The sequence below is a fragment of the Peromyscus maniculatus genome, chromosome 11 (assembly GCF_049852395.1).
Source record: "Peromyscus maniculatus bairdii isolate BWxNUB_F1_BW_parent chromosome 11, HU_Pman_BW_mat_3.1, whole genome shotgun sequence".
NCBI lineage: Eukaryota > Metazoa > Chordata > Mammalia > Rodentia > Cricetidae > Peromyscus > Peromyscus maniculatus.
In genome coordinates this window covers 65,136,504-65,280,682 of record NC_134862.1, presented here as the reverse complement: position 1 = coordinate 65,280,682, position 144,179 = coordinate 65,136,504, and the positions used below count along the sequence as shown (strand labels likewise).

Here is a 144,179-nt window from a genome sequence, read left to right as displayed (position 1 = left end):
TGCCACTCAAAGGTGCCCCCTACACACAGGGCAGGTCCACCTTCTTCAGTTACTGTCATCAAGAAAAGCCTGCGGGCATGCCCAGTGTTGATCTGAGCTAGATAATCCCCTGCGGATGTGCCCACCGGCTTGCCTCAGGGAATTCTGCCAAGTTGGCGATAGGAACCATCGCCATGACATACTTTCTATATATTCGATCTTCCCAACATTCCTGCTACAGTTCTACTTTTATAGGAGACTTGAAGATCAAAAAGTTAGATACTCTACCCAGGAGTCACAGTTAGAAAGGTGGCGGGCCCCAAACAGGTGAGATTTCCCCAGAGTCTCCTGAAGTGCCTTCTCTGTGCTTCTCCAGTTCCCCCTTAAACCCTCCCAAGTCCACACCCGACTCCACTAAAGCTGTGCCTGCCAAGGTCTCTGGGGACTACCACATCCCTCAACCCACCATCAGCCCCAGTCAGCCCTGGCTGTCAGCCTGGGACCTGCTTGACCACACTTCCTCCTGATGCCTGTCCCTTCTTCCAGGACCTCTGGGCTTTCTTCTCTTGCTCAAGTTTGTCATCTTTCAGAGTTCTCTGTTCCTTTCCCTCTTGATGCCTGAGGGTACTGGAACTCACCCCTTGGCGAGACCCTCCAGGCTGTGGCTTTAATCCTGGTCTCTGTGCTGAGGACTCCTGCCTTTGTGAAACCAGTCAAGATCACTCTCCCAAACTGACATAAATGCCTGCTTGGTCTCGTCACTCAAATATCCAAATATTTCAGACTTCACGTATCTAAAACGGGGCTCATGATGTCCACCCTCTCTGCACCCCAGACTGCCACGTGCAGTTTTCTGTAACCCAGGAGACTAAAAGCTCTCTTCCTTCCCTCACGCAAACCCTGCGGGTCACCCCAGAGTCTTCCATCCACTCCTAACATCCAATCCTATTGGCTCTGCCTTCAAAGCGAATCTGGAATACACTCACTCTCCACCGTGATGGTCAGCCAACCTTCACTACAAGCTCCTACATATAAAGCCTCCATATTGCCTCTCTGATGTCATCCCCACAGCCTCCCCCTTGCTCATTCTGCCCCCCCCACAGTGGCCCTTTTGCTGCCCCCCCCCTTCAGCTCCCACCTTTGGCCTTCACATTAGCTGCTCTTCCTCCAGCATGTGCTGAGGCGGGAAAGGAGCTGGGGGACTCAGAGAGGAGGCAGATTCTCAAGGAGGCAGCTTAGAACCTTCAGCGGCTGGCATTTCCACAAGCAATCCTCACTCAGCTCATGCCCACTCAAGGATGAAGTAGTGGGGGGCCTTCAAGATGAGGCAAGGGCAGGGAGGCTGAGAGCTGACCCGGAGCTAAGAGGTAAATGTCATGACATGTGTCATCAGCTGCCTCCTATAAAAAAATATACAGCCGGAGTCTCGGGCCACAGTGGCCTGGGCCCTCCCCTATCAATCACTAATTAAGAAAATGTTCTACAGGCCTGCCTATGGCCTGATCTTTTGGAGGCATTTTCCCAACCGGGGCTCCCTCTTCTCAGATGACTCTGCCTGTGTCAAGCTGACGTAAAATTAGCTAGCACAATCAACCCCTTGTCAGCTTGACACACAACACTTTTTAAAGCATAACCTTTCCCTTTTTTTTTTTTTTTTGGTTCATCCTCAAGATCTCAGATTAATAAGTATCACAAACGGAAACCATTAAAAACTTAAAGCCGGGCGGTGGTGGTGCTTTAATCCTAGCACTCAGGAGGCAGAGGCAGAAGGATCTCTGTAAGTTCGAGGCCAGCCTGGGCTACAGAATGAGTTCCAGGAAAGGCGCAAAGCTACACAGAGAAACCCTGTCTCGAAAAACCAAAAACGGGGGGGGGGGGGGGGGGGGAGAAAAACTTAAGAGTCCCACAGTTCTTACTGATTCAAACACTTTAAAAGTTCAGTCTTTGTGAAAATACAAAAATCCCCAATCTCAGGCATTCCCTGGGAGCCCACAGGCCACTCTGGCTAGGGAAGCAGGTAGGCTAGCTGCAGATCTTCACCTCTCCCTTAGCTCCTCCAAATCCAATCCCCCAGTCTCACCTCCAGCTCTGCAGCTGACCACCTGCACAGCCTCCATCCCCCACCTCCGACCCTGTCTCCAGTGGATCCCACAGATCTTCCCCTCCAAACTTCTTCCCCCACCCATTACTTTATCCCAGCCCCCAACATTCTGGGTACCTGCAGGCCACTTTGGCCAGCAAGGCAGGCTAGCTGCAGATCTTCACCTCTCCTGCATCCCTCTAAGTGCAATCTCCTAGTCTCATGCCCAGCTCTGTAGCAGACCTTCTGCTGTGGCCTCTCCTCACTCTCTCCCCCAGTCCCAGGGGACTAAGAAGCTCCTGGTAGAACACCCTGCTTTCCCCCCTCCCGGGGACCCCTCAGCCGCCCTCCTAGCCCATCCCCATTCCTCAGTCTCGGCTCCCAATACCTGGAAATGCATTTTACCTGGAACCCCCCAGTCTCCCACTGTCAGTGTGGGAGAATCAATATGTGCCTGTCCTTCTCTCTTCTGATTAGTTTTGGTCTGAAGTCTGTTTTGTCAGATATTAAAATGGCTACACCAGCTTGCTTCTTAGGTCCATTTACTTGAAATAGTCTCAGTGTAAAAGGATACTACCTACTCAAAGGAAAAACCTGCCAAGAGGACATTGTAATTCTGAGCATCTATGCTCCAAACACTCCTACAGCTTACATCACACATTGATTCTCACACAGACAGTGGGGGACTTCAGTACCCGACTCTCACCGATATCACCCAGACAAAAACTAAGTAGAAATGCTCGCTCTAACAGACATCATAAACCAGATGGAGCTAATGAATGTTTACAGAGCATTTCACCTAAACACAAAGAATGTACCTTCTCCTCAGCACTTCACGGAACTTTATCCAAAATCGACCATCTATTCAGACACAAAGCCAGTCTCAACAGACAGAAGAAAACTGAAATAACACCCTGCATCCCATCTGACCACTGTGAACTAAATGGGTGTCAGGAACAGAACACTTACAAATGTATGGAAACTGAAAAACTCTCTTCTGAATAAAAAGAAAAAAAATGGGTCAAGACAGAAATTAAGAAAGAAATGAAAGACTTTTTAGAATTGAATGAAAATGAATCTACGGCATACCCAAACTCAGGGGACACAGTGAAGGTGATTCTAAGAGGCAATTTCACAGCACCAAGTGCCTACATTAAAGACAACAACAAACTGGAAAGATCTCATACCGGTAACTTAACAGAACACCCGAAAGCTCTAGAATAAAAGGAAGAAATCACACCCGAAAGGAGTAGATGGCAAGAAACTACTCAGGGCTGAAATCAACAAACAAATAAAAACAAACAAACAAACAAAACCCGATACAATGAATCAATGAAACAAAAAGTTGCTTCTGTGATAAATCATTAGGATTGAAAAACCCTTATTCAAATGAACTAAAGACAGAGGGAGAATATCCAAATTAACAAAATCAGAAATGAAAAGAGGGCCATGACAACAGGCACCGAGGAAATCCAGAGACTCGTAAGGACACACTTTAAAAAAAAAGAAGCTTTGACTCAAGGCCTACTCTGCCAGATGGAACTCACATTGGACACTGCTTGGGTGACGGAGAACCCGAGAGCAGACAGCCTAGGGAGCTAGGGCAAAACCATTACTACCATCCAGAAAAAAAAAAAAGTGCAGTAAAATGACTTCTAATGACATTCTGCTGTGCCCATAGATCAGGGCCTTGCTCAGCCATCATCAGAGAAGCTTCCTCCTGCAGCAGAGACCCACTGCCAGACATGCAGAGAGAGAGAGAGACCTTGGAATATTCAGCCCTAAAAGGGATGTCTCCATCAAATCCCTCCCCTCAGGGCTCAGGAAACCCTGCTGAAGAGGAAGTGGATAGAGTGTAAGAGCCAGAGGGGATGGGGACAAGGAATCGAGGCCCTTTAAGTCAACATGAGCAAGCCTCAGGAACCCCAAAGACTGGCCACAGGTACAAGACCTGCAGGGGTCAGCCCCAGGTCCTCTGTGCATGTATTAGGGTTTTAAGTTTAGTGTTTTATGGGATTCTCGAGTGTGAGAATGACTGGGTCTCTGATTCTCGTGCCTTTTCTTGGGCTCTTTTCCTTCTTTTGTTTGTTTGTTTGTTCTGTCCAACTCTGATGTATTAGTTTTATATTAATTACTATATTATATTGTATTATATTGTATTGTATTGTATTGTATTGTATTGTATTGTATTGTATTGTATTACTATCCCTTAGAAGCCTGTTTGTTTTCTAATGAGAGACATTAGGAGTGGATCCAGATGAGAGGGGGTGGGGAGGAACTGGGGGGAGGAGAGGAAAGAGAAACTATAATCAGGATATATTAGGTGGGGGAATAATCTATTTTCCATAAAATGAAAAAAAATAAAATCCAAACTCTCTTTAAAAAATTCAAAGTCTCTTAACTGTGGGCCCCTATAAAATCAAAAAATAAGTTTAAAACTTCCTTCCTTCGAAAGGGAAGAACTAGGGAACAGTCACAATCTACAAAGCAAAGCCAAACTCCAACAGTGTAAATAATTCAACATCCAATATCCGGGATCCACTCACCGTCTTCCGGGCGCCTCCAAGGGGCTTGGGTCCCTTCTCCAGCTCTGCCCGCTGCAGCACACACAGCTTGTCCTCTAGGCTCCGGCTGGCTCACTCCCCTGCTGCTATTAGTGGTGGTCAACCCGTATTACTGGCATCTCCAAAATGCCGGGATCTTCTGTGACTGGGCGGCACTTTCACCAATGGCCTCTCCTGGCTTCTCTTCACGGTGCAAAGCTTTTCTCCATGACCTCTTCGATCCCAGGGCTTCCACTGCTATCCAGGCTGACCCTTCACCAATGGCCTCGACTGGCCTCTCACAGTGCCACTCCTCAGCTGCTCTCTACAATCCCTTTATGCCTTCAAAACTAGTATTACCTGGGAGACTCTTTCACTTAACCAAGTTTAGCTGCCACACAAGGTACAACCGTGGCCCCCTCTGAACACAGCTTTCGTGGCTGACTCTGAGCAAACACTTCTCAGATGTCGTCACCTCAGTGATGCTGGAGTCTTTATTCACAGCTGATTCTTCAGCTCCAGCTGGCCAGCATCCCTTGTTCCAGCAAAACAAAGGTTTTGCTTTCGTGGTCCAGGTCTCCTGTTAATCGTAGCTGATTTTTCAGCCCCAGCTGACCAGACACCATAGATTTGTCACACCCTGGTACAGTCTTTGCTCCCTTCTGAAACTTCATAAGCCAGGCCTCCATTGTCTACACTGCCTTCAACAGTCTTATCTTCCAAACTCTTACAGAACAGCCCCACTGAGCCCTCAACCCTCGGTGCCTTTTCTAGTTCAAAGTTCCAAAGTGCTTCTACAATCCTCCCAGAAGCAACATGGTCAGGTCTGCCACAGCAATACCCCACTAACCTGGTACCAACTTGTCTTAGTTAGGGTTACTATTGCTATGATGAAACACCATGACCAAAAGCAAGTTGGGGAGGAAAGGGTTTATTGGGCTTACACTTCCACATCACTGAAGGAAGTCAGGACAGTGCTGTGGACATCACTCTATATAAATAAAACACTGATGGCCAGTGACCAGGCAGGAAGTATAGGCAGGACAAAGAGAGAGGAGAATTGGGGAAACAGGAAGAAGGAGGGAGAGACACTGCAGCCACCGCCAGGACAAGCAGCATGTAAAGATGCCGGTAAGCCATCAGCCACGTGGCAAGGTATAGATTTATAGAAATGGGTTAATTTAAGATATAAGAACAGTTAGTAAGAAGCCTGCCACGGCCATACAGTTTATAAGTAATATAAGTGTCTGAGTGATTATTTTATACGTGGATTATGGGACTGCGAGTCCCATTCCAGCTGGTGACTTGGTGGAACCTGGAGAGAAGCTTTCCAGCTACAGGACAAGAACTCAAACAGGGCAGGATCCTGGAGGCAGGAGCTGATGCAGAGGCCATGGAGGAGTGCTGCTTACTGGCTTGCTCCCTGTGGCTTGCTCGGCCTGCTTTCCAGTAGCACCCACGAACACCAGCCCAGGGAATGGCCCCACCATAATGGGCTGGGCCCTTCCCCACCAACCACTAATTAAGAAAATGCTCTACAGGCTTGCCTACAGCCCCGTTTTTATGGAGGCATTTTCTCAGTTTGGGTTCTCTCCTCTCAGATGACTCTAGCCTGTGTCAAGGTGGCATAAAATTAGCCAGTACAGACAGAAATCACGACAGACAACAAACCCCGCCCTTATCTTCTTGGTTCTAGCCCCTACACTGAACTTTAAGGCTAAGAAGCTGGAGATAATTTCTACAGAGGAGGACCTTACGGTGAGGTTGAGGCTCTTGCCTGTCTGATCAAATTCAGAGTCCTCGGCACAAATCACAATCCTCTCTATCCTCTAATCCCCCTCTCGGTTATTTCCTACTTTGGTAACTCCCAAGAGAGAAGCAACCTGAATACTAAGCAGGAGCAGGGAAGAGCACATCTGCCCTAACCTCTGCGTGACCCCGATGCGATGCGGTAGCTGGGGAGACAAATTAAAGCAAGGAGGAAGCTGCTGGCGTCAGTCTCCATTGACGCCAGCGGGAAGGTGGAGCCCAGGAGCAGATCTGCGGCTGACAGTCATTCTCTCCTCCACTCCCCCCAAGAAAGAAGTCCCGGGAGGGCCAGGAAGCCATTCCAGCTGGAAAAAATGTTTGCTCAACAGCCTTGCGTGGATTCTTAACCCACCTTATCTGCGCTATCGCATGTTGCTGAAGTATGATTAAAAATTCCCATCTTGACACATCATCGCAGTTTGCGGAAATGCAGTAGTGACGCAGCTACGATACATAGCATCCCCCCCCCCCAGTTCCAGATGGGCTCCCAGCATGGACTAGTCAGTAACTTGGAGGGAGGTCATTTTCCAAGTCAAGGAAAATGCACGAGGGACCTGTTTGACACAGTCTATGTGTCTTCCTGTGTCTGTGGTCTGTGCTGCTATAGAACAGAGTATGTGAGACTTGGAAACTTGTGAGTACATTTTTAAAATAATAACAATTTAAAAAACACACATCGGGATAAACATCTCTAAACATCCACTTAAAAATTCCTTCATAAGTTTCTTTTAAAGTTATTGCTGGAAAGATAGCTCAGTGGTAAAAAGGGCAGCTTTATGATTGTAATTCATTGTATCCATGTGACATGTGAGCAATTCCCCAGAATAAAAATTTCAAAAGAAAGAAATCCACCCTGAAATCCACTCTGAGAAGGCAGAGGGTAAAGGTAACATAGTGGAAAGGAGAGCTGACCCCTGCAGGCTGTTCCCTGACCCCCCCCCCAGGCGGGGGAAAGGCTCTGTAGCTGTGTGCACTCATGCACACAAACACATGGATAAATGGAAAAAATAATAAAATAAAATGGCAGTTAATAGCCAGCATGGTGGTGCATGCCTTTAATCCCAGCACTCAGGAGGCAGAGGTAGGCAGATCTCTGAGTTCAAGACCAGCCTGGTCCCTAGATCCAGTTCCAGGACAGCCAGGGCTATACAGAAAACCCTGTCTCAAAAAACAAACAAAGGCAGTTAATGTCTCATTTGTAGTTGAAAAAGTCCCCTTTGAAAGAAACCCACTAAGTATGTTCATTTCTTCCCACCACAGACCTCTGATGTAGGAAGGAGCTGAGTTCAGGCTTTGGTATCCATGACACTGTCAGAGGGCTTCTCCAGTAAGGGTTAGGGAGGGACATCTGTGGCCACATATCACGTACAAGTGTAGGAACTTGGTTGTTGCTGTTACCCAGGGCAGAAAACTACAGGCTGCCCCTATGGTTGACCTCAGTGGCCCTGCATTGTGAGGAGGGCTGGGTTCACAGCTTAGACCATGTAAAGTCTACCACACCCTCCACACTGGTCTGGTGCCTGCCACCCGGACAAGGACACAGCCTGCCCCTCCCACTGGGGACTGGCTGAAAGAAATCACATCCAAACTGCTGAAGGCAGGGAATTTGAGAAATGTAGTTTCTAGGGTTTTCATTTCTGTGAATGTTCTGTAGTCTGTTAGGAGGTGGACTTGAAGGCTGGTCGCCAAAACCTCTCTCAGCAAAGGAAAGGGCCGCAAATGTTTGTCTCATGGGAAAGAAAATCAGGCAGTTTTACATCTGTCAACTCTTGTGAATGAGAACTTTGGGGCTACTTCCCAACATGTAGCAGTTTCCAAAATGAATTAGAATTCTGACTTTCAGTTAACTGGTTGATTTTAGTTTTGGAAGCAAGGTGTTACCCAGGGTGGCCAAAAACTCACTTTGTAGCCCAGACTTGCCTCGAAGTCTTAGAGATCCTCCTGGCTCAGCCTCCAAAGGACTGAAACTACAGGTGTGAGCCACAGCACCCAGCTAAAGTCTTTTAACCAAATCAATCTCACTGATGATATCCTGAAACATTTAATCGGCAGAATATGATGTCCAGAGGAAATGGGACTGTTAACAAGCAAAGTGGCCTGTGAGGTGTAAGTGGACATTGGCAATTTGTGCTGGCTACTTTCTATTTCAACTTGACCCAAGCTGGAGGAGTGAACCTCAATTGGGAAAAGGCTTCCCTAAGATCAGGCCATCAGCAAGCCTGTAAGGCATTTTCTTAAATAGTGATTGATGGGGGAGGGCCCGGCCTGTTATAGATGGTACCACCCTGGGCTGGTGGTCCTGGGTTCTATAAGAAAGCAGACCGAGCAAGCCATGGGGAACAAGCCATTAATTAAGCAGCACCCCTCCATGGTCTCTGCATCAGCTCCTGCCTCCAGGTTCCTGCCCTGCCTGAGTTCCTGCCTGACTGGAAGTGTAAGCCAAATAAAGCCTTTCCTCTGCAAGTTGTTTTTGGTGATCATGTTTCAATGACAGCCATAGAAACCCTAACGAGGGCTGGAGAGATGGCTCAGAGGTTAAGAGCACCGACTGCTCTTCCAGAGGTCCTGAGTTCAAGTCCTAGCACCCACATGGTGGCTCACAACCATCTGTAATGATATCTGGCACCCTCTTCTGTGTACATAATAAATAATTAAATCTCAAAAAAAGAAAGAAAGAAAGAAGGAAGGAAGGAAAGAAAGAAAGAAAGAAAGAAAGAAAGAAAGAAAGAAAGAAGGAAGGAAGGAAGGAAGGAAGGAAGGAAGGAAGGAAGGAAGGAAAGAAAGAAAGAAAGAAAGAAAGAAAGAAAGAAAGAAAGAAAGAAAGAAAGAAAGAAAGAAAGAAAGAAAGAAAGAAAATAACGAAGTCACATTCCTTCTCTCATTTGGACTGCAAACATCCCAGGAGATTGCTTCTTCTCCTGCTAGAAACTGGAGGTGGTTGATACAGCTTTCTCAGGAAATGTCAAACAACCTTTAGTTTTTATAAAGTCCAGTTTAGGCCTGGAAAGATGTCTCAGTGGTTAAGTGTTTGCTGGACGATCATGAGGACCACAGTTCCAGCTCCCAGCATCCTCCCAACAAGCTGGGTATCCCATGCATGCCAATTACCTCAACTTTGAGGGGTGCAGAGACATGAGTATTATTAAGAATTGATGTCTACCAGACAAGCCAAAAAAAAAAAAAAATGTGAGCCCCAGGTTCAGAGAGAGACTCTGCCTCAAAGGAAAAGGTGGAGCGTGACAAAGGATACATGATGGCCTCTTCTGACCTCCACATTCAAGTATAGGCTCAAATACACCCCCCCACACACACAAACATTTATAATAATAATCTTTTTTTTTTTTTTGGTTTTTCGAGACAGGGTTTCTCTGTGTAGCTTTGCGCCTTTCCTGGAGCTCACTTGGTAGACCAGGCTGGCCTCGAACTCATAGAGATCCTCCTGGCTCTGCCTCCCAAGTGCTGGGATTAAAGGCGTGCGCCACCACCGCCTGGCAATAATAATCTTTTTTAAACCCAGCCCAGTGTATATCACATTAAAATGACAAACCTCATCTTAGGGAATGTCTCCCCTTGCCAGTTCAGACAGTCACAGCCTGAGCTGTGGGTCTGGAGCACCAGAGGACACAGTCAAGCTGACTTACTGGTCTCCTCAGATGCACCCTTCTGTGGAACGAGATAAGAGAGCTCTTTCGATTTCTCACCAGTGTCCCCACAAACCAGCTTCAATGAGAAATTATTCCCTAGACCTGGATAAAATTTACGGCTTTCTCAGATTCTCCTGGGTCTTATCATATTTAGTCTTATCATTACTTTTAAAATAGTCTCCTTTTTTCCTAGGTAGCAGCAAGTCTTATCTGGGGTCAGATAGAAACTTCAAATGTCATTTTACTGAAAACTTTCCCCCTTCTCCAGCTGAGAGTTCTGTGGCAGGAGGGTCACATCCAGAATCCACATCATTCTGTCCCTCGAAACCCCGCCCCACTGACTAGTGCGATATTGTACTAGGGAAGCAGAGGCCAGGCCTGTGTTATGGAGCCTGACGCTGGGACAGTGGCTGACCCTGGATGTTGCTTCTTTCCTTGTAGAGCTTTCTTGTGGCACTCAAGACCTTCTCAGGACACTGGGACTTCTCCCTGTGCTCTCAAGGGTCTTTTCTCGTGGGACACTAGGATTTCTGCCCAGCTGCTCTGGTTTCCAGCAACCCTCCTACTTCTTCGAGGGCATGCATCCTCTGAGCATTCCCTTTGGCTAGTTTGGAGGGATTTCCTTTCAGCTAGAGCAGCTCAGTCTTTCAATTATCAGCGGGCCTCCGACTGACTGAATGAGCCGCACCTGTGTTAGGGTCCCGCCTATATTAGGAGGGCAATGAGCTGTACTCGGACTCCTGATTCAGTGCTAAAGCCAAGTTCAGGATAAAGCCTGTCTCCTGCCTCCCCTGGCCACTCTCAGGGCAAATAACCGTAGTATGGGGGGTCGCAGCTAGGGGATGAAGGTGGCATTAGCTGCTGCAGCAGCCATGATTCTGAAGGTGGTAGAGAAGACATGAATATTCTACTTAAGATCTCAAGGATTCTGAATGCTAGTTTTGATATGAAACTTAATCGCGTGCAGCTTTGTGAACAATAGATTAACCGTTGATTATTAAAGAGCTTTGTGAGGCTGCTGATGACATGACAGGCTGATTTTCTGGAGTCCTGATGAGACATGACAAGTACTGTAGTCAAGAGAGTGCTTATTGGGAGCTGGGGCGATGGCTCAGTGGTTAGGAGCACTGACTGCTCTTCCTAGGATCTGGGTTCGATTCCCAGTACCCACACAGCAGCTCACATCCATCTGTAATTCCAGTTCCGGGAGATCAAACACCTTCTCCAGGCCTCCTTGGGCACCAGGCATACATATGGTGCTCAGATATTCTTACAAGCAAAACATCCATACACATAAAAGAAAAATAGATAAAATGGTACTTACTGAACACAGCAGAGTGGAAACATTTCCTTTAAAAAATACCTATCGCCGGGCGGTGGTGGCGCATGCCTTTAATCCCAGCACTCGGGAGGCAGAGCCAGGCGGATCTCTGTGAGTTCGAGGCCAGCCTGGGCTACCAAGTGAGTCCCAGGAAAGGCACAAAGCTACACAGAGAAACCCTGTCTCAAAAAAAAAAAAATACCTATCAAGCTACAGCTTCATAATCCAGTGGGAGGCAGCTTCCGGGGAGAAGTGTCAGGTGCGTTCGTGTGGCATCATGCATTTGTCATGGCCTGATGCTTTGGTACTGCTGTACCAAAAGTGTGTGATCCTTATTTACAGCTCTGGGAGTGGCTGCCCTCTGAGCAGTCTGTCTTTCACGTGTGCGTGTCTGAAGTTAGTGGAACCCAGTAGTCACACAAATTCCTAAATGGTCTTATAACAATAATTAAAAAAAAAAAAAAAACCTGGAGCCAGATATTGGGGTAATTGCTGAAAAATCAGAGAGAGAAAAGAACAAGCCAGGAGAAACTTCTCACCACTACCGAATCCTCAGGCCAAATGGAAGGCTCCATGAATCCTCAGACTACAAGCCTCTGAGTCCTCAGCCGCAAGGGTCTAGTTCCTGTCTCCTCAAGCCTCATATGCCTTTCTCCACCCAGCCAGTTCACTTCCTAGTGCTGGGATTAATGGTTTATGTGATTCTCAAATTCTGGTAGCAAAGACCTGAGATCTCAAATGCTGGGATTAAAGGTGTGTGCTACCGCTGCCTGGCTCTGTTTCTCTCCTAGACTGAATCAATCTCATGTAGTCAGGGGTGGTTTTGAACTCAGAAATCCAGACAAATCTCTGTCTCCTGAGTGCTAAGATTAAAGGTGTGTGCCACCACTGCCTGACCTCTGGCTAACTCTGTGGCTGGCTCTGTCCTCTGATCTTCAGGCAAGATTCATTTCTTGGATTATAAATATATCACCACACCTAGTAGGGATGTATAGTAGTTATGGCTTGTAGACATTTCCACTAAAAGCTTTAATTCTGAATTCAATATTTAAAAGGAAAAACCAATGATATAATTGTAGTGTCATGCATCAGTGGGGAAAAAACATTTTGGTGGTTAAAATAAAAGAAGGTTGAAGCTATCCAAAAATACCTTCACAGAAACATTTGTGTATTTGTGTAAATGTCTAGGTACCTCTGGTGATTGAGTGAGAAATGTCCCCATAGGCTCAAGCTTTTGAATACTTTGTCCCCAGTTGGTGGCGCTGTTTAGGGAAGTTATGGAACCTTTAGGGGGTGTGACCTTGCTGGAGGAAGTCACTGGAGGCTTTGGGAGTTCACAGCCGCACCCCAGTCCACTTCTTGCTCTCTCTGTTTCCTGTTTATGGTTGAGATGTGATCTCAGCTCCTTCTGCATGCCTTTCCTGCCACGATGGACACCTAGCCCTCTGGAACTGTAAGCCAAAATAAACTTTAAGTTGCCTTTGGTCATGGCATTTTGTTATAGCAACAGAAAAGTAACTAATACAGCATCTGATGTCCCAGGTAAGTTTACATATTATATTAACCATCCTATGACTAAAATTAAACTAGTACCCTTTTATTGCAACACACACACACACACACACACACACACACACACACACACACACACACACCTGGAACTCAGCAGCCTGCCAGCCTAGCCAAAACAGTGAGCTCCATGTTCAATGAACCTGGTCTCAAAAACTAAAGTGAAGGGCTGGAGGGTGGCTGAGTGGTTCAGAGCACTTGCTGCTCTTGCAGAGGACCTGGGTGCTGTTTCCAGCTCCCACATCATGGCTCACAACTACCTCTAGTTCTAGGGGATCTGACGCCCTCTTCTGGTCTCTAAGGGAACCACGCATGTGCATACATACATGCAGGCAAACATAAAAATAATTTTTTTTTAGAATAAAGTAGAATGTGATAGAGAAAGATCACCGTGTTAAACTCTGGCTTTCATATACACATAAACACAAATGCATGCATATCTGAATGCACACATACATATACCATGCACACGTGCAAACATGCACAAAGATCCAAAACAGGTCCTCCAAAAGAGCAGCAAGTGCTCTTAACTACTAAGCCACCTCGCCAGCTTATAAACAGTTTTTCTTAAATTAATTAAAAAAAAACAGTCTTTTAAATTTTTTGTTGGCCTTTTGATAGAGGCAAAAGCCCACATCAGATCAAGCAGGGAGGGAGCACTGTTGAATTCACAGATGGCCAGGGAGGAAGATGATAGAAACAGCCAGCAGGCCTGCTTTAGATTTTTCTAATTAAATAGGTCAAGGGTTGGACAGATCTTAGTGGTTTTATAGCTCCATTAATATTTCCACACCATAACTCCACCCTACCAAAATTTGGGTAAGACTGAATCTAGCCAGGCATGGTGGCCGATGGCTGTAAACCCCAGCATTTGGGAGTGAGTTCAAGGACAGTAATGGCTACTGAAACATGGCCTCCAGAGCAAAACCAGAGACCGGACTTAGATCTTGAAGCATTCCTGGCTTTGCTGTTCAATACTGTTCATACTCAGAAAATCCAAATGCAACTCCAGATAAATCATTTGATTTGATGATACCAAACTTCATCTTCTAGACTCTCAGAACAGTGGATTTCCAGCCCTCGGGTCTCATGAAGAATATTTACAAATCATTTTGGTCATTGGTTGTGGTGGTATTGTGTTCCCCAAAATATTGTGCACCCTAATAAACTTATCTGGGGTCAGAGAACAGAACAGCCACAATATTAAACATAGAGGTTAGGCAGTGGTAGCACACGCGTTTAATCCTAGCATTTCAGAGGCAGAGATCTGCCTGGATCTCTTTGAGTTCAAGAGCCAGGCATGGTAACAAGAGCCTTTAATCCCAGGAAGTGATGGCAGGAAGCAGAAAGGTATTTAAGGCATGAGGAAGAGGAACTTGAGCCTAGTTAAGCTTTTAGCTTTTAGCAACAGTTCAGCTGAGATCCATTCAGATGAGGACAGAGAGGATTCCAGTCTGAGGAAACAGGATCAGCTGAGGAATTGGCAAGGCGAGGTAGCTGTGGCTTGTTCTGCTTCTCTGATCTTCCAGCGTTCACCCCAATACCTGGCTCCAGGTTTGTTTTTATTAATAAGACCTTCTAACAATTTGTGCTACAATTGGTACCTTTTTCCAGACTCATACCAGCACCTTGACAGTGTCGGGCACACAGCGGTGATCCACAAATGTTAATCAATTTCCCTTTGCTGTATCAATTTCTGCCTGAGGCCCCTAACCTTCAAGAATGAATTGCTTTCTCTCATTTGAAATATGTAGAGAAGAATGGATTGTTCATCCACAAATGATTGTGAAAGCCAGTAAACTCTAGAACGCCCCTTCACCGAAGCACATTATATAAGTCTGTTACTCACAGCCTAAGTCTTGGCAAGAACTATAACACGAATCTCCAGGGTTGTCCCAAGAACAGCAGGTCCCAGAAAGAGAAGAATGACCTGTGACAGGAACTCCGAGGAGAGCCTCAACCTGCTCCCATGATTTATGGTCTCCCTTCCTCGGTAATGACTACCACCATTTGGTCCAGGCCCACAAGGTACTTCAGCAGAGGGCTGGGAACCTGTCTTGGGCTCACATTGCACACAGGCCCCACAAATCACCTTTGTTTCCTGCAAAGTTTTCATCTGCCTAATTGTAGAAGATAGGTTTGCATCTGTGGCCAGGAACCAGGGCTGGATGTAATAAAACCTGAACTGGTTCCCAAGGGCAGCCAATGTCAAGGAATTCCAAACACTTCCCAGGTATACAGGTTTGATGGAAAATGTCAGCTTTTGCAAGAAAAACATTTTCAGATTTGCGAATGACAATTTCTAATAAAACAGTGTGAAAATGTGTCAACTTGATACAACTCAGAGTTGTTTGGGAAGAGAGAACCTCAGTTTAGAAAATTCCTCACCAGATTGGCCTGTGGGCAAGCTTGTGGTACATTTTCTTTCTATTTTTTTAAATCTTGTTTTATTTAAATTTTTTTCATTTTACATATCAACCACAGTTCCCCCTCCCATCCCTCCTCCCATTCCCCACCCCCACCCGCCCCCCATCCACTCCTCCAAAAGGTAAGGCTTCCCATGGGGAGTCAACAAAGCCTGGTACATTTAGTTGAGGCAGGACCAAGCCCCTCCCCGCTGCACCAAGGCTGTGCAAAGCATCCCACCATAGGGAATGGGCTCTAAAAAGCCAGCTCATGAACCAGGGATAGATCCTGGACCCACTGCCAGGGGCCCCACAAACAGACCAAGCTGCACAACTGTCTCCCACATGTTTGGTCCCATGTAGGCTCTCCACAGCTGTCGGCCTAGAGTTTGAGTTCCTACAAGCTTGGTTCAGTTGTCTCTGTAGATTTCCCCATGATGATCTTGACTCCCCTTGCTCATATAATCCCTCTTCCCTCGCTTTGACTGGACTCCCAGAGCTGGGCCTGGTGCTTGGCTGTGGATCTCTGCATCTGCATCCATCAGTTACTGGATGAAGGCTCTATGACGACAGGGTGTTCACCGATCTGATCACAGGGGAAGGCCAGTTCAGGTACCCTCTCCACTATTGCTAGTAGTCTTAGCTGGGGTCACCCTTGTGGAGTACTGGGAACTCCCCGGCACCAGGTTTCCCCCTAACCCCATATATCTCCCTCTATCAGATATCTCCTTCATTGCTCTCTCACTCCACCCCTCCCCCAGCTCAACCATCAACATCCTGTTCCCTCATGTTCTCATCCCCCACCCCCTCCCCTCTACTGCCCCCCCACCCCCAGTTTACCCAGGAGATCTCAGCTATCTCCCCTTCCCAGGGCGATCCATGCATCCCTCTTAGGGTCCTCCTTGTTTCCCAGCTTCTCTGGAGCTGTGGGTTGTAGTCTGATTATCCTTTGCTTTACATCTAGTATCCACTTATGAGTGAGTACATACCATGTTTGTCCTTCTGAGTCTGGGTTACCTCACTCAGGACGATATTTTCTAGTTCCATTCATTTGCCTGCAAATTTCATGATGTCATTGTTTTTTTACAGCTGAGTAGTAAGTACTCCATTGTGTAAATGCAGCTTGTGGTACATTTTCTTGATTGGTGGTTGATGTGGAAGTGCCCAGCCCATTGTGGGTGATGCCATCCCTGGGCAGGTGGTCCTGAGGTAGGTAAGAAAGCAGACTGTGCAAGGCTTAAAGAGCAAGCCAGTAAGCAGCACTCCCCCACGGTCTCAAATTCAGTACCTGCCTCCATGTTCCTTCCCTGCTTGAGTTCCTACCCTGACCTCCCCCAGTGATGGATAATGGCCTGAGAGTTATGTTGCTGGAGGGCTTTTCTCCAGGTCCCACCAAGACCCCACAGTCCCACAACCCACGTATAAAATAATCACTCAGACGCTTACATTACTTATAAACTGCATGGCTGTGGCAGGCTTCTTGTTATCTACTTCTTCGATCTTAAATTAACCCATTTCTATTAGTCTATAAGTTGCCACGTGGCTTGTGGCTTACCAGTACCTTACATCTCGCTTGTCATGGCGGCGGCCTATAGAGTTACAAGAAGAAATACACCCTTTCTTCCCCAAGTTCCTTGTGGACGGGGTGTTTTATCAATAGAAACCTAAGAGAAATGGCTATCATAGGTCATTCTCTAGTCTGTCTAGAACAGAGACCACAATCAACTCTATCAAATACTCAACAAAATGTGAAGCTCAGATGAAATGATATCCAGCAATGTGACATGTGATCCTTGCATGAAAGATTGGGGACCTGGGGTAGAAGGTGGAGGTAGGAGCTTGAGCATGATAGGTGGAAGAAGAGATGAAGCAGCCCTAGGCAAGTGACTCTCCAGCTCTTCCTATGAGTAGACAGGACAATGGGACAGTTGCTGGAGTGTTGCTGGGCAGGTCCACTGAAATGACACAGAGAACTCCTAAGGCCCATGCCTGCCACGCCATGCCACGAGCACACACAGAGGCATTTGCAGTAGATGGTACCTTTGGCCAAGGCAGACTAAAGGATTTCTTCCACTGCAAATGGAAAGGCTAGTCAGATTTTTGGTTTTTGGTTTTGTTTCTTGAGACAGGGTTTCTCTGCAGCCCTGGTTGTCCTGGAACTTGCTCTGCAAACCAGGCTGGCCTCGAACTCAGAGATCCGCCTGCCTCCGCCTCCCAAGTGCTGGGATTAAAGTGTACTTTACCGCCGCCTGGCTAGTCAGGTGTATTTGTTGCTGGCAAGATGAGGTTGGATGAAGCTCATTTCAGCCTGAAGAGTGCTGGGGGGGGGGGGGTGCTGCCATGGACCAGGATCTAGGCAGGGTGAGTCTCTCTCCTCTCCGCTGCTTCCGGCCCATCTTCAGTCTTATCTCAGGACTCAGGTGAGAGCACCCAGCGAATTCCTGGTCCCCAGACAGGTTCCTTGGCATTCTTCTCCACCCTTTGACAACTTTAGAGCCATGTGCTTGTGTGGTTGTTTGCTTCTGCCCTTTGGTCTGTGAGATGTCACTCCACCGGAACACTTAGGTGGTCAAATCTTAGCCACCAGGACGAAATGGCAAAGCGGCCAGGATAACTCACTGCTGAGGTCAACTGCCCCGCTAGAAGAGAACGCGGATTCAACGGCCTTTGTCCTTAAGTCACTGTTGCTTCAAGACCTGGATTTATGTGCCGTGTAGAAGAGCCACTGAGGAGTCAGCTTAGCACGCCAGACATGCTGACTTATGCCTGGAATCCCAGCGCTCATGAGAGGATGAGTGAGGTGGAAGGATTGATTGCAGCGAGTTCTCAGGCAGTCTGGGGCACAGAGTTAGGCCGAACAGCACAATAGTAACGTCTTCTCACTCACTCGATCAGCAACTGCACATCCATGCACAACTGGCCAGCTGCAGGTCCAGAAGGCCATTCCTTCTCATCTCCACCGTACCAGGACCGGGAAGGGGCTCTTGTTTCTCTTCCGGCCCGCAGAAGTCGGCACCCTGAGATCCTGAAGTTTCTCTTTCCTGAAATATATGTGCTCTTCGGATCCCTCCTGTGTCCTTTACGAATGGAATGCTCTGAGGTGTGTGTCTCTGTGCACATGGGCGTGTACTCAATACGCATCCCCATCTGTCACTGCCTTGCATCCTTACAGAGTTGTTTCAGACTTCTGTGGCTTATTCAGCCAACTGCTTTTGGGTCTCCACCCTTAAACTTCTCCAAATTCCTTTAGTTGAGTAGGGAATATAGACATTCTGATTTCCTTCTAATTCATTGCTGTTCGGGTCTTTGAAGTCAATCAGGTGGACATGTTCATTCAATACAAAGGCAAAGTGGTCACAATTCAGTGTCATGTATGCAGTGGGCCCAGGGAAATGGGGGGGGGCTGGGCTGAGGATGTTGACAGAGAGCGTCATCAGGCTGGCCCAATCCGAGATGTCCCCCTGCCTTTAACATTTGTCACTGAGGATAAGCCCATAGATTCTCTCCGAGCTGTCCTGGTTTTACAGACGATCTGACTGGCATCACAATCCCCCTGCCCTTGCATACAGCAGGGATTGTCGCAGAGACAAGCTGAGCTCACAGGCCACGGAAACGCCCAGCCACGTTTTCCTCTGCCCTCCTTTCCTGTTCTCCACATACTCTTGTCACTGCGCTCTTTTCCTTCCAACCTCTGTTTCTGTGAAAAGATTAATCTTTATGGTTCAGCTCTCTAAAAGAAAGCGCTAGAGCGGGACAGGCAGTGAGCAGGCACTTTCCCACGCTGACTCTGGGTGCTGGGCTTCGGCTTTTTAATCTTGCCGCTGTCAAGCTCCATTAGGAGGCCTGAGCATCAACCTCCTACCTTTGGGGCCTGGCCTTCCATCAGCCCTGGCAGAAAACAGGGCAGCGTTTGAGATTGGTATAGAAAAGAAGGACAGCTGTGTATTCCAAAGAACAGGGCTCTGACTCAACACCCCGCCAGCCTGGTCCCCTTACACCTCACAGGAGGCTGCTGGTCTTCCCCGGGGTAAGTGGTGACAGCCTCTGCTGGAAGCTGTCAGAATGCCATGTGCCGGCGTGCAGACAGTGGCTTAAAACCCAGGAGGACCAGGGCTAGGTAACCTATTTCCTCTTTCTGCGAGCACAGAATGGTGCTAGAGGAGATGAATCCCCATCTAAGTGAATAAGCAGACATCAGCTCAGGCAGAGAGTCCAGGGTGACAGCTGTTCCTGCTGACTTGGCTTCTCGTCTAGACCCCTGGGTGGCTTGGCTGAGTCAAAAGTAACACTTGGACTCCTGCCTCAGAGGACCAGGACCGGCAATACGTCCCTCAGAAGGAAGAGGTCCCCTGCCTGACTCTCCTTCCACACCTTTGATATAAAGTAGACACCAGTGCCATAAAAGAAGCTGAAGGAGATGCTTCTTTCTCTGGCTCAAGTTAGGACTCTGGTGTCACTGGCAGAAAACAGTAAGGGTTCAGCTATACAAGTTATTATGCTGGATCTAACCAGACTGTGTGTGCATATGTATGTGTGTATATGTGTGCACATGTGTATATGTATATGTGTGTGCATGTGTGTATATGTGTATGTGTGTACATGTGCATATGTATGTGTGTATGTATGTATGTATGTGTGTACATGTATATATATGTGTGTGTGTTTGTGTATATGTATGTGTATATATATATGTGTGTGTACATATATGTGTCTGCTTACATATGTGCTGTATACTCTTAAAGCTCTTGATATTTTTGTTTATAAAGAAGTCCTCACTTGTATAAAAGGGATTTAGTAAACTTTTTTATATGACAAAAAAATGAAAGCAATGATTTTCATTCAGCCCTTCTTGCTAGTCCATGCGGATGGCACTAGCTAGGGCAAGACAGCAGATGTAAGGAAAGCAGAGAGGGTCAAAAGAAGCCTGACTGGCCCTTAGTCTACAGGCATTGTTGGAATAAATGCTTCATATCTCAGAGAAGATGAAATCAAACCTCACATGCTTCTTTACCAAGCTAGGTATTTATTGTGGAATACTCATTTTTGTTATTTAATAATTTTGTTTAACTTGGAATTAAAATGAATTTGCAAATAAGAAACTCAACTGTTCTCTTAGTTATGGATTCTACTGCTGTGAAGAGACACCATGACCATGGCAACTCTTATAAAGGAAAACATTTCATTGGGGCTGGCTTATACTTTCAAAGGTTTAATCCATTATCATCATGGTGGGACATGGCAGTGTGCAGGCAGACATGGCTCTGGAGAAGGAGCTGAGAGTTCTACCAACAGGAAGCAGGAACTGAACTAAGCCACTGGGCCTGGCTTGAGCTTCTGAGACCTCAAAGCCCATCCCCAGTGACAAACTTCCTCCAACAAGGCCACACCTACTCCAACAAGGCCACACCTCCCAATAGGGCCAGGCCCTATGAGCCTATGGGGTCATTTTCACTCAAACTACCATACTTGTGGTACCTATTTGTTTTGGTGATACAAATATGGCATACTTTTTTTTTTTTTTTAATGGTTGTCATTCTCTTTAGGCCAAAGCAAAGATTTTTCTGGCTTAAAAAGAAAAATGTTCGCCGGGCGTGGTGGCGCACGCCTTTAATCCCAGCACTCGGGAGGCAGAGCCAGGCGGATCTCTGTGAGTTCGAGGCCAGCCTGGGCTACCAAGTGAGCTCCAGGAAAGGCGCAAAGCTACACAGAGAAACCCTGTCTCAAAAAAAAAAAAGAAAAATGTTCATTGCAACCAGAAAGCAAACTAAGACATCTTGTTTGCTACAACAATTGCTCAGTCATGAAGAAGTGAGGTGGAAGCTAAGGGGATAGAATGATTGTTCATGTATGTGCACGCGCATGTGCACACACACGTTCTATCCTAGCACCAATGTAAGAAAATCCAGGCATCCTAGCACACATGGTAGCTGTAATCCAGTGCTGGGGAGGTGGAGACAGGAGGATCCCTGGGCTCTCTAGTCAGCCAGCCTGGCCTACTTAGTGAGCCCCGGGGACTCCGTGAGAGATCTTGTTCAAAAAAAATGAAGCAGATAGCTCCTGAGAAAAGACACCTGAGTTTGGCTTTAGTGTGGTGTGGGGTGCATGCATTTTCACAGGCAGGGCACTTTGTGTGTTGTTACCTGTGTGCATGTGGAGATATCCAAGGTTGATATCAGGCATCTCCCTCAATCGCTCCCCATCTTGTATCTTGAGGCAGGGTCTCTCGCTGAACCTGGAGCATGCCCATTCAGCTAGTTTGGCTACCCAGCTTGACCCTGCGATTCCTTATCTCAGAGGCTGCCGTGCCCACCAGCTTTTACGTGCATTCTGGGGATCCTGAGTCCAGTCCTCACGCTTGCATGGCAAGTGCCTTATCAGTTAAGCTGTCTCCCCAGCCTCCCAGTTCTTCTGTACAATTAGCAAGACAAATATATTTTGTGTTGGAGACTTGAAACAAATTGAGACCAATGACCTGGGCAGAGAGAAGGAACATAGATTTAAGAGATTTATACCATAAAAACTATGGGGCCTGGGAGAACAAAGTCACTACTTGAGGGCTGGAGAAACACCTTGTATGACAGGGAGCTCATCATTTCTGGTGTGAAAGCCTTAGAAAGCAAGGCTGAACTACTTACAATGATCCAAGATTCTTCACTAGATAGAGGTGATGTCAGTACTGAGGGTAACCGGGGAGAGATTTCCAGGGGAACTCAGACAATTGGCTGAACAAGATGTCAAGTATAACACAAGCAAATGCATGTTTTACATTTTGACACTGATGTTCGAGACAGTCTCACTCTGTAACTCAGACTAGCATGGTGTTTCCTATTTAGCTCAGGCTAGCCTTGACCCCAAGGTGATCCTCTGCAGTAGCCACCCAAGTGACGAGATGACAGGGGTGGACCTGGCATGTGGGGGATTATCAGCTACAGTTGCCTTGTAGTAAGTGTCCACTGGGCAGAACTAGCAATGCTGTGGACATAGGCTTTCCATGGAGACCAAGAGTTGCTTGTGCTAAGCGTGGGCCCGTCATGACTCTCTCTCTCTCTCTCTCTCTCTCTCTCTCTCTCTCTCTCTCTCTCTCTCTCTCTCTCTCTCTCACACACACACACACACACACACACACACACACACACACACACACACGCAGTTGCCTAGTAGTGGAAAACAATCTTTCTCTCTTGTGCCTCTTTTCCTACTTGCTAATATATTATGTAAGGTTGTGTCAGCCAAGGGCAAATAGCGAATCTTTGCAGAGGACAGATATGATGTCCTTGATAACAAAGCAAGACCAAGATGCCCGCAACACTGTTCTAGCTCTCTTCAGATCTTCTTGCATAATCTTTTTTTTTTTTTTTTTTTTTTGGTTTTTCGAGACAGGGTTTCTCTGTGTAGCTTTGCGCCTTTCCTGGGACTCACTTGGTAGCCCAGGCTGGCCTCGAACTCACAGAGATCCGCCTGGCTCTGCCTCCCGCGTGCTGGGATTAAAGGCGTGCGCCACCACCGCCCGGCTTCTTGCATAATCTTGATGTCAACACTTTCCACCCTGCTCCCAGGAGCAACACAGACGAATAATCCCAGTTCTCATGGACACAGAGAAGACCTCAGACTTGTGAATTAGTTGCTGAAAGGAGATTGTACTGAGAAATACAAATATGTTAATGACTTGTCTGCTTCAGGTAGCTAAAAATAGTCCAAAGGTTAGCTAATTTTATTTCTTTAAATAATTCTCCTTTAATTTACAGTGTCACAACAGTCACAGGACCCAAGTACACAGCTTATAAATCTGAATTTTGAGAGTGCTCCCTAGTCATTTACTGAGTGACCTGTAGCTTTCGTATGACTTTCTGCTCCAGAATTGATTTATCCTTGAATACCTTCTGGTGCCCCATGCCAAATGGAAATTGAAGGTCAGCTACTTCATATGGAAGCAGACACTTTAGAATTCCTTGGTGTTGGACGATGCTTTATTAAATCTGGACCCCGATGCTACATATCCACATAGTGCCACACACTTTTTAGCCTGTGTGGAAGTACTTGGGACTTTGGACTGGAAAAAGCTATTGAGTGCTTAGAGAATAAGTTGTCGTGGGAGATTGGAAGATAAGAATGCTGACAGGCAGCCAGTAAGGAGCCTTCCTCCGTGGTCTCTGCTTCAGTTCCTGCCTCCAGGTTACTGCCTTGTGGTCCTGGCTTAGCTTCCCCTGATGACGGACTGTGGCCTGTAAGTGAAATAAATCCTTTCCTCTTCAAGTTGCTTTCGGACGCAGTGTGTTATCACAGTGATAGAAAGCGAACTAAGACATCCTAAGAGCTAATTGCCATAACAATTAGCTCAGTCATGAAAAGGTGAGGCGGGAGCTTAAGAGGATGACTTGTTCAGTAAAGTGCTCGCCACACACACACACACACACACACACACTCCAGCAGCTCTGCTGGTTATAAATAATTCTTTAGTCTTGGTCATCAGCTGATCGCAGGTAAGAAGAGCTGGACGAAAGGATCTGAACAGAGACCTACTCAGAAAGGCCACCTACAGTGTAAAGGACACCTGACTAGACACAGGAACATGAAGCTCAAGCTGTGGGGTCAGGGACCTGGGCAAGTCTTAGTATGTAATAAACGGTAGCTTTACAAACTACTCACTATGCGTAACCTCCAGGACAGAGCTCTACATCAGCACAACCTAAGAGCTAAGGTCTAATTCTTTCCCAGTTTCCAGCTGAGGAACAAAATAAAATGCAAAGCTAAAATTGGGGGTGGGGAGGTGGTGAGGGGGGACAGTGATCCTCACGCTAAGCCTCCCAAGCGCCAGTATTAGACTTGAGCCACTCAGCTGAATTCACAGCTGAACGCATTTAAATACCATATGAACTTCAGACCTTCTGAACCTTTGCCTCCCTGGTGTTTAAATCACTTCTTCCCTCTTCCGAGACTCCCACTTCCAAGGCCAGGTGAGAGAAGACCATGAGGCAGGAAAGTAGGGTGGAGGAGGAGGAAAATGGGTTCTGGGATCCAAACTCGGGTCCTCTGGAAGAGCTGCAAGAGCTCTCGGCCACTGAGCCACCGCTCCAGTCCAGTAAAGCTTTACAACTTAGTATATGAAAAAAGTTGACAAAAAGGAAGGCTACAGCTTCCCACCTGACCCCCACCTACCAACTAAACCCAGCCTCCACACAGGTGCCCCAGAGAGTCCAAAGATGTCCTGCAGGTCATTAGGATGCTCTGCCCCTGGGTGAAGATTTAAGACGCCAGTGATGCATGTGACACATGATGTTGTGTGTAGAACTACACAGAACACACAGAGACGCTTAGAGAAGTCCCTGGTATGCCAATAACCCCCAAATCTCAGGACTAGTGACAGAGATGCCCTGATCATCTGCATAAACATGAGCTAATCTTTCTCCTGTGCTCCAGCCTACTTCCTCCCTTGGAAGCTTGTCTCTCCTAAGAAACTGACCCTGATTCTGCTGTCTGGGGGTGCCCAGGCTATCCCAATACCACTGACGGCAGCAACATGGCTCTATCATTTCCAGGATACTCCGAACTCCTTCAGCCTTCTCTACCTCTGCTCTGTTCTGCCTCTTTTTTCTCTCTCTTTACATTTTCTCAAATGCATGTGGTATGCATGTGTACAGTATGTTTGCATATGTGTGGACACACATGTGGATGGTGCATATGGTGGCTTGAAAGAAAATGGCCCCCAAAGGGAATCGCACTGTGAGGAGGTGTGACTTTGTTGTAGTAGGTGTGACCCCTCTTGGAGGAAGTGTGTCACTGTCGTGGTGTGTGTGGGGGGACTTTAAGGTCTCCTATGCTCAAGCTGTGTCTCAGTTCACTTCCTGTTGTCTGCAGATCAAGATGTAGAACTCTCAGCTCCTTCTCCAGCACCATGTCTGCCTGCATGCCACTGAACCTCTGAAACTATAAGCCACCCCAATTAAATGTTTTCCTTTATAAGAGTTACTGTGGTCGTGGTGTCTCGTCACAGCAATAGACACCCTGAGACAGTGCACACATATGTACATGCATGTAAAGACCTGAGGCTGACGATAGGAATCACCCTCAATTGTTTTTTTCACATTGTTCATTGAGAAAGCATCTCTCATCAAACCCAAAGCCTGCCTATAAGGCTAGTCTTGATCTCACTAGGCCTTGGAATTCGATTTTTGTAAGATGTACCCAGTGATTTGAGGATCAGGAGTGTGCTACTTTCATGAGAGTCTAAAGTTCATAGTGTAGTCACATTTACTGGGCTCTGAACCAGTGTGCTGGCTCAGGCTTGTAATCCCAGTTCTCAGTTTGCTCTGGGGGTCTCCTGTTTCTGTCTCCGAGGCTGGGATTACAGGCAGATGGCCACACTGACCAGACCTTTGCATGAGAGTCTGGGAGCACAGGTCCTTACATTCCCACAGCAAGTGTTTAACCTCTGAGCCATCTCCCTAGCCTGGTCTGCTGCTTTTCTGACCCGTGTGGAAACAGGTCCAAAGGCAACTCTCTTCACCTGTTCCCACACCCCACAAATTCACTCAAAGAATTTTTTTGATTTAGAAATTTTGCTCAAGATTTGGGAGAAGATTTCATGAAGGATGTGTGCCACTTAGTCCTCTGTATGTCTGTGCCCACTGTTATCTGCTCTCCATCCTTGTTTCTCATAGCCTGGTAGCAACAAAATCCCTTATTTTGCAGAGAACAATTTTTTGAACTGGAGAGATAGCTCAGTGGTTTTGGTTTCATGTTTTGTGTTTTGTGTGTGCGTGTGTGTGTGTGTGGGGGGGTTGTTCGTTTGGTTTTTCAAGACAGGATTTCTCTGTATAGCCCTGGCTGTCCTGGAACTTACTCTATAGACCAGGCTGGCCTCGAACTCACAGAGATCCACCTGGCTCTGCCTCCCAAGTGCTGGGATTAAAGGCATGCACCACCCCCACCCGGCTGGGTGCCTCCACTTTACAGGCAACATCTGGGTCCATTCTGAGTGCAGCACAGAAGCAGGATGATTGCCTGTCATCAATTAGACACAGCTCATTAGATACAGGCTGGTAAGGAATCACCCCAAAGTAAAACGCTTCCACCTCCTAAACGTATCAGAGTAGATGGGGAACAAATGAGCTCACAGGCATATTAAACCCTATCAGGAGGACCATGTCCAAGCGCTTACAGGACACACCAGACACCCTCAGCAGGGCCCCATACAGAGAAGAACACAACAATGATGACTGCCCCACTGACCCGTCATATGACCACAGTGTGCATGTCATAGGACTGACAGCAGAGAATTCCTCATCTTCTGCAGGCCTTCTGCTCAATTCAGCACCACTGGCACAGACTCATCCCTTTGTCTCTCTGTCCATCCAACTGGACCATATCTGTATCTCACCCCTATTGCTTCCAGAGTCCTGGACCCCACCTCAGCAGCTCAGCTCAACCCTGTAGTGATTTGACCCTGGAAGCTTCTCCCATGGGATTGGTCAAGAGCTCATCTAACCACTGCAGCAACTATTTCCAGCCGTGGTAGCCCTCTGCTTCAGCCTCCAAGGAGGCCTCTTTGAACTCTCTGAGCTCAGCAGGGACCTCTTTAACTCTTCTGTTGCCATTGTGTGTGTGTGTGTGTGTGTGTGTGTGTGTGTGTGTGCACGCGCGCGCATGTGTCCACTGAATATATGAATATAGTGTGATATGTAATGTGTAATCTGAGAATTAATATTAGCAATTAAGATCGGAATAGAAGAACCTGCTTGCTTGCCAGTGGCCAGCTAACAAAGGAAACAGACTACTTGGCCAATTTCAGCCAACAAAGCTGGCACAGCTTGTAGTTTCTTATGATTCAGTAAAATGACATTGTAGAAAAATAAAATGATGTATCATCAGAACACATTCAAGAATGGAGTTGTGTGAGGGGAAAAAATGATATTGTAGACAGACAAAGGTGTGCCATCCAGGGTTCTGGCATAGTCTGCGCATGGCAGTCACCCCTTGCCCATCCCACTGTGAGAAAGGTTGGCCCACTCACTGGCTCACCAAGCTAGACCCAGATGGGATCAATCCTTTGTTCTTACTGTGGCCCTATCTGGGGTGCACAGAGGTTTGTCCAAGAAAAATAATTCAGTGCCCTGATTTTAAAGAGGTAAGTCTGTGCACTTCTTCTTTATTAGCAAAACACACACTGATAGAGCCTGCAATCAAGTATATCAATATTTTGCAGTAAAATCATTAATACTAACATCAAGCAAGATAAAGACGTATGAGGCCTCACTGTGGTTTCATTTTGCTTCCTAATCAGTTTGGCTCAGGGATTGTACTTGAAGAGTGCATCTTTTTACAACTTCGACTTTCAAAGATTTTTGAAAGTTAAATTGTGGATAAAAGACTGTGAGCCTGCAGGGGAGAAGCCGGGGAGTTGGGCTTTTTAATCTGGCTCCCCTCTAGAGGAAGTCTTTGTCTTAATCACTGGTTGAACAGTGCTCGACATCTGTGGAGAGGAAAAGTTGAATCCTAGTTCTGATATCATGCGGCTTGACGGCCAGATGGCAGAGCTGGGTAAATGCAAGAAATTAAATTACCCCCTCCCCTTTTCTTTATATCTGCCTGGGTCTGTCCAGGCTGTTGTAACAATATCACAGACTCAAGGGCTTATAAACAACAGAAACTCAGTTCCTACTGTTCTGGAGGCTAGGAACTCCTCAGTGGAGATACTGGAAGACTGTGGCCCGGGAGGCTGCTTTCTGGATCATAGAGGATGCCTTTTTTCTGTGTCTTCACTGGGAAGAGGGGGTGAATGAACTCTCTGGGGACTCCATTATAAGGTACTAATCCTGTTAGGGAAGTGCCACCCTTACAAAACCCCTGCTCCTGACAGAGCCTCTTTCAAGGCTTGATTGTGACCTTTTACTGGGGGGAGCATTCAGTCCATGTCAATATTTCAGAAAGCTTCCACAGATGCACCGTCTCAAATGAAAAGCTCTGCCCTCCCAATACGCTTATAACATCAAACTATCTTGAAACAAAAGAAAAGATCTCAGTGGCTAAGAGCACTTACTGTCCAAACGTGAGGGCCTGAGTTTGGATAGCCAGCACCACAAACATAAAAAGCCAGGCAGAGATGCATGTACCAGCATCTCCAGCATTTGTGGGCCAGTAGTGCGAGGGGCGCTCATACGACACTAAGTGCATATATTAGAAAAATCTACTTTTAAAAATTTAGGCGTCTGTATCAAGAACTCATAGAAGGTGAAACAAAATAAACCTGAAGGAAGAAAGGACAGGGCCTGGAGATGCAGCTCAGTTGGCCGAGTTTGTCCCCATGGTCCCCAGACTCCATCCAACGTGGCCCCAGGTGGTAGCCCAGACCCCGGACAGTCACATGTTTTTCGATAGTAAAAGGAGCCATGGACCTCAACACAGACCCTGGCTATGGCAGGGCCATGGACCCAGACATGGTTCTCGGCAGCAGCTTTGGCCCAGACATCACTATGGCCTTGGGTGGCGGCTCAGGCCACTCAGGTCCACATGGATCCAGCAGCAGCACATCCCTCGGACCCCAGCATGGCCACAGGTGGCGACCCAGAAGCCAGGCATCGTTTGTAATTTGCAATTTTAAGACATCCTGAAAAGAAGCATCCAGACTCAAACAGACATTTAAAGAATTAAACATCATATCTCTTCCAGAAATCAGAGGAAGACATAAATCCCAATTCATTCTAAGGAAGCAAGCTTTACCCACATACCAAAATGAAAGGCAGTAAAAGACACACATACACAATTAAAGAACTAAATTGATTTTTAAAAAGAGCTTAACAAATTATCATCAGATAAAATGTAGTAAGACTCCAGCTGGGGATATAGCTCAGACTGCTAGCCTAGCTTTTGTGAAGTCCTGAGTCTCGTCCTCAGGACCACATAAACCAGGTAAGGCAGCGGATCCCTGTAATCCCAGCACTCAGGAGGCAGAAGCAGAAGGGTCATAAATTCAAAGGAACTCTCATCTGTGTATCAAGTTTGAAGCTAGCTTGGGCTGCATGAAACTACATCTCAAAAACTAAAAAATAAAATAAGTGAATATAGAAAGACTCTAAATAGTCTACAAATAAACCTTATTATTAGTAACCAGAATATCTCCAGTATATAGAATAATCATAAAACTTGGCATGGTGGCACCCACCTAGCCTATAATCTCACTTGAGAGATGGAAGCAGAAGTCAGGAGTTCAAGAGCAGCTTAGGTTATATTAAGTCCTTTTTCAAAAATGAATAAATAAAAATAATTATATCTACACACACACACACATACACCAGGCATGATGGTACAGTCCTATAACCCTAGCGCTCAGGCTGAAGCAGAAGGATTTCTATAAATTCTCCTAGGCTACTTAGTGAGTACACACCTCCATAATAAGACCCTGGATTAAAAACACACCCGGTGGCGGCACACACCTTTAATCCCAGCACTTGGGAGGCAGAACCAGGTGGATCTCTGTGAGTTCAAGGCCAGCCTGGTCTAATTCCAGCACTTGAGAGGCAGAGGCAGGTGGATTTTTATGAGTTTGAGGCCAAGCAGCCAAACAAAAACAATTTACTATCTGGAAAAGAAACTAGGAAAACAGCTCCATTTGCAGCAGCGTCAAACCATAGATATTTAGCAACCAAGAGAGGAGGTAAATGATACGTACAGCCTACATGATAAACATTAATGAAATAAACTAAACAGAATGCAAGGTCTGGGAGGAACCACAATGGCAGGGCACTTCTCCAGCATGCATGAGGCTCAAAGGTCAAGCCAGAAGAGTTAATAGTGTTAAAACACCCACACTCTCCAACGTGGTCTGCAGACTTGGTGCCATCTCATCAAAATAGCAATGTCATCTTTTGTAGAAATAGAAAAATCATCTTAGTATTTTAGGCAAAGGAATTAAATAAACATATCTTCAAAGCCAGCAAGTATAAGAAAAGGTCATCAACATCACTAAAAAAAACAAAATAAAAACAAAAACCAGGGAAATACAAATCCAAGCTACACTGAGATATTACCTAACACTAGTTAGGATGGCAATACCAAAAGATAACAAAGGCTGGGGAGAAACTAGCATTTGCAAATTGTGGTGCTTTGAATGAGAATGGCCCCCATTGCTCATATATGTGAACACTTGGTCTCCAGGTAGTAGAACTGCTTGGGAAGGATTAGGAGGTGTGGCCTTGTTGGAGGAGGTGTGTCACTAGGGGTGGGCTTTGAGGTCTCAAAGGCCCACAACAAGCCCAGTGTCCCTCTCTCTGTCTTTTGCCTTCATCCAGGATGTAAAGCTCCCAGCTAATGCTCCAGCACATGCCTGCTTGCCTGGTACCTTCTGAAACTCTAAGCCCCAAATAAACCCTTTTCTATAAATTACTTTGGAATTGGTGTCTTATCCCAGCAATAGAAAAGAAACTGAGACACAAATATAATACAATGTAGATAGATAGATAGATAGATAGATAGATAGATAGATAGATAGATAGATAAAGGGGAGGAGGAGGAAGAGGAGGAGAGTGAAAGATTGAAATCAGTATCTTGAATAAATAGCCACAATTCCATCTTCATTTCAGCATTATCCACCTTAGCCTAGATATGAAAATAATCCAAATGCCCCAACAGATGAATGGATAAAATGATATATCAGCTAGTGCATACCTATAACTCCAGCCCATGGGATGGTAAGGCAGAGAGATCTCAAGTTCAATGCCAGTCTGCCTAGATCTAAGACCCTGTTTCAAGAAGGTGGGGGGAGGAAGAGGAGGAGGAGAGGAGAGAGGATGTGATCTGTACCCAGTAGAAGGAAATCCTACCCCTTGAACAAGGTGGATGAACCAGGAGGACATCATGCTAAGTGAAATGAGCCATACACGCTGCCTGATCCAGCTAATGCTATGGTGCTAACACAGCCACTCACTGAGCAGTGACTAGAACAGTTTCCAGTAGCTAAAAGACTAGAAGATGGAGTGCTAGTGCCCAATGCGTACAGAGGTTTTAATTAAATTTTTGAAATATGTACGTGTGTGTGTGTGTGTGTGTGTGTGTGTGTGTGTGTGTGTGTGTGTGTTCCTGTATGAGTTTATGTGCCCCACGTGAATAGAAGCCAGAAGAGCTTGTCAGATACACTGGAACTGGAGTTACAGATGGTTCTAAGCTTCAGTCCTGGGTCCTGGGAACTGAACCCAGGTCCTCTGCAGGAGCATAAGCATTATTTACTGCTGAGCCATCTCTCTAGGCCCAGGTATAAAGTTTCAGTTATGCAAGATTAGTAGTCAACAACATAATTCCTATAGTTAGTAATACTATATTGTCCATACAAATTTCTGTGGGGTAAGTCTAATGTTAAATATTCAAACAACCATAAGATACATCTAAGAATCCCACAGAAGATGAAGAGGCACAAGGGAACTTTCTCTGGGGCATTGTGGGAGCATCACCTAGATTCGGGTGATAATTTCATCAGCATTCATCAATTGATGGAAGAATGTGAGGCTAGATCAACCACGCCGCTAGTGAGGACAATGATGCAGCTGTTCTTGGAAAAAGACTGGCCAACTCTTAAAATAAAGCACCCAGCTACCACATCATCCAGCACTGGCATGCTGGGCATCCATCCTGGAGATATGAAAATTGGGTTCATGCACAATCCAGGCTGTGAGTGTTTATGGCAACTTTGTTTATAGTAGCCCCAAACTGCAAACAGTTGGCAACAATAGAACAATTGAACAAGCTGCGACTCATACAGGCCGTGGAATGTTGCTCTGTAATAAAAAGAAAGGAAATGTTGATCCATGGGACAGCATGGAGGAATCTCCAGAGAGCGACTAAACTGCTTCATCTGTAAAGCGTTCTTGAAATCACAAATTTCTGGAGCTGAAAATCAATATAGTAAGTGGTTTCCAGAAGGTGGACGTAGGAGAGGGGCAGAAGGGAAGTAAGTTTGTCCACAGAAGGGCACTAAGAGGGACTCTTGTGGTATAGACATGTTTTGTATCTGGACTGTGTTGGTGACAATATTCACCTTGAAATCTTGAACTGTAATTCTCAAGATGTTACCAATAGGGGAAACTAGGTAAAGGGTACGTGGGTCTTGAAATGTTTTTGTATTTTTCATTAATATTGTTATTATTTTGAGATAGGGTCTTGTATAGCCCAGATTGGCCTCAAACCCAGTGGAGGATAACCTTGAACTTTTGATTCTCCTTCCTGTTGTTTTTTTGTGAGCTGGCGGCCCAAAGAAAAATCTCTCTACAGTTACAGGCATGCACTGCACACTGGGTTTCTACTGTGTTGGGGATGGAGCCCAGAGCTTTGCACATGCCAAGAAAATGCTCTGCCAACTGAACCACATTCCTGTCTTTGTACTGTTTCTCAAAACCACCTGTGAGGACTGGAGAGCTAGCTCAGTAGTCAAGAGTGCACACTGCTCTCCCAAAGGACCGGGGGATGATTTCCAGCACCCATATCAGGCAGGTCACAATCTCCAGTGACACCATCTGGAAGCAGCCCTTCTAAAACATATAACTGAATAGTGACGTGTCCATAGAAAGGGATATCAAGTATCATGAAAAATGAACAACCAACCACATGGAACAAAAGAGGCAGTTACCACAAACAACCAAATAAAAGCATAGGCACAAAAATATAAATGCTCGATATGTTATTCTGTTTATAAGAAGCTTAGATACAAGCAAAAGCAATGATGTTGTCTAGAGATGTATCACAGATAGACAAAACCCTAGACACACAGGAGGATATGACAAAGCTGGGGTGGTGGCTACTCCAGGAGGAGGGACTTGGGAAGCAGATAGGTGCAGAAGAGGCTTTGGACCCTGGCAGTAACTCAGATAGGACTTGCATAGATGTCTAACTTACAATGAGTCGTTATCCAGAGTACAGACAGCATCTTGTTTTTCTGTGTAAAGGTAAGAGTCTCATATTTCGTTGTTTTGCCTTCACAAAAGAGATGAGAAAAGATTGCAGGTGTGAGATCTGATTGTGCCAAGATGAGGTGATACTGGAAATGTGGACTTTTTATTTACAACCCGGGAAGAGAAAGTAACACAGTACTGAACCACAGAAGTTCCCCTGCAGTGACCAGGTGGAGGGGGAAGCTGGCCTTAGATGATTATTTCTTTAAAATAATGAATTGAGAATAATGAAGTCGTCTAGCTTGATGACACTCTTCGTATCCTTCGATGAATCCGATCAGACTGGGAACCTATCATTTCTCATGTTCAGGATTTTATTTTTGTTTCTCAAATCTGTCGTCTTTTCCTTGAACCGCCCAGACTACCCCAAGTGTGAAAAAGAAAACATAATTGATGTAGTGGGAAAGCTCCCTCACTGAGCTTATCCTGAGTGACCCGGTTTCTTCCTCCAAATCTCCAGACCAAACAGGACTGACGCAGAATCCTGAGAAAGGAATTCTGGCCCGAGATCCTTTGGGCGAGGCTAGTTTCCTTCATTCTCCTGTCCTGTTCTCTGAGCAGACCTTCCAACGACGGCTATCACAGTTTCCCTGTTTGGGGTACAGTTCTCAGGTAACTCTCCGAGTCTTAAGTCATTGAGCAGGGCTGCTGAGGTGGCTTAGAGGGTGAACACTTGTCACTGATCACCTGAGTTCAAGTCCTGGGACCCACATGGTGTAAGGAAAGAACTGATTCCTGCGAGTTGTCCTCTGACCTCCACGCGAGGGCCATAGTACGCACATCTACACAGACAAAAATAAATAAATGGTTTTTTGTTTTTGTTTTTTGAAGACACCAGTTAAGAAATCCCTAGTACCTCTGATGTTTCTCTTGTCCCTCTCCTGATAGGTCTGACACCAGAGGGCTAGGTAAGCACACACTCTAACTCTGCCTCCTCCACAAGGACCTGGTACATCAAAGGCAGAGACCTCGAGTGTCACCAGACTCCCAGGCCTGGGAATAGCAAAAAGGATGAGCCTTTGAGGTAGCTGTCGCGGCGGTCCCTCTTCAGTGGACAGCGACACACTCTGGCGCCTAAATTCTCTTCTAGACTTTCCATTTGCAGCCCGTCAAGTCCCCACTACTGAGTCGTCCCTTGGATGCTGCGACTCCTGGGGTCTGCGTTGCTTGGGCTGAAAAGCAGCTGAGCTAAGTGAGGTTTTTTTTTTTTCTGGACAAACACGCCAGGGGACCCGTTACATCCCTAAGTGCAATTCTCCTTGCTGGTTGGGGATTCTCCCAGGATCCTGCCAGCGCCAATCAGGTCTCTCGGTACCTGCCCCCATCCCGGGCCACCTGGAGGAGCCAGGAGGTTCTGGGCTGGGTACCCGGGCAGCGCTCTCAGAGTCGGGGCGGGCAGAGCAGCCTCACGTGGGCCGGCCAGGCCGCTGGCGCTGGGAGGAAGGCGCGCAGAGCCCGGGGCAGTGCCGCGCGGGAGCCACAGAGGAGTGGAGCAGCCTTGGCCGCGGGACCTACGAGGCAATCGCCCACGCAGAGGGAGCGGTGCGGTGCGGCCACACAGCAGGCGGATCGCCGGGCTCGGAGTGTGGATGTGCCCGGCACCCGAGCGCTGTCGGGGGCGACTGAACACCCAGGTAAGCGCTCCCCCCGCGCCACCTTGCGCAGCGCACCGCGCCCTGACCCAGCTCCGCGCTCTTCGTCCTCCTGGCTCCGGCTGCCGTAGCTCAAAGAGGCGCAATCGGGAGGGGCTGCCAGCCCCTGGAGCCCCTCGCCTCCACCGGTCCCCCGCCTGTTGGCCCCGCACCACTTTCCTGGGATCCTGCCTGCTTTCATGGCTGAACCTTGGCGCTGGCGACCCTCTGGGACCCTTGGTGACCAGCTTTGGGGCAGGCGACACCGGGTGCTTCCAGGGATGTCCTAGGCATGGGAACCTAGCGATCGTGGGTGCCGGAGGGGACTGGAGGGCGCTGTCCTGGCCATTGGCAGTTGTCAGTCGGTGCGTCCAGGTTCGAGAAAGCTTGCTAGGGATTTTCCTGAAGTTTTACGAAATAATGAGGGCAGAGGTGCTTTTGTGGCTTCAGGGGGCAGGGTGTGTGGGCGCGACAATCCAAGGGAGTTCGGGGACAGGCATCTTTGCCAGCGACTCTGGGGCCAGGGCAGCCAGAGATTTCCCGTTAAGAGATCAGGCTCCGTGGCAGGTCCCTTGCCCGCTTGCTCCTGAGCCCCCCGGGCCCACCTCCCTGCGCCCACATCCCGGACCCCGCGCCAGCCACGGCTAGCAGCATCAAGGCTTGACCCAAATAGAGACCAGGGACGGAGGGACAAGGGCTTGGAGTGAGTCTGCTGCCTGGTCCTGGTCACCCCGATCTCTGTTGGCACATGTTGGAGCTTCAGAAGATTTCGTAGAAGGGTGGCGTCCTCAGAGGCAAAGGAGAAAGGCAGAAATGAGACCTATGAGCTATTAGCACCCTAGGGCTACCTTCAGCTACTTTGATTTTGTTTGGCAGCGGCACGCGTGGGTGGGGTGGGGTTAATTTTTTTTTGTTGTTGTTGTTGTTGTTGGTCTCACCAGGACCTTCCTTTTCTCTGCATGCAGCTGGGGGGCCCTGGGCGTTTACACTTCCTAACAAGTTTGATATGGGAGCTGTCCAGCCAGCAGACTGAGACACATTCTCTGGGCTTTTCCAGTCTGTGAGGACAGCAGACCCTCTCCCAGTCCAGCACAGCATTATTGCAGGAGAACAGGAACTGGGCTTCTCCCAAGCAGGCCTAGGGGCCAATTCCAGGGAGACAGACAGCCATGTAACTGGCAGGGATGGACGTAGGCAGTGGGATCTCTGTGTCCTGCCTGTGTCTGAGCCAGTCCCAGGAGAGACAGTTCCAGACACAATAGGAGACAGTTCCAGGGACAATGATGGGAGACAAGATACCAGGCATTCACTTTGCTAAAGATTCCCTGGGGTTTGCAGTCTTCGGAGGGAAGGGGCGGTCTCTTTCGGTACTAAGGAAGTTTTTGGAAGCCACAGACATTTTGATCCTGCCCCTTTCAGACAGGCCAGAGGTGAACCAAGGAAAGAAAGAACAAAGGCACACTCTGATAACAGTTATAATTTCTCAGCCTCTTCTCCCAGCTCCCAGGTAGGAGAGACTCTAAGCTGGCATACAGCCATATCCATATCCAGAAAGAACCCAGTGTGGTTTTCTGATGGTTCGATGTGTATTAGGCAAGTGAGCTACAACTCTCCTCCCAGCTCCCCACTCACTCCAGGAACATGCTCACCATTTCTACACCATCACCACAGCCTCTGGAGTGAAAGGAGGTGCTGGCTGCCTGAATGGAAAACTTCTGAGTCCTCCCAGGAGATGGTTATTGGCACAAACAGAAACCGTAACTGTGGGCATTCCTGTCAGAACTAGAGATCTGTTTTTGGTGACCTCCTCAGAAATAATATCCTGAAAAGGCAGACACCACAAGAGTATGGAGCTGATGAAAGTCCTTGGCATCCTGTCAGAGGATTCTGTGTTATCTCTCACCTGCCCATCTGTAATTGAAAAGGAGCCCTGTCTTCTCCCTCTGTGTTCAGACATCTTATGGCAACAAGGAAAGCTGGCCCAGGGACAAGCTGGCGTAGCCTTCACTCAGGCTCAAAGAAGAGTTTAGAGATCTACCTCAGGCTGTGGAAGAGGTTAAGTGACTCAGAGGAGGAGGTGAGAATGGTCTGGCTGGCCACTTGAGGAAAAAGCCATTTGATCCTGGCTAGGGAGTAAGAGTGTGCTTTGTGAAAAGTATCCAGGGGGTTAACCCTGACCTGGTGATTTAACTCCAAGGAAAGCTGCTACCATTTAAGTATCATTATTAAGTATCTTTCATGTACCAGATCACAAGGCATTGCAAAAAAATCAATATTACCTCCCTTTTTAATGTGAGGTGTGGTGGTAATCTAATTATACTGAAATGTGATTTTGATTGTATGTTAATAAATAAAGTTGTCCGGGGGTCAGAGCTATTAGAGCCATAGCAAAAGTGTGGCGGTGGTGGCACACGCCTTTAATCCCAGAAAGCCAGCCTTTAATCCCAGGGAGTGGTGGTAGAAAGCAAAAAGATATATAAGGCGTGAGGACCAGAAACTAGAAGCATTTGGCTGGTTAAGCTTTCAGGCTTTGGAGCAACACAGTTCAGCTGAGAGCTATTGGGATGAGGACACAGAAGCTTCCAGTCTGAGGAAACAGGACCAGCTGAGGAACTGGTGAGGTGAGATAGCTGTGGCTTGTTCTGTCTCTTTATATCTCCTCTCTGTTAGTCCCACCTATCTTTCCTGCCTAGCCACGGCCGATCAGGTTTTATTTATTAACCAATCAGAGCATACAGACCATCCCCCAGCACAGCCAAGTGCAGACCATCTCAAACACCTGCACTCAGGCCCATGGTCCTAATCATCCTCTATACGGACCTGCTGGGCAACGCCACAAAGAACCTGAGAATGGGCTCCCACAGGACCTACAGAACATCCCACAGCAGTGAGGAGACTGAATTTGGAAGACGTAAAATTATTTGCGAAGATCATAAAGCTAAGTGGCAGATCTGTGCCTGTAGCCTAATCCCTCAAATTCCGATATCTCCCACCCTGCCAAAGGACCACTCTTCTCTCCGTAAGAACCAACATTCTGTGATGCCCCAAATTCAGAACCATCATAAGAAAAGACTATTGTTTACAGACAGATGTTTGTGATCCCATTAGACTCAGGGAAGGTGCTAGTCTAGAAGAGCCGGATGCTGTTCATTGGCTTTAATATGCAGAGCACAGTGACATAGACAGCCTCTCCTTCAGTTACCAAGCAGTGGAAAGAGGGATAACTACTCATGCCGTTCTGGGCAGACAGGCTCTCTCCTAAGTCGACGGCAGGGAAGCCAAGTGGTCCAACCTCTTTGGAGACATTTTGGAAGTGCCCACCCAGATTAGAAGTTCCTGACCCATCTGCCCCGTTGATTCCATTTTTAGGGACTCCACTTGCTGCTTGCTATATGGACACGAAGAGTGTATCATAGCATTATTTGAACTAGGAAAGGAAGGCTATGTAGTCATCAAAAGGGAGCTTGTTGAATATTTCACCCTACTTCCAAACAGTCAAACACGGTCTTACTCATCTATAGGAAAAGAATTGGGAAGTTTCCTATATGGCTGATGAGACTGTCTTCCAAGGTATGGGCTTAGGGGAGGAGATAAGAGATACAGAATGTATACTATGTTATAAAAGAGTAGGATAAAGAGAGACACGGAGTCTAAAAGTATCTATTGACTCCAGGACTGATGCCCCTACTGTAAACCCTTTGTGGCTTTCAAATTTTGAACCATGTAAAGTTTCAACAACCCTCTTTGCCTGGCCTGTGTTTACCGCGTTCCCTCAAATACGTCTTTGGCTGAACAGTGTTGGAGATGCCTCCCACTTCCTTTATGGCGCTCAAGAGGATTCCTTTGGATTCAAGCCAAGGGACACAGGGTCATAATATCAGGTCCATCCAGAATTCCTTTGAAACACGCAGGATTGTTCTTAGGAAGCCAGGAAGAAGAGATGTCTTCAGACAGGAGGCCGTCTGAGTTGGGTAGACAAGGTATTCTCAGCTGGCTTTGAAAACAATCCAAATAAGCAGAATCGCCTCTCAAAGTCTCACTCTTATCACAGGATAGGCGAGTGCACCACAATCCTTGGTAAAGGACCAGGAGGAACCCAGTGACATCAGCAGATATGGACGTCTGGTTCTAGGGTTGCATTTGGACCGCTGGGGGGGGGGGGGGACATGTTTGAAAAAACCCGTGTCTTAGTCAATGTTCTACTGCTGTTATTGCTAATGAAGAGACACCATGACCACAGCAACTCCTATAAAAAGAAAACATTTAATCGGGACTGGCTTACAGGTTCAGAGGTTTAGTCTATTATCATCACGGTAGGAAGCATGGCAGCATGCAGGCAGACATGGTGCTGGAGAGGAGCCTGAGAATTCTACATCCAGATTCACAGGCAGCAGGAAAAGAGAGCCACTGGGCCTGGCTTGGGCTTTTGAAACCTCAAAGCCCACCCCCAGTGACACACTTCCTCCAGCAAGGCCACACCTACCCTAACAAGGCCACACCTCCTAATCCTTTCAAATAGTGCCACTCCCTAAGCATTCAAATATGTGAGCCTATGGGGCCATTCTTATTCAAACCACCACAACAGGCTTGAAAATTATTCTGGGGTTGAACTGGCTAGACAGCTAAGCAGTTAGGAGCACTTGCTGCCCTTCTAGAGGACCAGAGTTTGGTCCCCAGCACCCATGGGCACCAGCTTGCCTGTAACTCTACAGAAGGTGCCTCTCTTCTGGCCTCTGTGGGCACCTGCACACATGTGGCATATACTCACATCAACGAGCAATTTAAAATTAACAAGAAAAACATTCTGAAGTCTAGGGTTATATTGCCCTCAGAGTATTTGAGCAAGGAAGTTTTCACTGGATTAAGTGGAGTCTCCTGAGATGCCCCACTGATTATTTTTCAGCAGTGAAGATGCTAAGTTTACTTCCTTGCCCCTAAGAATCTCTGTCCAGGGCAGTGGTGGCATAGGCCTTTAATCCCAGCACTCAGGAGGCAGAGCCAGGTGGATCTTTGTGAGTTCGAGGCCAGCCTGGTTTACAGAGTGAGATCCAGGAAAGGCGCCAAAGCTACACAGAGAAACCCTGTCTCAAAAAAACAAACAAACAACAAAAAAAAAAAAACAAGAACAACAACAACAACAAAAGTACCTCTCTGTCCCCTGGCTGCCCAGCCTGGAAGTAATGAATGCAAAAGGATGGTGGTGGAGTATTTGCTACTGTCTTTCCCTTTTCAGGTAGGGCAGGCTATTGAATAACAGAAAGACTCTTCCAGCCACAAGAAGGGTTCTCCAGTTTTCACCAGGAGCTTTCCAGGTCCCAGCCACTCTGGGAAGCTCTCTGCTCACCCTGTGTCATTTGCCCTCTGAACCTGAACGTGTGAGAGCTCAGACTCTTCCCCATGAAGCCCCAAGTCTTTTTCCTGCCCCTTCACAGGCCTCTTGTTCTCTGTGCAGTAACTTGCAAGCCAGGGACGCCGGCATCGCCTGGGCACACATGGCTTTGGCTTATAACCAGATGAGGCTGGGAGGCATGTGCTTTGATGGCTGGAATCCCTGTGATACGTGTAGGTTTGTACACATCACAGGGCAGGAACAAAACTATCTGTATTCTTAGTTAGATTCCCATCTCTCTTCTATCTCTGTGTATATATAAAGGATAGGACTGAGACAGCCTGTGATGTCCCCCAGGGAATGGTGGTTGTCATTGCTTTGGTCCAGATACTAGTGATATGGAAATCTGTGTCTGGACCAAAGAGAAAGGTCAGCGGGGGGTGTCCCTTGAGCCTCGGGTCTGGGCTGGGAGTCTGTCTGATGTTTAGAAGAAATAGCCCAAGACCTCTAAGAACCTTGCTCTCAGGTAGCTCACTGGTGAGGACTCACCTCTGACTTCCATTTCACTTCAAAAGGAAATAGTTTGAGTTTTTCCCCAAACAAATTCTGGAGTATACAAGGCAATAGCTTTTTTTTTGATGTCCTGTGGTTGCCTACAGAGGTGGGAGCAAGAAGCTGGCCTGGGCTCTTAGTCAAGGCCGCTAGAACCTAGCCATCAAGGAGAAAGCCCACTAATTTTAAAAAAAATAGAAAAAGATGTTTGCATAGCATCCTGGTAGTGAATGGCCAGTCAACTCACTTGAATTCGGAAAACACAATATTGCTCAAGGCACTGGGAAATCAGAGCCAAGCAAGCCATGGTTCTTGTAGAATATTATTTTAAAGTGTGTTATTTTCGCTTATGTTGCATTTGTTTAACTCTGTGAAGCTGTGTTACTGTGCCGGTCTAAAACACCTAATGGTCTAATAAAGAGTGAATGACCAATAGCAAGGCAGGAGAAAGGATGGGCGGGGCTGGCAGGCAGAGAGAGGATAAATAGAAGGAGAAATCTGGAGGGGGGAGATCAAGGACCGAGAGAGAAAGGAGGAGGACTCCAGGGGCCAGCCACCCAGCTAAACAGCAAGCCATGGAGTAAGAGTAAGATTTACAGAAGTAAGAGAACAGGAAAAGCCCAGAAGCAATAGATGGGATAATTTGAAGTAAAGGAAAGCTGGCAAGAAACAAGCTGAGTTAAAGCCAGGCATTCATAATTAAGAATAAGCCTCCTGTGAGTGATTTATTTGGGAGCTAGGTGGTGGGCCCCCCATGAGCCAGAAAACAACAAACACCATGTGGTCTCTAGGTTCTAGATACCTGCAAGGCAGTATGGGAAAGGGCTGTTCACATCACCAGCAGAAATGATAAGTAGAGAAACTGGTGACATGCTGTCAGGGGCACCAACACTAAAGTGGATCAGAGGCTGGCCAATTGACTCTGATGGATTGTTAAGGTCCCTTGGAAGTGACCCTTGAACTAGACCAAGGTGATAGAGTGGTTTTGATTGACAAGCTCGGCAGAAAGGGCAGAACCAAGAGAGTAGCTTGGGCAAGGCACAGGGTTACAATATGAAGTAAAGAAACATTAATAGAATCTCGTTATTTACCTAGCTTCTGCAGCGGGCATAACACACGGCCTATTTTCTTCCTTTCTTTACTTTTTATCTCCTTCCTCCTCTCCTCTTTTCTCCCCTTCCTTTCTTTCTCTTCCTTCCTTCCTCTCTTCCTTTCTTTAATTTCTTTTCCTTCTTTCCATTGGTCTCAAGGCTTCTCATATCCTAGTAAAGCACTCCACTACCAAGCTATATCTGCAGCTTATGGCATTTAAAAATGTTTATAGAATGAAACTGTTCATATCCCCATAAATCATTCACTATATATGCACACTTATGTGGGGTATGGGCATTAAAAGCAATGTCTTAGCTAGGCAGTGGTGGTACACACCTTTCATCCGGGCACTCAGGAGGCAGAGGCAGGCGGATCTCTGTGAGTTTGAAGCCAGCCTGGTCTACAGAGCGAGTTCCAGGACAGCCAGGACTACACAGAGAAACCCTGTCTCAAAAACCAACAACCAACCAAACAAAAAGCAATCTCTTGGTAATGGCTTACAGATATTAGAAGTGAAATGCCCTGACTTGTTAGACTATCATAATTTATATCAAGTCAACTTTACTTGAAAGGAAAAAGCAGATGGTATTTTATATACCAAATGGTGAAGACCATCATTTCTGTTGTCCCAAGTTTGTGTCTCAATGGCTCCTTCAGTGAGGACACCGGGCACAAGGACAAGATAAAGTCCACCTCACCTTTTGTTCATTTCTTCATTCACTCATTGATTTACTCGGGTGTCACCAAAATCATTTTTGTATTTGGCCCAAGTGGTAGTCTGAATATGGAGGGAGAGGAAGAGGGGGTGGACAAGCCCATGGTCTCTGTACCATCCAGGGCCACACGGCACATGGACGAGATCACAGGAGGTGCTGCATGCCGTAGTGGAATCGGGGACAAAGGGCTGCCTGAGATCATAACATGTGCTTAGTAAGTACTGGTTGCTAAAAAGGAATGAACAACATGATAAACAGTACCAGACACTGCAAAGAGAGCAAATGAGAGGACAAAAATATTCCCTTGGATCTGGCCAGCGGGGCTCAAAAATGGTTCATACGATAGAACTCAGGGAGATCATGGTTCTTTTTGGAGAATAACTATGGAATATTCATACGTTACAATTACTGAAAAACATAATTCGGAGCTAAGTAGGAGAACATCTTGTGCTAGATTCTACTATAGGTACCAACTGTCAAGAAAATTTATGAAACAAAAACATTAGGTTAAAATTATTCTATCAACCCACTCTTCCTATGAGTTGGGGGGCGAGACTACCCAAATTCTATTTTAATGCAGGAAACCCTCACACCAGCTGGTAGAACACCAGGACTCCAAGGAAGCATTGGCATTTGATGGCTGTTGATGGTTTCAGCAAGGACAATTTCAGCGAAGTAATGAGGCTAGAAACCAGATGGTATTGGATTGAGAAGTGAGCATTGCGTTTTCAAGACACCAACAAGGATTCATCAAATGTCCCCGAGTGCATTGTGGAGAAGGAAGAAAAAGGGTCAGCATCCATTTCTCCTGAGGCTGGAAGCTGTTTAGGAGAAACAAGCCGCCACTAAAGAAACATACAGGGATGCTGTGGTTAGAGCTGTAGAGTGGCGCGTGGTATCACAAGCGTTGACTGCTGATGGTGTATCCAGGACCCTTCAGGGAGGACCTGGGAAATCACCTGAGGAACTGCGGTTGGGCTGAAACTGGAGGATGGGGAGGCGTTTAGTAAGGAGAAGAGCTCAGAAGCTGGAAGAGAGCATTCCAGGAAGGGGCAAAGGCCATCCTTAGAACGAACTTGGCGTCTGAGGTTCTAAAGGCCAGTGGGTGTAGAGTTCAGAGACTGGGGGAGCATTCTACAGGATGAGCAGAAGAGGTCCAGAGGGAGAAGAACACAAAGTCCTAGTCATGTTAAGGATTCTGAGGACTAAGTACTTGATGAGTGTCTCTGGAGGACTAAGTACTTGATGAGTGTCTCTGAAGGACTAAGTACTTGATGAGTGTCTCTGGAGGACTAAGTACTTGATGAGTGTCTCTGGAGGACTAAGTACTTGATGAGTGTCTCTGAAGGACTAGGTACTTGATGAGTGTCTCTGGAGGACTAAGTACTTGATGAGTGTCTCTGGAGGACTAAGTACTTGATGAGTGTCTCTGGAGGACTAAGTACTTGATGAGTGTCTCTGGAGGACTAAGTACTTGATGAGTGTCTCTGAAGGACTAAGTACTTGATGAGTGTCTCTGAAGGACTAAGTACTTGATGAGTGTCTCTGGAGGACTAAGTACTTGATGAGTGTCTCTGGAGGACTAGGTACTTGATGAGTGTCTCTGGAGGACTAAGTACTTGATGAGTGTCTCTGGAGGACTAAGTACTTGATGAGTGTCTCTGAAGGACTAAGTACTTGATGAGTGTCTCTGAAGGACTAAGTACTTGATGAGTGTCTCTGAAGGACTAGGTACTTGATGAGTGTCTCTGGAGGACTAAGTACTTGATGAGTGTCTCTGGAGGACTAGGTACTTGATGAGTGTCTCTGGAGGACTAAGTACTTGATGAGTGTCTCTAAGGACTAAGTACTTGATGAGTGTCTCTGAAGGACTAAGTACTTGATGAGTGTCTCTAAGGACTAAGTACTTGATGAGTGTCTCTGAAGGACTAAGCATCTCCAGAGTCTTAACTAAGGGCAAGATGGCCCACCCTGAATGTGAGCAGCACTGTCCCATAGGCCAGGGGCCGGGATGGAATAAGAGAGGAAAAAAGAGGAAGACTGCTAGAGCAGCCTCTCTCCTCCCCTCCCCCTCCCCACCCTCCCCTTCCCTCCTTCTCTCTGCTTCCCAGCTGCCATGAGGTGAACCGCTCTGCGCTGTCACATCTCCCCTTCGGAACTCCGAGCCCATCTGAACCTTCCTTCCCTTTAAGTTGGCTTGCTCAGGTACTTGTCACAGCAAAAAGTCTATCCCGCAGTGACACCCTCGGAACTTCTGTTTTTAAAGGATCACTGGGGAAAGCACTTTCTGTGCGAAATGTGAGGACCTGGGTTCAGATCCCCACAACACATGCGGCTGGACGTGGCAGTGAGTCTGTAATTCTAGCACTGCTGTGGTAAGGTGGGATGCAAGGGCGGGAGAACCCTCGGAAGCTGGCAGGCTGGCAGCCCTGGCCCACACACGGGACAATACACACATGGGCACACGTACCCACACACAAGTGAAATGCGGCAGTGGAAAGCCCATAGCTAGCACCATATCCAGTGTTGAAAACCCGAAAACTTTTCTGCTAATATCAGCAGAAAGGCAAGAGCAGCCATCTTGACAGTTTTACTCAACACAACAACACAAGTCCTAGCCAGAGCCTTGAGGGAAGGAAAAGATCATCCCTGGATAGTAAGAAAAAGGAGTGGATGAAGTTTCTGGGTGGTGATGTCATCTGATGAGGAGAAGGCCATCCAAGTAGGGAAGAAAGGAATAAAATTGCCCCTATTTACGGAAAACCCTCGTGATACCACAAAAATGTTAGAATTAACCAGAGAATCTCTTAAAATACAAGTTCCAAAGTCAATGTGTTCCCTCCAGCCCTGTGGGGGGTGGGGGTATGTGAGCAAGTGTGCATGTAGGCATGATCACTTCCGTATGAATGCGTGGAGTCCAGAAGTCCATATCAGATGTCTCCTATTATTCCTCACCTATTTTAAAAAGACTCCCTCACTGAACCTGGATCTTGGTAATTGGTCAACGGAATGGCCAGCAAACCCCCAGGACAGCCAGGACTATACTAAGAAACCCTGTCTCAAAAAAACAGAAAAGAAAAGAAAAAAAGACTAGAATAGAATACAGACAGATGTAAACCATCAGAGCAGAATTTTAAAGCTCCTAAATACGCCCACATATATACGTTTAATTGATCTTCACCAAAAGCACCAAAAGGGCAAAGGGCAGTCTCTTCAACATGTTGGGTGAGAAAATCTCTGCACATGACAGAGAAGACTGAACCCGTATCTGACATCACACACAAGAAAACCCAACTCAGAATGGACCGCAGGCGACATGTGCGGGTGGGCCAGCCTCATGGTTAGCGTTCTTGCTGTGGTGTTTTAAAAGCCAGCAGGAAGGATCCAATTTAATGGGAAAGTTATAAGTGAAAGGATCGTAGTGTAAGATTCCTGAAAAGATGGGCAGCTAGCATGGAATGTCGGATGGAGGAGCTGCCCTCAGGAGGAAAGGGGTCTTCTCTCCCTGTGCTGGCACAAGAATTGGGTCAAGAGCATCCTTCATCCCTGGGTAGTATGAAAAAGGAGCAGATGAAGTCTCTGGGTGGTGGTGTCATCTGATGAAGAGAAGGAAGTCAAAAGAGAGGTAAGAGACCAGAAAGGTTTATTTTATTTTATATTTATATTTATTTTAGAGCAGGTGTGAGGGCGTTTGGTGAAGAAGGAGGGGGTGGGATAGATGATGATGGTGATAGTACTGTTGCACTTGTTAGCTATGTGACACTGGGCCTGTTTCCTAATCTGTAAAATAAGATTGACAGCCATAAACACACACACCCCCATAGAATTGTGGCTGACACAGAGCAAGTGACCAGCTAATGGACTCTGTCTCTTCAGTTGCGCCCTCACTGTCAGGGTCTAGCCCAGTGCCGAGCACATAATTGGTTTTCATTTAAAATATTCACTGAAGCTCCCAGGGACTTCGTATCTTGGAAGTAGTCAGACATCGCTGAAGCACCAAGGGCTTTCTTCTCTAAGCACTTGGAAGCCTTTCTTCTACTTAATGCTGAGGGATTTGTATGTGCCGCTTAGCCAACTCTATTAGGAGGTTTAATCATATGGGCAGGGCACTGAGCCAGGGTAAAGAGAGAAGAGATTCAATTAATTCCAGTGCCCGGTCTCTTCTGACCTTGCGTGAATAGAGGACAGGGTGTCTTTGGAACTCATTCCTTTATTCCTTTCATAATGTTTATTGAAGCAACTTTGAGCCAGGCCTGCATGTGGGGCTGAGATATAGAGATAACTAGGAATGCTTCCTGGCTTCATGCTGTGAATCTGGTGAGGTAAATGCTGCAATGGATGCCTCACCAAGTTCTGGGGCGCCCAAGAGAAAGAGCACCTAGCTCCACCTAGATGAGGCAGGAAAGGCTTCCACGGCAGGGTGGGGGAAATAGGTGTTTGAACTGGAACCAAAGATGAATATCTTTGTAAATAGGTAGGAAAATAGCTCTTCCAGGCACAGAGAGGCTCTGGGAGCTTAGTGACTGACAGGAGAGGCCAGGAACTGTGTGTAGTTCAGTCATGTCAGAGTATGAAATGTCTGCTTATAGAGATAGGAGAGTAAGTAGACGGCTGTGTGATGTGCTGTCTGCTTGGTGAAGGAATCTGACTTCTTGATTATGTAGGAGATGTGGGGCCAATGTAAATTTCTGAGCAGGGACATAACAGTCCTGAGTTTATATGTTAGAAAGCTCCGTCTAACAAACAGCAGAGGACCAGTTTGGGTAAAGGAGTTGTGTAGGATGGGATGGGGGTGGGGATATGGCCACAGTCACTATGGTCTGAGGTAGAATGATTGTCAGGAGAGTGCAGTGATAGTCCAGGGTGACCAGAGGACAGTTCTGGTGAAACAGATCCTAAATATGATCTAAATAAAAATGCAAGTGGTAGCCATGGGCATCAAGGAGACAGTGAAATTGTGAAGCTAAGGTGTTAAGGAAATCATTTCTCTCAGTGTTAACGTTTTCTAGGATGAAGGGGAGAAAGATGCTGAAATTCTCACTGAGGAAGAGTCAGTGATAGGGTAGGATGTATAGCAAAGGAGATCAAATAGCATGGGCCTCAAGACAATGGAAACAGAATAGTCTTGACTTTAATTCTGGAAAACAGAAGGGATTCACGTAAGGTTTAAATTGTTGCCTCTGTCTCCGAGATGAAACAACCATTACAAAATAGTTAGACTGGGGCTGGAGAGGTGGCTCAGAGGTTAAGAGCACTGACTGCTCTTCCAGAGGTCCTGAGTTCAATTCCCAGCAACCACATGGTGGTTCACAACCATCTGTAATGAGATCTGGTGCCTTCTTCTGGCCTTCAGAGATAAGTGCAGGCAGAATACTGTATACATAATAGATAAATAAATAAATAAACAAACCTTGAAAAAAAGATGCAAAATAGTTAGGCCATGGTCCCAAAGTTCCAGGACCCTGAGTATCTTAAAGACCACATAAAACTTTACAGATAGTTGCCCTCAAAGTTAAGATCTTTAAAGTAGGGCCAGGCATGGTAGCACACACCTTTAGTCCTAGTACTTGAGAGGCAGAGGCAAGATCTCTGTGTTTGAGGCCAGTGTGGTCTAAATAATGTATTCCAAGACAGCCAGGGCTATGTACAGAGACCCTGTCTCAGACAGACAAAAAGATCTCCAAAGTCATCGGAGTCCGTGTGGTAACATCATAGCCCACGATAATGTCTTGGTGGAATACCTTTCCCAGGATCCTCGGAAAACCATTATCAACTTCTTTGAGGAGGTTGTGCTGACACACAGAACATCTTGTAACTGTGGCAGTAGAATTCAGTGAATAGCATCCTTCATCCCAGAATATAACCTATTTCTTAGCAGACAGATTTCATTGCTGCCTCATATCTTTTGGGGGCATGTAATCTATGGTCACTTCTGTTCTGAGAACATTGGAGAATTCTAGAACACTACTCATGACCCATGCCCTCAAAGAACTCATATAATTATAAAATCCAGAGGATACACTTGGAACAATAAAGGACAATAGGAGTCTTGAATAGCTTAATGGGCAGAGTTGGGTATGGATAGTTTATAAAAGAAATAAGTAAGTTGCAACTATCTAGTCGTGAGTTAATGAGCCAAACAAAGACAATGGCATTAAAGAATAGAGAAGAGGCCGGGTGGTGGTGGCACACACCTTTAATCCCAGCACGCAGGAGGCAGAGCCAGATCTCTGTGAGTTTGAGGCCAGCCTGGTCTACAGGGTGAGATCCAGGACAGGTACCAAAACTACACAGAGAAACCCTGTCTTGAAAAAAAGAGAAGAATTACCAAAAAGAGAAGAAGAGGAGGAGGAGGAGGAAGAGGAAGAGGAACAGGAACGGGAACAGGAAGAGGAAGAAGGAGAGAAGAAGAAGAGGAGGAGGAGGAAGAGGAAGAGGAAGAGGAAGAAGAGAAGAAGAAGGAGGAGGAGGAAGAGAAGGAGGAGGAGAAGGAGAAAGAAGAAGAAGAAGAAGAAGAAGAAGAAGAAGAAGAAGAAGAAGAAGAAGAAGAAGAAGAAGAAGAAGAAGAAGAAGAAGAAGAAGAAGAAGAAGAAGAAGAAGGGGTCTATTCCATCGATGCCCACCTGGGGCAGTGATCTCTTTACCTCTTGGCTTTTCGCCATAAAGTAAACAGTTTTTTCTACTGCGTGTTTCCTGCCATTGTCCTTCTGACATCCCGACCAGGGGTCCAAAGTCATAGATCACCCTGGTCTGGGGCTGGAAGCTTCAGACCTGTCAAATAAACTCCGCTGCTTTGTAGATCTCATGTGCTTTGTTATAGTAATGTGAATCGGAGTGGCGTGCTCTAGAAGATGAGAGGTGTAGAACGTGATGATTTGGCTGTAGAGTAGAGATAGAGAAGGAATGACCCATGGGTTACCGGACTTCCAGGATTTGGGTAGTGAAGGAGGAAAGGACAAAAAGAAACTTATATTGGAAAAGCGAGCAGGTTTTTAACCATCTGTGTCAGTGATTCCTAGGAGACATAGATGAGAATATAATGTTTTGAGAGTCACAAGTCTAGAACTCAAGGATGAACCATGATCATGTAAGTGCCTGAGGTAGACATGGTAGAGCAAAGGCAGATAACCTGGGAAAGGCCCAGGCTTATGAGTGCAGCGATGGAGTCAGGAGGGAAAAGGTTGTTAGTAAAGTGTGAGCAGAATGAGGAGAGGTGGTGCCCTGAGAGATTGAAGAGAAAAATTAAGGATAAGTTTCGAGGAGGAGGAGGAGCGACTGGTCAGTAGCAGATTGTTTGGGAGAGACAAGATGGAGGTCCCTGACGACTTCCTGCAGAAGCAGTCTCAGAATAGCAGGCAGGAGCTGAGAGCCAGATCTCAGCACGTCCAGAACAAGTACGCTGTGAGAAGGTAGAGGCAGCAGATACAGATGTCGGAGATGTTTGGCTGTGAAGGGGGAGGGAGATGCAGCAGTCCTGCCTATTGTAGGAATGTGGGGACTTCAGAGACAGACGTCATTCCTGCTGGCTTTGCCCTGGAGGAGAAGGGAGATTGCTGGGCAGTAGCAGTGTGTGGGAGCAATGAGCTGTTTCTAAGAGCGACAGAAACTTGATGGTGTCCAAGAACTGAAAGGTCAGAGCCAGAAGAAGAAGGGGAAGGGGCAGAGGTCACAGTCAGGGGAGTGCAGACCGCAGGGAGGGTAAGAGATTGACCTAGATCACAGTGGGAGGCTGGGCAGACCAGGAGAGCCTTTCAGCCTTCATATGGGAAGTGATGAGGATGAGGGTGGGTAATCCTGGACAAGATTAGTTAGGCTAGGATTGGGACAGCGAGTTCAGGAGGCTCTTTCTTTATTAATTAAATTTTTTCCTTTATTTTACATCCTGATCACAGTTTCCCCTCCCTCCTCTACTCCCACCTCTCCCTCAACCCCCCCTCCCCTCCCCTCTACCCCCAACCCCATCCACTCCTCCTCCGTCTGCTCAGGATGCCTTTATCCTCCTCTGTGACATAGTGTTGTTTGCTAAGAGTGAAGAGGACTGAGTGATATGTGGGATGAGAAACAAGGCAAAGGTTTGAAACAGTCCCAGAGGAGGATAAAAGTATCATAGTCTCAAGTTTTCAGGGCTACACAACTGAACAATGGTGATTGTGTTGACATAAATGGGAGCTGTTACTTTGGGGGGAAATGTTAGTTATGTTTTAAGCCTGTTAAGTTCAGGGCAGTGGCAGGAAATCCATATGAACAACCCCCACAGGTATCAAGAACATCTCACCGGGACATGACTGCTAAAAGCCAACATCTTTCCCAGTCACCAGACTCACTAACAGTGTTTAGCCTGTTTAGGCAGGGTTTTCATCAGACCTTGATCGGCTCTGTTCCACTAGCTGCTTCCCAAATAACCACTCAGAGACTTATTATTAATTATAAATGCTCAGCTGATAGCTCAGGTTTATTACTAACTAACTCTTACAACTTAAATTAATTCATTTCTATTCATCTATGTGCTGCCCCGAGGCTTGTGGCTTTTACCTCTCCTTCATATCCTGCTTCCTCTCCATCTGGTGACTACTCTGACTCCACTCTTCTTCCCAGCATTCTCTCTGCCCTGAATACCCTGCCTAGCCATTGGCCAATGATCTTTTTATTAACAATGAGAGCAATACATATTAACAGTGTACAAAAATTGTTCCAGAGCAAGCCTAGCTGCTGAGTAGAACTCAGACAGAGGGTGATGAAACCAGCTAGGTGCTCGGTAGCATGCTGTCTCTACACACAGACTGTCACAGGCTTAGATGTGAGATTATTGAATTCCTGAGGCTTTGTTGGAAAGGCCATGTAGGAAAGATAGACTAGGGGAAAATTCTTCTGGAAGCTTTCTAATCTTCATGCTTCTGTAACAAAGCTTGTTCAGAAAGCATGCCGATGTGTTCTAGGGAGAAATGCTTATTTATTTGGATTTCAGGCTTTCCTCAATCCCTACCCCACCCCATCCTACAGCTTCCCAAATATTTCCTTTCTGGAAGACAAATAATAACTAGGTCTTCTGGAATTCCAAATACAAATGACGGGGTTTTTTTTTAATTTTATATCTTTATTTACTTTAAATGGAGGAATGTTTGCCTTGCATGCATGTATGTCTGTCCATTATGTGTGTGCCTGGTCCCTGTGGAAGATCAGATATCAGATCCCCTAGAACAGGAGTTACAGGCAGCTGTGAGCCACTGTGTGGGTGCTGGGAATCAAACTCAGATCCTCTGCAAGAGCAGCCAATGATCTTAGCCACTGAGCCGTCTCTCCAGTCCCACAAATAAAGTTTCCTTTTTTTTTATTTAACTTAAGATATTTTACTAACAGTATTTGAGAGGAAAAGACTACACTTTTTGGGAAACAGGCCTGTTTTAGATAGGGTTGATATTACTGTGGTGAATAACCATGAGCAAAGGAACTTAAGGAAGAAAGGGTTCATTTGGCTCATCTTTCTACACTGTAGTTCATCACTGAAGGAAGTCAGGACAGGATCCTGGAGGCAGGAGCAGATGCAGAGGCCATGGAGGAGTACTGCTGACTGGCTTGCTCCATGTGGCTTGCTCAGCCTGCTTTCTTATAGAACCCAGGACGATCAGCCCAGGGGTGGTTTCACCAACAATGGGTTGAGCCTTCCTCCATCAATCACTAAGAAAATATCTCACAGGCTTACCTACAGCCTGATCTTATGGAGGCATTTTCTCAACTGAGGCTCCCACCTCTCTGATAACTCTAGCTTGTGTCAAGTTGACGTGAGACTAGCCAGGACAAGGCCTTTTATGGCTTAAGAGAAAAACAACAGACAAAAAAAAAAATCTAAAGCTGCCCCGCCCATCCCCCTTTGCCTTAGTTCCATCTTTTTATCTGCTCATGTGTCTACCATACTTCACAGGCTCTCTGTATGGTCTATGAGTGTAAGTGTGACAGGCTAGCACTTCTCTAGCACACATACACTAGGTACTATTCTTCCCTTCTTTCCTGGCCTCTATCTATCTACCGATCCACCTAGGACTGACCGGGAACAGGTAGGGCCATACAAATTGAGAAGGTGAAGTACTTTCTTCTTAGATGACAGAAGACTTCTTCCTAGAGTTCCTTGAATCCTCCACTCCTCGGGCCGTCTCACTTCCAAACTTAGAGCATCCAGAATCCCCCTCAAAGTCCAACAACTAAGGGTGATGCCTGGCACAGCAGGCACCTTCTCCCAACCCTTGCCCTGTGGTTGGCATCAGCTCTGACTGAGAAATGGCTTGATAAACATCCATCATCTTTTCCACTCAGCTCCACAGCAAGCAATCACTATGTGTCAGACATTGGCCAAGTACTGGCGACCCAGTGGGGAACCAGGAAGGAACTCACAGTCTAGGGCTGGGTCCTCCCACTTGTCACCGTTCACAGCTCATTACTCATTGACAGGCGCATGGTAGAACGTTCCACAGAATCCTTGACCTGATCCCACTAGATGCCTGCAGTGTATACCCCAGTGGGCAACCAGAACTGCCTTCCAATGGCCTATTATCTCCTTTGGCCAGGTGTAAATCACTGCCCCGTAGTTAAGAGGAGCGACATCATCAAACAATCTAAAAATAAAATCACCATTATTTAACCTCAAGATGCTGGGATGAAACAAACAGGTCCCGTGACTCTGAAGCAAGGTCTCATAGATGAAGTGACACTTAAGCCTGAGGGATGATGGGAAAGAGCCAGTTACTTGGGAAATGAGGCGTTCCAAGGCAAGAGAGGGCTTCAGCTGTGTGGGGATCAGAAAGAAAGGTCATGGCTGGGACATAAAACTACATGGAAAAAATAGTACAGAGGGCCAGTTGGTAGAACACTTGTCTAGCATGCACAGGGCCCTGGGTTCCACCCGCCAGAACCACATAAACTGCAGGTGGTGGCATGTGTCTGATTAGTAGCATTTGGAAGGTAGAAGCAGGTAGATCAGACGTTCAGGGGCATCCTTGGCTACATCGAGAGTTTGGGGCCAGCTTTAACGACATAAGACCCTGTCTCAAAAAGAAAGAGAACAGGGGAACAGGTAGAATAAAATAAGACTGGCTGGCTGTGCAAGGGCCACCTTATAGTCCACGGTATTACTCTAAGAGCAATCCAGACGGCTGTGTGATAGGAAAGTAATGGACATAGAATGTGCTGTATGTTCATGTACATGTATGCATGTGGGTGTGCGTGCATATGTCCTCAAAGTCAGAGGACAACTTTGAATGTTGTTTTTCAGGTACCATCCATCTTGTTTTTGAGTTAGGGGCACTTGCCAAGTAGGCAAGGCTGGCTGGGCAGTGAACTCCAGGAATCCTCCTGTCTCCACCTCCAACATGCACTGCCATGCCTGACTTTTTTATGTGGGTTCTGGGGATAAAACATAGGCTTGAACACCTGCACAGTGAGCTCTTTATTGGCCGAGTGTAGCCAGAGATTAATGTTTGTAGAAGGTTGTCTGAAAACTGAGTGGCAGGCAGTGGGTCAATGATAATTATGGGTCTAGGCAAGAGATGGAGGGTAACAACAGATGACAGAGACTGGACTAGCTTTGAGGTTGCTTCTTGTGACTCGTGTATCTTGGTCACATCCAAAAAAATCTCTGAGACCACCTTTACTGTATTGTAATACTGATCGAGCACCCATTATCAGCACCTGTTATATGCATAATATGTAAGACACTAACCCAAGAAACCAGAAGAGAGACGGACACAGAACGTATCGGAATAGAGGGGCGGGGATTCTAATAGAATGAGGAGTTGAAGGGAGGAGGCACTAATCCAGCCTGAGGGGGGAAGAAGAATCAGCGACCGTCTCTGATCTTCAAAAACCATTTAACCTAGTGGATGGACAGGCCAGGCTCAGCACAGCCTTACAAAGCCTCGGAGGGTGCGAACAAGCTGAGCACCAGGCAGGGGCAGGGAGAGCTGAGGCTGGAGAGGTTGGCAAGAGCCAGAGCAGGACGGTGAGGGCAACATGAGGGGGTCCAGGAGCAGCTCACAAGCAAGTGGGGGGGGGGGCAGATGAGAGGAGCAGGGATTCCCACACCGGGAGCTCCCTACGGTCTCTCAAGGCACGGCCTCTCTCCAAGCTCCCCGTTTGTATTCTCTACAAGGGTCCCCATTCTACTCCCGACATACTAAGTAACATTTACTTCTGCAACCACCACCACCACCACCCCCCACCCCTCCCACCCCTCGCTCTTCCATGCCTTGTGCCTTCTCTCCCGCTGTCTAAATCCTAAAGGAGGGGACATGAGGTGGCATGTGCACTTAAAGCAATCATAAATTAGTGTCCATTTTCCATACCAAAACAAAAGTGCCCGAGGTCAGATACTTGTGAAAAGAGGTTTATTTAACTCACAGTTTTGGGGGCCTAAATGTGTGTAAGCCACATGGTGCTGCCTGTGATGAGGGCCTCCCCTCCCTTGACTACACAGCATGGCTGGAAAACATACAGAAAGGGCTGATCACGTAGCAAGACAGAAAGCCCGAGAGAAACCCTAAAGGGGCCACTGTGTTTATTTTCTTGTTGCCATGACAACATCCCTGACAAGTCAGTTTAAAGAAGGAAGGATGTATTTTGGCTCACAGTTTGAGGATGCAGACTGTCATGGCAGGAAAGTCATGACTGAGGGAACTTAAGGCAGCTAACTGGTCACACTAGGACACAGAGAGCAATGTAAGGCCTGTGCCCAGCTAACTTTCTCCTCCTGCTCCTCCTCCTCCTCCTCTTCTTTTAGTCCAGGACCGCAGCCCATGGAATGGGGCTACCCACATTTAGAGTGGGTCTTCCCACTTCAATTAATGTAATCTAGTTAATCCCTCCCAGACAGGGCATGCTTGGGGGCGTGTCCCAGGGCATGCTGGAGGGGTGGGGGGTGCTCCAGTGATTTAGACCCTGCCAAGTTAACCATCACAGTCACGTTTGTTCATTTTGTTTTATTTGTTTTGAGATGGAGTCTCATGTAGATCAGTCTGACTTAAAGTTTGCAGTGTAGCAGAAGATGTCCGTGAACTTCTGATCTTGCATCCTCTACCCTCCAAGTGAGTTACAGTTGTGCATTACCACACTAGGTTTATGTGGTGTTGGGGATTAAACCTGGTTCTGCCTACTGAGCTACATCACCAACAACAGTTACTCTTGTGTAAAAACCCTCTCATGTAGCCCAGGCTGGCCTTGAATCTGCTATGGAACTGAGGATGACCTTCTACTCCAGACCCCCCTGCCTCCACCTTCTAGGGTCTAGGATTACAGTGTGTACCATCATGCCTACCCTTTGATTCCTTTTGAAGGCAGAGCCCACAATAACCAAATCACTTCCTGCCAATCCCTAGCCCCTTAGAGCTTCCAACATTCCCACCCTCAGGGTCAAACGTCTAATACATGAACCTGTTAGAGACACAACCAAGCCAAATCTAAACCATTCAAGTATCAGCAGAAACATTTAACAGAAAATTTCTATAGTAAGCTAGCCACCACTTAAAATGATGTAGAAACATCATTTACACAGTGTGTTGTTAACTTTTAAAACAGCAAGTGCACAGTATAATCTGAGTGTGTGTAGGTGTGGTACGTCTGGGTGGACATAGAATCAAATGGCAGCCACACTTATCTCTGTGGACAGATGGGGGTTTGACTTAGGTCATGTAAATTGCCTAGCACACAGTTGGTACATTCATGATCGGAAACAAACCCCCGCCAAAGCTGCTCTAGGGATCTGCTTGGCAGAGTGCAGAGAAGCACTTGACCTCTGGCTGGTTACCGTGACTGCACGCTGTTGACATGGCAGTATTTCTGCCCAGGAGGACTGCAAGCGAGACTAATTCATTAAGTGCTTCCAGTCCCAAAGATGACAGGAGCCAGGAGAACATAAAGTCTTGTTACTCTGACAGCCGGTAGCCTTGATGTCTGCGTGTTTATTTATTAACTGGACTTCATGGATCCATTCTCCCACAAGCTCTGGGCTTTGCAGCTGACCTTGACACAGATCTCATTCTCACAGAGGATTAAAACCCCAAGAACATGTCCCTTCCTGCCCTAGGAAGGGACATGGATTTGAATGACAGTGTTGACCAGGGCTATAAGGTAGTAAGAGAAGAGAATGTTGAGAGGGTTGGGTCATTCTCATATTCTCATTCTCTCTCTCTCTCTCTCTCTCTCTCTCTCTCTCTCTCTCTCTCTCTCTCTGTGTGTGTGTGTGTGTGTGTGTGTGTGTGTGTGTGTGTGTGTGTGTGTGTGTGTGTATGTGTGTGTGTGTGTATTAGGCATGAAGTACAAAATGTTTTATATACACTTTCCCTTTTAAATCATAACAATTCTATGGGGAATTCTTCCCATTTTAGAGCTATTGAAACTGAGATTTGGAGAGAATGAATAATTAGCAAAACAGCAGAAGTTAGATTTTAGTATGGCTATTTCTGAATTCAGCCCACCCCCCACCCCCACCCCCTGCTTCCCTTTTTAATAGGCTGCTGCTACAAGCAGGGAATTTTAAAGCTTGGGAAACATTCTATTGATTTTGGCTTAGAAGGTTCCCGGCAGGAAGTAGATGCCAGATGCTCTTTGTTCAATGGATGGATGAATGAATGAACAAAAGAAAGAAAATTCTAAAAGGTCATGTAATCAGATCAAGGCAGGGAGGAATAATCATGTTAGAGACCCATCTCATAAATAGATGCTACGAATGCATGCAGGGAAGGTTCTGCAGGTCTGCTTCCCAGCCCAGATTTACAAGTGCATGCCCGCAATAGAGTAAACATCAGGAGGGTCACTTTGCTGGAGCTCCAAGAACTGGGATCCTGCCGGGTATGTGGGTCAGTCAGTCCTGCCGCAGTTTAGGGGAAAAGGGCTGCTGGCCTGGTTGAGTTCCCAGGCACTAAGCTAGATGTCCACTGCTCCTGCTTGCTAATCGATCACTCAGGCCCTGCTGGGTCCTAGCTGTTTGCCTGAATCACTTATGGTCTGAGGACACAGAGAAAAGGAATCCCAAACATAGAAGCTTCCCAGACCACTGGTGAGGGAAATGCTTTCTTTTCCTTTTCCTGTGATGTATCAAACTGACAGGCTTCCCTTGGCTCGGATGAAGAGCTGTTTTTCTCCATGTGTATGCTGTCAGCTCTAGGAATGCTCAACACTGGTTATTGGGTCAGCAAGTAGAAACTGGGGGAAGTCTTTGTTCACCCCTCTCTTTCCTTAGTCATCTTCCTGGCTGTGCACAGAAAGGCTCATATGCACCTTTCCCAGCTCAGAGCAGGAGTGAAGCCATTGTAGCCAGACAATGTACCCAAGTGGGGACACTCCAGAAATGTCTTCCAGGAGTTCAGAATGTAGGGAAAGAAAACACAATCTTCCATCTACCCTTTGTAGCTCCTAGCTGGGACCACTAGAACAAAACAGTTTGGCAAAGAAAAACTGGAGTGGTATTTGCTCCACCCAGGACCTTGGGCTATATGGCCCAAAGGAGATGGTGTTTCCTGCCATTAAATGAGTGACTCATATATCTACTATTGATCTGCATTCATTGGTCCAATGTAGCTTAGTCAGTAGAACATGAGACTCTTAATCTCAGGGTAGTGGGTTCATGCCCCACGTTGGGCGCCACTATTTACAATCAATCCATGTGAGTCTATTAAGTGGGTAACAGAATTTATTAAGATATAAATTGAGGAAATACACTCACAATTACAGAATGGAGTAGACAGCAGAAGCAGTCCTCTGATCTGACCGGGAGGAATCCACCTGGCAAGCTGGAACAGGGAGAAACATGCGACCCTTCTCCAACTCCTTATGAGAGATCATATACAATAGCAGGAAACACAGCCCCCTTTGGGCTGTATAGCCCAAGGTCATGGGCGAAGCAAATACCACTACAAAAAACAGGAGCTTATTTACACATAGGCCTGATACACACATGGGAGAAACCAAAGACAACCAAGCCTAAATTTCAAAGAAGGGGTTTAGGATTCAGGTTCTGGTACCATCTTCAGCTAAAGGCAAAGAGAGAAGCATATGGGGAAGCCACTTTTGGAGAAAGTACTAGCATAAGATGTGCCTTTGTGTATGCACATGTGTGTGCATGTGTGTGTGTGTGTGTGTGTGTGTGTGTGTGTGTGTGTTGTATACACATGTGTGCATGTATGGATGTGCATGCAGAAGACTGAGGAGGATTTCGGGTGTCATTCTATGATTTATTCCTTTGAGACAGGGTTTCTTACTGAGTCTGAAGATAGACTGGCAGCCAGCAAGCCCTGGTGATCCTACTGTGTCCACCCCCAACAATACTGTGTGTGACTACAGGTGCCCACAACCAACTTTCTGCATGGGTGCAAGGATTCAAACCCAGGTCCTCATGCCTGTACAGCAATTAGTCTTGCCACCAGCCGTCTCCCCAGCTCATAACCCTTATTAAGTGAATTTACATAGAAGCTTTCTCAGTTGATAAACTTTTTTTTTCCTTTTGGCAACATTGGGGACCAAACCCAAGGCTTTATGGACACTCAGCCAGTGCCCTACCACTGAGTTATATCCTCAGCCCTTCCACTGATAAGCCTTAACTGAGATTTATTCGGGTTTCTCTTCCAAGTGCAGAAGGAAGACATACTTACAAATGGACATTTTCCTATAAAAATGGACATTTCCCTCAGAAGAGTCATTTATACTGTGTCCTCAGAGTTTCTCTTGTGTCTGCTGTGTCTCAGAATAATCAGCTCAAAACACCCCTTGTGCCAAAGAGGCACATTTTACAGTGTGTATTCTGGTCTACAACAGTGTCCCAGAAGAGAGAATAGAACATAAGCCAACTTTACAGCTACAGGGCCAAGCCATTGAAATAATTGTGAGCAGAGAGACTTGGGAGTGCAATCCTGGTTGGTTTCATTTTCTAGAAAACTAGGGGAGGGGCTGACGACTCTGCTTGTACTCTCCTTTTGATCTAATAATGTCTAATTCTTTAATCATAGGTCTGATGAGGTTAATACACGAAGACCCAAAGGAGCCACTTTCTGACAAAGGGTACAGAATCCCTTAGAGAACCATATGTATCAGGAGAGGAGGCATGTAGTTGTAAGTGCTGGGCTCTGGTATGTCCTACCTTACAGGATAGAAAATGAAGGCTATAGCTACCCCATCCCTACCAAAATAGACAAACGGCAGCAGGAAATCCGCCCAAAGCTTTGGACTTGAACTTCAAGATGATTATCTTCCGTTAATCTAGGAGAGATACTGTCCCAGGTGTGTAGAAGAATTTAAATTCCTCCCCTGTTCCTCTGCCACTTTTTTCCCCCTAGCCCCACCTTGCCAGGAGCATCCTATTTGGATTGAGGAATTGCCTTTAAAAATGATTTCTAAGGCATTTTACACACACACACACACACACACACACACACACACATGCTCTTTGTGAGTATCTTTGGATTTAATCTGGGAAGTCATAATCACTCTTAGGCTAAACAGAAACCTGAGCCCATCAAATTATCACCCCAGACTCAAGAGAAATTTGATTCACACAACTGGTTGGTAGCCCTTAAGTCTCTGGCCAATTCTTGACCCTGCATCCCATCTCACCATAGGAGTGCTAACATTACAGACGCATGTCACTGCATTTGGGTTTTTTGTTTGTTTGTTTTTTTATGTATGTCCTAGGATTTGAACTCACAGCCTCAAGGTTTGCACAACCCACGTTGTTTTATCCACTGAGCCATCTTTCTGGGCCTCAAGAAATAGTCTGAAGCATAGAGCATGGCTCCCGGAGCACAAATCCGGAAGGTGCTGTTAGATATGCTAGGTATAGAGATGTCTGAAGAGAGGTGCTCAGGGAGCAGAAAAGCCTAAAGGCCCCAGAACTCCAGGCCAGTGTGGAAGTCTGTGGGGAGGCCAGGGGCAGGCAGCTCATGATAGAGGATGAGGAACTGAGCTGGGGAGCATTTTGCTCATTTTCCATATTCTAACCGGTTAAAGACTATGGCTTTAATCTTAAAGGTGGTGTGTGCCTTTAAGGAGGCTAAGGCAGGTATATCTCTGAGTTAGAGGCCAGCCTGGTCTATAGAGCGAGTTCCAGGACATCCAAAGCTACAGAGAAATCCTGTCTCAAAAAAAAAAAAAAACAACAAAAAAAAAAACACAGCAACAAAAACCATATCCTTCTTGCTCTCCCATGTCATGGATTTGTTCTTTTAAATGACAGACAAAGGTATGGTACCCTACTGAACAGGATATATGCGTATGGTGAATGTCAGGTTCAGAAGAGACAGAAGTACCCAAAGCCAGGGTATTTCCCCACTAATACTACTTCCCAGAGAATGGCCTCAAATGGGTAGGATGGCTGCTTCCTCAGGCCTCAGAAGCTAATCTGGTTCTTATGCTGTCACAGTAAGTGGACCACTTACGCTCTCCCAGACAATTTAAGTTCTAATAAACATGAACAGCAGGCCCTCACATAAGGAGACCAGCTTCCCTCTGGTTCCAAAGTCTGGATAGGAAGCCCCTGCTGCCATCCCTCTGCCAATGTCCTCCCTCAAAAGCTCTTGTCTAGCGCCAGAATCATGTCACCAAAACCGCGCTCTTCCCTCGGCCGGGCACAGATTCCAGGGAAACTTTCCCAGGTGATGTTGTGAAGGAAGGCAGGGCAGGCTGGAGTCCAGTTCTGCCCACGGCTACCTGGGTGCCCTGGGCCGAGCTTGCACTCTCTGGAAAAACAGCCTCACACTAATAAGCCTGAAAGCACTCTGGAGGGCCTGGTGCCCCAGCCAGGCCCTGGGACTCAGCCTTTCCCAGCCCCCAGCCCACCCTGCCAGCTCTCAGCACCAGTGAACTTTTAGTGTCCCGCGCGGCCGCCTGCTGGAGTGTGCTACGAATTTGTATCTGTCACTCCACATCGCCTGCGCCTCACCGCTCTGGGCACACAGGAAACCTTCTCCTCCCAGAATGGTCCCCAAGGACAGCCCAGCCCTTGACAAAGGCGTCTACTTTTTTTCTTTCTCTTACTGGTGACACCCCAACACACACACACACACACACACACACACACACACACACACACACACACACCCTATTCCCACTTTCCCTAGCCTATCTAGTCTCCTAACACCCGACTCCAGCAGCCCAGCAGCCTTGTGGGATATAGTCATTTGCTTCCTGATTGATAAAAGCTAAGGAGCTTCCATCCTCATTTTCCTAAGTGGCTCCCCCAAAGGAGAGTGAGTGTACCCCAGTGTCCTCCCAACCCCGACAAAAGGAATAGCATCCCGGAAGTCTATGACGTCCAGCTAAAAAGGACCTAACTATAAAAGTTATGGTAGAGGGACTGTTTGGGGAGAGAAAGGGCATCAGCGAGAGCAGGAGAGGAGGAACGGAGAAGTGTAGTAGGTGGAGATAAATATGAATGAAGAGCATGGTGCACACATGAAGAGGAGAGGAGGAATGGAGAAGTGTAGTAGGTGAGATAAATATGAATGAAGAGCATGGTGCACACATGAAGAGGTCATTAAATCCATTGTCTTGTATGATGGTTTTTAAGTTAATTTTTTTAGTTCTTTTGTTGTTGTTTGTGTTGTTTTGGTTTTGGTTTTGGTATTGTTTTTCCAAGACAGGGTTTCTCTGTGTAGTTTTGCGCCTTTCCTGGAACTCACTCTGTAGACCAGACTGGCCTCAAACTCACAGAGATTCACCTGCCTCTGCCTCCTGAGTGCTGGGATTAAAGGCGTGCGCCACCACCGCCCGGTTGTTTTTGTTTTTCAAGACAGGGTTTCTCTTTGTAGCCCTGGCTGTCCTGGAACTCACTCTGTAGACCAGGCTGGCCTTGAACTCAGAGACCAGCCTGCCTCTACTCCTAAGCGCTGGAATTAAAGGCCTGTGCCACCATGCCTGTCTTAAGTTAATTTTTAAAAAACACTTAAAATTTAAAAAGAAGGCTGGAGAGATGGCCCAGCCATTAAGAGCACTTACTGCTCTTGCTGAGAACCCAGGTTTGGTTCCCAGCACACACATCATGGCTCACAAATGCCTGTAACTCCTGTGCCAGGGGACCCAACTCCCGCTTCTGGCTTCTGTGAGCTCCTGTACATACATGGCACACAAACAATCACAGAGTTCACTATCCTTAGCTATCAGGGAAATGCAAATTGAAGCTACTGTGAGATATCACCTTATCCCAGTGAAAATGGCTAAGATTTAAAAACAAAAATAAATGCTGACATGGATGTAGGGAAAGAGGAACAGGTATTCACTGTTAGTGGGAGTGCAAACCAGTACGGTCACTATGGATATCAGTGTGGAGAGTCCTCAAAAAGCTGGAAATAGATCAGCCATCTGATCCAGCTACACCAGTCCTGGGTATATTCCCAAAGACCCCTATATCTCACTATTCATTGTTGCCCTATTCACATGACAGCCTAGATGTCCATCATTTGATAAATGGATCATGAAAATGTGCTATACATTGAATATTATTCAACTATAAAGAAAAATGAAATTATGAAATCTAAAGGAAAATGGATGGAGCTGAAATAATTATCCTGAGTAGGATAACCCAGACCCAGAAGACAAACACTTCTCTTTTGTATGTGAATATTAGCCTTCAATCTCTAGATATGTGTTTCATTTGGAATATCCTCAAAGGTTACAAAACCAGTGAGGGGCCATTGTGTGGTGGGGGCAGCATTTCAAGGGAAGGGAGATAAAACACAGGCCCTGAGGAGAGGGAAGAACAGAACAGGAAGGATTAAATGGGGTGGGAGATGGAAGGGTAGGGTACAGGGGGCAGTGTGGCAGGGATAATGAACACTAAAGACTTTTGAAATGCTTATATGGAAACCCACTACCTTAGAAGCTTCCTGAAATATATACACATGTAGAAGGACTTTAAATGGAGTACCCCTTTAGCATAGGGACAATGCCTTCCTCAGACACCATAGGCTACCAAGCAAAAGCCTAGTGCCAAGCCTGGTTTCTAGTTGTTGGTCAGTGGGATCCCCAGACCCTCAAACATTACAGGCTGTCGTCATTGCTCTTGGTCACCCTCTAGAAGTTGATGGTAAAACTCAAGCTTTCAGAGTGCCAGAAGTTTCAATTTATGCCACTTTGGGAGAACATTATTCAACAGTCATACCCAGCTGTGAATTCTGCAAACTACAGCTGCCAGCGCCCTGGCGAGATCGGTTGGCGCAATGTTGGCATGAATGTTAAGGGAGTAACCATCTGCTTTCTGATTGGATTTAAAGACCGCTCCACAAGACTGTACTCACGCCTGGAGCTATTAACTGAGCCCAAACCCTGTGACCATTAGTTCATGGGCCTTAGGGGAGAATGTAATTTTTTTTATTTTTATTTTTTTTATTTTTGGTTTTTTGAGACAGGGTTTCTCTGTATAGCTTTGTGCCTTTCCTGGAACTCGCTTTGGAGACCAGGCTGGCCTTGAACTCACAGAGATCTGCCTGCCTCTGCCTCCCCAGTGCTGGGATTAAAGGCGTGCGCCACCACCACCCAGCAAAAATGTAATACTTTTATTCAGCTAAATGGACACAGTATTTAAATTTCCTCCTAAGTTCTTATCTTTATACCCACAGATTAGTGGCTCTCTCAACCCTCATCAGAGAATCTCTCTCTCTCTCTCTCTCTCTCTCTCTCTCTCTCTCTCTCTCTCTTTCTCTCTTTGCGGTAGATGGCAATTAATAGAGACCTACAACTAGCCAATGTGCAGAGAATAAGAGACTGTGGAACACTCAGCTCTAAATAAACATTTATACCACCTTTCCATCCCTCGGGGCTCAAAGGTCCCTTGAGTAAGTGCCAGGAGCAGTGGGTGGCTGCAGTGAAACAGTATTGGCTGGACATGACAGGGTCATTGTGCACATGAACTCATATTGGCTGTGACTGCATGTTTGAGACCCAGCCAAGCAAATGCTAGCAAAATGGAATAGGGGTTCATGAAGTTCACCCCAGCTGAAAGGTTGTTGGCAAATGATGGCTGCTGTCGGGAGGAGAGTGAGCTTCCCTCAGGGACGCAGCCCCTGAAAAACTCCCCATGCTCCAGTGGACAGTTCTGCACCCATGACATAGAGCAGCACTAAGTGGACCCAGTGGGTTTAAAAATGAGGAACTGGCGGTGGTGGCACATCCCTTTAATCCCAGCACTTGGGAGGCAGAGGCATGTGGATCTCTGTGAGTTCAAGACCAGCCTGGTCTACAGAGCAAGTTCCAGGACAACCAGTTGTTACACAGAGAAACCCTCTCTTGAAAACCAAAACCAAAAAATAAAAATAAAATAAAATAAAGAGAGCACATAAAGTTGGGAGGGAAAGTAGCAGAGGGGATGGGGGAAGAATTAGAGAGGAGGGAATCAGGAGTGGAATTGATCAAAACACATTTTATGAATATATAAAATTCTCAATAAATAAATATTTTTTAAAGAGCTGGACATGGTATCACATACCTTTAAAAAACTAAAAATATCCAAGAGGCATCATTAATAAAAACAAAAAAAAAAGGAAATTCTAAAGTAAATAAGTAATTCAGATATGCTGGCAGATGCTTGTAATCCCAGTACTCATAAGGCTGAGGCAGGAGGATCATGAGACCTAGGCTGCATGGTAAGACACTACTGCACAAATAATAAAAGACACTAACTAAACCTAGCATGGCACCCACGTTTAGGTGCACAGCTAAGCAGTGTTGATGTGTCCGCATTGCTGTGCAGCAGATCTCTCAAGCCATTTTCATCTTGTAAAACTGAAACTCTACAGCAGTGGTTCTCACCCTTCCTAATGCTGCGACTCTTTAATACAGTTCCGCATGCTGTGGTGACCCCCAACCATAAAATTATTTTCATTGCTACATCATAGCTGTAATTTTGCTACTGTTATGAATCATTATATAAATACCTGATATGCAGGATATCTGATATGTGACCCCTATGAAAATGTTCAGCCCCCAAAGGGGTCATGATCCATATGTTGAGAACCACCGCTCTACATCCAGTAAATGCTAATCCTTTTTTATTCTTCTCATAGTCCTTAACGACCCATTCACTTCTTTCTGTTCCTATTATTTTGATGATGTTAGATAGTCCATATGAGAAGATTCATACAGGATTTGTCCTTTAGTGAATGGCCTATTTTCACCTAGCACAATGTCCTTGAAGTTCATGCTTATTGTAGCATTTGAAGTGATTTCCTCTTTAAGGCTGAATAATATTTCATAGCACATACATCCAACTTTTTATTCATTTCTTTGTTGATGAATATTTGTATGGCTTCTTCAGTTGTTTTGTTGTTTGTGGTGGTGTTTTTTTGTGACAGGGTTTCTCTGTGTAGCTTTGGTGCCTGTCCTGGAACTCACTCTGTAAATCAGGCTGGCCTTGAACTCACAGAGATCCGCCTGCCTCTGCCTCCCAAGTACTGGGATTAAAGGTGTGCACTACCACCATCTGGCTTCTTCAGTTTTTTTAACAACCTTATTTTGCAGCTGGTTACCCACATAAACCGACTGAATTGCTAAATACCCTGTAGTTAGTAAAATATGTTTATTCAGAATTTTATCGTTGTCTTCTGAACCAACATTTAGAGGTCTCTAATTAGTCCTGGGATAATCTAAGATAGACTATTTGAGAATACTATAGGCTGTGGACATGGGTAATGGCAAATGGTGTTGATAGTACCAATGACTATGTGCCCATTAGGACACCCACCCAACCTTAGCTTTGGCATGGTCAAATATTTTCTGTGCATGGACATTGGATTTTTTAATGATACTAAGGAAGTGTGAACTTATTTGTGTTAATGGTATTGTATTTTTGCTTTTTTCATTTTCATATGTGCATATGTGTGTCGGAGGGGCAGTGCATGCCCATATATGACCCTGAGGTGATGTTGGGAGTCATCCTCTATTGCTCTTCTTTTTTTTTTTTTTTTTTTTTTTTTTTTGGTTTTTCGAGACAGGGTTTCTCTTGTGTAGCTTTGCGCCTTTCCTGGAGCTCACTTGGTAGCCCAGGCTGGCCTCGAACTCACAGAGATCCGCCTGGCTCTGCCTCCCGAGTGCTGGGATTAAAGGCGTGCGCCACCACCGCCCGGCTGCTCTTCTGTCTTATTCAGCGAGGCAGGGTATTTTGATGAAACCCAGAGTGCACACCAACATAGCTAGTCTCTGTGGCCAGCTTGCTCTGGTGGTCCTCTGTCTCTGCTTTCTGAGGCTGGATTGCAAGCAAGCCACCATTGCCCACCTAGTATTCACATGGGTTTGGGGGACCCAAATTCTGGAAATGTTTTTAAAGAGACTTTAAAAAAACTTATATTTATTTAGTTTATAAGCTCTCTCTCTCTCTCTCTCTCTCTCTCTCTCTCTCTCTCTCTCTGTCTGTCTGTCTCTCTCTCTCTCTCTGTCTCTCTGTGTGTGTGGGGGGGGGCAATGAATGTAGAGGTTAGAAGACAACTTTTAGAGTTGGGTCTTTCCTCTCATCCTGTGAATTCTGGGGCTTGAACTCAGGTTGTCAGAGGTGGAGACACGTGCCTTTCTCCACTGAGCCATCTCAAAGGCCCCTTTTTAAGAGACTCTTAAAGAGGACACAACTGAAGTGTTTATTAATTGTACATGATGTATAAGGACATGCGGAATCATCAGAAGTTTTGCTGAGGCAAGGAGAGGTCCGCCTACCATTTTCTCTACCCCGCCCACGCTTGAAGCATCCGAGAACAAACGGGGTTGTTCGTCTTAGAATACATTTTAATCTTTTGTTTGGATAATGCCACGCTTGCTTCCTGCTCCAATGGAACTCTGAAAATCATTGCTGAAACTGAATAATTTTTACTATTAATTGCTTCTATGTTGCAACTCTCTGCCCCCTCTTCCCTCATTCTAAGAATAAAATGTCACTACCACTGTGCAGACCACACAAACATGCAGAAGGATGGCAAAAGGCATATAGATAGAAGTGTCCATGGCGGGAAGGCTCAGGTTTCTCCATAAGTCATCCCATCTTGGGGTTCAGGCCTTCCTTCCTCAACTTGGAGTATTTCTCCACCAGGCATTCCTTTTCAAAAACTGTAATGTATTTTACTCTTTGTTTATTTATTGTAATAGGGTGTCATGTAGGCTAGCTAGGCTGGCCCTGAGCTCACTATGTAGCTGAGGATGACCTTGAACTCTCAATCCTCTGCCCCTACCTTCCAGGTAGTGGGATTACATATAGACTACCATATCCACCAGCAGACATTCCTATTAGCAGTCGCCAACCTTTCTACTTCTAATCAGTCTGGATACAGCATGAAGTAAAGCCATTGGTTGGTTTGTTGATATATTTATTTCTCCTTTTTCTAACCACCCACATCCAGCACCCCTAGCTATGACTGAATTTGCCTTCTAATTATCTCATGTTTGTGTGTATAAATCCAAGGCCGTGACCACTACCTGAGTCCCAGCCATATTGTCTTGCTAGATTATTCTAGCACCTCCCAATTGGTGTCTCCATCACTCCTACATTGTCCTTCATCCCATCCCTCCTCCTGTCACTCATGCCCATGCAAGGAACACCGGGTCTTCCCACGGTCCCTGGAGGGAGTCCAGGCTCCGGCAGGGATTCCCAGAGGCCTGTGCACCTGGCTGCTCCTTGTCTTCCTAGTCTCACTCTTCCTTCCATTCTTCTCCTTGACGCCCCCTGCCAACCTGGAATTGTGTTCTTCAAAAACACCATGTTTGAGGGATGGAGAAACGGCCCAGTAGTTTAGAGCACACGCCACTCTTCCAGGGGGATCCAGGTTGACTTCCCAAACCCACGTGGTCTGTCACTCCATTTGCAGAGGAATCCAACACCTTCTTCCAGCCTCTGTAAGCCCTGTACACACATGGTGCACAGACATACATGCAGGCAAAAAAAATTCATACACATAAAATAAAAATAAATCTTAAAAAAAAAAAAAAAAAAAAAAGAACACCATGACCTTCCTCGCTCCCAGCACTGGCACATGCTCTTCCTCTGCCTAGGACACGCCTCTCTCCCCTCCTTTCTCCCATAAACCTCTGGTCTAGAGAACTCCCCCAAGATCAGCTGGAGCTCAGCTTCTCTGAGTCAGTGGTTGGTGCCCCTGCCCTGCTCACTCAGAAACCCTGTCATCAAAGCACTTCTCTCCTCTTTATTACAGGTGTTCCATAATTTTTTTAGATTAACAGAATATACCTCACTTGGAAGAAAGGGAAGAGTATAGAAATATATATCTCGGGAAAGTCCTAGTATCCTTGGCTGTCCCTGGATAGCCCCACACTTTGACAGTTCCCTGCTCCCATGACCACTGAAGGGGGTTTCACCCTGCTGAATACATGGTGAGGGCCTCCACTTGGCTGTGTGTTCCGGTGTGGTCTCGGACAGCTTCAGCTGCTAGACCTTTTCACGCTGTCATGACCGTCTCAGCCCAGGCCTATCAGAACAGTGGCCGGGGGTCCTTCGTCTTTTGGCGTTGGAACTACCCAGTGGTCTCACAGCGCCGGCCATGATGGAGCTTCCACAGGTCGCTTCCCCAGCGTACCCCCTGCTTGAATCTCCACCCGCTCTGCGTCCGCAGAGCCTCACCTGACACTGGGCTCCAAGCCCACCCCTCATGAGCTCAGAATCCATCATCCTTAAATCTCTGGTACCTCACGGCGGTACCACTGTGTGTACCACTGTGAGAGCCTTGGCTGCTTCTGCTCCCTCCCGACCACATTTCTGCCTTTCCCGTGGCCTCTCCTTAGACTCTGAAGTGGCCCTCTGTCCTGTGGCTCTGTGAACCCTTCCTTACTCATTGTTCTGGTTAGTTTTTATGTCAACTCGACACAGGGAGAATCATTTGAGGAGGAAAAAAACCTCAATTGGGGAAATGCCCCCATCAGATTAGTCAGGGAAAGACTGGTGCAGTTTCTTGATGATTGATGTGGATACGAGAGGGCCCAGATCACTATAGGATATGCCCCCCCCCAGGATGGTGGTCCTGGGTTCTATAAGCAGGCTGAGCAAGCCATGGGGAGCAAGCCAGTAAGCAGCACTCCTCCATGGCCTCTTCTTCCGTTCTTGCCTCCAGGTTCTTACCCTGACTTCCCTCAGATGGAGTGTGACCTGAGAGTTGTAAGATGGAATTAATGTTTTCCTCCCCACGTTGCTTTTGATCGTGATGTTCTTATCACAGCTATAGAAACCTAACTATGGCACTCACTCGGGCCCGTGTGCCTTCGCTGACTTTTCTTTTCTAGGGTCTGGCCTATCCCCTTGCCCCTGGCTCTTTCCTTCTGTTACACCAAGCTTAGATCTCCATCTCCTGCAAGAAATGCCCTGCCTGTGACCCCCATCCCAACATCCTGGCTCCCGGCTCCCTCTCTTCATCAAGAGTGATGACCTCTGTCACCACAGATCTACCACTCTCACACTGATAGTGGTCTCAATGCTACCCATCCCCTCCTAAGCTGGCTCCTTGGTATCTAGGTACCAGTGATCCTCCTCTCTGAGGCCCTCCCTCCCTTGATTAGGACACTTATAGCATCATGGCCATAGGCAGCCATGATGGAGCCCTGAGGGAGGACAGACTTTCCTTAGTTCCCTTAAGTTCTAAGGAAACGAGAGAGTTTCCTGCCCTTGCAGTTGTGGTGAGAGAGAGTGGTGTTCCGGAAGAGGTGGTACGCCACATGACCTGGCCTGCATGCTGGAAGCCAGGAAGTCACCGGTGAGAACTAGCTATAACAGGTCCACCTTGGATCTGGGGTCTGGGTGGGAGAGAACTCAACTCTCAGTAAGAGCTACGAGGTTTCAAGAAATACTATTTATCAACTCTAAAGAGAGCTGTGAGAGATGTGTCCCGAGTTCTGGGGGAAAGAAGAGGGAAGGGAAGAAGGACAAGAACTCTGGCCAATCTGTAACCTCCCAGCGCATAGGGGGTCTGCCTTGGCTTCTGTCCTTGTCCACTCTCTTACTGGACTGCTGACTTGTCCCGTCTTCCTCTTGATGCAAGGTGCAATCCTGCCCTCTGCCCACGCATCTACACAGCTGCTCCCGTGACAGCCTGTGTGGGCATTTCCAGCTCCCAGCCTGCGGCCCAACCGCCTCTCCTGTGTTCTTATTTTCCACTTTGACTCTGCCAAATAGCACATGTCTCCTATCCAAGCAGCAGGCCCTCTGGACTTGCCCTCTCTGTCACCAGATGGCCTTCAGTCTCCCATCCTGCCATCTTTGGTACCTACGCAGCTCCAGCAGGCCATCCCATAGGTCCTGCCCACTCTGTTGTCCCTGGAATCCTCCCAGTCTCCTTTGGATTTCCCCTGCTCTGCTCCCCCCCCCCCTCTACTTTCAGTCTCATTTCCAAGAAGTCACTGGGTAGCCTTCTCTGTCCCAGACATGGTTCCTCCTATTCAGTCTTTATGCCACCAGATCAACATCCACTCTGCCAAGTCCATCCATTCAAACAAGTAGTTCTCAAGATACAGCTCTGGTCCAGTATCCATGTCACCTAAGACCTTGTTAGAAGTGCACACTGTTGGGGCCAGGCAGCTCTATTGTTTCAGAAGCTCTCTTGGCTAGTGCCCAACAATCTGTGTTGAATAACTCAGACACAGACTGAAGTTTAAGAACTACTGCTCTGAAACCTGGCTCAGGGCGCCTCTCCACTGCTTAAAATCCTGAAAAGACCTTGTGTAAGTTCAGTTCAGGTTCAGCCAGATAAAACAAATGGGGGAAACGCTTTAACAATACAAGAATGTATTTCTCTTGCATTTTGAAGAAGTCTGACCATGGATAGTACTGAGCTGATACAGTAGCTCCATGGTGCCATTAAGGAACCAGGGTCATTGGTTTTTTTATTTCTAGTTCCAAAGCACAGCTCTCTGTAGCATCAAAGTCACCTCACGGTTCAAGAGAGCTGCTATAACCCTAGCCATCACATCCTAATACCGACTAGGAGCGAAACCATGAAAGTCCAAGAGGAGACTCTTCCAGCTGTGTCCATTCTCAATAAGCAACCTTCCGAGGAACACTTCCACTTAAAAGCAGCCCATCCGAGTTTGGTCACATGACTGCACCAGACATGTACCAGAAGCTGGGAAACATGGTTTGTTGTTTTGGATGGCAATATGCCCAGCTAAAAATTAAGTTTCTCTCAAAAGGTTACATACCAAATGATTTCATTTCCGCAACACTGTGAAATGACAAAATTGTAGAAAGGAGTAACAGATCAATGAAGGGGGGTGTGGCCAGAGCTATCAGAGCATGGCAGGAAGGAACGCCCAGTGGAGTGGCCCCTCCTGCACTCAGGAGGTGAGGGCAGGAAGGTCAGGGGTTTGAGGTCATCCTTGGCTACATAGTGAGTTTAAGACTAGCTTGGGCTACATGAGAATCTGTACCAAATCTGCAACAAAAGAATAGCATGACAGATTCTTGTCATGAACACTGTGTAGCAATCCCCCCCGAATCTCCATGTGACAAAATTGCATAGAGCTAAATACATGTATATTCCTGTTCATGTAAAATTGGAATGTTTACTGGATGGGGTTAACATCAGCATGATCCTGAATGGTCATTTATAAGACACCGTTTGAAACAACTGCATGAAGAATCTTTCTGTCTTGCTTCTTGTAACTGCTCATGGATCTATAGTTATCTCAAAATGAGAAAGGAAAGGAAGGAAAACAAGACCGGGGTCCTATCACTGATGAGGAGGGGAGACATTGGAAACTGCTGCTGTGTGTCTCCCTGGAGCCCTGGCCCACCCTGCCCTCGGCAGTCTAGGTTTTCTGAGGATGCTCAGGCGTTTCCTGACACAGTGGCGGGGTACCTCCTGAGCAACCCACACCATCACAGCCTGCCACTGTTGGCATGAAGGCATCGCTACCTGAGAATGGGCTCTGAATTGCCATTAGAGCTCAGGGCTCACCAACCTCTTCCTCGGAAGAGTCCTAAGGAAGCAGAAACATTCGTAGCCTTCAGACATTGTGGAGGCAACTATTAAAGAATTCTGCTCTGTCATCTTTCTCCGTGTTCTGTGCCTGGAGGCATTCCCTCACACCAGCTGCTCCCCGCCCCCCCCCAGCAGCTCTGCTGAACTTGACTGTGCCCCCTGGGGACAGAATCACACTGCTGTCAGGAGCTTCTGCTCAAACAGAACCCCCATCCACAAGTTCTTCCCCGCAGCTTCTGAGCAGTTGGCCCTCTTTGAGACAGGCTCTCCCTTCGTTCCCCTGGCTGGCCTGGAACTCACTTCCCGTGTAAGACCGGGCTGGATTCAAATGGGCTGCAGTCCTCCTGGGTCCACCTCTGAGTGCTGGGATGACAGACATGTGTCACCCCACACTCAACCTCGGTTTTTGCTCAAAGGGTGCTAAGGAGAGGTGGCTGGGGAGGAGCATATGAAAAAGCAGCTCTGGAATGATGGAAGGATTCTGCAGGGGGGGAGAGAAAAGGGAGGAGGAGATTGGATGGGGAGGGAGAAGAGGGGAGGGGAGGGCAGGGGAGAGGAAAGGGGATCCAAAAAACAGGCAAGTAGAGTAAGAATGACTCAGGCACAGACCTAGGGGACCAAGGTGCAGAGCCAGCATCAAGGGGCATGGACAGAGTACACCCAAGCTTCCTGACGGAGCACCACGAGCAGAGAACTGAGCCCTAAGTCAGGACGAGCCCAGGGAGGGCAGGTGCTGCCCGTTTATGGGCGCTGTGGCTGCTGGGCCTGGTGGAATGGAAGAGACCTCCTGGACCTCTTGGCCTGGAGCCCCTGGAAGGAGGCAGGGAGGGCGGGGATGGGTGTTTGGTATTTGGTTAGTTCTCTGACTTATAGGCAGAATTCTGTGACTGTGGGTTTTTCTTACAGGAGTATCCATGGCTTTCATCAGATTCTCAAAGAGCTTCCATAGCCCTCAACAGCCAAGAATGACACCTAGTGATTTGAGAAAAGGGCCTGGATGGGCAGTAAAAGGGGAGGGGAAACAGACTAAGGACCAGGGGTACAGAGGGCTAATTAGAGCTCAAGAGGAAGTACTTAGCGTTGGCTGGTGAGCTGAGCTGGTACAGTGCTGAGCCTCCCAGATCCCTGTGGGTATGGGTGTCCTGGCTTGCTCTTCTCAGCCAGGGCAGAGGACATGGCCAGGACCTTTTGCTTCATCTCCCAGCTCTGGAGGACCCCTTCCCTGTGTGGATTCCTGCTGACATAGCCCCATAGCTTAACTAAGTGACTCCCCCAAACTCAGGGTGACCTTCCCTGTCCCCCCAGACTACCTCTCCTCCTGGAAAGTGCTTCCACAGCTCACTGCAGTTCTCCTGTTGGAGATCCATCCAGGGCACATGTCACTGGGGCTGGCGTCTGTCTTGACACAGTTGTAACCCCAGTGAGAACCTGGCCCAGCGTTTAGCATATGGCAGACACTCAATATTCAAGGACTATTAAGTGGATAAATAAAAATACGAAAGAATATGTTATCATTGGGTAAGGACATATGCTGTTATAGTCCTGCTTGAGTATTGCCAGAAAATGAGTTGGGGCAGGTCATTAATCCAGCAGGAAAGAAGATGAGAATGTCCCCAGGTATGTGAAGTAACTCCAGGGAAGTTGAGTCCAGTTTTATCCACAGAATACCCCAGAGGGTCTTTGACAGGAAAGGGACATCCTTACTAATTCTTTGCATAAATACAAAAGCAGATGGAGCTGAATACATTCATCAGATAGGGAGAGAGCATTATGGAAATGTTTGTATGTAAATATTTGTGAAGCAGATGAGCCATGAATAGACAGTCACAGAGGCCCAGGTTTAATTTGTGGTTTAGTCCACGGGCCCAGCATTCTTGCTATGGAATACTTACGCAAGGCCAGTGCTAGTAGAAGGAGACGTGTGTGACTGCTGGCCAGTAACCACATGAAAGAGAAAGTACCTCTAGCTTTGTTAGCCTAACACTCACTTGTGGTCACTGTCCCCTCCTCCCGTGTGTGTGTGTGTGTGTGTGTGTGTGTGTGTGTGTGTGTGTGTGTGTGTGTGTGTTGGCCCTGATGGAATGAGTCCTTCGTTTTCCTAAGGTTATCAGTCCTACCCTCTGCCTGGCTAATTGTCAAATTATAAAATGGCTTTTCATTAGCAACACTGGTGGCCATTTCTTCAGGGTTAGTTCCCTACCCCATTCATATAAGCATAAAATTACCATCATGAAGTATACAGTTCAGCAGCCCTTAGTACGTCCATATTGCTGGGTAACCACTCCATGCCCATCAAGCAGTTGTCCCGCCCTCTCTATGAATTCGCCTATTATGGAAACATCCTGTAAAGGTAATTATACAGTATGTGAATTCTTGCATCTGGATCCAGTCTCTCAGCATAATGTATGGAGACTCAGCCAGGCCAAAGGCTGTTGCAATGCCTGTCGATTATGGGATAGTATTCCGTTCATCTGTTGATGGATATTTGAATTACTTCCATCTTTGGGTTGTTTATGAGTAAGTTCTGTCCTGAACATGTGTATAAATATTTGTTTTTTTCTGTGTATTTACTAGGAATATAAGCCCTCTAAAATTCCCCCCCCCCAATTTTTTTTGGTCTTGTTTTGTTTTGTTTCAGAGCTAAGGACCGAACCCAGGGCCTTGAGCTTGCTAGGCAAGCGCTCTACCACTGAGCTGAATCCCCAACCCCAATTTAAACATGAATTTAAATTCTCCCAGAAAATATTTGCCAAAAGTTTGGTGGAAAGAAATATTACTCATGACAAATTGGGAGTTTTATCTTTTCTTTTTGTGTGTGTGTGTGTGTGACAATATAAAATCATCAGACAGCTGACCCCAATCTCTAATTCATTAAAGATAGAAAAGTAAAGGTGAGCCAGGGCGGTGGTGGCACACGCCTTTAATCCCAGCACTCGGGAGGCAGAGTTCGAGGCCAGCCTGGTTTATAGAGAGAGTTCCAGGACAGGCTCCAGAGCTACACAGTAGAGGTGAGCCAGGCTGGTGACAGAGGCCAGAGCTGAGTGAGGTCAGTCCCCAGTCCTCCCTGGCTCTGCTGAAGACCCTAGAGCGGTGGTTCTCAACCTTCCTAATGCTGTGACCCTTCAATACAGTTCCTCGTGTGTGGTGACCCCCCCCCCAGACAGCTACTTTATTTTCATTGCTACTTCATAACTATAATTTTGCTACTGTTAGGACTCATCATGTAAATACCTAACATGTGACCCCCAAGGGGGTCATGGCCCACAGGTTGAGAACTACTGCCCTGGGGAGCTGAGCAATAGACCAGCTACCCCAGAGGCCCTGGGCTCCACCCCAGGCCCACGTGCAGAGAGCTTCCTGTGACTGCTGCCTCCTCCCAGGGCCCTGCTTCCCAGCAGGATATACTTGTGTGTTTGTCCTCAGATTAGTCTGGGACACACACTAAGAAGTTGCTCTTTAGTGGGATATGGTGCCACACGCATCTAACCCCAGCACTGGAAAGTAAAGGCAGGCAGCTCTCCTTAAGTTTGAGGTCAGCACAGTCTACATAGCAAGTTCGAAGCCAGCCGTGGCTACAGAGAAAAACCCTGTCTCAAAAGCAAAAAGCAAACAATAGCAAAAATAAAAAAATCTGGCCGGGTGGTGGTAGCGCACGCCTTTAATTCCAGCACTCGGGAGGCAGAGCCAGGCAGATCTCTGTGAGTTCAAGACCAGCCTGGGCTACCAAGTGAGTTCCAGGAAAGGCACAAAGCTACATAAAGAAACCCTGTCTCGAAAAAAAAAAAAAATCTGCATTGTGTTGCCTGGACATGGTGGTTCATGCCTGTACACCCAGTACTCTGGCAGCTCAGATAAGAGGAGCTGGAGTTTGTGACTAGCCTGGGTTACATAGCAAGGCCTCATCTCCAAAGAAGGGATGGGGCTTTGGGGGATGAGTACTGCCAAAATAGCTCAGTTCATATAGTACTTGCCATGCAAGCATGAAAATGGGAATTTGATCAAAGATCTGAATTCGGTTACCAGAACCCACATAGAAAATGCCAGACTTGGTAGCATGTACTTGTAACCCCAGCACTGAGGGGCTGAGACCGATTCCTGATGTTCACTCACCAATCAAGCCTACTCATCAATAAGTTCCAGGGCAGTGGGAGACCCTGCCTCAAAACAGAAAAGTGAACAGTGCCTGAGGATGATACCCAAGGTTGTTTTCTGGCCTCTACATGCATGTGTCAAGTGCCTGTGTACCTGTACACCTGCATACATGTGTGTCCAAACAAACAAGCACATTCACATACACATACACACAAAAATGAAGTTTTGATCCTGGTTTCCTAATGGTAGGAAGGGTTGAAGCATTCTGGGTAAGACTTTAGTATTGGAGAAATTATTTTGGCCACTCCACGTAGTTAAAAGGATATTTATTAAATGGCGTAACTCACAAATTAAGTAATGGGTAGGTCGCAGGGTCTGGGGAAGGTGTAATGCAGTCTAGCGGTGTTCTCCAGAGCTCTGCACAGTCAATCAGCACCGGTCAGCGTTCCGGCACCGAGAGAGCGCCCAGAGCGAGCGCTGGCCCATCCAGCTCTCGGGTCCCCAGGCACCTCCCCTCGCCCCGCCTCGTAGGCGTGACAGTTGCCAGAGTCTCAATGGGGGTTGGAACTTCCAGAACCAAGCTGGAATGGCTACCCACTACATCTCCCCCTTTTTGTCTAAATAAGAAGGTTCTAAACTAATACAAGACTATATACAAAGGAATGGTTATCAAATATTGTCCAGAAATAATGACCTAGATAAGATGTAACTACAACCAATGCAAACAATATCAAGCAAGAAACACATACTAAAATCCAGAGAAGTATAGAGCATAGGTAAACAGCATGTTATAAAGATCATTCAAAGGTGTCCTATCCTAAAGAACCTGAACCTAATACTTAATATGTTCTATCTAAGATATTATATATACTAAGTTGTAACTATAACTGCTAGTCTTCAATCCCATCAAAGACCTGAGAAGGAACATAATGGTCCCTGAGAAATGGTAGATGGATGCAAGCAACTTTTGGGAATCTTGCAAGAGTAGACCAAGACAGCTGGCAGCCTGGACAGTCACCTAATGTTTCTCAGCATTGTTGGTGCATTCAAATTGGCTACAGGCCTAGAGTATCTGACAGACCATTTTCAGAAGCAGGATTTCTGAAAGACCATCTTACCCTGTCTTGGCAGAGTACAGTGGTCGCTTTCCTTGTGTCCCGCTTGTCCAGAAAGGAGAGCATTGCATTTGTACTGTCAGCCATCAAGGCAAGGGCAGTTCTTTGCCCAGTAGGCCATTTTGTGCCAAAAGACAAACTTCCAAATGGAAATGTCTTAGAAGCCCAACATTCTCTCGGGATCAATTGGTGCAGCCAGGAGCAATTGTGTCTCACGTCAACAGAATTCTAAGTTATTTAAATGCCATATTCTCCAGGTCTATGAAGTGTTTGAAGATTACCTGCCCATCTGACCTATGTATCTGTAAATCTGGATAACCTAACTAACGTAACTATAGAGATGACAGGCATAGGCGACTATAAATCTATAAATATTATCTATCGAAATAACCTAAGGACTAAGGCTTCACATAAATAAGGTAAACAGTCTATAAGCAAATGTATGGTGAAGAACGATGACTTCAAAATTGTGACAATACACAAGATATTTATAACAGAGGTAGGAATATATAGTGCGATATGCAATATGACAATAATAATATTAAATATATATCAATATACCAAATATCCTAAACAGAAGTAGAGCATATATAAAGTATGACAGATATAAATTTACATTTGTAACAATATAAAAATGTTTCAAATAAGAGTAGAAATATATGTACATTATAACAAATATAGTTCTGTATTTGTATCAATATACAAATTATCTTAAACAGGAGTATAAAAATAGTTTACATTTGTATCAACATATAAGAATCTATAACAGTACAAATTACAGTGCAAATTATCTAAGGTTGCTATTTTACTAAGTTTGTTTACTAGTGTATACAATGATTTACCATCATATCTTATACCTATCTGTTCCATTTCTTCTCCCCCCACCCCCTTTTTTTTTTTTTTTTTTTACACAATCCTGAGTTAATATTTTCTTCCACCCCCAACCCTATAACCATCATCCATAACCCTGAGAATTATGAAACCTAAGGGAGAAGGGGCGTCGTTTTCTTAGAATTGCTTCCTGCTGTTTAGGGGGTGATGTTATCTCTGTTGGGTACTGTGAGAAAGCTCAGATAGCTAAATCTCAGTTAGACTAACTGTAGGTTCTGCAGCAAGTTTTAGAGTAATAGGTAAGATTGTCTGAAATTCTGGCAAGAAGTGTAGTATGATGATGATTACCATGGCATCATTCTGGACTGGGTAGAGTTGTTGTTGTTGGGGCCCCATCTTCCTTCTGGTGACTTCTGAGATTGCTATTGGAAAAACTTATTTGTTATCAAAAATGGGAGGTTTGGATTTAAAGAGGACATAGCATGTAAGAAAGGATTCTGAGAAATCAAGAGTAAGCATGGAGAGAATTAGAATTTAGAAGACAATGGTCCCTTTTTATTGGTTTCCTTCTGTCTCATACCAGAGGGCTCTTCTGATATGGGACTGAAGAATCTCTTAAACTTTTCTTTTAGCAATATGCTTGGGTTTAGAGAAGGAGTGAGCCAATTCCATCTCCAAAGCCAGCTTGGCTATAATTGAATTGGAACCACAACTTTTCTAGATTGATAGAGAGAAAGATGTTAGACAGTGAGATTTTACCATGTGTAGATTGGTACCAATAGATTCTTCCTTTCTGCTGTAAGCATCCGGATATCCAAGGCCTTATGAGTTTTGGAAGATGGGTATTTCCATTATCCTGGAAAGACAAAAACAGAACCCTACCCCACCCTTTGATTGTTAAATTTTTCTTACAACTTGTCGAGATGTCACATTGGTGGATGATCTTTTACTTCTCTTCATCAAGGGGTTTTTCCTGTTCGAATCGAATTTTTATTAATTTTGTTGGTATCCATAGCTTTTCTTCTCCTGCAGAAACAAAGGCAAAACCCCTTCCCCAACGTAGAACATATCCAGGTTTCCATTCTGAGGTCAGCACATCCTTAAACTGGTTGGTTTAGCTCAGGAGTTTTGTCTGTTGTCCAATGTCTCTCCGCAGCTGTTGTTCCTTTCTCATTAGCATTGAGAAAATTCAAGGTTAGTAAAGCACTATGCAGTCTATTTCTAGGAGTCATTGTTACCTGTTGCTGTTTATTTAGCATATCCTTTAAAGTTCGATTGGATCTCTCTATGACTGCTTGGCCTGTGGGATTGTGTGGTATACCTGTAACATGCTTTATATTATAATAAGCAAAGAACTGTCTCATTTTATTGGAGACATATGCTGGGGCATTGTCTGTCTTAATTTGTACAGGTATTCCCATGATGGCCATAACTTCTAATAGGTGTGTAATCACAGAATCAGCCTTTTCAGAACTCATAGGAGTTGCCCATTGAAATCCTGAATAGGTGTCAATGGTATGATGTACATACTTTAATCTTCCAAATTCTGCAAAATGAAACACATCCATCTGCCAAATTTCATTTCTTTGTATACCTTTTGGATTACTCCCTGCAGGTAATGGAGTTTGGTTATAGATGGAACAAGTAGGACATTTTTTCACAATATCCCTAGCCTGTTGCCAAGTGATGGAGAAATCCTTCTTCAAACCTTTGCTATTTATATGGTGTTTCTTATGATATTCTGAAGCTTCTAGCACATTACCTATTAGTAACTGATCAATCTCATCATTACCTTGTGCTAAAGGTCCTGGCAGACCTGTATGGGATCTGATATGTGTTATATATATAGGATGTTCCCTTTTTCTGATGATTTCCTGCAATTGTATGAATAATGAAGTTAATTCTGTATTATCAGGAATAAATTCAGCAGTTTCAATATGTAAAACAACTCTCTCTGCATATTGAGAGTCAGTGACTATATTGAGGGGTTCTGTGAAGTCCATCAGTACCATAAGAATGGCATACAGTTCTGCCTTTTGTACAGAGCTATATGGACTTTGCACCACTTTACTTAAGTCTCCTGATTTATATCCTGCTTTCCCTGATTTATTTGCATCAGTATAGAATGTGAGGACTCCAGAAATTGGCTTTTGTCGTACAATGTGAGGAAGGACCCATTCAGTCTTCTTTATGAATTCTATTCTCTTGCTTTTGGGATAGTGGTTGTTAATCTCTCCCAAAAAGTTACTGCAGGCTCTCTGCCAGTATTCATTATCTTTCCATAGTGATGAAATTTCCTCATTAGTTAATGGTACTACAATTTCTGCTGGGTCCATTCCTGTCAACTGGCGAAGTCTTAATTTACCCTTTTGAATCAAATCAGAGATCTTTTCTATATAAGTCTTTAATTTCTTATTTGGTTTACGTGGTAGGAATATCCATTCCAATATAATATCTTCCCTCTGCATCAAAATACCTGTTGGGGAATGTCTGGAGGGGAATATGACAAGAATGCATTTAAGTTCTGGATCCACACGATCCACATGTGCTTCTCGAATTGTCTTTTCTACTAGAGCCAATTCCTTCTCAGCTTCGGCTGATAATTCTCTTGGACTATTTAATTCTTTGTCCCCTTCTAGAGTATTAGCCAAATTTTGTAGTCCATCTTTGGGTATTCCCATGATACCCAGTAAGTTGGAAATGCTTCCTAATAACTTTTGAAAATCATTAAGAGTCTTCAATCTATCTCTTCTTAGTTGTACCTTTTGGGGTCTAATTTTTTGTAGCTCTATCTTATATCCTAAGTAATTAATAGAATCTCCTCTTTGTATTTTTTCAGGAGCAATTTGCAGTCCCCAGCGAGGCAAAACTTTTTTTACTTCTTCAAACATGCTTTCCAATATATCTAACTTTGGATCAGCTAATAGGATATCATCCATATAGTGATAAATTATGGATTGTGGAAACTTTACACGAATTATCTCTAATGGTTTCTGCACAAAGTATTGACACAAAGTAGGGCTGTTTAACATTCCCTGTGGGAGGACCTTCCATTGATATCTCTTGACTGGCTGAGAATTATTATAATTAGGTACTGTGAAGGCAAATTTTTCTCTATCATTTTCCTGTAAGGGTATGGTAAAGAAACAGTCTTTTAAGTCAATAACTATTATAGGCCATTTTTTTGGTAGCATAGAGGGCAAGGGCATCCCAGTCTGTAGGGAGCCCATTGGCTGAATTACTTTATTAATAGCTCTCAGATCTGTCAGCATTCTCCAATTACCAGATTTTTTTTAATAACAAATACAGGAGAATTCCAAGGACTGGTAGATTCTTCAATGTGTTGAGCATTTAACTGCTCTTGAACCAGCTGTTCTAAAGCTTGTAGCTTCTCTTTTGTCAAAGGCCATTGTCCAACCCAGACAGGTTTATTAGTTAGCCATTTTAAAGGTAAGGCAGTTGGTACTTCTGAGAGTTCAACAACAGTCGTGCTCTGTTTGTGAACAGCCTGAATGGTTGGTGACTGATTTTTATAGCATGTTATGATATTATTCCTAGAAACATGCATTGGTCTGTATTCCTTTTCTGAAAGTGTAGGAATTTTAATCTGGGTATTCCACTGTTGTAACAGATCTCGGCCCCAAAGATTTACTGCTACATTGGCTACATAAGGCTTCAGCCTTCCTCTCTGTCCTTCTGGCCCTATGCATTCAACCCATCTCGAACTCTGTTTTATCTGAGATAGGGTGCCAATCCCTAACAGTTGGACATCTACCTCTTGAAGAGGCCAATTCGGATGCCATGATTGTGGTGTAATTATAGTCACATCTGCACCTGTGTCTACCAGGCCCTCCAGAACCAGGCCATTAATTCGAATTCTAAGCTTTGGTCTTTGTTCATTTATGGAAGTCTGCCAAAATATTTGTTTTATAGTGTTCTTTGTAAACTGTGATCCAGCTATCAAAGCTGTTTTATCATCCATTGCAGTATCGGTTTTTACATTAGGCATTGGTTTATTCAGTTGTCCTGGAGAGGAATTTCTTCCACAGTGGCAGGGAATGTTCGTACTACGTTTGGTTTGGGGGCCTGCAAGAGGCCCCCTGAGGCGTTTCCCGCCAGTAAAGGGTTGCCTTGTATATCTATTTTTGATCTGCACTCACTGGTCCAATGTCGGCCTTTGCCACATCTTCTACATAATCCAGGAGGTGGTTGGGGTCTCCTGTTTAGGCTATTCCTAGAAGGAGTATTGCTTCTAGGAGTACCCCATGTACAGTTTTTACTTATATGACCTGGTGTACCACACTTAAAACATTTGGTAACACGGGGCCTTCTTTCACCTCTGGGATTTGTCTCTCCTATCCAAGCCTCATTACTGTAGTTAAGGGACTGAACACCATTAGTATATTGAATCCATTCTTCCAAAGGAGCTGATCTGATCTTTAATGGTGTAAGTATTCTTCTGCATTCTGCATTAGCATTGTCAAACGCCAAGGACTCAGTTAATACTTTTCTTAATTCTTTGTCTGACACAGCTCTTGTTATAGCTCTGTTCAGTCTTTGTAAAAAAATCAGTGAAGGGTTCATGCGGTCCCTGAAATATCTTTGTGTATACCTCAGTTGGTTTTCCAGGTTCTGGAATTTTTTCCCAAGCATTTAGAGCTGCTGTACGGCATAGGGATATTGTATGCTCATCATAAGTGGCTTGTACATTCCTGTCAGCGAAACATCCCTCACCAAGTATTTGATCTTGGGAGATCACAAAACCTCTGATTTTACCTTGTTGTTCTAAATTTTTTGCCTCTTCTCTCAACCAGCTTTTCCACTGTAACTGCTGACTATATTCTAGAACAGCTGAAATTAACTGATGCCAGTCATCTGGAATGATTCTATGTGAGGTAGACCACGAATTTAACATCTGTTTTACATATGTGGATTGTATCCCATACGTAACTACTGCTTCCTTTATATTTTTAAAGTCCCTTGTTGAAATTGGTTGTAATGTATATGTCATATATGGCTCGGGGTGTGTGTCATCTGCTGGCTTCTCATGGACAATAACAGGATAAGCCATTGTATGAGAGCCATTTGGAGATGTTACAACCTCTATGGTCTTGACCTTCTGCTTATTAGTTCCCTTGTCATGTTTACTGAGAGTTTCTTCTAGGACTTGCAAACGAGCACCTAGGGTCTGTTCTAGGGAGTGAACCTCCTCTCTTGCAAGGGACTCCATATTTCTCATGGAATCATAGAAGTTTTTATGTTCCTCAGAAACACATGATTCCATAGACCTTATCCTATCAATTAATGATAATCTTTCTTCCTTATATACCGTCTGAGTAGCCACAACTTCACTCTGGAGAGTTAGTGTTCTATCCATTAAATATTCATATTTATTATCAATAAAATCAATTTTGGGTACAAGCCCGTTTTGTAAATCCTGACTAGCAGATTCTAGAGAAAGAATCTTTTTCTCTAAGCCTTCATTGCTATCTTTGAAAGCAGATTCCAGAGAGAGAATCTTTTTCTCTAAGCCTTCATTGCTATCTTTGAAAGCAGATTCCAGAGAGAGAATCTTTTTCTCTAAGCCTTCATTGCTATCTTTGAAAGCAGATTCCAGAGAGAGAATCTTTTTCTGTAAGCCTTCATTGCTATCTTTTAAAGCCTGTATCAGTCCCAATAATGACTCATCTTTGTTCTTAAACCAGTGTTTGAACACTGTGTGAATTATTATGATGAATGCCAAAATGGTATAGCCCAGATATGCCTTAGGAATGTCGTATATTTCCAGGAAGATGTCATTCATCATACAGGCAAAAAGGTTTTTAAACTCTTGTGAGGTAATGTTGTCGGCCATATTACACGAATTACTCAAAATTTGTTAGTCAATTTTAAGGTGTAAAATTATCAAGTACCTTTACTTGAAACAATATGCTTACCTTTCGTGTAGTAGCACTTTTCAGCCAGCAGGTGGCGTTGGTACAGCTCCGAAACAGGGCCTGCTGGCGATCTTGGCTGGAGTCGGAGGGAGATGGCGGAAATCGGAGCTAGCACTCTCCTGCCTCTTTCGCTGGTCTGGGGCTAGGCTAGGGAATTGAGATCGGACTAGCTGCTCCCTTTTTCGGGAATGGAACCGTGTAGGTGTTCCCTGGTTGTATGGAACTTTGCAGGCGGGTTTAGGTACCCGCCAGCTAGGGAGGAGACGGCGGGAGCCGCCCAGGCCTTTGGAGTTTGCCCCACGTTGGGCGCCAGATATTGGAGAAATTATTTTGGCCACTCCACGTAGTTAAAAGGATATTTATTAAATGGCGTAACTCACAAATTAAGTAATGGGTAGGTCGCAGGGTCTGGGGAAGGTGTAATGCAGTCTAGCGGTGTTCTCCAGAGCTCTGCACAGTCAATCAGCACCGGTCAGCGTTCCGGCACCGAGAGAGCGCCCAGAGCGAGCGCTGGCCCATCCAGCTCTCGGGTCCCCAGGCACCTCCCCTCGCCCCGCCTCGTAGGCGTGACAGTTGCCAGAGTCTCAATGGGGGTTGGAACTTCCAGAACCAAGCTGGAATGGCTACCCACTACACTTTAGGGAAGGCTAAGATGAGTGTGGGCAAAGGTCCAGGGATGGGAGGCCATGGGAGAGGAGAAAGAGACACACAGGCCACAAGTTCAAAGGCCCAGTCAGCATCCATGTGTGAGGCACAGGCCGGGAGTGAGGCAGGCTCTGGGTTCCATCCCTGTTGGTAGCGGGGTGGGGTAACTGTTCTCTCTATGCGGAATGATGGGGCAGTGAATCCCATGGAGCGCTCAACCTGTTCCTTTAAGTAGATGCTTCTCAAAACTTGAAAAGAAGAGCTGGCTCTTCCTGGACTCTGATTCATCTTAGCTGACTGTGTTTCTCTTTTGCTTGGGTTGCTGAGAAACTCAGAGTCGATTAGAAGCCACATCCAGCAGTCTTGTAAATCAGCTTGACTGGCTTTGCACTCAGATTCTGACCTGCTGGCTGCCTTATCTAATGTATATCCTGTACTGGAGCATCTAAAATCCCTGGGATAATGTAAGGATAACAGGAAGCATTCTTCTCCTCTTGCTGTCATGACCACACCTACCTACAGTCTTCCTACCATTAACTCTCAGCCTAGATCCAGAAAAGGCGCAGGTCAGATCGCAGCCTTTCTCTCCCTGCTCTTGGTCTTGGCTCCAGGAAGAACCCGTTCCGGAACAGACCGGAGGAAAGTAGGGAGCCCGTGCGTAGCCTGGTCATTATGGGTTTCACCTCACCTGCTTGTGAGCAGCCCTTGATGGAGTGAAGGACATAACAAGCATGACCTCCAGCCATGAGGTATTGGAGAGGGCAGGAGGGCACGGATGGTGACGAGGGCACTGATTCATTCTTCAATGAAGTGGTGTCTCGCGTGCCCACAAGCAGAGAGGAGAGAGGAGGTTTCCTGAGCACCTTGGAAAAAACCAAGCCTTTGATCTGGGCTTCCTGACAAATGATGGCAGGAAGGATAGCGGCATTCTGGGCAGGGAAAACGGCTTGAGGAAAGGCTGAGGTGAACGTGAAGAAAGGAACAGCTGGCCACATGCTCGACGGTCTGTAGGGGTGAGCACCGCACATCTGTGTTCGAGGCATGCGAGAGGAGACTGAGCCAGGAGGTGCCCAGGGCTTGTCGTAAGGCCACCTGTTAACACCGTCCTTGTGGACCCAGTGGGCCATATCTAGTCAGCCAGGCACACGCTTGGTGCAGGCTCTGAGGTAGAGTCTCAGGACAAAGAAGGCCGACTCCAGAAGGCAGGGAATGTCCAAGCATCGAACATCACCCTTGTGGCTGGGAAAGTCTTTAAAAGGCTTAAACAAGAAAGCAACACGGTTGTACTTTGAAAAGTTATTAAACTGAACACTTTCCACGCCCTCCTATATTGAAAAGATAACAAAATACTAACAGTGATTATCTTGAGTACTAAGAATTTGGGTGGGGCTGTTGTTGCCACTTTTGGGGTGTTAGTGTTTTGAAACAGGGTCTTGCTATGTAGCCCTGGCTGGCGTAGTGTTCACTATGTAGCCTAGGCTAGACCTGAACTCACAGCAATCCTCTTGCATCTGCACCCGAAGTGCTGGAATTACAGGTGTCGGCCACCATGACAAGCTCTGAGTGTTTTTAAATTTTCATTGTGTTTCACTTTTACTAAGTTGTTGTTGTTGTTATTAGAGTCAAGGAAAGACCAAAATAAACAACACTTGTTACCCTGGCAAGTCTATTGAGAAGTAGTAAGACCAATCAGGGCACCAGCACTGGAAGAGTTAACCTAGGCTGGTAGGGATGGAAGATGAACGACAGGAGTGAATGGACCTGAACAGTCAGGAATACCCATTGCCTGTAGTCATGGCAGTCCTTGGCCATGCCAAGCGCCCCCACCCACCCCCACTTCTGCTCCCTGGGTGCTTTAATGAGGACTGCTGAGGCTAGTGACCTGGATGGCTTTTCAGTGGTACTAACAGCCAAGTCCTCCCACAGAGTCCCAGTGGGACATGGTTAGTGGATCTCAGAGAAGAAACCCAAGCATCAGGAAGAGGTGGCTTCAGCCAAATGAACAGACTGAAATGAAAAACCAGGGAGTGTGGTTTTGACTTCTGGACATTTCAGGCTGAAAACTGAATGGTAACGGACATTCCTGTCTCCTGCTCATCTGCCCCCAGTGGCTTCTGCTATCTTGCTGTACATCACAGATAGGCTTCTGTTGTTTTCAAGAAGATGTCCCAAGCCCTCCAGAATGACAAGTGGAATTCTAAGTCAAGCAATGGATGGATGTGTGGTCGAAGTCTTAGTTGGAGACCGGGTTTGATCACTAGCTGATCACATCAGCTCCTGAGAAAATCAGCTCTGTGTACTGATGTTGTAAATAGATTCGTAATGCAATAGACAGTTTGTTATTCCCTAACATGAAAATGCTCTATAACATATGGGGAGTCGTATATAACTGTGCGTCATTCTTGATGTGACAATACTGTTTCTTTCTAGAAGACAGCACTTGTCTTCATAAGAATGTATGTTCTGAAGAATGCTCTGGCTGTGGCCAATTGCTGACACTTGGTTCAAGACCTGGAGCCTAGGGGGTTGGGGCCAGGCATGTTCCCATAAAAATAAGACATGAACAAGTTCAAAGGAGAGCCTTCCACATGATGGCCAAATAGACACAGATGTATGCAAATTTATGTTTCAGGTAAAATCCCAAGGGTGCCCATAGCTAGAAGGAGAAAATAATCTATAAATTCCATCTCACTTCTGTTCAGAAATTCTGTGTGATTTGATTATGCTCTCTTATAAGCACATTAAGGAATTGTGGATCTTGGCTCCCAAGTGTGAAGTGGAAAATTTGAATATAAAACATACTTATGGAAATGTAAGCCAGTGTTATTTACCAATAATGGTAATCAAGACAAGGTCCTGACCTAATCCATCAGATTTAAGGAGTGAAATATGAACTAGGCATGGTGGTGCTTCCCAATAATATCAGCACTTGGAAGGCCAGCCTGGGATCGATAGTGAGTTCCAGGCCATCCTGGCTACAGAGTGAGACCCTGTCTAAAAAAATAATAATAAAATAAAAAGGAGGGGGTCCATAAGGTCAAATGCATGAATGCATAGTGATGGCAGCTCTTCCTTGCTGGGGTCATTAGTCAGTACAAAGGAGGCGCTAACTGTGACTGTTCTGTACATACACTTCTGTGTGTGTGGTGCTACACAGAGGTGTGATGTGATCAGCATCAGCAGCATTTGATCACTGAGAAATGCAGAACCTCAAGCCCACCCCAGTCTGCAAGAGCCTAGACACTCCAGAGCTTGGCTGTAAGTCCTCCAGTGATCCTGATGCTCCCTGGAGGTTGTTCAACTCCTACGCTGGTGCCTGCCCCAGTGTGGTGCCTGTCCCAGGGTGGTGCCTGCCCCTGGATGGTTTGCACTGACCATCTTATCTTCATGGTTTCTTAGGTTTGCTGAAATGTCTCACCCTTCATGATGAGTCAACCAAGCTTCTTAACACTGGTTAAACATCTAATACTGCCTAGTTATATCAGCTAGACTAGGGCTGTATTCCAAGACTTAGACCAAAGGACCAGAATGTGCTCAGCATCTTGGCAGTGAGGAGACGGAGGCCCCTTCTTAGTCCCAAGTGTGCCAAAAACCCAGGAAGCTGTAACAAATTTTGATGCTTGGAGATTTCAGAAGAAAAGGCATCCTGTGTGCATCATGCAAAGGTCTTTTATCAAAGTAGAGAGAAAAGCATAGACACTGGGTGGCTCTTAAAACCAGTGGTTTAGCCGACAAGGAAGGTAGATTGGTGCTGTAGCTGTGTGAGAGGGAGAAATAGGATGTGCAATTTATTTGAGGGTGATGGAAATCTTCAGAAAAAGAGGTGATGGCGTGCAGCCCTGTGAGTATCCTAAAACCACTACCTCCTCATCCAGTTTCAGTACAGCCGATGATACATGCGCTTGATTGGTTGACCGCTCTGACCCCTGAGAAAAGGGTTCAAAAGAGCAAATTCCTGGGAACTGGTGTGTGGTTGGACTGTGGGACCTCAGATTGGCTTCCTGAGGCAAGAGTACCTTTTCCTGGAGTGAATCCTTACCTCCAGCTTGGCAGGTTCCTCTGGGATTCGTGGAAGGGGAAAGTGGATGCAGGGAAGAGAAAAACGATGTCTTGCCTTGAGCACGAGTTCTTTCCAGTTCCCTGTGATGCGCAAACAAATTTGTTTATGCCGTCAGAGAAGCCGGGGGCCAGCTGCTGCTCCTTCATGCGGGGAAGGCACCTCTCCGGAGCTGACTCCAGCGCTGCCCCAGGGAACGCGGGATGAGCTCAGGGCAGGGTGAAACTCACATCCCGGACGAGGACCAGGCCCCTCTGCTCACGGATATAATCAGCTTTGATGGGCAGAGGCTGAGGCTGTTTTTCCAATTAGAGCTGTTAGAGGATTCTGGCAGGGACGGCAGTGGGCTTAATTCAACAGACCCGGGACTCATTGAATTAGCGGATGTAGAAGGGATGAGAAAGGCACTAACGGGAGGGAACCTGGGCTAGCAACAGGGGAGGGGGAAGGGAGCAGTGTGGTCAGGGTCATGGGGCAGGCCAGGTAAGGCAGGCATCTTTTGGTACTTGCAAAGTAAAGCTGATGGACATTGTGGGCATCTGAACTCTATAAGGCCATTGTCCGGGCTTCTGGACGGTTGTTTGTTTGTTTGTTTGTTTGTTTGTTTGTTTGTTTGTTTGTTTTTGTGTGTGTGTCCTTCTTCCTTCCCAACAACCCGGCACTTGCTGTTACCTCCTCCTCTTTCCAGAGCCTACGGTTCTAGTTTGCCCAAATGGGCAGCCTTCTGGCTTGACAATAAAGAACAGTAGAAGCCGGGCGGTGGTTGCGCTCGCCTTTAATCCCAAACCAAAAAAAATAAATAAATAAATAACAGTAGAGAGCAGACCTTGGAGCTTCCGAGTCCACTTCTTCATTTTGCAGGGAAGAAAGTCGTTTGCTAGGAAAACTTAGGAACTTGCCCGAGACCACCTAACCCTTTAGAGGGAATGTCAACGTTGCAATCTAGCCTCCCACCCCTACGTGGCGCTGTCTCGCCATGCTCGTGATGACTTCGGAATCTGTGTGCAGACCCAGGCACTCCTAGCGATTTGCATTCCCAACCACCTGAAACCCATTCAGACTACCAAGCTCAAGTCCGCACAGTCTCAACGGCCTGAAGAAGAAAACAAAGGGAAATGGTTATTGTTTCTGGCCACTGAGATGATTACTATGAATAATATTGTTAATGATCCATCCTAGCAACGACCTTATGTTGATCAAATTGTGAGTCAGCTTCTGTGTCACTAAGTGACGGTGAAATTTTGTAAAACCCTTTGGGAAAATACCTTGACAATCTTTGCTTTTTAAATGTACATTAAAAGCTAGCCGTGGTGGCCCATGCCTAGAGGCTGAGGCAGACAGATCTGTTAGTTTGAGACCACCCAGGAGTACATGGTTCGTTTCAGTGCAGCCTGGTATACAGAACGAGAGCCTTCCTCAAAAAGAAAAGTGTACATTAAAAAGAGTGGCAAGGGGGCTGGAGAGAAGGCTCAGAGGTTAAGAGCACTACTTGCTCTTCCAAAGGTCCTGAGTTCAATCCCCAGCAACCACATGGTGGCTTACAACCATCTGTAATGAGATCTGGCGCCCTCTTCTGGCCTGCAGGGATATGTGCAGACAGAACACTGTATACATAATAAATAAATAAAAATCTTAAAAAAAAAAAAAAAAAAAAAGAGTGGCAAGGGACCTGGAGGGCGGGGTGGCTTGGCAGCTAGAGTGCTTACCATCCAAGGACAAAGACCTGAGTTTGAATCCCAAGAACTGGGGTAAAAATCCAGCCGGGGAGCATGTGTCTGTAACCCCAGTGTTCCAACAGCAAGATGGTGAGGTGGAGACGGGAGAACCCCCAGACGTCTGACTTATACTGTGTTGAACATCAAAGAGACTTGCCTCCAAACAAGGCAGAAACAAAGACAAACACCTGAGGTTGTTCTCCAATCTATACACACACATACACTGTGCCATATGTGCATGGACACATGGGGATGTAGCTCAGTGGTGGGGTATCTGCCTAACTGGAAAGAGAGGAAGAGAGAGAGAATTCATTCTGATTCAAAGTAGCTGGTCAAATACTCAAACACTTAAAATTACCTTTCCTATACCTCTCTCTCTCTCTCTCTCTCTCTCTCTCTCTCTCTCTCTCTCTCAGATTCATTTATTGTGTGTACAGTGTTCTGCCTGCATGTGTCCCTGCAGGCCAGATGAGGGCACCAGATCTCATTACAAGTGGTTGTGAGCCACCATGTGGTTGCTGGGAATTGAACTCAGGACCTCTGGAAGAGCAGTCGGTGCTCAGAACCTCTGAGCCATCTCTCCAGCCCCCTATACATCTCAATATCCTACTGAAATAATCCAAGGGACTTTAAAAGATGATTTTTTTATTATTCGTCTAGGAAAAAAAATCAAGACACGGATTTTAAAGCTTACCCAGGGAGGTCACATTAAGTAACAGACCCTGAAACTGGTCCTATGGTCAGCCACTATGGGGACTGTTATTGTTTCTTTTTTTTTTACTTTTTTTTTTCTCTTTGGGGGACCTGCCACCCAGCTCCCAAATAATCACACGGAGGAGATTTATTCTTACTTATGAATAAATTCTTACTTACTTTGCTTGGCTTATTTCTAGCCAGCTTTTCTTAACTTAAATAGTCCCATCTACCTTTTGCCTCTGGGCTTCCATCTCTCTCTATCCTATGTACCTTTCTTGACTTCTTACTGCGTGGCTGGCTGTGTAGCTGGGTGGCTGACCCCTGGTGTCCTCTCTCCTTTTCTTGTTGCTTGATCTTCTCTTCCCAGATTTCTCCTTTTTATTCTCTTTGCCTGCTGCCCTGCCTATCTCTCTCCTGCCTAGCTATTGGCCATTCAGCTCTTTATTAGACCAATCAGGTGTTTTAGACAGGCACAGTAACACAGCTTCACAGAGTTAAACAATTGCAGCATAAAAGAATGCAACACATCTTTGCATCATTAAACAAATGTTCTACAGCATAAACGAATGTAACAATCTTCAGTTAATATTCCACAACAGGGGATTGCCACATGCTTTACACTTTTTAATTCTTTATTGTACTTTCCAATTTCTCCACAATGGAGCCTGTCAAAAACCTTGAGCCTGTCCAGAACTCACTGTCTTCTCCAAGTGTGAACTACTTGTAGCTAAACTTGCCTGTGTCCTCACTCTGAGGCATTCACATCTCTCAGAGTAGTTGGTGGAGGAGGTAAGAGGGTGGAATCCCAAACTGCCCTGCTCACTCAACACCCCAGCTTATTGGTGGGATATCCTTGGTCGAGTTCATCTTTGAACCTGATAATGGAAGCAATTCTTCAATGGTAGAGTTTGTTATGAGATGAGCCCAATTTGTCCAGCCATGTGGTTCATGCCTGCTCGTCCAGCATTCTGGAACCTGAGTCAGGAGGATTGTCTTGAGTTTGAAGTCAGCCTGATCTACCTAGTGAGTACCAGGCCACCCGATGATACAAGCAAGATCTTGTCATTAGGTTTGGGAAAGAAGGGCAGAGAGGGGAGAAAAGAGAAAGAAGAACTAAGTTCTACTTGACATGGTACCAAGCTCATGCTGGGCTATCTTCCCTCACTACAACCCCAGTGTCACCTTGAGCATCTCCCTTCCCACTCTGTCTAGCATGGTCCTGGATATTTTCATCCCCAGACCCAGAGAATACATGCCTTACAGGATGATACCGTCTCAAAAGGGATCTACTGACCCGGACTTCCCAAGCCCTCCTCCAGGGTCTAGCCTGATACACGTAGTCTTCACCTCTCATCAAGGAAGCTTCTCTTTGCAACAGACGGAGACCACTGCAGAAAAGCACCACCAATCAAAATGCAGAGTCATGGAGCCCAGTCCCAATGGATTCATCTACAAAATTCCCACACTTAAGACTCAGGAAACTTTGGGGAGGGGTTGGGGGTTGTAAGAGTCAAATGATGGGGAATTTGCTGTAAGATGGTATCTCCTAGTAATAGTAGAAGCTACACCCATAAAATCTCACCAACATGCCTGCCCAGGCATGTGCTGAGCAAAGACAGTACCAATGGATATGCCAAGGTGGCTGGGGGAAAGCCCATGAGGACTCAACCCTACACAGAACTACAGGCAACTGGGGGAAACTGGGAGCAGAAGTGGCCTATTCCAGGAAGAAAATACTAATTGGTTGTCTGGTGCCAAATGGTCAGCCCTGAAGACATGCATACAATAACATTATACAGACTAACCAGTTTGTATTCAGGAATATAAATGTATATACATATACTTAGATGCATGCAATAACAATTAGTGAAAAAAGAGATCATGAATTTAAAGGAGATCGGGGCGGGGAGCATGTGGGAGGGCTTTGGAGGAGGGAAAGGGAAGAGAGAAATGTAATTATATTATAGTCTCAAAAAGAAAAGGAAAACAGAGCCTTAGTTTTTGAAGGAAACACAAAATCAGTAGGAAAAGTAGAGAAACATCGCCCAAGTTGTTTTGGCATGCCAGAGAAAGGGGAAGGACCCCAGAGTCTGCCCTCAAGAAGGTGACCCACAGCTAGATGACACGTCACGGTGCAAGAGCTGGAGTCTGCAAGCTCGTGTGGTCCTTCAGGCCCTTTCTTGTGGCTATTTTAGCTCACTGACTTAAGAAGTGGCTTTCATTCTCCCCGTCTTAGCCCTTCAATTCTGTCAAACAAACCGGACGCGCTTCTGTTGCCTGGCTACCAGGCAGGTGGTCCCACTTGTCAAAGAAAAGCCGCCGGCCTTAGAAACTGTCCATGGATGTCACCGTGGGAGGACACATAAATATAGACCATCAAGAGATTACTCATTTCTAGCCCGGCCCCTCCACCGTCTCCCGGCTGTGACTCACGGATCAATTAAAGGTGCAGTAATTCAGCATGTCGGGGAGGCTGTGCAGAGCGATTGGTTCAAGCGCCCCCTGCTCCCCCATCCCCCCCAACGGGCACCCTGATGGGATTCAGGCCTCCCCTGCTGGTATATGAGTTGCCAACTGCTTGTTTCGAGAAAACCAATTAAGAAACCATAAATTGCAATCAACTAGAAAGGTCACTGCGAAGGCTATAAATACAGTCAGTTCTAAGCCGGGGTGGAAATCTGTACTGCGTTCTCTCCTCCGCCCACGATCCTCCAGCTGAGGCTTCCTTTGATCAACTGAGAGAACATCCAGGCCAGGATCAAAAAGGCATCCCCTAGCCTTTCATTCGGCAGTGGTCCCTCTGGCATGGCCCTGGGAATTCTTAGGTTCTGGCTGCATTGTTTGTCTTGAGTGGCCCAGCCCCGACTTCCGCAAACATTTTCTTCATAATGCAAAGACTTAGAAAATGCTGACAATCGCCACAAGGAAATAATAATTTATAATCCCACCCTTCAAAAACACAAGTATGCAGCGGTGGGGTTGTGCACACTGGTAGTCCCACACTCAGGAGGCTGAGGCAGGAGGATCACCAGTCTGAGGCCGGCTGGGGATACACGGTGAGACCCTTTCTAAAGAACCAAGTGAAACCCGGGGAAGGGAGTAGTTAACACTTTAGGATATATTACTTGAGTTCTCTTTGGCTATATGAGTACATACTTGCTCCTCTTCGGGAACATATTTCAGGAGTGTCATTTAGGAGTTAGCTCTATTTTGTAACCCCCTTGCTCAGCAGCGCTTACAGTAATGCTTTTCTGTAGTAGTCTACATGTAGAGTGATTAATTAGTTACCTTCTCCCATTGTTAAGCATTAGGTAACTTCTGAATTTGCCTTCACATAGAAGACTGCATGAGGCTTGAAGTTTTCCTCTGCTCATGATTGTTTCCTTCTGATCAATGCTTGAAATGAAATTGCTGAGCTCCTGATCTCAAAGACTGGTTCCTGTTGGCAAATTGCCTTCCGGAGAGGCTGGCCCTGATTACCCTTATTGGACAGTGTGCCTATGACCATTTCCCCATGCCCTGGCCCCAAACTATTAATGTGGTGATATTGTGTCCCCCAATATATTGTGCACCCTAATAAACTTATCTGGGGTTAGAGAACAGAACAGCCACTAGATATACATAAAGGCCAAAAAATGGTGGCACACACATACCTTTAATCCTATATCACTCGTGAGGCTTCAAGGCCACACTGGGAACAGCCGGGCATCGTGACTCACGCCTTTAATCCCAGGAAGTGCCGGCAGGAAGCAGAAAGGTATATAAGGCGTGAGGTCCAGGAACTAGAGTCTTTTAAGCTTTTAGGCTTTTAGCAGCAGTTCAGCTGAGATCCATTCTGGTGAGGAGGACTCAGAAGCTTTCAGTCTGAGGATTCGTGGAAACAGACTCGGATGAGGAGTTATCAAGGTGAGGTTGGCTGTGGCTTGTTCTACTTCTCTGATCTTTCAGCATTCACCCCAATACCTGGCTCCCGGGTTTTTTATTAATAAGACCATTTAAGATTCGTGTTACATATTAATATATACTTCTAAACCTCAGCCAATTTATTATATTAAAAAGTCATCATTTTAATCTAAAAAGGTAGGGTTGAGGAGATGACTCAGTGACATGTCTGCCACACAAGCAGAGGGTCTGAGTTCAGCTCCCCAGAAACCACATAAAAAGATGAGTTAGTGTGTGCCTGTGATCACGTGATCACAACAGAGTGTGTGTGTGCGCGCGCGCGTGCGTGTGCATGTGCATGTGCGCGCCCGCCTACATGCCTATAGTCCCAGCACTGAGGAGGTGGAGACAGGAGGATCCCTGAGGCTTGCTGTCCAGCTAGCCTTGCCAAATAGGTGAGCTCCAGATTTAGTGAGAGACCATCTCAAAAAATAAAGTAAAGGGAGCCGGGCGACATGGCGCACGCCTTTCATTCCAGCACTCGGGAGGCAGAGTCAGGTGGATCTCTGTGAGTTCAAGGCCAGCCTGGTCTACAGAGGGAGTTCCAGGACAGGCCCCAAAGATACACAAATAAACCCTGTCTCAAAATAATAATAATAATAATAATAATAATAATAATAATAATAATAATATAATATAGAGGGCTGGTGAGATGGTGAGATGGCTGAGGGTGTTTGCTGGCAGGACTGAAGACCTGGGTTTGATTTCTGGAACCCACAGGGAGAGAACAAACCCCCACACACTGTCTACTGACCTTCACATGCATGCTGTGACATGTGCACCCACACATATACACATAGTGAATTTTTAAAACATGTGAGGAGAAGAGCAATAGAAGACACCCAATGACAACATATACACATACACAAACATGTATATCACACACACACACAATCATTTTATTCACGTGTTTTCAAACCACCTAAAAACATCACAGAAAGGTTCCTGAATTTAACCTGAGGTGTGTTCCCTGCTTAGCATCCCCGTCCTCGAGAGTGTGACAGCATCAGAGGCCCATATTTGCTGAGGTAGATCCAGAATCAAGCAAAAATCTGCAGCAGTTTCTAGACACCTCAACCCACCTGGACTGCAGGCCTGAAAATCTTCACAAATCTAAGCTGGGCAGTGGTGGCGCACGCCTTTCATTCCAGCACTCGGGAGGCAGAGCCCGGCGGATCTCTGTGAGTTCGAGGCCAGCCTGGGCTACCAAGTGAGTTCCAGGAAAGGCGCAAAGCTACACAGAGAAACCCTGTCTCGAAAAAACCAAAAAAAAAGAAAAAAGAAAGAAAGAAAAAAGAAAAAAAGAAAAGAAAAAGAAAGAAAATCTTCACAAATCTGAATAGGAGTCTAACCCAGCACTTAGGCAGCCTGGGAGCAGAGCCCAGCTCTTATGGTTTCCAGCAAAAACCTGTGCTCAGTAACCAAGAGGAATCCCTAGGCTCATCTCTCAGAATTTCAGCTACACCTGTGTATAAACTGCCTATGTCCTTGGACATATTTGTGTCATTTGATCCTTAAGAAAACCCATAAAAGTATAAAAGAGTTAGCCCATTGAAAAGAGAGAAGCCTTCCCAAGGTTACATATAGAACTGGGAATTAGATCCATCCTTTAAAGCCCCATCTGTAAGCATTTCCAGTAGGTCCCACTGCCTCTGTGGGCCCTGACATTTTTCAACCCCAAATCTCTCCCCATATGCACACATATGTGAGTCAGGACCCAGGAGCTAAGGTCTCTTCTCAGGGGTCTCATAGTGGAAGTTGCTGGCTGGGACAACAGGCTAGGACACAGGGTACCTCCACTGTGGCAACATCAGTCCTGCTGCAAGGAAGAGGGTACAAGGTCTTTCTGCCACGTCACTGTGGAAGGATGAGTCTGACAATGTCCATTTGGTGACATCCTTTGATATACAAATCCGAATTACTGAGGTTTGAAATGAGATTATTTCAAAAACATTAAATGGTCATGGCGTAAGTGGTAACAAACCCAACTAGAGTCTTCCATTCTCTAAGCAATCTCGTTAGCTCAAGGCTCTTAATTTACAGTAAATAGAGTAAGCTATTTAGCTGGGCTATTAGGTCTGTGAGCACCGAGAGTTCATCCTGAACACGTCTATTTTGAGACTGGCTTGATCTAAAATTGACATAAATAGCAGGTCAAAGTACCAGAATGCATTTGTTCATCAGCGGCTATTTCCAGAGCTCTTATCATGTGCTGGTCCCTGGACCCAACACCAAAGACATGAACGAGACATAGACCCTGCCCCCAGACTTCTTCCCAACGGTTGGGTGCAACTAAATGAGCCTGCAGTGAAATAAGCTATAACCTTGAGAGCAACGCCAGGCGAGGACAGTGGGAAGCTGCTACACAGCAGGAGGAGATAATAAGTACTCAGGATCTTTGCACAAACTGGCATGGCCATGGGCATGAGAATGAGGTCTAGGTCCAGGTGTGTCCCACCTACAGCCCACAGGGCACACGCACCCCAGGACAGTGACAAAGAGGGACCAACACATTTATAGAAGACACTGTCACCTCACAGTAACAAAAGATTGGATATGGAGGGAGACACATTGTGGGGAAGAAGTTTTCCAGGGAGGGAGGGGGGGCCGGAGAGGTGAATGGGGAGTAAATACGATCAAAATATGTTGTAGACATGAATGAAACTGTCAACAAATAAATACAAAAAAATCCACGAGCATTGGGCAATCCTTTCCTCCATAGCTGCCCTGGAGTGCCCAGCTTTGTCCTCAAAGGACAAAGGAGGGGGAACAGGAGAGGGGCGTGGTCAGAGGTCTTTCAGGGGATTTCATTGGGTGGAGGCAGCAGGCACTGGTTATAGGACTGGGGGTCAGGGAGGAGCCCACCACAGGGCCCAGGTGAGAGGCAGTGGGAAGTGGTAACAGCTGTCTTGACCGAGACCAGCGGTACCCAGATAGGGACCAGTGTGTGTGTGTGTCTGTGTCTGTGTCTATGTCTGTGTGTGTCTGTGCGTGTGCATGTGCGTGTGCGTGTGCGTGTGTTCACTTAACCATACAGCCTGCTCCCTGTGGAGATGGGTCTGGGTGGAATGTGGAGACCTGGATGGTCACCGAGTCCCTGACATGGCTCTGATGCCCTCCAGCTCAGAGACTGCAAAGAAGAGTGACAACAAGCTTTGTCCCCTAGAAAATCCTCTGCAAAGGGTGGATGTGTTTCTCCCTAGAAGTAAATTTGCCGGACATCGTGAAGTCACTTTTTCTTACAGTGTGCTTGCACAGCAGCGGCGGTGTTGACCTTCCATCTCTAATGCCTCTATATCTGTTTCCCTGACCCTCCCAACCCTTGATCAGTCAAGGGAGGGCCGGAAAACAAAAGCCCTCCATCCAGAAGGAACTATCCCCCATCTTTCTCACCACCCCCAGGCCTGTTCATTTGGCAAAGGCAAATTACATTCATTTTGGTTGAAATGATGGTGACTTTCCAGCCATGTTTGCCAACTCTCCTGAGTCCATCCCAGCCCTGCCTCTTACCACTTGTGTGGTTGGGATGATATCTAGGTTTCTTTTCCTACTGCTGGGATCAAAACACTTTGACAAGGGCAGCTGAAGGGACGAAGGGCTTGTTCTGGCTCACCGTCCAAGAATGCGGTCCATCATGGCCAGGAGGTCGACAGCAGGAGCCTGAGGCAGCCAATCACAGATATTCACAGTCAAGAATCAGAGAACAATAAGTGTTCACTCTCAGCTCAGTTTCCTTATTTCATACAGTCCAAGATCCCTGCCCTGGGAATGGTCTTGCCTACAAGTAAGATGGGTCATCCCTTGTCAATTAACCTAATCAAGATCATCCCACACAGACTTTCTCAAGAGACCAACGTTGATCTAGAGCCCAGATCTAGATTCTAGACAATCTCTCACAAGTATGCCAGAGACTGGTCTCTTAGGTGATTCCAGATTCTGCCAAATTAATAATACTAACCACCACAAACTAGTAGTTGAAATTTCTCAGCCTCGGTTTCTCCATATCTACATCGGCAGACATAACCATCAATGACTCTTGCAAGGTTGGAAGACCTGATGTATGTATCTGATTTGGCAATGTGCAGAAATACATAAATGAAGGGCTAGAGATCGGAGAGGAGAGATGTCATTAGAGAGGAGGCCAAAAATCTGCAATCAAGTTGCTCTAGTTCTGACTGCTTTCCAGTGGAAGTTCTCACACCGGCCTCACTCACGGGCAGTGTGTCCAGCTGGCAAGGAAAACTGTGCTCTATGTCCGTGATGGCACTGAATCTAGGAATCAGCTCTTAATGCCCTCCCTATGTCCCAGCACAGACAGCCTCCAGCCTCCAGCCTCACACCAACACAGAGAACCCGCTCTGCTGGTGGGCCTCTCTGCCACAAGAACTCTTCACAAGCCTCTGCTTCTTCGTTATTTGTCAACATGACACAGACTAGAATTATGTGGGGACAGGGAACCTCCATCAATTGCCTGGTCTGTGGGACATTTTCTCAACTGATGACTGATGTGGGAAGGCCCAGCTCACTGCGGGCAGAGCCACCTCTGAGCAGGTGGTCCTGGGTGGTCTAAGAAAACAGAATAGAGAGATTGCTCAGTGGTTAAGAGTACTGGCTGCTTTTCCAGAGGACCTGGGTTTGGCTTCCAGCACCCATATCAGGTGGCTCACAACTAACTGCCTTTAACTCCAGCTACTGTGCACATCACTCTGTATAAATAAAATGCTGATTGGCCAGTAGCCAGGCAGGAAGTATAGGTGGGACAAGCAGAGAAGAGAATGCTGGGAATAGGAAGGCTGAGTCAGGAGATGCTGCCATGAGTATCAACATGTAAGATACTTGTAAGCCATGAAACAAGGTATAGATTTATAGAAATGGGTTAATTTAAGATAGAAGAACTAGATAACAAGAAGCCTGCCACAGCCATACAGTTTATAAGTATTATAAGTCTCTCTGTGTTTACTCGGTTGGGTCTGAGTGGCTGTGGGACTGGTGGGTGAGAGAGATTTGTCCTGACCCTGGGCCAGGCAGGATTGGAGAAAACTCCAGCTACGTCCAGCTCCAGGGGACCTGATACCCTCTGGCTTCCAAAGACACCTACATGAATGTAGTGCACATAAACTCACCCAGGCACACATACACCCATTAATAAAATAATTTATTTTTTCAAAGCAGGTTGAGCAAGTCATGGAAACACACCAGTAAGCAGTGTTCCTCCACGGTCACTGCCTCCATTCCTGATTCCCTCCTTGAGTTCCTGACCTGACAAATTTCCCATCGCTCGATGTTGGGCTCAGTGTTTATTCACTTCAATAGAAAGCCAACTAGGACATGTAAGCACAGAAAGGTCAACACAATGCCAAGGCTGTCCCTCAAAGATAGGAGTAGGAACTGCTAAGAGTAGCTGCTATCGTTGTTGTTTGTTGAGAGAAGGTCTCATGTAGCCCAGGCTGGTTGTAGCAGGAATCTTAAATGGTCTTATTAATAAGATCAAACCTGAGGCCAGTTATTAGGGTGAATGCTGGAAGATCAGAGAAGCAGAACAAGCCACAGCTTCCTCACCTTGCCAATTCCTCAGCTGGTCCTGTTTCCTCAGACTGGAAGCTTCTGAGTCCTCATCCAAATGGATCTCAAATGAACTGTGCTGCTCAAAGCCAAAAAGCTTAACCAGCTCTAGTTCCTGGTTCTCACCCTTATATACCTTTCTGCTTTCTGCCATCATTTCCTGGGACTAAAGGTCTGAGTCACCATGCCTGGCTGTTTCCAGTGTGGCCTTGAACTCACAGAGATCCGGATGGATCTCTGCCTCCAGAAGGCTAGGATTAAATATGTGAGTACCACCATTTTCTGGCCTCTGTATCCAGTGGCTGTTCTGTTCTCTGACCCCAGATAAGTTTATAGGGTACACAATAATTTGGGGAACATAATATCACCACATTTCCCCTTTTTTGTCTAAATTTTTAAAAAGCTTATAATACAAGAAAAACTATATCCAATAAGTATATACAATATATACAGTCAAGAATTACATTAACAATGTCTAGTCCATTAACATTTGACAGATTCAGACAAAAAACTCCATTATATATATTAACAATGCCTAGTCCAGTAACGTTTGATAAACTCAGACAAAAAATTTTCATTACTTATTCTATTTAAAATAAGTAGTTCCCTTTTTAAAAGTAGGTTCAATAATCTCCCTTTTTATCTTATCATATCCATATTCTATCTTTCTTTTCATAATAGATTAAATAATCTATCTTTTGTCATTTTTATATCTTTCCCTTTTTCTTTTTAGAGTAGATTCAATGATCTGCCCATTTATCCTATTATTTCTTTATCTTTTTTCTCAGAGTAGATTCAGTGATCTACCTCATAGATATATATTCTCTTTTTTTTTAAACAAAAACTCTGACTCTAATCTCCTTGTTCAGCTTGTTTCCTGACCATTAACAATTAAGAATTTGTAACCAACCATCATAAACAATGACAACATCCATAACTCATTAAACAACCCAAAACCTCCCATCCCGCTTCTTGGGAATGTGGGTGTTGTTTTCTTAAAATTACTTCCTGCTTTCTGCAGGAAAGTAATCTTTAGGGGATCCTGAAAAGAAAATTTTTGGGTTAATTGTCAAGTCCTGTATTATTTGTCCAGTCTCTGCATAATGCGAAAATGCAGGGCTTGTCACAAGTCCTTGTTTGAGTAGTCTGTCAGGCTAGATCATCTCAGCTAGCCATCTCAAAATTATCCTGAGCAGTTTGTAGTCCAAAGTCAATCTTTCTGTGGTGTTAATCAGCTTAATGGCTTTATCATAGTCCATGTGGAATCATCTTTGTGGGGTCCAGTCATCTTTTTGAAGATTTCAAAGTTGCTGTTAGGTGTGGCCATGGTTCCCAGAAGAATTTTTTTTTTTTTTTTTTTTTTTTTTTTTTTGTGCCTCCTCTGTGGTTTAGAGCAATCATAGTCTGATAAATGTCTGTCTCTCGGAACCATGAGTGTTCTTCCCTAGAAGAAAAAATCTTCACAGCAATTTCTCCCCATCATTTGTCTTGCCAAACTTTTACAAACTGACCTTTGCCGATGCTTTCTTGTAACACAATGGTCCTGGCAATTCTCTGAACCAGCAGCAGTAAACCCTTCGTCCCAGGTAGCAGCATCACTGCAGTCACCAACACGATGAGAAGCAGCCAGCAACTCAGAGCAGCAGCCACTGCCACCATGGTCTCACCGCCACTGTTTGTGGCTCAGCTCAGGCCAAAGCTTCTCCTTAGCAAGCCTCCTAGGCCAGCCTCAAACTCAGGATCCTCCTGCCTCTGCCTCCTTCAGTAAATCCTACTGGCATGCGCCACCATAACCAGCAATGTGTAGCTTGGGTCTGAGCTGGGGCCATGAATCTTAAAAAGTCTTATTAATAAGATCAAACCTGAGGCTAGTTATTGGGGTGAATGCTGGAAAATCAGAGAAGCAGAACAAGCCACAGCTTCCTCACCTTGCCAATTCCTCAGCTGGTCCTGTTTCCTCAGACTGGAAGCTTCTGAGTCCTCTCAAATGAACTGTGCTGCTCAAAGCCAAAGAACTTAACCAGCTCTAGTTCCTGGTCCTTATATACCTTTCTGCTTGCTGCCATCATTTCCTGGAACTAAAGGTCTGAGTCACCATGCCTGGCTGTTTCCAGTGTGGCCTTGAACTCACAGAGATCCGGATGGATCTCTGCCTCCAGAAGGCTAGGATTAAATATGTGAGTACCACCATTTTCTGGCCTCTGTATCTAGTGTCTGTTCTGTTCTCTTACCCCAGATAAGTTTATTAGGGTACACAATATTTTGGGGAACATAATATCACCACAGCTGGCCTTGAACTCATTGTATAGCTAATGATCACCTTGAACTCCTGGTCCTCCGGCCTCCACCTCTCAAGTGTTGGGATCTCAGGCACATGCCACCATGCACATCAAGCCCTCCCACCCTTCCTTCCTTCCTTCCTTCCTTCCTTCCTTCCTTCCTTCCTTCCTTCCTTCCTTCCTGTTACATTTCCTGCTGAAAACATGAACTTTTTTGGACTTTTTTACAGAGCCTCTTAATGATATATGACTCAGTTATCTTTATCCCCATTTTAGAGACCTTAGAGGGGGAAACTGAGGCCCAAAGTGGCCGAGTGACTTGCCCAGATTGCACAGCCAATAAGCTGTGGAGCCAATACTTTAACTCAAGTCTGGCTGATGGTCTTCAGAATCCACACTGTCAACCCGGTACTGAGTAACCCTCTCCAGCCCCCCTGCAGAAACAAGCTGCCCAAAGGAAGGCTCTGTGGGGGAGCCTGTAGAGGGGCTCTGTAGCTGCTACCTCCCCTAAGAGACCAAATGTCCCCCCTCCACGGATCTGAGTAGAGGGCAGTCGGCAGCCGCTCAGGTTGCAATTTATTTCTCTGGGAAAAGTTCACTGTAGGCACTCCTGTTGAGGCTCCGCAGGCCTGCCAATGGTGACCTTCAGAATATCAGAGACTGAGGAAAGGTAGGTGGGAGAGAACTGCAGGATCAAGAAAGGAAATTCCTCTAAATCCCAGGGCAGTCTTAAGAGGGAACGATACGTGAGCAGCCAGCCAGTGAGGAATGAACAGACAGGGCTTGAATCGGAAGCCCCGTCAGTCGTTAGGTCGCCTAGCAGTGTTCCCGTGTAAGTCCTGACACTCACAGTCTAAAGCCCAGCAAAGCCCCTCAAAGCTCCACTAATACTCCACCAGCCTAGACATCAAGGATTTGGGTCTTAAACTCAGATAACACATTTGCAAAACAGAGACAGGCAAAAGAAAGGAGAGGCCCCAGAGACCCAACATCCTGGGACGGTGTTGGAAGTAGCACTGGTCTTAGACCCTGGCAAAGGAGGCCCTTCTGTGGCCCGTCTCAGGACACGACGCTCCTCACGTGGAGGGCATCTCTGGGGTCAAGGAGCTGCCTCTGTGTCTCCCTTGCCCTAGCCTTGTAGCTAGAGACTGTTTCCGGGATCCAGGAAAGCCTCCTCTGCTCAGCCTACCACCCACAGCACGCATACCCCCCAGGCTGCAGGAGCTCAGAGACGCTACACTTCAGTGCATGCAACCCAGGATGGGTCATACTTGATGCGTATGAGGGGCCTCATGGCTACATGGCCCAGTCCTGGATAGAAAGAGAAGAGCAAAACATTGTAAACTGACAACTGGGCCACCTGTCCCCAGGCTGTCACATTTCAGCATGGAGCCCTGGGGAGGGGGTCTTAGAATGCTAAAATTGAACTTGTTAAGTGTTACTTTTACCAAGATGATATGATAAATTTTTTTATGGTTTTTTGAGACAGGGTTTCTCTGTGTAGCTTTGCGCCTTTCCTGGAACTCGCTTTGTAGACCAGGCTGGCCTCGAACTCACAGAGATCCGCCTGGCTCTGCCTCCCGAGTGCTGGGATTAAAGGCAGGCGGCGCCACCACCGCCCAGCAATAACTTTTTTTAATGTATCAGTTTCTAGCTTGCAGTGTGTGTGTGTTGGGGGCGGGGCGGGGAGGGGGTGAGAATTCAAGCCCAGGGGCCTGAACAGGCTAGGCAAGCACTGCCCTGCTGAACTTTTAAGACCCTGTCCCTAAGTTGTTTAGGCTGGCCTTGAACCCAGGATATCTTGACACTTGAGACCCTTCTGCCTCAGCACCAAGTATTCAGAGCAAGACTTTAAGTGGGAGGAACTATACACATCACTTCCTCCAAGCTCGCAGTCAAGTGTTTGGCAGTCCTCAGCTGATCTCACAGCTAGCTGCTCAGTCATTCTCTGGGTCCAGCTACCCTGCCGCTAAACAGCGCTCTTCTCATTAGCCGGCAACGTCAGTCTTCCGGGTTTGGAATCCGCATTTGATAGTGGTAAGTGATAATCTGCACAGCAATGTAAAGGCTAATGAATTTGGCCTTGTGGTGGTTTGAATAAGTTTGAATAAGTATGCCCCCTATAGACTCACATATTGAATGCTTAGTCAGTCAGGGAGCGGCGCTGATTGAGAAGAATTAGGAGGATGAGGAAGTGTGGCCTTTTGGGGGGAGGTGTGTCCTTAGGGATGGCTTTGAGGTTTCAAAAGTCCACACTAGGCTCTCTGCCTGTGGATCAGGATGTAGCTCAGCCACTGTTCCGGCACCATGAGTGCTGCCATGGCCCCCGCCACGGTGATAATGGCTGACCCTCTGAGACTGTAAGCAAGCCCCCAATTCAGTTCTTTCTTTTATCAGAGTGGCCGTGGTCACAGTGTCTCTTCACAGCACTAGAACAGTCCAAAGGCTTACCAAACTGATGCGCAAAGTGTGTGACAAGATCGTGGGGCATAGAAACAAGATACAGAATGTGCGTGTGTGTGTGTGTGTGTGTGTGTGTGTGTGTGTGTGTGTGTGTGTGTGTGTGTGTGCTCACACAGTCGCTGGCCTGCTGGCTTGGTGCTAATTGCGGCACTGTGAAACCCCAGGTCTTGACAGTATCTTGTCAAGTCTCAAGGGGTCTTGGTGAGACAGGTCTGGGACTAGCTCAAATTTCATAGCTCAAAATGGTTCAAAGTTCTTGGAATTGGCTTTGATGGAACTGGGTGCTTTCTCAGGCTTGTAAATTAAAGGGAAAAGCAAACTGAGCCAAAGGTAAGTTTCCCTAGAAAGAAACATGAACCCAGCCACAGGCATGGAGATCCCGCTACTGTGTTAATGAGGCCCTGGGCATCCAGTCAGACTACAGAACGCTACCACACACTAGGTGGCTATGGCCAGCCCCAGGTGACTAACAGAGTTCTTCCGCCCCACTGGTGAGTATCAGGCATAATTTATGTGACCAATTGTCAGGCATTATTTAAGGCCCCTTGATGAATGGAAAAAAGCCAAGATCTTGAAGGATAGCTAAAGAGGCATCGGATGAGTTCCTTGAAGCTTCACGTGGTCACAGCCAGCATCCCCTGGCAGGAATTGGCAAGAACCCAGGCTGTTGCCCTTGCTCTCTTGAGAGCCTTCTCCTCAGCCCTCAGTTCAGAGCTGTGTCTTTGCTGTACATTTAGGGAATTGAAGTAGAAAGGACACCTGGTGCCCAGCATCAAGGGAGCCTCGGCAGCTCTTCTTAAACTTCATTCTCCAAAGAAGAAATAAGGATGGCTGGATTGTGCCAGTTATCCTAGCATAATTCTTTTATTTATGATTTTTTTTAATTTTATTTGCATTGGTGTTTTGCTTACACATTTGTCTGTGGGAGGGCATTGGGCTCCCCAGAACTGGAATAACATAACAGTTATAGGTTGCTATGTGGGTGCTGGTGTTGTGCCCAGATCGTGACCCCCAGAGAGACCACCAAAGACGAGCATGCCGGAATGCAAAAGCAAGGTTTAATTCTGGATATCCAAAAGCAATACAAGCCTAGGCAGGGACTTCGTCCAATACATCCAACGCAGTGGAGGCTGGAGGAAGCGCCCACCTGTCTGCAAGCTCGGTTTTTAAAGGGAAAAGTCACAAGGTTACATCATTTAAGGGTACTAGTACAGGTACAATTCTGATTGGCTCGCTTCTAGGGACTTCTAGAAATTACTTCTAAGGGAGTGGTTGCCCGCCACCATTTCTCATTGGCTGCCCTCAGGTGGGGGCATTTCTGTGGTCAGTTACCCTGGAAACCAGGGAGAGGACATTCCATAGTCTGGCAGGCGTTACCTCGTGACTATTTTGTGACTCTGAACTTCTACACTTCCTGGTTTCTGGAATCTGAACTGACTGGTTTCAGTAACTAATGGCCTATTCCCAAAAGGAGAAATCTTAGGCCTTAGTTTTTGGGTGAAAACATTTTGGTCTTATTTCTAAGATGGCTCATTTTGGTCTCACACTGGGAATTGAACCCAGGTCCTCTGGAAGAGCAGCCAGTGCTCTAACCACTGAACCATCTCTCCAGCCTGCAGCACAGTTCTTACTAGCACGCTCTGTGATGGGTAATCTTTAGTGTCGACTTGGTGGAATTTAGAATCACCATGGAAACACACAAGGGGGGGGGCGAGTTGTAGCCAAGACCCAGCAGTCCCGTAGCCCACTTACAAAACAAACACATAGACACTTATATTATTTAAACTGTTTGGCCTAATGGCTCAGGCTTCTTGCTATCTAGTTCCTATATCTCAAATTAACCCATATCTATTAGTCTATAAGTGGCCACATAGCTCGTGGCTTACCAGTACCTTACATCTCGCTCTTTATGGCAGCAGCTGGCAGCATCTCCCTCCCTCCGTCAGCCTTCCACTTCCCAGCATTCCCCTCCCTCTTTGTCCCGCCTATACTTCCTGCCTGGCTACTGGCCAATCAGCGTTTTATTTATCAATCAATCATCCACAGCACGGAGGGGGGGGGGATATCTTTGAGGGCATTTCCAGAAAGCTTTAACAGTGTAAAGAAGACCCACCCTGAATGTGGGTGGCACCATCCCATCAGTGAATAAGGATGATAAAACAGCACCAGGAGATGGTTATGCACTTGGCCAGGCAAGCATGGGGCCCATTGTTTGGATCTGAAGGACTCTCATAACTGCCAGGCGGTACGGCAGCCCACTTGTAATCCCAGTGCACAGGACGTCACCCCAAGTCTCACGTGAACCATGAATCTAACCTGGGCTTCCCAACCCCAAAGCCTGAGCCCCTTCTTATTCATAGAGACATGAACTGTGACACCAGCTGAAACAAACCCAGAGAGAAATGGGCGCACCATAAGCCCATGGTAAGGTATGAAGGGTGGGTGAGAGAAGGCGGCCACGATGCCTGGAGTGACTGAAAAACAAGGAGTGAACTGCAGAGGATCCATGGGACAAGGGGTGAGTTTATAAAACTTGAGTATAAAACAATGAAAACAGACAAGGAAAACCAGCTAATTCGCACACCATGCCCGGCCTCGCCAAGCATGGCGGAATCTACTACCACGTTCTTTTTTGCCTCACCGTTAACATCCCATTTTTTACCTGATGGCCTTCATACTTTATGTTGTGCCCTGAGTGTGAGACCCTACGAAGAGACCACCAGAGACACGAACTCACCGAAATGCAAAAGCAAAGTTTATTGAAGCTGTTCAAGCCACACAGCAGGGACCTCGTCAGGCCATCCAACACAGTAGAGGCTGGAGGAGGTGCCCGCCCCTCTGCAAGCTCAGGCAAAAGCCATAAGGTTACATCAGTTAGGGGTGCTAGTACAGGTACAGTTCTGATTGGCTCAAGTTTTAGGGGCTTTCCAGAATTTCTGTGTTATCTTCCTTTGTAGTTTTAACCGATTGTTTGTCAAACTTAATAGACTACCTCCGGCACTGGGCATTCTGTGGTTAATCAGTTGCTACCAGATGGCTCTTCAAACATCCTGACTTTGTCCTGGGACCTATGTCAGCAGCTCTGAGAATTTTGAAACTCAGGCCTGTTTCAAGCTGGAGTGAGGGGCTTGCTTGAAATGGGAGTGCTTTGGTTCTTCACTTTATATAGGTGTGTGTCCAATTCTGTGTATGTAAACACTTTCTTCGCTTTATGATAAAGTCCTAAAGTTGTAACTTAGTATCAATTCTTCACTTTATATAGGTGTGTGTCCAATTCTGTGCATGTAAACACTTTCTTCACTTTATGATAAAGTCCTAAAGTTGTAACTTAGTATCAATACATGTCACTGGGTGCCTGTGTTATATAAGCAAACAAATTACTTTCCTATCATTTGGATATTTATAGGTTATCATTTAGATGTTTATAGTTTATCTCTTTTTTTTCTGACTATAACTAGTAATGAGTTTTTTCCCCTGGTTCCATCCTTTTCCTTACTTATTTCTGAATGTATTTCTAGAAATAGGGATATTGAGTCAAACAGCGTGAGTGTTATTTCAGGTAGGTGCTAACGTCATATGCGCAGTTAAGGATGTAAACAGAGTCTTCCTCTTCATTCCGACTGCACAGTGTTCCATGGAAGAACCATGATTCATTTAGTGATTCTTGTGCTGGTGAATACTCATCAATGCCTTCGGTCACACTCTTTACGGCATAACAACATTCCGGCCAACAATGGTAGTCCCACAGGATTATGAAGAAGCTGAAGTTTCCCATCACCTAGTGACATTCAGCCATCCTAAGACATAGTCACATGTTCGTGCTGTAGTTAACAAACAATTGCCGAATAAAAGCACAGCCTGTGGAACTGGCTCCGTGGTTACAATACTTGCTGCATAAGTATGATGGCCAGGGTTCAGATCCACAGAATCCGCTTAAAACGCCAGTTGGCCATGGTGGGGTTGTGGGAATTTTTCTGGAATAAGCACTATGACGTCAGTGAGCATGGAAGAGTGATGTCACTGGTGTGCTGTGGGATGTTCTGTATGTACTGTGGGAGCCCGTTCTCGGGTTCCTCGTGGCTTTACCCAGCAGGTCCGCATAGAGGATGATTAGGACCACGGGCCTGAGTGCAGGTGTCTGAGATGGTCTGCACTTGGCTGTGCTGTGGGATGGTCTGTATGTCAAGTTGCTCTGAATGGTCAATAAATAAAACACTGATTGGCCCATGGCTATGCAGGAAGTATAGGCGGGACTAACAGAGAGGAGAAAAGAAAGAACAGGAAGGCAGAAGGAGTCACTACCAGCCACCACCCTGACAAGCAGCATGTGGAGATGCTGGTAAGCCACGAGCCGTGTGGCAGGGTATAGATTTGTGAAAATGGATTAATTTAAACTATAAGAACAGTTAGCAAGAAGCCTGCCACGGCCATACAGTTTGTAAGCAATATAAGTCTCTGTGTTTACTTGGTTGAGTCTGAGCAGCTGTGGGACTGGCGAGTGACAGAGATTTGTCCTGACTGTGGGCAAGGCAGGAAAACTCTAGCTACACTGGTGAACCAAAGCCAGGATGGCTCCTGAAAGGCCTCAGTATCAGGTCCTGTTTGCATTCTCATTTTATATCCTAAAGTCAAACATTAGGATTTCAAACAATCGAGGTTTTACAGAAACACAGCGTCAGTCAGTGGGTTAAAGGTAACAACCCATTGTTCCAGCTTTTTCTCCAGGTCATTCTGTTCCCGGTAGCAAGTGAAGCCATGCTTAGCAAATAGGCACTATAAGCTTTAAGTAAATCACTGAAGAAATCAATAGATCAGTATCTAATAACTGGTCTTTTCTACTTTATTCTGTTTCAGTGGCCCCCTGTAATTCCATCCCTACAAGGTAGAAATGAGACCCCAGAGCAAGCTGGCTAGCAAGACTAACCATAGCAGTGAGCTCGGGTTTGATTGAGAGACTCTGAATCGATGAAGAAGGTGGGAGAGAGGTGGGGGATGGTACCTGACATCAACCTCTGGCTTATACATGAATGTGTGTGTGAGCACACCTACACTCTCTCTCTCACGTGCACACACACACCTACATACATACAAGCATGCATATACACACATATTCAAACACCACACACACAAATGGAAAAGGAAAGAATAAGATACAATACATACCATTGTACACACACATAATACTTGATGACAAAGAACAGCTGTCACTAGTGTGTGTGTTTCCTATACTCTTCTTTTAATCATTATTTTAAAGTTTTTGTGTGTATATATGTGCAGGCACACATGCTGCACATGTGTGTACATGTTTATGGAGGCCAGAGAACAGCCTCAGGTCTCAGGAATGCTGTTCACCTTATTTTTGAGTCAGGGTCTTTCCCTGGCCTGAAGCTCACTCATCAGGTTAGGTTGGCTGGCCAGTGAGTCCTGGGATCTGCCTGCTCTGCCTCCCCAGCACTCCGATTACTAGCAGGCACCACTGTATCTAGTTTTTCTACACGGGTTCTTTGCATGAAGCTCAGGACCTCATGCTTGTTACTGGCTGAGCCCTGTCCTTTTGTTAAAGCGTGACAGGGTCTCACTGTGTAGCCCTGGCTGGCCTGGGACTCACGATGTAGAGCAGGCTAGCCCTTGTTACAGCGATCTGACTGTGCCTGCCTCCTGAGTGCGTGCCACTATACCCAGAAAAATGTTTATTTTATGTATAAGTATATAAGTGTATTTATGTGCGCCACATTTATACTTCCCACATCTCCTGCCTCTGCCTCCTGAGGGCTGGCATTAAAAGTGTGCTCCACCACACCATGATGCAATTAAAATCCTTTGTTGAAAAATTTGGGAAAATCTCAAAGGAAATAATTTATATATTCTAAATGAAATTACATACTTATACTTAAAAATTATATGGCGCTTAGAGACATCTTCGAGGCCCTGTTTCCACACGTCTAGAGCCACAGCATCTGGGAGGTAGAGGCAAGAGGATTAAGAATTCAAGATCATCATCAACTATCAAGCAAGTTCAAAGTCAGCCTGAAAGAAGTCATGTCAAGTGGTTAACCTACACCATCTTAGCTTGTGTAAATATACTCTGTAATATTGACATAATGATAAAACCACCTAACAGTACATTTCTGAGAACACACGTCCTTCTTATAAGAGGTGTGCACTTGTACAAATACCACTAAAAGCAATGTTCTTGTGCATGTACCTGTGCACACGTGCATCTGTGAAGAACAGGCTCCTTAAAAACAGAACTGGTGGAGTGAAGTGGCTGAAGCCTTCCAGTTTTTAGACACACTATTAAATCCTGCTCCAGTCTCCTCTGCCAGTTCACCCTCCCTCCAATGGTGATAATGTTGCCTTGCCACACACACTCACAACAGCTGGTTGCAGAGAGGTTAGCCAATGGGAACCTCTTGAAGGATATTTATCATTCAGAACTCTTGCCAAATCTGTCTACTTTGTATCTTCATACACACACACACACACACACACACACATTTGGCTTGGCTTTGCTTCTGCCTTGGCCATCATTATTAACTATTACTCTTAGGTAGTGGTTGTCTTGGGTGCCCCCTCCTCTCTATTCAGCATCATCTCATTCGCTGGTCCTTGCTGCAGGGGTGGAACTTGGCTATCGTATGAAAGCTATGTACGTACACCCAATGTTAGAATTCTGCCCTCACTCTAGCTGTATGACCGCACACGCGCAGTTCAGGAGTTAAGCAAAGGGTCTTGTGTCTTATGTCATCAGTGTGCACTGGTGATCACGTCCGTGCCGCGTGGTCACACAATCTGCGCATGCGTGGTGTGGCTCTGTAAGCCCATCTGTGCCTTGACTCAGACCCCACCTTGTAGCAGGAATCTTAAAAGTTCTTATTAATAAAATTAAACCCGAGGCCAGTTATTGGGGTCAATGCTGGTAGATCAGAGAGACAGAACGAGCCACAGCTATCTCACCTTGCCATTTCCTCAGCTAGTCCTGTTTCCCCAGACTGGAAGCTTCTGCGTCCTCATCCCAATGGCTCTCACCTGAACTGCTGCTTAAAAGCCTGAATGCTTAACCAGGCTAAAATCCTCTAGTTTCTGGTCCTCACGCCTTATATATCTTTCTGCTGTCTACCACCACTCCCTGGGATTAAAGGCTGGCTTTCTGGGATTAAAGGTGTGTGTCACCATGCTTGGCTATTTCCAATGTGGCCTTGAACTCACAGAGATCCAGAGGGATTTCTGTCTCTGGAATGCTAGGATTAAAGGCGTGTGCTATCACTGACTAACTAGTGGCTTGTCTGTTCTCTGACCCCAGGTAAGTTTATTAAGGTACACAATATTTTGGTGACACAATACCACCACACCACCTCCTCTCTCTGTTCTGCTCTGTCTCTTCCCACCATCTTTCTCTCTCATCTTTGCTCCTTTCCCAGGCCTGGTTCTCCTCCCCCACCCTTCTTCCTCCTGATAAATCTCTAAAACGAATACTGGGTTCTGCCGCCGCCAGTGCTGTTTATCATTCATTTCACTCAAGAATATACACAGACTCAAACTTTAGCAGGTTTGTAAACACTGGTCTCCTATATCTGTTCCTTTTCACCTTTGTATAAATTAGTATCTCTTCCTGTCTTTGAGAGTTACTAGTAACTTCTTTCTTTTTTGTTTTGTTTTGTTTGTTTTCTGAGACAGGGTTTCTCTGTGTAGTTTGGGTGCCTATCCTGGATCTCACCCTGTACACCGACTGGCCTCTAGAAAAATTGTCCTTCTTTGTAATTAAAACCTGTAAAGGAAAAGAGTCCAGAGGACCCAGGTTCAATCACTGGCACCTAAATGGTGGATCAGAACGGTCAGGCCCCCAAAGAACCCTGGGACAGATCTCACTCAGTACCTGTGGCTTCCCCCAGGACTTCTCTCCCGGCTCCCTGCCCTAACCCTCTCCAAACCAGGGTCTAGGCTCCGCTTCCCTTCCTCCAGTTTCTCTTTTTCCCGTATCACCCAGTTCTCTTGGCTCCATCCTTGGCCTCTTGGTCCACAGCTCCTCTCTTGATCTGTTCACCTTCTCTCCTCTCTTCCTCTCTCACTCCCCCCACCCTCTCCTCTCATGGCCTGGTTCAGTCTGGACTCTTCCAGATGCCTCTGGCTGTTCTCTCCTTCATATCTACAATAAACCCTCCTCCTCAACCACACCTAGGAGCGGCCATGTCCTCATGTTCATTCAAGAACCCTCTGTAAGTCTAGTCCCAGAGTATTTAGTGCCCTCTTCTGGTCTCTTCAGGTATTGTACACATGTGGTGTACAGGCAAACCTGCAGGGAAAATTCACCTACACATAAAAATAAATAAAAATAAGATTATACATAAAGTAACTTTAAAGCCCCCTTTTCGGGGCTGGAGAGATGGCTCAGAGGTTAAGAGCACCAACTGCTCTTCCAGAGGACCTGAGTTCAATTCCCAGCAACCACATGGTGGATCACAACCCTCTGTAATGGAGATCTGGTGCCCTCTTATGGCCTGCAGCCATATATGCAGACAGAACACTGTATACATAACAAATAAATAAATCTTTAAAAAAAAAATGGTTAAAGCCCCCTTTTCTCATCTCCATGTCTCCTTCTTCTAGCACAGTTGGCAGCTATCAGGAGTCTCCTCTGAGTGGTCCCTTCAGGCTTTTCTGAACGTCCTGTGCACTGGCTCCTGCAGACCTTTTCTACGTGTATTCCAGTTGCTCTAGTTGCTCGCTCAGACCCTTCTAACTCACATCAATTCAAACAGCAGGATGCCTCCCATTTGCCTTCTTCCCCAAATCTGCAGAGTTCACAAGAGGAGCTGGCAACAAAGTTGAGCAGAAAGCAGAAGGGAGCAAAGGTCAGAGACACAAAGCTCAAGGTCATGAAGGTCACGATCAGCAGCATCAGGGACATGCTCTGGTAAGAGAAAAAGGAAAGACAGACTGGTTCACATGCCCGTCCTCCAGCATAATTAGCTATGAGCTGATTGATTACACGTTCTTGCAGATCTAGACAAGACTTGCCCAAGCCACCTTTATAAAACTCACAGATAGGAAAAAAAAGTCTTAAGGGCCACTGTTTTCGTGGTCACCTCTGGCTCCAAATTCCTGTGTTTACTGAGTTAGTTCTTGCCGTCAGTATGGCCCGTGTACCACAGATGCAAACTCAGGTTTGAGCTTGACCCCATCACTTCACTGCACACGTAAAGACGGCACCTTTCACATTTGAAGAGACAGTACCATTGAAACGTGTGAAGGTAAGGGACTGCCCAGTGCCTAAGAGCCTAGCGGCTAGGGTGTTTAAATGGCTGCAGCTGAGTAAATTCAAGTTGCTTTCTTAGACCCGTCAAACTCACACCAACCAAACAGTAGGGTACCTGCTGATTTGCCTGTTCCCCTAAATCTGCACAGTTCCGAAGATGAGCTGAACCAGTGGAGCAGAAAACAGAAAAGAGGTTTGTCTGTTTTCTGTCCTTTCAAAGAACCAGCTCTTTCTTTAAAAAAAAAAAAAAAAAAAAAAAAAAGATTTTTATTTATTATTTATTCAATGTTCTGCCTGCATATATGCCTGCAGGCCAGATGGTTGTGAGCCACCATGTGATTACTGGGAATTGAACTCAGAACCTCTGGAAGAGCAGCCAGTGCTCTTAACCTCTGAGCCATCTCTCCAGCCCTAAAGAATTTTTTCCCCCTAGAGCTGAGGACTGAACCCAGGGCCTTGTGCTTGCTAGGTAAGTGCTCTACCACTGAGCTAAATCCCCAACCCATAGAACCAGCTCTTTCTTTCATTGATCTTTGGTGCTGTTTGTCTCCATGTTATCTATATCTGCTCTGGTCTTCGTACCTCTTTACTTCTACGAATTTTCGGTTTAACTTGTTCCTGCTTTTCTAGTTCCTTGAGATGCAACTATCGTTTTTCTAATACCTTTGTCTTTTTAAAAGGTTATTGTGTGTGTGTGTGTGTGTGTGTGTGTCTCGTCAGCATACACATCTCTGCACTGTGTGTGTCCAGTGCCCAGGAGGTTCCAAAATGGCATTGGATCCTCTAGAGCTAGAATCATGTGTGGCTGGGACCAGAACCCAGGTCCTCTGCAAGAACAGAAGATGTGCTTAACCACTGAGCCATCTCTCCAGCCCCTGATACCTTCTTACCTTTTTGATGGGGCCACTGATTGCTGTAAACTTTCCTCCTGAAGGTGCTTATGCTATATGGGATCCAGTCCAATATGATGTTACCACTTACTTGTCTCAAGAAATTTTTAAATTGTGTTGCTTGATTTCTTCCTTGACCCACTGGTTGTGCTTTTTTAGTGTTTGTTCGTTTGTTTTGTTTTATTTTATTTTTTCAAGAATAAATTGTTTCCCATGTTTTGGTATCATTGCCAGTGGTTTTCTCATTACTGGTTTCTAGTTTCCTTGTATAAGGACATGAAGAAGCTTTGAATAGGATTTTAACTTTTAAATTTTTGTTCTGTTTTGTTTTTGTTTTTCGAGACAGGGTTTCTCTGTGTAGCTTTGCGCCTTTCCTGGATCTCACTCTGTAGCCCAGGCTGGCCTCAAACTCACAGAGATCCTCCTGGCTCTGCCTCCCGAGTGCTGGGATTAAAGGTGTGTGCCACCACTGCCCAGCTTAACTTTTAAATTTTGGTGAGACTTGTGGCTTGTCATATCGTCTTATCGTGGAGAATGTTCCATGTACTGATGACAGAAAAAAAAAATGAGTATTTGGTAGTGGCTGAGTGAAAAATTCGACTTCAGGTCGAGTTTGGCTCGGCTGTCCCTTTGCTGGCTTTCTACCTTGTAGATGTAACTAACTGTCTTATTAAAATAAGAAACACAGAGCCAATGTAAAAGAGAAAGCCGAGAGGTCCGAGCTCAGAGATAAAATCTTACCTCCTGCAGTGCTCCTAACTTCCCCGAGAGAGCTTCTTCCTGTTTGTCTGTCTTTAAATAGTCTTTCTGTTCTGCCTTCTCATTGGTTGTAAACCCAGCCACATGACTGCCTTGTCACTGCCTGTAAGTACCGCCCTGCAGGTCTTAAAGGCGTATGTCTCCAATACTGGCTGTATCCCTGAACACACAGAAATCTACCTAGCTCTTCTAACCACCACGCTCTTGCTATGGCTCTAATAGCTCTGACCCCAGGGCAACTTTATTTATTAACATAAAATTAAAATCACATTTCAGTACAAATAAAATATCACCATATCCCCTTTTCTATTTTAATAAAAAGAAAAAAGGCAAAAGGTTATAACTAACAAAAGAAAAACTATATACAAAAGTACAATAACTATATACAATATATACAAGTAACAAATACCTAAATGATGTCTAGTCCATTTGTATTTGACAAATCAGAGAAAATAATTCCCTTATCTATCCTATTTTAGTAAGTCCAAAATGTATCTAATTCACTTTCTATCCTAATTAATCTTCAACTATAACTAACTAATCTTTAACTCCCTCAGAGACCCAAGAAGGAAATAATATTAGCTAACAAAAATAAAAACAGGAAGTGCACGCAAGCAACTTCCAAAAATTTTGTGAGTTGACAGAAACAGCCAGCTGCCTGGACAGTCACCTGAGGTTTCTCCACAGTGTTGGGGCATCATCTTCAGCCTATAGGCTTATGGTATCTGACAGACTCCTTTGTGAAGTAGGTTGTACACAAGGTCAACAGTTCAACCTCACATTGGGTGAGAGCAGTCCATGTACCAGAAACACCTGAATTCCACTAGTGTTAAATCTTTAGAGAAAAGCAGAAACAAACATTTAAGAAGACATAAAATTTTTTAGATTATATATACCCATACGCCATTTAACTCTGTTTCCTGGGATAGATGATTTGTCCCTTTTCTTCAGTTGTCTCATTTGTCTTGTGTTTTTCAGATTCCTTAACCTTCATTCTCCTAAAAGACAAAAAACAAAAACCTTTTCCCAAGACTAATTTTGGGGATGTTCCTTTTTGGCAAGTTATTATCTGATTAAATGAAAAGACATGTGTTACTGGTACAAGTTAGTTTAAATTGGATGTTCATGCTGGTTGATGAACTATCACCTCCTCTAATTAAGAGGTTTCTCTTGTTCAAATCGAACCTTTATCAATTTTGATAGTACCCACAGCTTATCTTCTCCTGTAGAAACAAAAGCAAAACCTCGTCCCCAACGTAATACATACCCTGGTTTCCATTCTGAGGTCAGCACATCCTTAAAAGTATATAGGCTGATTTAATTCTGTAGTTTTTTCTATTATCCAATGTCTCTCTGCAGCTGTTGTTCCTTTCTCATTGGCATTCAGAAAATTCAAAGTTAATAGAGCATTATGCAGTCTATTTCTGGGGGTTTTTGTTACTCCTTTCTGTTTATTTAGCATATCCTTTAGAGTTCTGTTTGATCTTTCTATAACTGCTTGACCTGTAGGATTATGTGGTATACCTGTAATATGCTTTATTTTGTAATAAGCAAAAAACTGTTTCATTTTAACAGAGACATATGATGGAGCATTGTCAGTTTTGATTTGTGCAGGTATACCCATGATAGCCATAACTTCTAGCAAATGAGTGATTACAGAATCAGCTTTTTCAGAACTCAGAGCAGTTGCCCATTGAAATCCTGAATAAGTATCAATGGTGTGGTGTACATATTTCAATTTTCCAAATTCTGCAAAGTGAAACACGTCCATCTGCCAGATTTCATTCCTCTGAGTACCCTTTGGGTTACATCCTGCTGGTAATGGCGTTTGATTATAGAAGGAACAAGTAGGACATTTCTTTACTATTTCTTTGGCTTGTTGACAGGTTATGGAAAAATCCTTTTTTTTTTTTTTTTTTTTTTTTGGTTTTTCGAGACAGGGTTTCTCTGTGTAGCTTTGCGCCTTTCCTGGAACTCACTTGGTAGCCCAGGCTGGCCTCGAACTCACAGAGATCCGCCTGGCTCTGCCTCCCGAGTGCTGGGATTAAAGGCGTGCGCCACCACCGCCCGGATGGAAAAATCCTTTTATAAACCTTTACCATTGACATGATGTTTTTTATGAAATTCTGAGGCCTCCAGCACATTTCCTATCAATAATTTATCAATCTCATCATTGCCTTGTGCTAAAGGGCCTGGCAGACCAGTATGAGATCGGATGTGAGTTATATATAAAGGATGACTCCTTTTCCTGATTGTATCTTGTAATTGAATAAATAGTGAAGTTAATTCTGAAGCATCAGGGATAAATTCTGCAGTCTCAATATGTAATACCACTCTTTCAGCATACTGAGAGTCAGTTACTATGTTGAGAGGTTCTGAAAAATCCATTAATACCAACAGAATAGCATACAATTCTGATTTTTGCACTGAATTATAAGGACTTTGAACCACTTTACTTAAATTTTCTGATTTGTAACCTGCCTTTCCTTGTTTGTTAGCATCTGTATAAAATGTACAACTCCAGATATGGGTTTTTGCCGTACAATTCGAGGCAAGATCCAATCAGCTCTATTTATAAGATCAATTCTGTTGCTTTTGGGATATTTGCTGTTAATTTCTCCCAAAAAATTACTGCAAGCTCTTTGCCAAGGTTCACTTTCTGTCCATAATTTTTCAATGTCCTCCTTAGTTAAAGGTACGACAATTTCTGCTGGGTCTATTCCTGCTAATTGACGAAGTCTCAATTTTCCTTTCCAAATCAAGTCAGAGATTTTTTCCCCATAGTTTTTAATTTTTTATTTGGTTTATTTGGTAAAAATATCCATTCCAATATAATATCTTCCCTCTGCATTAATATTCCAGTAGGAGAATGCCTAGAAGGTAAAATAACCAAAATGCAATCCAGCTTTGGATCAATACGATCCACGTGCCCTTCATGTACTTTCTTTTCTACCAAGGCCAATTCTTTCTCAGCTTCAGGTGATAATTCTCTTGGACTATTTAAGTCCTTGTCATCTTCTAAGGTTTTGAACAAATTAGTCAGTTCATCATTTTTTTACCCCAACAATAGTTCGTAGATGAGAAATATCTCCAAATAATCTTTGAAAGTCATTAAGAGTCTGTAGTCTATCTCTCCTAATTTGCACCTTTTGGGGTCTAATTTTTTGTAGCTCTATTTTATATCATAAATAATTAATAGAATCTCCTCTTTGTATTTTTTCAGGAGCAATTTGTAATCCTCAGCAAGGCAAAATTTTCTTTACTTCTTCAAACATTATTTCTAAAGTATCTGCATTTGAGTCAGCTAGTAAAATATCATCCATATAATGATAAATTATAGATTTAGGAAATTTTTTACGTATCACTTCCAATGGCTGTTGTACAAAATATTGGCACAGAGTTGGGCTATTTAACATTCCCTGTGGGAGGACCCTCCATTGAAATCTTTTAACCGTTTGAGAATTATTATAAGTAGGTACTGTAAAAGCAAATCTTTCTCTGTCTTTTTCTTGTAAGGGTATTGAAAAGAAACAGTCTTTTAAATCAATAACTATGAGAGGCCATCCTTTTGGTAACAGAGTAGGCAAAGGCATCCCAGATTGTAGAGAGCCCATTGGCTGAATTACTTTGTTAATTGCTCTAAGGTCTGTTACCATTCTCCATTTACCAGATTTCTTTTTAATAACAAATACAGGAGAATTCCAAGGGCTGGTTGATTCTTCAATATGCTGAGCATTTAACTGTTCTTCTACCAGCTCTTCTAAAGCCTGGAGTTTCTCTGTTGTTAAAGGCCATTGTTGGACCCATACAGGCTTGTCTGTTAACCATTTTAAAGGTAGAGTTGTTGGTGTCTTTGGAAGATCATCAGTTGTTGTGCCCTGTTCTTGTATAATATGGATGGCTGGTGACAACTCAAAATAATGCCTTCTAATATTTCTCTCAGAAACATGTGCTAGTTTATGATTTGTTTCTGAGATTGGAGGGATGTTAATCTGAGTATTCCATTGTTGTAACAAGTCTCGACCCCACAGGTTCATAGCTATGTTAGCCACATATGGTTTTAATTTTCCTCTCTGTCCTTCTGGACCTATACATTCCAGCCATCTTGCACTCTGTTTCACCTGAGATAATGTCCCAATTCCTAACAGCTGAACGTTTACCTCCTGAAGAGGCCAAGCTGGATGCCAAAATTCTGGTGCAATTATGGTAACGTCCGCACCTGTGTCTACCAGACCAGACAACAAAACACCATTTATTTTTATTGTTAATTTTGGTCTCTGTTCATTAATAGAAGTTTGCCAAAAAATTTTCTTTATGTTTTCTCCTGAATTTTCTATTCTCTCTGTTTCATCATCCTGACCAGCATGATTTATTCCAATAGGCATTTGGTTATTTAATCGCTCTGAGCAGGGATTTCCTCTACAGCTGCAGGAAAGGTTTGAACTGGTTTTGCTATGGGGGCCTGCATGAGGCCCCTCCGGGAGTTTCCCGAAAACTGAGGCAAAGGATTACCCTGTCTGTCCTTTGTTGATCTACATTCGTTGGTCCAGTGTTTTCCCTTACCACACCTTCTGCATACTCCAGAAGGAAGGGGCATTCTGTTGCCAATGTTCCTTGAAGAAACATTGCTTCTAGGAATGACCTGTTTACAGTCCCTTTTCAAATGTCCTTGCTTTCCACATCCAAAACATCTAACACTCCTCAAACCTTTTGAAATTACTTCTCCTACCCACGTATCATCATGCTCATCAACCTCAACATTAATTGTTTCTCTAATCCAATCTTCCAAAGGTGCAGATCTTGCCTTTAATGGCCTGATTATTCTTTTGCATGCTGCATTCACATTCTCAAATGCCAAAGCTTCAATTATTGCCTTACTAGCTTCTGATTCTGAGACCATTCTCTTTACTGCTGAAGCCAGTCTTTGTAAAAAATCTGTGAAAGATTCTTTTGGGCCTTGCATAACCTTTGTAAATGACTCAGGTTTTTTTCCTGGTTCCTCAACTCTGTCCCATGCATTCAAGGCTGCCATTCGACATAAAATTAGGGTTTGAACATCATATAAACATTGTGTTTGTACTGAAGCATATTGGCCTTCTCCAATAAGCTGATCCTGACAAACTTGTATTCCTTTATCCCTCCATTGTTTTTCTACGTTTCTAGCTTCCTCCTTAAACCACGTTAGAAACTGAAGTCTCTGGCTGGGTTCCAGAACAGCTTGTGCAAGGTCCCGCCAGTCCTGTGGTACAATCCTATTATATGTTGACCAAGAGTTTAACATTTGCTTTACATATGGGGAATGCATGCCATAAGATACTATTGCCTCCTTAAACCTTTTAAAATCCATCAGTTCAAATGGAGCCCAAATATTTTGTGTAGCCATTTGATCAGGCATCTGCTGTACGGTTACAGGATAAATTAAGGGTGACTGTGTGAAAACAGGCTTTCTTTCTGTAACCTTATGATCCAAACTTGAACCAACTTTACTGTTAATTTCTTCTGTCTGAATTTTTACAGGTTTAACAAGTTTTTCTAAAGCTGTCATCCTGGCACTTAAATCGACTATCTTTTTAAATAGTAAAATGAGAATAAGCATGGTGATAAACTGCATAATTCCCATAATACTAATCTTTTCATATAGTTGTTCCATTGTCAGACTGCCTAAAATTTCAAACAAAACCCAATTTTCTTCCAATGTACACAGAAAACCCATTTTTTTTAAATGTGGAAAAAATTTGTCGTTTAAATAGTTTCCTTTATGACTTACCAAATCTGCGTAGAACAGTAGAAATCCGAGCAAATTTCAAAACAGCCACCTAGTGTCCTAGGTGTGAATCCAGAAAGAGAGAGAGAGAGAGAGAGAGAGAGAGAGAGAGAGAGAGAGAGAAAGCGAAAGTGAAAGCATAGCCGGCTAAAGCTTAAATCCAGCCACTTATTCCCTCTTGAGCCGAGTCAAGGCTTGGCTTTACAGGCAGGGGCCCTGTTTGGCAGGGCAGGCCTGAGTTGTTTGTAGCACTGACTTTAAACAAGCAGCTCACAGTTAGTCCGGCCTGAGGCCAAGCAGACCTGGGCCGAGGCTAGGGAGCCGGCCCCAAGCAGTTTTTAATGGATTCTTGTCATGTTGGGTGCCAGATGTAGATGTAACCAATCGTCTTATTAAAATAAGAAACACAGAGCCAATGTAAAAGAGAAAGCCGAGAGGTCCGAGCTCAGAGATAAAATCTTACCTCCTGCAGTGCTCCTAACTTCCCTGAGAGAGCTTCTTCCTGTTTGTCTGTCTTCAAATAGTCTTTCTGTTCTGCCTTCTCATTGGTTGTAAACCCAAACACATGACTGCCTTGTCACTGCCTGTAAGTACCGCCCTCCAGGTCTTAAAGGCATATGTCTCCAATACTGGCTGTATCCCTGAACACACAGTAATCTACCTAGCTCTTCTAACCACCACGCTCTTGCTATGGCTCTAATAGCTCTGACCCCAGGGCAACTTTATTTATTAACATAAAATTAAAATCACATTTCAGTACAAATAAAATATCACCATACTACCTCAGAGATCTGCCCACTGCTAGAAGCTCGAGTCCTGTGATAGCTAATTTTGATTGTCAGCTTGATCGGATTAATAAACACCAAATCATTAATAAAGCATAATTTTGTTTGTGTCTGTGAAGGTGTTTCCAGAGGGGACGAGGGACGAAGAAAGACCCACACTGAATGCACACAGCACCATTGTTACTGGGGAAACTGAGAGTCCCTCTTTTGCAGAGGCGTCTCTTACTCTCATTGGTAAAAGAATTTTTAAGAGTACTTGAGAGAAGCTGTTGCTGGAGGGCTTCTCTCCAGGTTCCACCAAGCCCTGCAGTCCCACAATCCATGTATAAAATAATCACTCAGACGCTTATATTACTTATAAACTGTATCGCCGTGGCAGGCTTCTTGCTAACTGTTCTTATATCTTAAATTAACCCATTTCTATAAATCTATACCTTGCCATGTGGCTGGTGGCTTACCAGAGTCTTTACATGCTGCTTGTCCTGGCGGTGGCTGCAGTGTCTCTCCCTCCTTCTTCCTGTTTCCCCAATTCTCCTCTCTCCTTGTCCCGCCTATACTTCCTGTCTGGTCACTGGCCATCAGTGTTTTATTTATATAGAGCGATATCCACAGCAAGAAGCTGGGTGGTGGTGGTGGCTAGAGACAGAGGCAGGAGGATCTCTGTGAGTTGGAGGCCAGCCTGGTCTACAGAGTGAGTTCCAGGGCAGGCTCCAAAGCTACAGAGAAACCCTGTCTCGGAAAAAACAAACAAACAAAAAGTCCTTGAGGGCTAGAGAGATGACTTAGCGGCCACAGCACTGGCTGCTCTTCCAAAGGGCTTGCCTTCCGTTCCCAGGACCCACACACTGGCTCACAACCATCTGTAACTTCAGTTGCAGGGGATCCAGCGTCCTCTTCCGGCCTCCATAGGCCACCTTCAGCCCATGTCCTGAGAACTTGAGTGAAGCTGGGTTCAAATGTAATGGACTAATTTCCTGCCAGGATAGCATTCAGACCGTAGTCACTACCCACTGTTCTCGTCCCAAACCTACAGTGAGAAGGAAAAACGGTAGAGAAAAAGACATGAGCAGTGTGCTGTTTGGCAAGGAAGGGAGTGTGGGTAAGTTTAAAGTTGCAGAGGAGGCAGGTATGAAAGCAACTGTTAGCATCAGACAGGGTGCGGCTGGGGCTGGGGAGACGGCTCAGCAGCTAAAATACTCGCTCTGCAAGTGTGAGGCCCAGCTAGGAGGGTATGGTGGCCCCACCTCCAGCCACAGGAGGCAGAGGCAGTGGATCCCTGCAGCAAGCTCACTTGCCAAAGCAACTGAAATGGAGAGCTTGGGGTTTAGTGAGAAACCTCACTATATAAGGTTCACCGCAATGGGAGAAGACTCGCAGTGTCCACATCTACACACATACAGGCTTGTGCATACGCACAAGCAAAAACAAGACAGAGAGCCTTGAATCTTAGAAGTGACTTTGGATTGTCCAAGATATGTTAAAAGCCATTGAGAACTTTCAAAGATGGATGAAATACATTTGCCTTGTGAGATGGAAATGAGACTTTGGGGGCCCGGGATGGGATATGATGATTACCTGCATTTGAGTGACAAGTGGAGGCGTTACAATGGCTCATCTCCACTGTCACCTTGACTGCATTTAGGACCATCATGGATTCTGCCCCTTACCCTTTTTCCTGTCACGTCGAGGCTGTGCCGGAGTCTCTCAGCTGCAGGGAGGGACCTGCACAGTCTTTGTTAGAGGACACCAGGACCAAGGTGATGGGATGGAGGCCCCTTGGGGCGTACATGCCTTTGACTTTTCTGGATGATGGGCAGTCGCTGATTTTCAAGAACACCCATCTCTGGGAGCTTGTAGTGACTCACCTGGGGCAAAAGGAACTCTTCAGACCCTCGTCGGACAGTCAGGACCTGGCAGTGGACATCAGCCTGAGACAGCAGCAGCCCTCCCCCTCCGCCTCCCCCGCCCCCGCCCTGCCTGGGCTTGAGTCCCAGGCAGGTTACAAGGAGACAACAGTTCCTCCCCGCGAGCGAGCGATCGATCGAGCGAGCTGCTAACCTGCTGTGTCGATTCCACCAGTTAATAAATGACTGGAGGAGGTTTAATTGCATCGGAAGAAATTGACATCAGGTGCTTAGGCTCCACTCAATTAACTTGTGTTCCTAAGGGGAAGGGGGGTGGAGCAGGGGCAGCAGCCATTAATTACATGTCTGAGTGCCAGCTGCATCCTGTGTTTCTTCTCTTCTTCAGTCACCCACGAAGTGAGCGAGGTAACCCTGCTAACAGGAATTTGGGGTCACTGGTGGTAGGGGGCCCCCTCTGAGAGAGCAGAGACCCCCTGGTCTAATGGGAAGTGACTTTCAGTGCCCCTTCCCCGTCTCTGCGGGAAGAATGTCATCCTCTAGATCCGCCATCCTGCCTTCCTCACTGGCTCTGTGCGATGTGCCTTTGGCTCCTCTGACTGTCCGCCTCCGGACTGCTAGTGTACTTGGCAGCAAAGACCCAGAACCCAGAACCAGTCTTGACATGGGACCAGATGATGCCACCAACTCTGCAAGGTCACCCCTCCTACACATGTCCCACGCCACCTCTGCTGTCTCCAGACCGAAACCTCCCGAAGACCTTCACTTCTTGTCTCACTTTCCAAAAGGGCCAGATGGTAAGGTACAAGCCTGATATGATACAGACCCCTGCACCCACCCAACCACGGCGGCTGTGGCTCTGGGAGGTTCGGGGTCTCTAGTCCTTAACCTGTGGCTCCGTTGTTATTATCAATCTGCTTCAAGAAAGCACTCCAGGGAACGCCTTAGCTCCTGGGGAAATACGTGGAGACCTTCTGGAATGAGAGACAGCAGGCTGAGAAGGGACGTTCCATTCCCAGTGTCTCTCCAGGTCTATCTGTCTCTGCCTTGCTGTGTGAGATTAAGCAAGTTACTCATCCTCTCTGAACTTGGCTTCTTCCTGTTACATAAGACATCAGGGTCAGCTCTCATAGACTCTTGACACTCCCATGAATCATTTCTCTAACCTGAAAATCATGGGAGCTGGTAAATACAGAAAGGGCCAGGGGTGGTGCGGACGGCAGAGGGACCTCTCCAGCCCCTTCCGCCTGAGGAGATAGGAGCCAGAGGCCAAGGAATAGCCTCAGACTGGAGGGGTGCTGACTGCTACTCATGACTGGCAAAAACACAAGTCTGTGAAAACACACGCGACTATCTCCTGGGAATAAGTTTAAAAGTAGCCAGATGGGCCCACAGTGGGAGGTGACTGGATTGTTTGTTTTGTCTAGAGAGGAAGTGGAGGTTTCTCCACTGACTACCTTCTAAAAGGATTCTAAAAAAAAAAAAAAATGTTCTGAGCAAAATCTACACGGCACACTTGTTTAACAAATCAATCACTTTTTATTTTTATTGTAGATATGCGTGTGTGTGTGTGTGTGTGTGTGTGTGTGTGTGTGTGTGAGTTCCTGTGGGTTCGTGGATTTCATTCTCACTACCTTGCCAGGAGAGTGTGCACTTTTATTGGCTAGAGAACTGAGAGGGCCTTAAACTTGGCTCTTGCCTTTGTGTATTTAAGGGCTGTTGTGAGTTTCCCTTAGCCCAGGCTAGCCTAGGCAAGCACACCAGCTCCATTCCTGGGGCCCCTGGCAACTCCTTGCTTAGCCCCTGGGTGTAAGGGTATAAGGCACACCCAGCCTCTTTTGTTGGGATTGTCTCATTAATGGCGCTACAGGACAGAGCCCTGAGCCAGCCACCGCTTTCATGTCTTAGGGGTGGGAAGGGGGCGTTCATGGCTCAGCAATGGCTTTGCCAAACAGATCTTCCTATCAGTTCTTCACCAAATCACAGAGCTACCTTATTTGTGTGGCGTGTGGGACTGGATTTCCACTGTAGATTTAGCACATGGCCAGAATGGAGGACCTGTCCTGAACACTCTGGGCTCTTCTGACTTCTATGAACATGCTTTGAAATCTCAAAATTCAGTAGGAGCAGCACAAACGGCCTCAGTTCCCAGCTTGAGACTGGCCAAAGTCTGGGCAAATGGGGCTCCCAACATAGCAGCTTACCGGAGGGATTGAGCTTGCAAAAGGAGTCCGACTCTTGAACCTGTCCTTAGAAGTGACTTCCTACTACCTTTGCAGCCGGCATTACCATTCATACCTGACTTACCATTCAGAGAGCGAGGACATCCTTGAGAAAAGAGAGCCTGGTTGAGCCAGGTGGTGGTGGTGGGTGGTGGTGGTGGTGGTTGTTGTTGGTGGTGGTAGTGGGTGGTAGTGTGGGGGGGGGGTGGTAGTGGTGGTGGTGGTGGTGGTGTACGCCTTTAATCTCAGCACTCGGAGGCGAGGCCAGCCTGGTCTACAGAGTGAGATCCAAGACAGGCACCAAAACTACACAGAGAAACCCTGTCTCAGAAAAAAAAGAGAGATAGCCTGGGTATCTGTAGTGGTTTGAAAGAAAAGCCCCCCCCACACACACCATGGAAGGGGCACTATTAGGAGGTGTGGCCTTGTTGGAGGAAGTGTGTCATTTTGGGGGCGGGCTTTGAGGTCTCTTTTGCTCAAGTTTCCCTCAGTGTGACATTCAGTTGACTTCCTATTGCCTGCAAGATATATACTCTCAGCTCTAGCACCATATCTGCCTACATGCTGTCATGTTCCGGGTCATAATGATAATGGACTGAAGCTCTGAAAGTGTAAGCAAGCCACCCAATCAGATGTTTTCTTTTTTCTTTTTCTTTTTCTTTTTTTTTTTTTTTTTGGTTTTTCGAGACAGGGTTTCTCTGTGTAGTTTTGGTGCCTTTCCTGGATCTCACTCTGTAGACCAGGCTGGCCTCGAACTCACCAAGATCCACCTGGCTCTGCCTCCGGAGTGCTGGGATTAAAGGCGTGCGCCGCCACCACTGCCCAGCCAGATGTTTTCTTTATAAGAGTTGCTATAGGGAGCCAGGCAGTGGTGGCACACACCTTTAATCCCAGCACTTGGGAGGCAGAGCCAGGCAGATCTGTATGAGTTCAAGACCAGCTTGGGCTACAAAGTGAGTTCCAGGACAGCCTCCAAAGCTACACAGAGAAACCCTGTCTCAAAAAACCAAACAAACAAAACAAACAAACAAACAAACAAAGAGTTGCTGTGGGGGCTGGAGAGGTGGCTCATTGTTAAGAGCACTGGCTGTTCTTCAAAAGGACCCAGGTTCAATTGCCAGCACCCAGCTGTCTAATTCCCATATACATACTTGGCAGGCAAAACACCAATGTATATAAAATAAAATAAATTTAGAGAGTTGTTGTGGTCATGGTGTCTCTTCACGGCAACAGAGAATCCCAACTAAGATGGTATCTATGGCATCAGGGACAGGAGCTACCCTGATCAAAGAGGGTGATATATGGGCAGGGTCACTCTAGAGGTCCACACATCACCTTTCAACGTTTCCCAAGCTCTGCTCCCAAGTCCTGCTGGTTAGGCACCAATCCTTGAGCTCCAGCTTCTGGGGGTGGAGAAGCCAAGGGTCCTCAGCGCTGTCCTTTCAGAAAGCGGTTCTGTAGATGTCACTAGTGGTTGGATCCCCTCCCAGGACACCTGAACAGAGGCTGAGCATCATACACTGAGCAAGCACTCACTTGAGTTCCCTAGTGAAGTTTCAAAGATGTAGATGGGCCTGGGCTACCAAGTGAGTTGCAGGAAAGGCTCAAAGCTACACAGAGAAACCCTGTTTCGAAAAACCAAAAAAAAAAAAAAAAAAAAAAAAAAGATGTAGATGGGATCCTGTCCCCACGGAGCCTCTTGCCCCAGGTGTTAGGATTCTGTACATACATACATAGCGTCGGTCTAACGTCTTACATCATCGGGGGTGCGGGCGACTACTGTGTACCAAGTGCTCACGAGGTTCCCGCCTTAAAAAGCCAGACTTGGACCCCCACACTCTCTTCCTGTATTTCCTCTCTCTGTTCCCACTTTGCTCCCTCCCCCAGGCCTGGCCCTCTCTCTCTCCCCTTTCCCTCCCAATAAAGCTCTAAAAACTAACATTGGGTTCTGCCGGCCGGCCCGTGACTTTTCCGCCCGCCAACCAGGGCCTTATCACCATCACCCGGTGCTCTTGCCCAGTGGTAGAATGCTGCATTGGACAGAGGGCCATAAGTGGTGGTGATAAAAGAAGAGAATGAGAGCCAGGCGGTGGTGGCGCACACCTTTAGTCTCAGCATGTGGGAGGCAAAAGCAGGCGGATCTCTGTGAGTTCAAGGCCAGCCTGGGCTACAGAGTGAGTTCCAGGACAGCCAGGACTACACAGAGAAACCCTGTCTCAAAAAACCAAAAAAAAAGAAAGAAAGAAAGAGAGAGAGAGAGAGAGAGAGAGAGAGAGAGAGAGAGAGAGAGAGGAAGAAAGAAAGAAAGAAAGAAAGAAAGAGAAAGAAAGAAAGAAAGAAAGAAAGAAAGAAAGAAAGAAAGAAAGAAAGAAAGAAAGAAAGAAAAGAAAAGAAAGTGAAATGAGGATGGGGTGGAATTGAATATGATCGTCCAAGTCTTGAAGGCCTTCCAGCTTGTCTGGCCACTCGACATCCACATGCACCTCCCACTAACCCCCCCTCTTCTCTAGCAGGGACGGATGATGCCCTTGGCCATGATCCACCCCCAGCTGCTGTCTGCTCACGCCCAGCCTGCATGATTGAGCCACCGATGTTCCAGCTGCTTCCTGTGAGTATGAGGCTTTTTCCCAGAAATATCTGGGTTCCAGGTAGGAGGATGGGTGTAGAGGGGGGTATCATAAAACCCTGGACTCAGAGAGCAGACCCTCAGAATTCCTTAGTGGACAATAACTTGTCCTCTTTGGTGACTCCTGTCCCTTGGGCTGGCCACCACTGAGTTCTTCTGTCCCAGATCTGACAGGACTTGTATGGGAACACAGGGACTTCGTTCTCCTGCTCACGAAGCTCCTCGAGAGGCAGAAGTTTGGATAGAAATCCACAACACTAGCCCTGGGGCATCCAAGGGAAAGTCTTACAAGGCTTTTCCATAAGGCCTGGTCTTCTGAAACATCCCAGGGGAGGGGGCTAAGGCTTTCAAGGCCCGTGTGGTGGCTTCATATCTGCCATGTGAGCATCTGCGAGTCTCAGAAGGAGTGCTGCATGTTTAAGGTCAGGCTGGGCTACATAGAAATCTCCAGACCAGCCTGAGAGACAAATTGGAACCCTGTCTCATTAAAACAAAAACAAATGCAAAAAAAAAAAAAAAAAAAAAAAAAAAAAAAAAAAAAAAAAAAAAAAAAACAAAGAAAAGGCCAAGGCTTTCACTGCCCTGTTCCTGCAGGTCACATGGTAGGCCTCTGTCTTGCAAGCAAACCTCAGCGGTGTGTGTGGAAGCAGGGGAGGGTTCACTGATGTTGTAATGGCATCGTATAAATCCTCTCCAGCATGAGATTCGTCTCCTCCCCCCACCTACCCACCAGATGCTTCAGGAACTCCCAGAAACATGGCCTACCTACCACACATCTGGGCAAAGTCCTATCCATCTTCAGCAGGGATGCTAAATTTTGTGGATGGAATTAAAAGTTGTGACTTGCTGCCCCCTAGTGGTCAACTAAAGTAATAATTATCAGTCTGTGACATGAGACACAGAACCAATTACCCAACTGGGAGCAGCAGATATGGGAAACAGTGGAACACAGTCCTTGGTTGCAAAGTATTTACAGCTTAGTAGAAGAATCAAGATACTTCTGCATTAAAAACTGACTGGCAGGGCTGGAGAAATGGCTGAGCAATTAAGAGCACTTGGAGTTTTTTGCAGACGACCCTAATGCAATTCCCAGCATCCACGTGGCAGCTCACAGCCATCTGTAACCTCAACTCCAGGGGATGGATCCAAAACCCTATTCTGTTCCTCAGGTACCAGGTACACGTGTGGTGTCCATACATACACACAGGCAAAACTCTCATACACATAAAAGAAAAATAAATATACATTTTGTTTGTTAGTTTGTTTTTCGTTTGTTTTGAGACAGGATTTTTCTGTGTAACAGCCCTAGCTGTCCTGGAACTCGCTTTGTAGACCAGGCTGGCCTTGAACTCACAGAGATCCCCCTGCCTCTGTCTCCCAGAGGCAGGAATTAAAGGTGTGCGCCCCACACCTGACTTAAATATATATTTTTAAGTTGACTCGAACCCACCAAAGTAAGACTTGAGGAGTAAACTAGGGAGAGGCATTGCTCCCCATCTGTCCTGAAGCCTGTTGGCTTCATGCCTACCCCTAGGGTGTCTCAGCCTTTCCCGATCCCTTGCTGTTCTCAGAGCCCTGCTCACCACCCCCACCTCACCCCCATGTTCTTCACCTCCTGGGCTCTTTCATTCATCAGCACCACCTGTCTCTCAGCTTGCAGGATGCATCTCAGACCTTGTAGGGGGACATCTTCCTCAGTACTCAGCACCCCCTTCTCCATGCATGGCACCCCTGGTCTATGGTCAGCATCGTAGGGTGTCTAAATCCCTGTCCATTGCAAAACTCGAAACTTCCTAAGGACTAGGACTGCCGTGGGGCAGGCGCTTCAGCTGAGGGGACAGTGGGAGGTGAGTCAAATGGTGGTGAGCACGCAGGACAGTCCGGGAGGGGGAAGCCTTTGAAGCTGGGTCCGGATGATTGTTATTTCCCTCTTTTGAAGGTGGTGGGAAGTCCTGAGTGGCTTTTGGTGGTGCCTGATCTTTCTTCGTTTATTTAAATCTTACACATGCTTCAAGGCACCAAGAAGCCTTTCTTGCAGGCTCCACTCCTGAGCCCTTGCCTCAATTCTGGGTCCTACTGCAATGCCTTTGCATAGTCTGCTCTTCGCTGTCTTATTTTGGTGGATGCTGACCCACTTAAAAATATACATTTAAGGCCGGGCGGTGGTGGCAGCGCACGACTTTAATCCCAGCACTCGGGAGGCAGAGCCAGGCAGATCTCTGTGAGTTCGAGGCCAGCCTGGTCTATAAAGTGAGTTCCAGGAAAGGCGCAAAGCTACACGGAGAAACCCTGTCTTGAAAAACCAAAAATAAGATAAAATAAAAAAAATACACACACACACACACACACACACATTTATTTTTCAGGCAGTGCTAGAGAGGTGCTGGAGTCACAGGCAGGCACCGAAGGAAGGGGCTGATAAAAGCCCAAACTACAGGGAAAGGAATGGGACTCAGACACAACCCCAGGGATGTGAGTTACGGAGCCAGTTACACCAGCTCAGTGTGAACTGGCACCGGGAACAGAAAATGGAAGATCAAAAGAATTTGAGATATTTCAGTCAGAGCAGCTGGGCACATCCTATATCCCTGTGCCAATAACTCATGTGCCAATAAATCACCCGAGAGCTTTTTTAAATGCAGATCCCGCTCCTCCGGCCCTCAGGCCTTGTTGTTAGCACACATCCATGCTGCTGGTCCACAGACCGGTCAGGAGCAGCAAGGCCGCCGCCTCTAGATGAAGTAGAAGCTGGCCTTCTAGGAGCACCTGCCGGGCAGGGGGTACCTTGGAGTGAAGGAATGGGTACCCCTTCATCCAGGGGACCACACAGGATGCAGGACTGGGTGAGCAGGGGGCAGCTGAGGCCCAGATGCAGCAGAATCAGGACAGACAGGGAGGGCGGGCCCAGGAGTGGACATCCATCTGGAAAGCAAAACAATGTCTTTATCTGGTGTATACTGAGTTTGAGGTAGCAGTGGGACATCCAAGAGCAACGCTGAGATGAGGATGGGTGGAGATTAGGGAATACACGAACCCCGGGGGCCTTTCCCGGGGAGTAACATTCTCTTCCCAATATCTCTGTCCTTCTTGATGTCTTACAGGTCATCGTTCCCTTCATTGAGTGTAAGTCCTCGAAGTCCTTCCCTCCATCCTCCAGCTACGAAGCCCCCCTCCCCCCCCTCACTGTCCTGCAGAGTTGGGGGGCCCCATATGCCTGGGAGGCTCAGAAACTACCGTACACCGGCCTGCCAAAGGCCTGGATGGCCTCACCTGGAACTTGGCCCCAAGGACCAGGACCAGTTTCCCTAGTCTGACCGTGGCCTTCCAGGAGCCAGGATGCAGGCTGCCAGCACACTCACTCTGGGCTCGTGTCTCCAAGTGTTCCGAAGCCATATTTGTGCCCCAGAGATAAGTGATAGAGAGCCCGACTTCTAGGGGGAGCCAGGCCACGTGGAATTCCGGGCAAATTTGTCAAAGCTTCAGTGTGGTACCTCATGTGCAGAACACGGATAATGAGTAGCTGTCTCAAAAGGTTACAGTGAGGATCTGAGCCATTTCCGGGGGAGGGAGACTGTTTAGCATAATGCTTCACAGACAAAGCCCTTCCAGCCGCCCCTCTGGGAGCCGCAGAAGCCCTGTTCTGACCTAGGGATGGCTCGGTCAGCACAGGGCTTGTCTTGCAGGCGTGAGGACCCGTGTTCAGTCTCCAAAGAGGACCTGAATTTGATCCCTAGAAGCCACATTTTAAAAGTCAGGTGGGATGGTGGGCCTTTGTAATCCAAGGACCAGGGAGTCAGACACAGGCAAATTCCTAGGGTCCGTGGCCACCTAGCCTAGTCTACTGGGCAAGTTCCAGGCCAGTGGGAGAGTGTCTCAGAAAAAAAGAATGGCTGGCACCTGAGGAACCACACCCAAGGTTGTCCTCTGACCTCTACAGGCGCACACACATGTACACACACACACACACACACACACACATGCATATGTACATAATAATAATTATTATATTTATCAATAATAATGATAATAGTGATAATTAATAATAATAATAATAATAATAATAATAATAATAATAATAATAGAAGGAGCAGGAAAAGAGAAAGACTAAAAGACTAAAGGAGAAGCAGAGCAGTCAGCATTCTGCCTGTCTTTTCCTCCGGCAGCCGCAGCCCCCACCCCACTCTGGGTTAAGCATAGCGAGTCCTCTGCCTTCAGGAAGCCCATGCGGGCCTGGGTCCACTCAGCTCCTGTCCTCCTACCTACTACTGTGCAGAGAATGTGGATCAACTCTTCCTCACTGACCGGCATGCGTCTTTGCAGAGTTTGATGGGGCGCCGGGCGGATGACAGCGGGAACGGTTGTGATCACTGGCGGAATCCTAGCGACAGTGATCCTCCTCTGTATCATTGCTGTCCTGTGCTACTGTAGGCTCCAGGTTAGTCCCATGGGCCCATGGTCAGAGGCCGGGAGGCCACCAGCAAGCCACTTCTCCATGATGGGGGCAGAAACTGGAGGTCCGCTATGGAGGCAACAAAACCCAAAGCCATAAAATATGAGAAGCATAAGTCAGAGGGGAGCTGTGTACGTACCCCCCACCCCCGACACACACACACACACACACACACACACACACACACACACACACACATTCCCTGCACCCTACAGAGGCACCACTGGGGTGTCCTGGGAAGATGCAGGGCTCTCACGTTCACCTTTCCAATGCAGAGCGATTGGTTGGAAAGCCACCATCCCGGGAGACTCTGTAAGCTACTGTGGCCTCCCCCAGCCTTGTCCCTGCATTGTGTGTGTGCCTCCCTGTCCACCAGGACACACTGAGAAAAAGGGAGAAGTATTGGCCCGGTAGCGCTGGGAATAAATGGGATGTGGAGCCTCTAGTTCACCATCCAAGTGGCTGGCACAAGGCATTCGGTGAAAGGTGGAGGAGGGCCGTTCCTGCGCATGCTCACTGGTGTTGGGAGCAGGGGGACCTAGACTGCCTCTCGAGCATCCCTTCTCCTTCTCCCCAGTATTACTGCTGCAAGAAGAGCACAGATGACGACGAGGATGCTGAGGAGGAGGAGGAAGAGGAGGGACACGACCTTCCCATCCATCCCCGCGCCTCCACCTGCAATGCCTGCAGCTCCCAAGTCCTGGATGGCAGAGGCAGCCTGGCACCTCTCACCAGCGAGCCTTGCAGCCAGCCCTGTGGGGTGGTGGCCAGCCACTGCACCACCTGCTCCCCGTACCGCACCCCCTTCTACATACGGACAGCTGACATGGTGCCCAACGGGGGCGGAGGCGAGAGGCTCCCCTTTGCCCCTCCACATTACAAAGAGGGGGGAACCCCATCCCTCAAGTTGGCAGCACCTCAGAGTTACCCGGTGACCTGGCCAAGTTCTGGGCATGAGGCCTTCACTAATCCAAGGGCTATTAGTACAGATGTATAATCCTTTCACCCCGGTCTGCACACACCCAACACAGTCCCAGCAGGAGCAATGGAGTGGTGGAGGGGACCTTCCAGTCGCCCCACAGGAACCATCTCAGTTTCTCTGGCTTCCACAGCAGAGGGTTCACTAGGATGTGAGCTATTAAATGCATTGAGGACCAGGGCGGGACCTGCGGCCCGGAAGCGGCGACTTGATAAGTCTGCAATGTCACCAGTTTCTCTCTGGAGATTTCCCTCTAACAGCCAAGCTCTACCACAACCCCACCCAGTAAGCCTAGACCCTTGGCTTCGCTGGGCTGTGCAAAGGAGCACCAGGGAAGGGTATGCAAAGGTTCTGGAGGCTTCCAGAGACCTTGATGAAGAGGGCATGCCTAGGAGAAATGGACGCAAAGGGAAAGGTGAGGACTAGACATTCCAGGATCTGAGAGGAGAGAGAGAAAAAACTGTTAAAGGACCCCACCCCCACCCCCGGCTTTGCTTGCTGGAATCTGCCAATGAGCTGATTTCCACTCTTTATTTACTTTGTTTGCCTGCTCTGATAGGTCTATGCGTTCTGGAAACAACCCATCTGTTATCTCGCCCCTCCTCACGAAACACATCAAATTGACGCTAAGTGCCACAGCACACGGCTGTTTATGGGGACCATAGCCAGAAGAGTCTATACAACCTTGTTTCCCCTTCAAGTCCTTTCTTATGCCCCCTGTTAGAGAGGCTTCCCTACGTTTTAATCACTGCAGTTTTAGAAGCCGAGTGAACAGCTCTTAGTGTTTATCCCTGTTCCTCCATACTTAGCCACAGTTGCAGAGTCAACCCTGTGAGGGGGTGTGCATGCCCATTCCCAGGGGGAGGGGTACCCTACTCATCACCAGCAGCAGCCATGTGGCTTTGCCTCCTTCAGGAGCTGCAGAGCAGAAGGGTCCAGGGTCCCAACAAGAAAGGAAAATCTGGTTCTCCAGCAGCGGGACCAAAAGGCAATTCAAGTGGCCAGTTTCCACGGCAACCAGGAGGGATCAGAGGCAATGCTGCAGCAGTTAAGTTCCCATGCACCTGCACAAGCTCCTCTAGAGGCCCAGTGCATCTCTTGAGCATCCATCTAGGATGTAACATTATGAACAGGACCATTTTATCACATCAGGGGATGTGGCCTTTTTTCCCCGAGTTCTGGGGAGAGGGCGTCTCCTGAAGGTTGGCCGTGTCTTAGTTATTAGACTTCAAGCTTGCTTGCCCTCCCTCCTTCGGCCCCCTAACTCTCCAGTCTCTTGGTGACGAGCTATTTTTCTGTCGTATTCTAGTCCCAAGTCCCCACACCTCCCGCTTATCACCTAGCAGTGGCCTTCTGGGTTTGTGTCGCTGTTTGTTTGTTTGTTTTGTTTTGCTTAGGTGTTTTTGCTTTTTTGTTTTGTTTTAGTAAGTATGCCTGATAAGTTCTCCAGTTACCTCTGTGGCTCAAGGGTCACTGTCCCCACTTCTAAGGGTGTCTAGTCAATGCCTGCATATTCCTGAGTCACAGAATGCTGTGGAGAAGAGCTGGTCTTTCTCTTGAACTCGTGGTTGGTTGGCTGGTTGGTTTGACAAAGAGTAGTCTGCACCTCACATCTCCAACTGTAAACAAGGAACACGTGGTTAAGAAGCAGAAGACAATCATTGGCCATATTTCATTCACTCGTTTAGCCTGGGACCAGGCAGGTATCCTCACTGACACTTTCAATTTTCTCCAGGGAAGCAGAGCTTGCCTAGAAAGATCTAAATGTCCCTTAAAGCTCCACAAATTCAAGACATCTTACAAAGATCGGCTAGTCACCTCTTTCCTCTTGCCCTCATCCTGCAGGGCTGGATGGACTCTCCACCTGTCTATTCCTGAGTACAGGGGTATTTGTTGTGGGCTGGAAACCACAAAAGGGGCGGGAGAAAACCCACAGGATTAGAAGAGAGAAATCTTTCAATGGCTGGTGAAAGGCGAACACGTCAGGCCTAGGGCTGTGGCTCAGATGGCTGAGTTCTTGCCAGCTCTGCCCAAAGCCCAGGTTCCGATCTCCAGCACCATAGAAACCCAGCATGGTGGGGCACACCTCTAATTCCATCACCACTCAGGAGGTAGTGGGAGGAAGAGAGTCATCGTTACCGTAGGTGTTGAAGGTCATTGTTGGCTATATAACAAGTTCAAGGTCAACCTGTGCTCCCTGGGACCCTGACTCAAAAAAAACAACCACAAAGTGTCTGTCCGACCCCCTACAGAGCAACCTCGAGTGAACAGCACTGCTACAGGAGGGCACAGCAGGAGGCTTGATGAGATCGGTCTCCTGGGGCAAAGGGGTGACTCGGCAGCTCCAGGGCACCCAATCCCACCATCTGCCCATCCTGGGCCTTGACTTGCTGCTGGGCCTGGCAGCTCCTCCCACCTCCTCACCACCAGCCCAGTGCCTTGCTCTCCCGTGGTTCCACAGCTCTAGACTCCTCCACCCAAATCACAATGCCATCATCATACCAATGCCTGTGGGCAAAGCGGGACAGCCCAGGCAACTGCCACCCACGTTTGTACTCAGGGTCTCTGGGTACAAAGCGCCCTTCGCCTTGGCGTCTCCTGTAGCTTTCTCGGCTTTAATCCACACGGCCAATCCATCGGGATCCCGGATGTCAGAGGGGAGGAGGCACACAGTCCTCCCTCAGCCCACGTCACTCAAGGCACAGGCTCCACCCTCGGCTCAGGCCGCCTGCCTGCCCACCTCTCTCTTCACTATAGCTCCGTGGGCTCCATCCTGGAGAGGGCAAAGCTCACCCAACTCAGCTGTGCTGCCCTTTGGGCTGTGGAGTCTGTCCCACCAGACACAATCTGTACACGCTTCCAACGGAACCCTAAACAGGAGAAGGAGGAGGAGGGGCCAGGGGCGAGCCTGTCCCCTCCGCCAGCCTTCTCCACACCCCTCCACTACTCCTGCTGCAGATTTCTTGTCTTGCATCTTTGATAACTTGGAACACAACCAAGTGAATGTCAAAATAAAGGAGAAGTTTTAAATAGAAAACCCCAGAGGGTCTTCCATTCTTCCCCCCCCCCCCCCGGGGAGGGCCAGCCCTGGATGGCTTTAAAATGAATACTCATTTGAACACCCAAAACATCCGTTTTCAACACCGAAATCTGCTCACTTCCTCTCCTCTTCTGCTCACACGTTAGCCAAGCTCTCACTTTATTGCCAGGTAACCCTCTGCTGAGTCAGCAGCCACACCCAGGGAGGATTTCCTGTTTCTTGGGAAAGGAGCTTTAAATGCAAATGCCTTAGAGGTAAGGTCCAGGTTGCGAAGAAAGAGACCACAATTCCAGCTGAAAGGACCCGGAGAAGGCAAATTTTACTACTGATCAACACTTGACTACTCTGAAGAGTGAACACACCTGGACAGGAAGTGCATTTGGTTTTTGTTCTCACTCAAGAGGTGATTGTCTTTCCCCCATTGCCTGGGGTCCTCACGGTGGTATTCAGTTGGCTGGCCCGAAAGGAATTAATGCACAGGCACTGAACGAGGAAGGGGTCTCTGTCGCTCCTAAGGGTCAGGGGTCACTGTTCCAGGCCATCGAGTTCCCAGAATCCAGGAGGGCCTGGGCGTAAACAAATATTTTACTGGGTGGAAAGGTTATTAAAATCTTTTGCATAAAAGTCTTGCTTGGTGGGGGAGATAAAAAGATGTGGATTTCTTGTCCTAAACAGAAGTGTTGCCCTATTTATTTGACAGTTCTTACGGGGGTCTTGGGCAGGATGATGAATTCCCTAGGGAGCAGTCCGGACTTGCCAGGCCTGCGGATTCTCCACCGCTCTACTTTTGGGTCAAATCATCGTTTCTCAGCAGACTTAATGGTGTTACCCCATCAGCCCTGTGTGGTATGAGGAGGGAGGGGAGACGACTTCACAGATGACAAAATTAAGAGAGATGGGATGGAGGCCAGAGAGCAGAGAACAAACTTTGGGTGGGAAAGGGAAAGACCAGGAATGGAGCTGGGAGTGGTACGGGCCTTTGGTCCCGGCACTGGGGAGGCAGAGGCAGGCAGATCTCTGAGTTCAAAGGTAGCCTGTTCTACAGAGCAAGTTCTACACAGAAAAACTCTGTCTTGAAAGCCAAAACCAAAAAAAAAAAAAAAAAACAAAACAAAACAAAACAAAACAGATGAAGTCAATGTGTCTGCATTTGTGTTATACGGAGTATAAAACAGCAGTTCTCCCCACCTCAAGGCCATAGCTGGGTGGCCAGGACAGCCCTGTGCTAAGACCTCCCGCCCAGCCACAGCCCTTCTCCAGCAGCAGCTGAAAAATGCAGCTTCGCCTCAGGGAGCAACTGGCCTCTGTTCTGCTGACGTGGTTCCCATCTGAGTTCTGGTGGCGCCTTACCCACATCAGCATCAGCGGGGGGTGGGGGTGGGGTGCCCTGAAAGGCAGGACTGCCTGGAGTTTATCAGTTTGCCCTCAGGCTTGTGGTGGGCCAACCACCTGGGTTCAGCCCTTTTCCATGATAGCCTTTGACCTTTCTTAGACTCAGGCCACTGCTCTGTCCAGGCCCAAGTGGGAAGAAGAAAGGGGGAGAAACAATGCCCTCTATCACGGGTGAGAGGACTGGGTGGGAAGGCAGGAAGCCACTCAGAACAGTTAAGTAACCTACGGGCTAAGTGCTAGATTTCCCAGGCAGCTTAGAGACAGGAGGCGAAAAAGAGGCCTGTCTGACCTGGGGGGTGGGAGTCGGGGTGGGGGGCAGACAGAGCAGGAAAGGGGAGAGGGGGTTACCTGCCAAAGGGGAAGGAGAAACTTGGAGTTTATACAGGAGGTCTGGGAAAGGGGAAGTTAAATTCCACTTCTGGGGCTACGGGCAAGCCTGCAAGTTTCCGCCTCCTGGAGCTGTTGATCCAGACAAGGCCGGTTTATCTTTGGAATCTGACTTGCCCAGGCTATCAGGATGCAGGTGATAGTGAGAGACTGAGTTAGTTCCAAATGGCAGTGAGGGGGAAGGCTGGAGTTTCAGCACTGGGGCAGGGGATTTCAACAAGCCTTAGGCCCTAAGGCTTAGGGGACCGGAGAGTTACTTGGTCAGGGTCTGGCAGAATTCGTTCAGGGTTTGTTCCCACACTGTGGAGTGTCCATGCCTCTGCAGATCTGTGACATTATTGTTCAGGAAACATCTTGATGTATTTAGGACAAAAAGTTTTTTTTTCTGATGATTGATTAAGGAGGATTGAGGACTCCTCTTTTGGACTCCTGACCTGTTCCAGAACTGTAAGCCATGAATATCCTGCCAAGACCCTTCCTTGCTCCAACCAGGAGGAACTTACATCTCCTTCCACAATTCCGGGTGTACCAGCTCCCAAAGAGATCCTTTACCAAAGAAGAGCAGTCCCTGAGGGAGACTGGACCCAGGCCACAGGGAAACATTTGGCCACCACACTTCCTCTCTATGTGTCACTGTGGCCCCCTCTCCCATACACCAACCACATCAGGGTGGGAAATAAAGCACCATCTCACAGGGCCCAAATAGGTGTGACAGTTCCCATCTCCAGAGGGATGGGCACCAGATGCTTCGGGGCTGAGTCACTCTGAGTACCTGAGATCACCTTCCCTTCTGGGTTTGAACATAAAATGGCACGTGCCTGAGCAGGGGGGAATCTCAGGCTCCAGCTCCAGGCCCTTTGGCACAAACCATACCTGTGTCCACTCCTGCCCATCCACATGGGCAGCCCAGGGCTTCTGCCTCGACCCAGAGTTCTTGGACCTGTCGGGAAGTGTATTCTTGCTCCTAAAACTAACAAAAGAGCGCTCCCCTTGAGAGAGTCAAATAAACATTTTAAACTAAACTAGAGCCCTCACCTTCTTCCCAGGTCCTTTGAACTCCATCCCCAAACCAAAAGAATGATTGCTAAGACCCAAACCTCAGGCCTCTGTGTATTGTGAATCTATCTCACGGACCCTCTTCTTCCTCGACCTGAACCCCCCTTCCCCTCCTCCTAAGGAGAATGAGTCAGGGACTGGAAATAGACAATGAGGAGAAGGCTAAAAGGAAAAAATAAAGAAATTTTAAAATAGAAGAAAGTTGTAACATAAAACATGCCTGAGTTAAGACAATTTCAAGATCGTACACTCCAATAAAAAAAGTCTCCTGTTGAGGATCGGAGAGACAGTTCAGTGGTCAAGCGCACGGGCGACTCTGGCCGAGGACCCACGCACAATTCTCGGCACCCACATGACGGTTCACAACTGTCTGTGACTTCACTTCTAGGGGGTCTAATGGACTCTTCTGGCCTATGTAGGCACTGCACGAACATGGTACAAAGATACACTTGAAGGCAAAACACTCATACACAAAAATAAAATAAAAATAAATCATTGTATAGTCCTCTGTGGAGGGCCTAGAGAGATGGATGGCTCAGTGGGTAAGCATGAATACATGAGTTCAAATCCCCGACACCCATGTCAAATGTGGCTGATGTGACTGAACATGTACCTGTAACCTTAGCACTGTGGGGCAGGGCTAGAAGGAGCCGAGGGGGGATGACAGAGCGGGATAACCACCATCCTCCTCCTCACTCTGTGTACATAGATAGGCACACAAACAGACACACATATAATCCACCACACACACACACACACACACACACACACACACAAACCACCATCCTCCTCCTCCCTCTGTGTACATAGATAGGCACACAAACAGACATGTATAACCCATCACACACACACACACACACACACACACACACACATAACCCATTTCACACACACAAGCACACACACTGACACACACAGACACACACATAGACACACACACAGACACATATATAACCCATAACACATACACAGACACACACACATATACACACACAGACACACACATAGACACACACACAGACACATATATAACCCATAACACATACACAGACACACACATATACAGACACACACACAGACACACATACACAGACACACACACACAGAGACACACACAGACACATATATAACCCATAATACACAGACATACACATACACAGAGAGACACACAGACACACATACACAGACACACACACATACACATACACACATACAGACACACACACACAGATTTGTTGAGAAAGAATAGTGAATGATAAGAGGACAGAAATGGAGCCTTTCCAATTGATTCCTTATTATGTCATTTTGATTTTGTTGCTGTAGTTTTGAGACAGGGTCACATGTAGCCCAGGTGGCAGGCTGGATGGCGCACACCTTTAATCCTAGCACTCAGGAAGCAAAGGCAGGTGAATCTCTGTGAGCTCGGGGCCAGCCTGTTCTACATATCCAAGTTCCAGGACTACATAGAAAGACTGTCCCCCAAACACAAACAAACAAACGAAGACAGCTCTTGTAGCTGAACATAACCTTGAACTCCTGACCCCCTTGCCTCTGCCCAAGTGCTAGGATTGCAGGCGTACACCTTCTTGCCCTGATGGGTTTTTGTTGTTGTTGTTGTTTTTGTTGTTGTTGTTGTTGTTGTTGTTGTTTTTGTCAATTTACATTCCAAAAGATTTTTCCAAGTAAACATCTATGAAAACCATCTCTGAAAAGTGGGAGAGTGTGCTGAGCCATCTCACAGAGACCCATGTAGGTAAGTCTGTCTGATGTGTGGGGCGAGCCAAGCGTATCTACGTGGGCTTATTATTAGTGGTGTCTGGAGAAGCTGCGGTCCTTCACGGCTCCAGATCTGGAGCTGGGGCTTGGCTGACACCAAGGCTCTCTGTGCCCTCTGAACAGGGAAAGAGCCAATTTTCTCCCACATGAGGCCAAGAGCTGAAGGCTGGGCTGAGAAAACAGGCTCCGACAGCACAGGTCTGCACTGTAGGAATCAAAGGTATTTCTTGTAGGGGCAGAAGAAAAATCACACACAATGTGTATTTTGAACCATTTTGAAGTGTATGTAGGAGTCCATGGCATGGACTTAGTCACAATCCTCTCAAGACATTTGTTAGAATTACCATGTTTAGATCTAAAAGAAAGTTTTAAGCCAGACTCATTCTGCCTGTTCTGGCAGAATGGGGCTCACCAACCCCAGAGGAAGGCAGAATGACAGGGTCTTTATCTCTGCTCCCCGCCTGACATCTGGCTGCAAGTCCACTCCCCAGAGAAAAGGTTTGGAGGATAGTTCTACAGAGGGACAGAGTGGGGAGACCTGAGCAGGCGGCACACTGGAGATGAAAAAGGAGAGGAAGTTACAGCGGACGGCCTCAGATAAGGCTACAGAAGGCCAGGGAAGGGCCCAGAAGACCCACAGCCAGCTGGGAGTACAAGGCTCAGTTTGCCAGGCAGCGGTGGGATGGGACCTCCTTCCTCCCAGCCTGTGGGCACACTGAGGTAGATCCTGGGGTGTCGGATGGATGACAGAGGACTCAGGCAGGCCAGAACGTAAGGGTCCCCAGGCAAAGGGCATCCATTAATGTCCAAATGCCACCATTTCCCTTCCCACTGCCCCCCAAGGCCTTCTCCCCAATCTCTGCCCCAGACCCCCTCCTTATAGTTCCTAGACTGATAGACTAACCGTGTGGGTGTTGGGTACCAAACCTAGGTACGAAGATCAGCAAGTGCTCCTCAGCTCCCAGCCGTCTCTCCAGCCCCTAGCTTACCTATTCTTATTGTTTGCAGATTTATTATCAACCCAAATGAGAACTTGAAATGGCATCTCAGGAAATAATCATTAGTATATTGGCAG

General features: G+C 46.4%; 1 protein-coding gene and 2 long non-coding RNA genes across 3 annotated transcripts; 1 reads left to right on the top strand and 2 right to left on the bottom strand.

The window, feature by feature from the left end:
* The first annotated feature begins 34,806 nt into the window (after positions 1-34,806).
* Positions 34,807-136,914, top strand: LOC102916801 (protein FAM163A). Its single transcript, XM_006996255.4, has 5 exons — positions 34,807-34,917; positions 129,912-130,006; positions 133,126-133,147; positions 134,345-134,459; positions 135,052-136,914. The coding sequence occupies exons 4-5, from the start codon at positions 134,367-134,369 to the stop codon at positions 135,469-135,471; spliced, it is 513 nt and encodes a 170-aa protein (XP_006996317.1). The 5' UTR covers positions 34,807-34,917; positions 129,912-130,006; positions 133,126-133,147; positions 134,345-134,366; the 3' UTR covers positions 135,472-136,914.
* Positions 88,798-89,280, bottom strand: LOC143267719 (uncharacterized). Its single transcript, XR_013043144.1, has 2 exons — positions 89,186-89,280; positions 88,798-89,072 (listed from the first exon to the last, which is right to left on the bottom strand). It is a non-coding gene; the product is annotated as an uncharacterized LOC143267719 (long non-coding RNA).
* Positions 132,365-138,087, bottom strand: LOC121821312 (uncharacterized). The gene is made up of 4 exons (XR_013043347.1): positions 137,956-138,087; positions 136,908-137,072; positions 134,284-134,543; positions 132,365-132,946 (listed from the first exon to the last, which is right to left on the bottom strand). It is a non-coding gene; the product is annotated as an uncharacterized LOC121821312 (long non-coding RNA).
* Between the last annotated feature and the right edge of the window lie 6,092 nt (positions 138,088-144,179).

Excerpts from the sequence above, each read along its gene's own strand:
- LOC102916801 (XM_006996255.4), top strand. The coding sequence starts at position 134,367 with ATGACAGCGGGAACGGTTGTGATCACTGGCGGAATCCTAGCGACAGTG. Across the intron at positions 134,460-135,051 it reads TGTGCTACTGTAGGCTCCAG|TATTACTGCTGCAAGAAGAG; the intron begins GTTAGTCCCATG and ends CCTTCTCCCCAG.